This window comes from Lepidochelys olivacea (genome assembly GCF_965140295.1).
Source record: "Lepidochelys olivacea isolate rLepOli2 genome assembly, chromosome: 1".
Lineage (NCBI taxonomy): Eukaryota > Metazoa > Chordata > Testudines > Cheloniidae > Lepidochelys > Lepidochelys olivacea.
The window spans coordinates 126,821,671-126,965,849 of record NC_140411.1 but is presented as its reverse complement, the minus strand read 5'-3'; the positions used below and the strand labels follow the sequence as shown (position 1 = coordinate 126,965,849).

Genomic DNA, 144,179 nt, shown 5'->3' with positions numbered 1-144,179 from the left:
TGTAGACCTTTAAGACAAAGGCCCGATTTTCAGTTTCTCCATTCTTGGATAATGCAATGGGGTGGGGGAAAGGGGTGGTCCCTACATTTTTGGGGCCATGCGAGGGTCTGCTGGTCCTATAAGTTAGAGCAGCCTCCATACTCTGTTTCCCTTGGACAGTGAGAAGCAAAGAATAGTGATAATAAAGTGCACTCTGGTCACACATCTATTCCACCTGCTATACAGGGAGCCAGCAGGAACTGGGCGGGTGCAGACCCCACTGTAGTAGCTCTACGCTATCCAGGGAAGCCCTATGCACAAGGGGTAGAATGAGGGGAGCCTTTTCTGTTCATTTTAAGGCCATTTCCATTGCCAGAGCAGTGTAAAAGGGTATTAGTGTAATACACTATCCAGCCCAAGTTTCCTAGGAAGGTGTGACATTTGGTAATTGCAAATTAATTCTTAAAAAGCACTAACTGGCTGCTTCTTTCAATCTGAGTCCACAGCAAGACTCATTAGAGTCAGTGGGAGTTTAGCTATTGACTACCATAGAGCCAAGATTTCACCCATGCTGAAGGGCTTTAGAGAAAATCAAAGCTTTATCGTGAAAATCAATAGCCCTCCTAAATAATATTTCTACACAAGAGCAGTGCTGATGGATTCACCCAAAGATTTGCATTCTGTAGAATGAATGCCACCAACTGATTCCCTTGGCGCTATTAACAGTGTTCCGAACTCCCGCAATTTTACCACAAGTCTTGTAATATTTGGTGTTTTCTTAAAGACCCAGCTTCAGAAGACAGATAAATACATGATTATCTAGCCCTCAGGGTTGTAGAAAAAAGCTTGAAAACATGCAGTGAATGCACACTAAAGGCTCAGAAACCAGATGGAAAAGAAAAAGAACCCCAATGTATATTTTAATACAAATCTCATGATTTTTAAGCTAATCTTATAATTTTTGAACTCTTGCATCTGGCAATATTGAGTCAGTCACTTCTCTTTACCTTTCGACTCAGCATAAAAAGCCAGTCGGGCAAGTGACAGTTGATTCAGTTTTTATGTGCAAAAGTGAGAGCAGCCAAAGAGGGAGAAACACTTGAGGCCATATACAGCCATCCTGTTGTATGCAAAGCTCCCTTAAGATTTTTGCATGTGAAACAATGTAGCTTGTGGCCAGTTAAGAACAGAGGATAAAAATAACTGACTTAGGGTTTGATCCTGCAAGATGCTGAGCGCGCTGAGCTCCATCTAGCTAAGCATGAGCCTAACTTTAATCCTATGGGTATTCCTAGTGATTTTACTGAAGACAATAGGATTGGGCACGTGTACAGTTAAGCACATGCCTACGTGTTTTTGTGGATGGAGGCCAGAGTGCCTTGCTGGATTTAGCCCTTGGTGCATTTGTTTTTTTGTTTGTTTATTCTTGGAAATGTATCCCAGGGGTGAAGCTTTGGCCCACTGAAGTCAATGGCAAAACTCCTATTCACTTCAGTCGGGTCAGGATTTTACCGCTGGCCTTTAATTATGCTTTTCTATGTTAAAATCCAACCAAACAGATAACAAAGGGAATTTGTTGTCTTGTTTATAAAGTCACAGGGCCTGATCCTGGGAGATGCCAATGACCTACAGCACAGTGAGCACTGAGGGCACTTAACACCATGATGGAAATACTTGGCCTCTCCCAGGACCAGGACCAAAGCTTGCAACAGCAAGGCCTTGCTCCAAAGCTCATTGAAGTCAGGGGAGTCTTTCTCCTGATTTCAATGTTCTTTGGGGAAAGCCCCAAATGAGGGAGTTGAATCTAGAGCTGGGTGAAATTTTTCATCCAAAACTTTTTTTCACTAAAAATGCAGATTTGAGTCGACCAAAACATTTCACAAATTTGTGTTGATTTTCATGAATTGTTTTGGTAAAAAAATATATATATTTGAAAATGCCAGGTTAGGTTCACAAATGGACAAGAAGGAGGTGGTCCCCTTATATCCAATAGTGAGGACACTCATCTCAGCTGTGGGAGACCCACATTTGAATCCCTCCTCTGGAGCAGGGACTTGCACTGAGATCTTCCATATACCAGGTAAATGCTCTAACCAGCAGGCTATTGGGTAATTGTAGCATAGGACAAGCTCTTGACCTTTTCTGTTGAAGCTGTTCTACTTGGTATAAATAACTAAATATTCATTGGAGCAGGGATTGGAATCTGGGGTCCCACCTCGCAGGAGGATGCCCTGACCCCCATAGCCTATAGAGTAACTGTCTTTCTCTCTGGCCCAATAAACATTGAAGGATTTCAAACAAAGTGGAGCAGCTTCAATAGGAGAGATTAAGCAGACCCATCACCACCGCACAATAGCCTGTGAGGGAGAAGGATTAGGATTTGGGAGACCTGGTTTCAATTTGTTGCTCCAGAGTAAGGATTTGAACCTGGATCTTCTACAGCCTAGCTGAGTGGGCTAACCACTGGGCTATTGGGTAAACAAGGAAAGGTACCTCCTGCTCAATTTTGTAAAGTTAGGTTTCATTTCCAAATTTTCTCTGCTTTTACTTTAAAAACAGTTAAAAATGCCTCAAATCAAAACAAAATGTTTTGTTGGACCCAAAATTATTCTTTTTCTGATTTTTCAATTCACTGAAAATTTCTAAAAAAAATTTGGTTTGGGGTTGACTTGAAACTAATGTTATTTTTGAATTTTCAGAACTGCCTATGAACCGAAAATCAGTTATTCACACAGCACCAGCTGAGTCACCAACTAGTGGCATTGGCCGAACTCTAAGGTTATTAAAAATTGCGATCTGAAGCTTCCAGATAATAGCAATTTACTCCAAAGAAACTAGGAATGTAATGGATTCTAAGCATACACTTGCTGCAATAAAACTTAAATGTACAATTAATGCAACTTCAAATACTTATTACAATGAAATCTGTCTTCAGTAAGCACCAAAGCACAAAGCAAGTATTGATTCTATAGAGGAGGTGGACTAACTAGAAATTGAACAAAACAGTACTGGAAATGTATAGTGACCACTTGAAAATATCCCTATGACAGCAGTTTGCTTCTAGACCAAGGCCCAGATTTTTAAAGGTATTTGGGCATGCCTGTGCTCAGCATTGCAACATAACTGATTTAGGAGCCTAAATCTCATTTTCAAAAGGAATTTAGGCACTTAGGATGGGATTTTGGCTCCTAAGTACCCTAGTCTCTTTTGAAAATGAGATTTAGGAGCCTAAGTCACTTAGGTGCCTCTGAAAATTTTACTCTACTATTTTCCCTCTACGGTTTGTGCACTTGCTACGCTAGGGCAGAAAACATCTTAGAAGCTCCATTTCCTTTTACTACGTGGAAATGTTGTCAGGCTCACCATTTCTCTTGCAAGCTTCACATTCTCACTGTGAAACTAGTCAGCGGGAGAGCACAGCCATCAGACACCAAACAGATTTACTGGGAGACGAAGAAAGATTTTCTGAACTTAAAAAAAACGTGAGGGGTGTATCAAAACAGTCAACTTGCAAAGTGAGGAAACAACTAACCGTTGCAGAAATATGTGGTCATTTCCTGAGCCCTGTGCTCTGAGGAGTAACCAACATAAGATGTTTTCTAACAGACAATCTGTCATTTATGGGCTTTTCATGCTACGCCATACGCACTGGAGCAGGTAAGGACAACTTTTCACTTCCTTTTCATGCTCTTTTTTTAGAGTAGTTTTTCAGTAGGTGAAATATAGATTGGCTTATTTCCCTCCTCCCGCCATATTCTTTACTCATGGAAAGAGTCCAAAATGATCACTGAAAAATAATGAGCGATATATGTCTGCAGCACTGATGACTGGACAATTTAGAAATAAAATGATTATTTTATGGGTTAAAGTGACAGCATATTAGAAAAGGGTAACTTTGCAATCAGTCCAAATTATTGCCGCAGGTACTGTAGTAGGACAAACAGCTAAGATGTTCAAATAATCTATTAGAATAAAGGGGCATCAAGTGTAAATTTTGCTTTTAGTAAGAAGAACTGTGAAAGATGTAAAGAACTCCAAGTGACATCATAAAAGCAGAGAATCAGCTTCTAGTCTTTGATAGAAACCCAAATGAATAAACTTTGTACCCAATTTCTTTGTAAATCTGGACTAGATATGTATCTTTAACCTTTGCAGAGTTGCGATTTATAGTCATTCTGAGACTGCGCGGGCAAAACATTTGCAGTGAAGTTTACAGCATGAGCACATGCACACAATAAGAATCATAAATATGCAGTCAGACCATAAAAAGATATAATTTCACACGGGCTTTTGGTGACTGCCTCACAGCATAAAAGCAGAACTCTGACAGACTAGCACCAGATGGAAGTCTTCTTGTAGCACAGTGCACTTTTGCATGTTGTATTTGTTGTCTTTCGCAATATACTATTTCTATATGAAAGGTTTTCCACATTTCAAAAAAAGTTATTTGTAGGGCACTTATAATAATTGCATGATGCCACCAGCCTATCACTATTCCATGATTCCTGGAAATGTTCAACTATTGTAGGCCAATGTTTTAAAAGGACCTGCCCTGCCCACAATCAGTTGTAGCATTAGACATTGACCTGACTGTGCCTGCCTTTTCGAATGAGCACCTTCTGGATTTTATAAATGGAAAAAATACCTACATAGATTCTAGATAAGAGGTTCAGAAGCCCCCATGTGAATTAGGAACATAAGTCCCATCAACTTTCAATGGGGTTCCTAAGACGCTTCTGTCTTAAGTACTTATTCAACCCCCTTGTTGTAGAATCTGAGCACCGCACAGTGTTTAATGTATTGACCTCACAGCATTCCAGTGAGGAAGGGAAGTGCTATTATCCTCATCAGACAGACAGGAAACAGAGCTCAGAGGGTATGTCTACACCAGTGGTCCCCAAACTTTTTACCTCACACCCCTCTTTACCCCTGAAGCCAGGGCCGGGAGCAGGGCTGCGGCTCCAGAAGGCAGACATGGGTAAGGGGGGCAAGGCTGGGGCCACAGCTGAAGGCAGGACCAGGAGTGGAGCCTTGGCCAGGGGCCAAGGCCAGCAGCCCGGGCCACAGGCATGGGGGTGGCAGTCGGGGCCGGGGGCAGAGCCTTGGGCGCAGGACTAGCAGTAGGGCTCTGGGCGCAGAGCCCTGGACACGGGGCCGGCAGCTGGGGTCCTAGGTGCGGGGCCAGCAGCTGGGGCCAGCAGCTAAGGCTGGGGCCAGGAACGAGGCTGGGTGGTGCTCCCTCTCCACCACAGCACCAGCTGTGCCCCCCTACAGTTTCTCTGCGCCCCCCTAGGTGGGCACGGCCCACAGTTTGGGGACCTCTGGTCTACACTGCAGCTAGGAGCAAACCTCCCAGCCTGGGTACACAGACTTGTGTTAGCCGGGCTCATGCTAGTGCTCTAAAAATAGCTGTGTGGACATTGCAGTATCAGCGGAGGCTCAGGTTAGCCAACCAGCTCAAGCTCAACCTGGCCCTTGGGTCTGAGCTCAGGTGGCTAGCCTAAGCCTCTGTCATTGCCACAACATCCACACTGCTATTTCTGGCATGCGAGCATGAGCCCTCACCCACCGCAAATCTGTCTACCTGGTCTAGGAGGCTCAGTCTCAGCTGCAGTGTCAACACGCTGAGATAGGCTAAGTGACTTGCTCAAGGTCAAACAGGAAGTTGGTGGGGAGCCTGGAGCTGAATCCACATCTCCAGCTGCACCCTACACCTTTCTGCAGCGCTTTTCAAGATACTTCCAAGTATTTGTGACAATTTTACCTGGTATCATCTACACTTGCAATTAACTGTGCAGGCAATTTTGCTCTCAGCAAAGCTTGTAAGTGCAAAAATGAGAGGCCAAGTTGAGGGTCTTTAAAAATTTTGCCCAGAATATTCTTGGTCAGAATGAGTATTCTTGTCTGGTGCAGGAATATGGGTTGGAAGCAGGGGGGTGCAAACAAATTTAAATTCCACTCCTTTGGGGGACACATTCTGTGCCCCCACTGTGGCCCCGGGCCACAGGAGCTCAGTTCTTCCCGCTGTGGCCCCAGGGCTGGAGCACCTCACTCTCAACACTGGAACCCTAGGGCCAAAGGAACTTGTTCTCCCCGCCAGGGCCCCAGGGCTGCTGTCAATTACTGGGGGGGGGGGTGCCTCTGCTTGCCGCCCCCCACCCTTGTGCATGCCCCTGATTGGAAAGAGTACCAAAAGGAGAAAGGGGTAGGTTAGCTGTAGTGACAAAAATGGAAAGATTTATAAGAGAAATTGCCAGTGTGGTCTGCCCCCACCAATAAACCATGTGTGGGTAGGAGGGTGGGGAATCATAGAACCATAGGGTTAGAAGGGACCACAAGGGTCATCTAGTCTAACCTCCTGCCAAGATGAAGGATTTGTTGTGTCTAAGCCATCCAAGACAGATGGCTACCCAGCCTCCTTTTGAAAACCCCCAGTGAAGGAGCTTCCAAGACTTCTCTAGGCAGTTTGTTCCATTGTCCTACTGTTCTTACAGATAGGACGTTTTTCCTGAGATTTAATCTAAATCTGCTAGGCCATAGTTTGAACCCGTTGCCTCTTGTCCTGGCCTCTGTGGCAAGAGAGAACAATTTTTATCCATCTTTTTTATGGCAGCCTTTCAAATATTTGTAGATGGCTATCATGTCTCCCCCTTAATCTTCTTTTTCCAAACTAAACACACCCAGCCACCAGGCCCCAGCAATATCTCTTTGAGAAGCTCAGTTGTTAGGCTCATGAAGCAGGCCTCCCATGGTCTCTCTCTGGAGAACTTCCACTGGAACATGGGGAGCAGGGCTCCTATGGCCTCTCAGTGAGGATTTGCACCCTATGGTAGGCGAGAAGGGCTGTTAAAATAGCATAGTGGAGTTCCATGGCTACTATCTCTCAGTCATTCCGTATTCTTTGCTTTGCTTACAAATAAAAGGATGGTTTTAAACTGAAACGGAGGAGGCCAGGTTCCATTTCCTAGTACTACAGTTTTGATTCAATTTCGGAGCCTTCAGATTTGTTGCCATATTTTTTGTCTCCTGTTCTTTTGCCTTTGTCCAAAACTGTTTCATTCTGTTTAAGTACAGTTTTAAAATGCGGTTCTACTCCGAGAAGTGACTCTGTAAAAATGGCATCATGGGGTTCCAGGTTTATTGTGCCGCAATTAGCTCCAGAGCAAACGTGCTGGATTTACAAGTAAAAAGAAGCTTGTTTGTTTGTTCTGACCACCAGCCCTGAAAACTGCTTGGATTCTGAAAGTCAAGCTGGCTTGCTTTCTGGGTCATTTATTACATGAAGGAAGCCTGGTAGTAGCTTCATAGTTAGGACTGTGTTCTAAAAATGGACGTAAAATGAGCAATGCGCTCCAATTTTTTTGCTAAAAGAAATTTCTCACAGGGTTAGATTTGAGGCCCTTTGAATTGTCTGTGTAGTTTTTGTCAGATTTTTCATACATTTTTAATGGGCAACCTTTGAGGCCTCTGGCTGAAAAACCTACTTTTCATTGTTGATGAATATTTCTTTTTAAAAAAGCCATCATCTACCTCCACAAAACTTGGTAATGAGGTGGGTCCTGCGCAGCTCATTAAAAAAAAGAAATGTTGGGTCAGCCATTATTTATTGTTATGACTGAAAGTTTATGCCCTATGCACATTGCTGATGGATGGGAGTAGAGCGCCCAGAAACTTAATGTATGGGGGCTAGGCACACAAACCCTTTTTCAATACAAGGCTACATTTTTCTATCATATTTTATCTTGTACCTGCTATGGATACATGTGCAGCTGCTGATGGACTCTTGATACTTCTACCACCACAGGCCCCCTTGCAGAATGCCCAATTAAGTACTGAAGTAATTAGAAAATTAACACACACAAAATCTTCACTGTGAAGCATTTAGAATTGCTACAGACACAAACCCACAAAAAAGCAGGCAAGTGAAACGGGAAGCCACCTAACAGTACATAGTCTGTAGGCCATTGTCACAGATCTGATACGGCACCTCCTCCAGGCCACCCAGCAGATTGCTGTGAAGGACTCAGCCCCTAGGTCCCCAGGGTGTATTAAGCTTCTGGAGTCTGAATGAAGCCCAGCCACTACCCCAATCTTGGGATCCCAAGGCACACCCTCAGAGTGCAACCCAGCATCTAACACTCCCTTCTGGGAGCTGGAACCCGCTGTCCAGCTGCCTAGCCCCTGGGCTCATTGCTGAACCTTCAGACTCCCCCCTACTTAAAAACATCCTCTCTCAGAACTCCACTCCAAGATGTGAGTCTTCTCATTTACAGTTCCCTCTCTCTGGAGGCACGTGGCAGTTGAGAGGAATATAACACAGAGAGACTTTGCTCAGCATTTAACACATTCTTGCTATTTTACTTAACAAAGCACAAGAGAGTATGGATCATTTAGAAAACAACAAAAACACCCTAACTGCAATGCCCCTCATTAGTTCACCATTCCCTTGGGAGTCCTTGGGGGACCATCTGGGCTCAGGAAGTCAGGCAAGCAGCGTTTTCCCTGCATCTTAAGGCTATATGAGCTCCTGTCAGCTTGAGCTGCTAAAAGTGGCCAAAGATCCCAAATACATCCACTGACCTCTCCCCAGACAAACTGGTTCTTCTGGGGAGGCACTATCCTATTCTCTAGAGTTATGACATTTCAGAGAGAAGCAAGCTAAGTCAACTAACTTCTATTGTTATTCTTTTGCCACCAGCCTTTGGAATTTCTGTCTAATATGGAGGCAAAGAGACAACAGAGAAGGCAAAAGGTTGCTCTGTAGCCTATAGAGCTAGCCTGCTTGCTTGCATATATGTCTTTTCTTATGAGTTGATCATTTGCCACATTATAGGGTTGCTATTGGTTTTATAATAGGGTTATCCGTTTGTATTAGAGTACTTTAACTGTAACTCAAGGAACCTACAGGCAACATCCTGTATGTTAAGCTAAAGCAAGTTAACATACATATGATCGAGACCTTTATCTTAGATAGAGCTAAAACATACAGTATATATGTGTGTGACCTTTCACATAGATAAGTGGGCAAGTCAAAGCAAGTTGGTGGTTAAGGCCACCCAAGTTCATGGACTTTTTCAGAGTTAACAGGTACATCACAAAGAACATAGAAATAACCAAAACAGGACAGAAACAACAGAGGTGAGGATGAGCTAATGGTCTCTAATAGTTACGAATATGTCTTAATACACATGAACATGCCAGCCCATAGAGAAAGTGTACCCTAACATTTTTGTGGGTGAGGAAGTTAACTTTGGACATGGAAGGAGGGCACTAAAGATCAGGCCCTATAATAGGGGCAACCCACCATGTTGGGGAAGTTCAGCTTGTTTATTGTTAGTTCGTCATTGTTAGTTCTTAATAGTTAGTTTTAAGTAAACTCTACATTAGTTTCTGTAGTCTTTCTATAGCTTTTAGCTCTAGCTTCTTCTATGGTCTTCATCTCTCATTCAAAACTTGAGGAACCTGGACCATTGAACTCTCTTGACATGCCAGGGGCAAGGCTGGTCCTTTGTCTCTTATCACCAGGTTTTCAAGGAAGGTGTGAGTATATTAATCGAGAAGTCTTTATAGTATATAGTACCATCTGTACTGCTAGAACAATATTATTGCTTTTGTAATTGGTTCTTTATTTGATTATTATTTGATTGCTATTCCATTACTTTTCCATTTATCTCAGTAATAGGCTTAAAGCTGCCTTTTGTTCTCAGTGTGAGTTTCCTAGTCAGACATCCCGATGGTCCCTGCAAATTCTGTGTAGCCTGATTCTGGGACAAGAACCTTATTATCTTCTGATCAGATTAATTGGTGAGGCTATAACCCATATTATCTAAGCAATATTATTAATCTCCCATCAAATGAGGCAACAGCACCTTCAAGATAGTTTGCAGTTTGGTAACGATACATAGAGAGTTCATAATCTTACACAGAATTCATGTGTTGTACAGACAGATTCCCAAAATGTCACATCCTCTACTCAGAAACACACACTTTACCCTTGCCACAAGTACTGTGCACCGCAGACCACATACCACAACCTTCCATCTGCCCACCTTGGGATGCCAGACTTCCACCCCTCTCTTCAACTCCCCTCCTGCACACACACAACCCTTGACTAAACACTTTGAACACAAACAACTACTGTAATGAAAACCCACATCTAGTAGCATTGGGGGGAAATAATCTGGAAAAGGGGTAGGTGCAAAAGAACAAGAGAGGGGAGTGCTTCTAAAAATCTGGCCTCAGTTGTGGGTGCTGAATAAGCACTTTTGGAAATCTGGCCCATAAATGGTTTTGAGCTAGCTAGCCCATTTGAAAACTATGATCGTGTTATCTGTGCTTGTGTGAACTGGGAAATATCTTGTATCGGGGGTAGCCGTGTTAGTCTGTATCCACAAAAACAACAAGGAGTCCGGTGGCTCCTTAAAGACTAACAGATTTATTTGAGCATAAGCTTTTGTGGGTAAAAATCCCACTTCTTCAGATGCAAGAAGAAGTGGGGGTTTTACCCACGAAAGCTTATGCTCAAATAAATCTGTTAGCCTTTAAGGTGCCACTGGACCCCTCGTTGTTTTTGAGAAATGTCTTGAGATTTGATCATTTTGAAATATGATATTCTTAAAGTTGTTGTTGTTGTTTGGGTCTTTTTTGCAGCTCGTATGTGTACAGAAATTAAAATCTGTTACAGTGTGGAAGCACCAGCACTGACCAGGTGAAAATTCCCTAGGGAACTGCCTGTAAGTCTGACCAACGTTTTGCACTCATACGGTTGTGTTTTAAGATGAAAAGTGTTGTGTTTTGTAGCAGTCTGTTATTACCTAGATTGGGCAGCTCCGGTGACAGATGGAGTGAGAGAATGTTCAAGAGCACCTGATAGGTATATTGGGATGAAATTAAGAAAGGGCTCATTTAGGTTGAATGTCAGAAATAATTTCTAAATAATTAGTTCAATTAGACTGAAGAATAATCTCCCAGGCAGAAAGGAGGAAGCTCCATTGTTTGAAAGTAAACATTTAACACTCAACTGGACACAATCCTGTTCTCCCTGAGTCTACAATGGTGAAAAGTGTACTCAAATGAACCAACACCAATCCTCACCAAGAGGTGTGGAAAAACCTGCCAATTCTCATAGGTATAGGCTGCAATAGTAGTGGCACCTATAGTAAGGTAACCTATCATGTCCCATTATAAGATGCAGTATTCAGTTGCTTATAACTTTGCCAAATGTCAACCACTCAGACTGAAATCTTCCATGCCAGGTGTCTGCCTCTTGGGGAATATATTTTCGAAAATGTCAGCAGAAATGTTTCAGCCGTATCTCAGAACGAGGTTAGGGGAAAATACGTAGTTTAACATATTAGAAAATGTTTACAGTTGTTTTGCTGAGAGACTCTAGCACCTCTAAGCTTTGGAGCAGGGGCTTGAAATTTGCCAAGAGGTTCACCGTCGTGTCAGGGGCGTGCCTTTTTGCCAGTCCCACGAAAATCTGTCTGGATCTAGCCAAGTTATGCTCTTCCAAAAAGCACATTTCACACAAGCCCAGTAGAAGTTTGTCAGCTAAATTCTCCAGAGTCTACACTGCGCACGCTCCATTCTAGGCTTCAGGGGACTCTGTGGCATTAGGCACGAACACATTTCGGGGAGGGCACTAGGAAATCTGAGATATAACTGGTTAGACCCAGCTCTCTGCAGTGAAGATGCTGAAGCCCCAGGTTGCGGCCCAGCTCCAGAAATTCTCAGCCTACGGTAACCAATCAGTGTAGATGCTCAAGCCCTCTGTTCTCTAACCCAGGGTCCACCAACTTGAGTTCCACTAATCCTGGGCTTCCATTACAGTGTTGACATACCCTGACAGCTGGAGATTCTCTCTCCTGTGTTCTCAGTATGTCTACATTGCAATAAAACACCCGCAGTAGGCCTGTGTCAGCTGACTCGGGTTCGTGGGTCTCAGACTGTGGGGCTATAAAATTGCAGTGTAGATATTTAGGCTCATGCTGGAGCCTAGGGAGCTAGGCAGCCATTCTGTGACAAATTCCAAGGTTTTTTTTTTCCCATTCCACTATGGAAAGATTTTTTTTTTCCAAACCTTGGATTCTTTTTATGGCATGGAAAAATCTTGTTCCTTATCAGCGCTAATTAAAAGAAATATTGAAAACTGATAGAATTCAAGTTTCAAGGAACCCACATAAAATGTCCCAATGCACAGCACAGCCCTAATTCATTACCTGACACCATCCATAAATATGCACTGAATGAGACAGCAGTCATGTAGAAAAAATAGTATGTGATCATAATTTGGCTCCCTTGTGTATGTGCATTAGAGGTTTCATGGACAGCCCTAAACCTGGCATTTCCTAACTTCTGAGCACCTGACTCTGCAAACTTAATTTTCATTAAATATAGATATTTATATGTAATAGTTATAGAAGACAAGTGGACAAGGCAGTATCTGTGCTGCCAGAGTGACCTTGAACATGACCTAGGTTGGCAAGACCACACATGGGCCTGATTCAGCTGAAGTGAATGGGACTCTTTCCACTGACTTTAATGGGAGCTGGATTCATCCCCATGATAGTAGTATGAGTCTGTGGTAACCTGATTAATTATTGAGAGGCAACACAGACCCCAACCCTCACATGCCAATCTAGGCGCCAAGTGGAAAGCCAAGAGCCCTGGCACATGTCCACAATTCCCCACCACAATGATACCTTACAGAGGCACAGGAATCTGCTTACAGAAGTGCACCAAGGGCAAAATGGTGAGCAACAGCAGACAACTGCAAAGAATACTGCGATTTTCCAGGCTGATTGTAAAGAACTCAGGGAGCCATAGCACAGCTCGCATTGCAAGACACAGATAATACTATGGACAGGATGTAAGGGAATGGTTAGTAGTGGATGAATGAAACTGTGCAAGGTTCCAAAAGTCATTGAGAACATTTCACACAGTCTGTATGGTTAGTGATGTTACAATACTTAAATCTGTCACTCTAGGTTCGTTAGTGCCCACCAGTGAAATCAGTGTGGCATTTTGCCAACACAGAAGGAAAGGAAATAAAGAATCTACATTTTTAGAAGCAACCTCCCTATAGGTCACTTCAATGTTGATGACCACAAATGAGTAGTTGGTATCAATTTTACAGTCCACAGAAATACACAGCTCCTCAGAATCCTTTTTGCAGATCAATCACCGTTCGAGTCAGCAAAAGCTGATGGGTGCTATAACAAAGCAAAATTCCTGTTGACTTCAATGGGCGTAAGACCAGGGCCATAAAGTGAACTAAACTGCTTTATATATACGTTAGACAAAAACCCCTTGATGAGCCAAAATCATTAACTGAATACATGCCTGGGCTTAAGCAATGACAACTAAATACATTTTCAAACAAAATGGCTGAAAGCCAGTTCCTCCTTTAATTCCATGTAAAGATCTGACTTCTGGGTCATGTGTTTTAACTCCAGGAGCTAATGGCATCACCTAACACCTCTAGCAGGACAAACTAGCAACTCCCTGCTCTGCAATGGGCATTAGTGATCTCATCAGCTTCTGCAGTAAAAAAGCTGGACAAATTCTCACTTGAAATGAAATCACAATTCAGGGTGCAGGGTCCTCTGAGAGATTTGGGGTCTCAAACTGTGCATTTTTTAAAAAGCATTTTCACTTCATTAAATTAAATCAAATGTATCCTGTGGACACTAAAATATTTTCGAGAGAACAAGGAGTACCCAGGGCAATTTCACATGCTGTATTGGCCCAATACCTGCTTGTTTTACTCACATGATTATTCCTATCGATGTCAGTGGGATTACTTGTTTGATTAAAGGTGGGAGCCATAAAGGTACTTCGGAGCCTGAGCCCAGTTTTTAGGCACTACTGTGATCCATAACCTCCCATTTGGCTGCCGCCTAACCCTAGAGGTGCCTAAACCCACTGAGCACTTAAGTTTTTGCAGTAAAAGTTCCCTAGGCACCTACGTTTCTGCCTCTGGGCATGTGCCCTGCTGATTCACGTTAAGTGTCTAGGCATCTATTCCCACCTAAGCCCTGGAACAAGCTATAAACCTGGGGGAAGCTAGGTGCTCCTCTGCCTAAGTTGCCTGTGGAGCCCGATCTTGTAGGTTTGCTCAGAGGGCACTTAACTCCACCTTCAAATCTTTAGCCCAATGGTTAGGATGCTCACCGGGATCTGAGAGAATCCCAGTTAAGTGCCCCCTGCAGCTGATGAAGAGAAAGGATTCAAACAGGTATCTGCTGCCTCTCAGCAAGTACCCTAACTACTGGGCTATAAAGTCATTCTAACTCTTTCACTGTCCCAATGAATATTTAACTATTTAATTAAAGAGGAACAACTTCAATAGAAAGTGGCAAAGAGTCCTGTGGCACCTTATAGACTAACAGACGTATTGGAACATAAGCTTTTGTGGGCGAATACCCACTTCTTCAGACAGATGTAGTGGAAATTTCCAGTGGCAGGTATAAATAGGCAATCAATAGGCGAGGCTGTGGGAGTCCCACATCAGAAGATTCCATAGCCCTCAAGCCTACACTCAGAAATGCTTTCAATGTGGTACCTGCCTGCCACTGCCAACCACTATATATATGGATTGGACTAGCAGCAAGGCTAGCCACCATGTAGAGCCTTCCTCCTCCTACAAACAAATCAATTTACTACCAATATTTTGTCAGCTTCAACTTTGCCTTGTAAATCTGAAAGAAGTCATAAATAAATGTGACATTTTCTCACGTAGAACAGACCAGAAACATACACGCTGGACGAGTGCGAGAAATAGAAGTCACAGGTCTACATAAAGGGTATTTTTGCAGCCAGCTCTGAGCCTGATTGTACAATGTGGTGCACCCTTACTTCCTGTTAACTTCAATGGGAGCTAGGCATGCTCACCGGTGAGTATTCACAAAATGGAGCTGCCATGTGCAAGGAATGCAGTGTGTCAAGCTGCATTTGACTCTTCATTTTCAGATGGGTTTTATAGTGGCATCTAATACTATCTCATTAATTCTGACCATATTTTACAGCCCTTTGTATCCAGGCAGCAAAGACTTCCAGCCCCATGTTTCTACGATTCTGTGACCTGATGAACTTGTTGCCTGCAACAAACTGACTTTCAGTGGAATGCCCAGAGGAAAAATAAAAGCAGTTTTGTTGATATCATTTTTATTTAAAAAATGACAGTGAAAATATCCAAATTATCCCGATGATAAACTCACAGCTTTAGCTCTTTGTGACATCAGCTAGGGCCCACTACTGTAAACCTGTAGCTCTGGGGAAGGACATCTCCATGAGTGTTACCCTGTGGAGATTCCCCTATGGTGGACCTTCCCCTTGCAAAATAGGTTATAGGGCCCACCCCTAAACCTCCAAATAATACCTCAAAATAATTCTAAATGGCCAACGTTGTTATAATGAGCAATGAGCCTCTCCCCTCTAAGTCCAGTCCAGGTGGTCAGAGAACAAATGTTATCACCTGACAGTGTCTGATGGCTTATGTGAAGGATCAGAAAACACTAGCATCTCAATTAGCACTTTTAGTTTCAGCTCTAGTAGTGAGGATATGTGTACATGACTGTCCTTTACTGCTTGGTCCTTGCCTTTTAGGTGCCCCGTGGACCCTTTAGGGCAGGGGTAGACAACCTATGGCACGCGTGCCAAAGGCGGCACGCGAGCTGATTTTCAGTGGCACTCACACTGCCTGGGTCCTGGCCACCGGTCTGGGGGGCTCTGCGCTTTAATTTAATTTTAAATGAAGCTTCTTAAACATTTTAAAAATCGTATTTGTTTTACATACAACAATAGCTTAGTTATATATTCTTGACTTATAGACAGAGACCTTCTAAAAACGTTAAAATGTATTACTGGCACGCGAAACCTTAAATTAGAGTGACTAAATGAAGACTCGGCCCACCACTTCTGAAAGGTTGCCGACCCCTGCTTTAGGGTATGTCTACATAGCAATTAGACATCCGTGGCCGGTCTGTGCTAGCTGACTCAGGGTCCCAGGACTCAGGCTGTGGGGCTGTTTCATTGCAGTGTAGACATCCAAGGAGGCCCCAGCTGGTTGGCCTCTAGGCACCATTGCAATATAAATGTTAAATAATAATCATAAAGCATAACCGTCAGATTGATAAAATATAACAACTGATTTCAGGTACAACAGAGAAAACCTGCAGGCAAATAAAAATCGTAAAACTACCCAACTAGCTTGGCTAATTAGTTGTGTAATAACAGAAATCTTGATTATAGAAAAGAAATATTAGGTAAGAAATTAGAATCTTGCTTTGAAGGGGACAACCCTGTTCCACCAAAGTCAGTGGCAAAGCTCCCGCTGAGTCCACTGGGAAAATAATTCAGCCCTTATCTCTCTCACTTTCTCTCTGTACCGTCACCATGTCATGTAGGGTCTGTATACTAGGCAATCAGAGGTGTGATTGCATCTTGGGGAGGCATAGATCTGCTAGCTTTAATGTTGCTAGCGTGGCTAAAAATAGCAGTGCAGATGCAGCAGAGCAGAGTTCAGAGCGAGCTGTGGAAGCCCACCTGGAACACTGGGTACAGACTTGCATTACCAGCCCGCATTGGAGCCCGCCCTGCAGTGTCTTCACAGCAGTTTTTAGTGCGCTAGCTACATTAAAGCTAGCGCAGAATTCCTACCCAAGCGGCAGTCAGTCCTCTGTGCGAAGCGTAAATCTACCCTTGGTGTTGTGCTGCTGTTTGACATCCTCCTCAGTGACTGTATTTCCTCTCATTATAGCTAAACCACTTACCATTAACTCTCCTTTTGAAGTGGTAGGAATGCAAAGCTAGAATATAGCACAAGAGTCATAGTGACTTCTAATTAAAAGACATGGTCCCTTGATAATGGAAGTTAAAATATTCATTGCAGTAGCCCCCAGAGGCCTTAACCAGGTCCAGGCTCCATTGTGCTAGGTGCTGCACAAACACGTAACAGTCCCTGTCTAAAAGAGTTTACAGTCTAAGTATTTTTCTTTTGCCTTGTCTCTATCAAAAACAAACAGTGTAGGATGGACTTCAACCACTGTCTGTTCCCTTTTATGCCATGATCCTGCAAAAACTTATGCATGTGCTTACAGTTATGAACCTAAATAACTCAATGAGATTGAACATGCGCATAAGTTAAGTAGGTGCCTAAGTATCTGCATGTTCGGGGCCTTCCTTCTGTTACCCATCAGCCCTGTTTTTCTCTGTTTTCCTTAGAATCTTGTCTAACCGAGGCAAATTTCCTACAGCTTTCCCATTGCTGCTAACACTGGTACCGCTGCATTGCAATTAGCAATTTTGGAAGCTCAGCATACAGACAAGGTAAAAATGAACAAAGTGTTGATTAGATTTGCTCTGAAAAAGTCTAATACTCTTAACATAGTGTTAAAACCAGGATGTCTAGATTAGGGCTCCCAATGTTAACACTGCTGCTGCCGAGCCACTCTCACCATCAGTGAGCATTTACTAGCTCTCTAGCAGAGACAAGGCCATGTATTGCATAGTTTTGCTTACGAGAAAATATGACCTCTTCATAACAGCAACATGCAAAGACACCTTTAAAAGTGCAAGGAGTCCGGTGGCACCTTAAAGACTAACAGATTTATTTGGGCATAAGCTTTCGCAGGTAAAAAACCAAGTGGTTTTTTACCTGCGAAAGTTTATGCCCAAATAAATCTGTTAGTCTTTAAGGTGCCACCGACTCCTTGTTGTTTTTGTGGATACAGACTAACACGGCTACCCCCTTATACTTTAAAAGTGCTTCACATTTGTCTCTTTGACAATGCCCATCTGTTTTAGATGGCTGGTGCCTACGTCAGTTATACAGCATCTTAACAATCCTAACTGGTTCATTATTATATCTAAAAGCAAAATGTATAAATGAAAATAAAAATAAGAATAATTTCTACCAGTACTGAAAGACCATACAAACTGAACTATCTCTTTGCTGCTAGAAATGGTCCCTTCAGTTAAGGGCTGAGGTATGGGTGGGAAGCTGGCACCTGTTCTTTGAATAAACAAGAGGCCTTCAGGTTTCAAAGTGGCCATCACAGCTTTCACTAATATGACAAAATCAACTTACTTTTTCTGGATACTTTCCCCTGTTGTTTGTGCACTTTGTTTTAAATAGGATGGACCCCCTCCTCTGCCTTGCAGATTGCTTCAACCACTACTTCCTCCTTTCTCCTCCTTTCCGTTTAACTCTTTGGTTTGCTGTTTCTCAGGCTCCATAATTAAGCCTTTTGGTCTCCCTTTTCTTCCCTGGCTTTGGTCTATGAATAGATCATTTGTACTTCTCCACCATTAATGCGTGTGTGGGTGTGTGCTACTTTTTTCAGCTGGTTTCATAGTTGACAGGAAGAAGGAGTGTGAAGACTTAATAAATACGGTTTGGCAGGGAAGGTGGTTTTCTTTAGCTTTTATCCAGAAGTCACTTTGCATTCTCTGTCAGGGGATCTTTTCCTGATCATTCATTTTTAATGCTATCATAGGAAGTATTACAGATATATCACCAAATGCCTTTAACAGTGACTTGATTCTCCACTATCTTCCTTACACCTTGTGTAGCCACATACTGGTTTGCTCCTCCTGTGAATTTGTAGTGTGGGTAATGACAGGAAGTTGCAAGAGACACCAAGAGACATCTGAGGTCTTGTGTTGGGGTTGGTGTGTTGCGCAGCTGCTGCTCTGTGTGCCTTCCATACATCTAATTCTCTTTAACAGATGATTCATGAGGCTCACAGTTGTCTCACTGATCCATCCTACAGTATGATCCTATGGGCCTGATTTTCATTTGTACTAAGTCCCCTTTATGTTCATCTGGCAGCATAAATAGGCCCTGAAGGGGTAGAAATAGACCTCCTGGAATACTCCCTATACAGATGGTCTCCTTAGCTGGTGTAAGCACTTTATACTGGCCCTGCTCCCAGCATCTGGCATAAGAAGGATGTCAGGATAGGGAGGGGGCAACCAGTGCTTAATTTGTAATGAAAGAGATGCTGGGGATCAAGCAATATTTTTTACATTCATAAGTGACGTGGCAAGCGCAGAGGTGCTGGTGCTATGAACTACCAAGCCTAGAGGTGCCGGGGCACAGCCTTGGCACAAATTAAGTACTGGGACAAGCCAGGGATGGAGCAGGAACATAACTGCAATGCACCGTACTACAGTTATTCTCTGCTCCCCATCAGGCTGCTCTAAATTACATGGGAGGCTGGGCAAGTCCCTGCAGGCCTAAAAACATGAGGAGTGCAAACCAGCTTCTCCATCTGCCTCCTTCCAAAACGTAGGGGCAGGAGAACTGAGACCTCTGATTCTAAGTAAAGAGCATCATCCAGCTGTTCTGTGACTTCTCCTGCCATTACGGGAAAAACTCTGCCCAGTCTTGCAGAAGTGCAATTGAGAGAGAGAGGAATCAGGCAGTGTTCCTCCCCAACCCATGTACCTATTGGGCTGGCTATATACCTGTGAGCGCTTGGCAGCGGATACAGCCAAAATGTTTAAGGCACCATTACCTGGAAGGATTGGTCAGCTGGCTTGGGGTGATCTTCACCTGTCAGAGAACTTTATCTTAAAAGGAGAAGAGACTGAGACAAAGCAGTTACAGAAAAAGCCCGTCAATTTAACAGATTATTGATAATAAATAAAAGTGGGCAAACAACACATGAAGGGGACAGTGTGTGAAACAGGAAACAGCTCACCAAGTACCACTCTGACTGCGCGTACTGCTAAGAAAGTACAAAGTGTTCCTTCAGCACAAAGGGTGGGAGTCTTAAAGGTGCCGTACCCTTACAAAGACAGGCTCTTTGGCCCATGTTGTGTCTCCAAGATCCATGTGCTGAGAGGGGCCTTTATGTGTAGATCTTCCTTGCCACATGTGGAAGGGTGAGGCACAGCTGCCTCCATGGCCCTGGCCTCCCATTCCTGGGACCCCTGAGGTTTTCACAGGAGTTGTGGGAGAGGCAGGCCATGGAGGAAGGCACACTATAGAGTTGCTCAGGGAAAGATAATACACCACTGCTCAACTCCACTGCTTTAAGGGGATTTGGTAGCATCTCCTTCTGGGGAAGCCTTGATAGCACAGCTCCGATGGAGCCATGCTGCCAGGAAACAAAAGGAGATTCCTGGGCTCCAGAGCCAGTGCAGAGGCACTGTGCCTCCATTGAATGGCCTTGGCCTTTTGTGGACCCCCCAGGGTCGTTGGTCCTTGGAGGGAAAACTGACAGCTGCTTCCTTGGATGTTCCCTGACAGAAATGTATGGAGCGGAACTCTATGAACTCCCTGCCCACAATCACTTTATACATCCAAGTTTCCAAAGAACTTCTTTTAGATAACCAAAACTTGCTCTTGTCAATTGAACTTGTGTGGTGTGAGGTTATGTGGCTTTTTGAAATTGCTGAAAGAGTTGTGAATAACCTATTAAATCAAAAATCCCCACCCAGTATACAGTGAGAACAGAAACTGGGCTGCACTGCGTTGTATAATAGTAGGCACTTGATGCCTACAGAAATGCAGCCAGAAAATCTCACTATACCCTGAAGTTTCTTGACAACAAACAAACCTGAGAGAAAAATATTTTGGGAAATGTTTGTAGAGATTCCCCTGTTCCTTTCTCTCAGGAAGTGGTTTATTACACTCCGGGCAGTTGAGAACCCCTCTCCAAATGCCACATCTGGTATCCCTAGCCTCTGTTTGCCAGAAGCTGGGAATAGGCGACGGGGATGGATCACTTGATGATTACCTGTTATGTTCATTCCCTCTGGAGCACGTGGCATTGGCCACTGTCTGAAGACAGGATACTGGGCTAGCTGGTCTGACCTATTATGGCTGTTCTTATGTTCACATGGAGAGCGATTTTCTAAAGTGACTAGTGATTTGGGGTACATTTGTTTTTGGGTGCCCAACTTGAACTGCCTTAAAGAGGCCTAATTTTCAAAAAATACTGAGCACCCATCCCTGAAAAGCAGTCCCCTTACAGTGTCTCAAGTAGGGCAACCAAAAAATCACTAGTCATGTTGGAAAACCTTGGCCTTAACTTCTGAATTATTTCCTTGGCCTTGTTTCATCATGGTTGCCTCATGGAGTTACTCAATATACTTCCATGGATCTGCAAAGGTTATGTTGCAGGGGAGCAGCCTTAGGCTCTGTCCTGAAAAACCATGACACATACTTAGCTTTACAATGTTAGTAGTCCCATGAAGACAACAGGACTATTCAAATGCTTAGAGTTATGCATATATATTAGGGTTTGAAGCATGAGGGTTTAGTTTCTACGAGGGGCTTCACAGGAGCACATTCGCCTGATGTATTGGCCACCACACTTTCCCAGCCCACTGCTGCTTACTTTGGGGGTTATTCCTAGCACCCCTGGCAGAAGTTGGCATACACAAGAGTGAATCCAGTCAATGATATTTACAATTGTATGAGGTAGTTTTAAAACTCAATACAACATTGTCTATCTATCAGAGAAAAAATTAAATGACTAGATGGTTGCCCAGAACTCATAAAAGAACAGAAGCAGCTTCTGAAGCAAAGGAGCTAATGCATTACAGCAAAGGCTTCATCTTCTGACAAGCAATAAGTGCTCCTAGACCAAATCAGATTAGTAATATAGGCTACTTATCTAGACATGTGCTGGCAATTTCCAAAGGCTTCCTGTTCTCTTTATAATAATAATACTTAGCACTTCTACAATGATGTCCAAAGTGACAGACAAACATGGACTAATTAATCCTCACACACCCCTGAGAAGTAAATAAACAAGTATTATCATCCCCCTGGTTTAGATGGGGAAACTGAATCAGAGAGGAGAAGTGACTTGCCCAAAATCATATAGCAAGACAGTGACAGAGCCAGCACTAAAAGTCAGGATTATCTGAGTGCCAAAGTCATTCACTCTCCTCCAGAGTCAGGGTGCCGGCTGCAGCAGGGTTACTCTCCTAGCAACACACTGGACACAGCTGATCGTGGAAGGGGCTGCCTAATTGATTGCATTTCCTGATTGATGGAGGGATAGACTTAGCAGTGCCCAGAGATTGCTGGCTACTCAATGTGTTGGGGTGACTGTTCTCCATCCTTGATTCCCCTGATCTCACTTCCTGACTGAATTTCTGGCTCACCCATAGGCTCTGGCATTTGGCTTCTGATCCCTGACTCTGACCTTTGGCTTTGCTCTTGACTGTGCCCCTGCATGGGCCATGGTCCTGATTCTTGAATCTAGCTTGGCTCTGCTCTAATCTCCAGGAATGGCCCACTCCTGTGGCTCTCACTTTCAGGCATGACCACCCTCATCCCAGTTGTCCTTGACATCCACACCATACTAGCTCTCAACTGATTCCTGGCTCTTCCAATTGACTGATACTGACTTGGGTGAGGGGTATTTCCACAGAAAGATCTGGGAAGGCCTGTAATGATTTCACCTCATTCCCAACCATGCATTTAGAACAAGCGATAATGAAGAGATCCATCAAAGGTTTTAGCCTGGGCCCAGTGCGTGCTGAGACAGCACTTGGGAAGCTTTGGTTAGTGCTTCATAGATGCCCATGCACTGTAGGCATGTTCAACAAGATGACTAGTTGCTTTAATGTTTAGTCATCATGCATGAATTATTCAGCCTCTACAGCAACTTCATGCACGTGCAAAGTTGTCTGCTAACAACGCTGCTACTCTCATGGATATACATGGGAAAAGGAGGGAAACATGGTGGTGGGGGGGTGTTTAGTTTTTGTGTATGTTTTTGTTTGTTTTGCCTTTGCCAGGGAATGGAAGCCAGGCTGGAACTCTGCTGCTAAATCACTCTCCTCGCAAACACTGTAGTGAATTAAATTTAATTGCTGAGGGTGCCAATTCAAAGAAATCTCTGGTCATAAGTCTCTAACTAGTTTTTACCCTCCGCTTCCCACAAATGATGAAATTTAGTATGGCAAATCAGGATTTATAGAGACATGAGATAAAATCCTGTTCCCAATGGTGCTAGCACTAGATTATTGTATTGCTCGTAATAAAATACTAACAGAGTAGGCAGCCAGTTTGCGCATGATGTGATCTAAAAATAGAAGACTAGAATGAACACAGTTCAGAAAGTGGTTGGTTTGTCTTGTGATTCACATGGCCATTTAAAAATATTTCCTGTTGTGAAGGTATAAACTCTTTTTAAAAAAATACATTTTGGTTGATGAGTTTCTAAGTGTCTTTTTTTTCCAGTTGTCCTTGGTAGAGGAGAATAATTTGCTACTGCAAAATAGTGCAACTGGTAAATAAAATAAAGCATATTTTTGTGTGGTGTCATCATCCATATATTAGCATGATAGAATGCGTCAAAATCTATTATAGTCTATAAGTAAGCAAAGCACGTACCATAGGTTATGGTGTCGCATAGAGGTAACATCTGTAGAGATGATATGGGAGTGGTGGAAGAGCTGATGTGAGTAAACCACATTCACATTTGTTTTTGATATTTTTCTAAAGAGTTTCGCAGAAGTGAAAGAGGAAGAAAGCGGGATTGGTCTAAGCAGAAAGTACCAACGTAAAAAACCTTTTTCCTTATCGTGCGAGGAGAAGCTTTTTATCATTGCACCTTATCTTTAGTGTCTAAGACGTCTGAATGTTCTGTCTTTGCTCACCTGCAAGGTAGTTCTAGAAAACATTTTAACAAACAACATGTCCTTCCTAGATTTGTTCACAAAATAGAATTTATAACTTACCTTTAAAAAAAAAGATTTTTTTAAGCCTGAAATTCTGCTTTTCTATTGGGGTCGGGGAGTGAGAAAAAGAGTGAAGAATATTCTAAATTTACTTTCCTGAAATTCACATTGACTGTTCATTTTCTTTGAGATTGATTTTCTTTTGGGATTTGGTTAAGATTATCAAAAGCATTGAAGGGGATTTAGCCATATATTTCCCATTAAACTTAATCCCCTTTACCATTATATCTGAATATTATTTTCTTTACTTTGGGGATGTAGGTACTATATAATTTCTAGCACTGAACAGCCCGATCAGCCCATATCTTCATTATTTCAGCAGTCCAAAGTAATGACACTGGGATATCTATGGAAATTTCCAAATGCTGCTTCATTCCTTCTTCTCCATTAGCAAAATCCATATATACATGATCTCTCACATCTATTTGTATCTGGTGGCATAGCTACCACCTCCACTTTTGGTATCCCTATTCCCTTTGAGCTATGAGGTACAAACTATTCCCTTTTTCAGTAGATTGCCACCAAAGTAGTGTTCTGCCAATTCTTTACCACATAGGATAGTAAATCTTGTATCTTCTTACTCCCTTTAGTTCAGCATTCTTCTTCGTTATCAGATTAAATAACAACAATCTCTCATGATTCACACACGTACACACTTTAGATAGCAGATAAACTGTATGCTTCATTCTAGTAGTGAGTTATTTTACTAAAAAAAGACTAGTATTAAGAGTTTAAAATTTTTAAAAAACGTTTTCAGAAAGAACACTCATTTCCTTATGCTTCACCTACTGCATGATAGAACTATGAGTTTGTTCTGCTCCCATCAAAATTGGCTACTAAGGAAGTAAGAGTGGGCCGTAAAACAGAAACAAGAATTAAACACCATGAAAGATAAGACCCCCGAAGAAAGAAGATGGAGACTCACTAAACAGTGGTGATCTTTCTGAATACATTCACAGCAGCTAGACACAAGAGTAGGATTTGCAGAAGTGCTCAGCACTGGCCTAGCTCTGTTTCCATTGAAGTAAAGGACAGATTCTGGCTTTTGGAGGCTGGTTAGATGGATGCATCAGAATTCTGGTTACAGGGCAACCATTCCCTTTGAAACAGGCCCCTGACAACAAAGAGACTTCCACAGCAAAGTCTCCTATATGATCCAGTAACTATACGGGATGATGGGCGGGGAGAAGGGGGTGGGGGGTGGAATCCAAACCATTTATGTAGAGGAGGCCTCAGGAAGAACTAGAATTCAATCTTTTGATATTCTCAGAGGTCTTCGATGTCTCATTTTACATCGACTTCCACTTACTTTGCACAAGTTTCAGGGCAGCCATGAATCATCCTATTAGAGTATTACTTAAAGGCTCCCTTTAACCTGGAACACAACAATCATTGTAACTCCTCTTTGGAGGACAGGGGAGAGGACATTTTAAAAAGAAAAAAAAATTCTCCAAATGATATCACAACCTGCACTGTCATCATAAAGACCCTTGCAGTACTTTCTCAGGACCTGACTCAATATAAGATACATCTAACGCACTTTCCACCCCACAGAAGTCATTCTAAGGTTTCTGTGGCCTTGTGTTGGTGTCTATAATTGGAAAATTGGACACATTTTTATAGACTCATTTTGTGTTTCTTTAAGGTAATTGTTACTTTAAAATAAAAGTAGCCAACAGGTACATCAGAATTCACCCTGAGAAAGGAGGGTCAGGATCACAGATTGTATCTGTGAGCAGCTGGAAACACTGCAGCAAGCTAAAAATGTGGGTTTGCTCTTCATGACTTGACTGAGGCATGAGAATTCTTTTGTTTGCTACCCCATCAGCTGCAAAATACAAAGGTCAGAAACCAAAAACTGCCTCCTATTTTTTAAATAAAGAGATAAATTAATTACACTCTTCAGATCATAACATCTAACATTTAAAATCCCTCTTTTTAACTTTCCCAGGATTGCAAACAAACAAACAAAAAAAGAAGAAAGAAAGAAGCATTACTAATCACATCCTCAAGTCCTATTTTTAGGTACAATGTGACCCACAAAACTCCCACTCAGCTGCTACCTAATCCTTTTGGCACCTAAACTCACTTGGCACCTAAGTTTTTGCCTATGAGAATGTAAAGTGCTGCCTAGCTCTGGGCATCTGGGTGTCTATCACCTGCTTCAGCCTGACAGCAATCCATGTACCAGGGGAAAGGTAGGTGTTCCTCCACCTAAGTCATGTGGTGCCTGATCCAGTAGGCATGGTCAAAGGCCACCTAACTCCCCGCAAAACAACCAGAAGGAGGAGTAGAGGTTCTATTATCACTTTTAGCCGAATGGCCAAGACACTCATCCAGGATGTGGGAGACCCCCAGTTCACGTCTTCCCTCTGCCTGATAAGGAGAAGGGATTTGAACAGTGATCTACTCTTAGGTAAGCGCCCTAACTGCTGGGGTATGGAATATTCTGATATGGGGGTTCCCTCAATCACACCTATTCAAGTTGTTCCACCTTAATTACATAATTGAATAATTAAATATTAATCGGGACAGATAAAAAGTTAGAATGACTATAGCCTACTGCAAGGTAACAAATTCCCGTTATATCTCTTCTGTTCATCAGGCAGAGGGGGGGACTTAAACTGTTCCTCTCCCATATCTGAGGGGAGTACCCTGACCACTGGGCTAAAGGTTATAAGGGAGCTCCTCTGCCCCTCCCCCAAGCTGTTTTGTGTGGAGTTAGGCAGCCCCTGAGCACACCTACAAAACTGGGCCCCAACCATGACTTAAGTGGTCAAACATCTATCCTTCCCCAGTTTGTGAATCACAAGCAGAGATAGGTGCCTCCCTGCAGCCTGAACTTGCCTCTGAAAGGGAACAGGGCTTTGCACACATACCTCTGGTCAGTGTCTCCCATTGGCTAGCTTAGGAGGCTTCCTGTCTAGCATGCAGGCTTTGTGGATCCCATTCTGAGGTTCCAGTGTCTCCCCATTCATTGTTTAGGGAGCCTAGGGTGCCTAACTCGGGCCCTGTGGATTGCAGTGTTTTCCTGTGATTTTCTAGGCACCTAAAAGTTAGGTGCTGTGACACTCATCACGACACCTAAGTCACTTTTGTGGATCCAGGCTTTATATAGCACCTGTCATCCAAGAAACTCTGGGCACATTACGGACATCAATATTAACTCCAGTAAAATTAATGACATAACATTGGGGTAATAGTGAAGCCAGTGAGAGCACGATCAGCCCCATTAATTCAACTAACCATAAAGCACTATTGTGCTCTGCCTATGACTCTTGAATGAATATTATAGTTAAGATAAACATGTAATTTTTCACTCTGAGAAGAAATGGGGAAATTTTAGAAGGGCGATAGAATCACTTGTTGATCTGTAGGGGATTTATATGCATAATTTATTTGAGCATGAAGGGGAATACTGAGGAACGGTTTTCACTTTAACATTAGGAAACTTTATGTCCTTCACTTAGCTTTCAAAAGAAGGAAACTTTGGCTTGTATAACTCTGCATACTGTCTAAAACACATTTGCAAGAGAATGGAACAACTATTACTGAGTGGGTTGTTGTGCTTTCAGCACATTAGCACTGTTATTTTTATGAATCCTTGGGGTCTACTTTTTGGTGGGCTAGCCCAAGCAGGCATAAAAGGTCAAAAAGCAAGAAGAGCTTTTGTTAAAACCCCTTCTCTCTCCTCCCTTTCCACATTCTCTGCCTCCCATGTGCTATTGCTTGCACCTCTAGGAGTATGTCTACAGAGTGCACAGGAGTGAGCCTCCCAGCCTGGGTTGGCAGAGCTCATGCTCCAAAAAATAGCTGTGCAGACAGCACTTTGAAGTTGCGCCTAGGGCTAGAGCTTGGGCTCTGAAGCCTTGGGAGGGGAGGATGCATGCTCAGAGCGCTGTGCTGGCTGTGTAGACATGCCTTAGAAGGTAATGCATTAACAAACTTGAGGGAATTCAGAGAAGAGCAACAAAAACAACAAAGGGGCTGGAAGAACCCACTCCGTTTTCTCAGTTGGTGTAGATGGGCTAGTTACTGCAATCTGTTTCTAAGGTGCTTCTCACCTTTGTACTTTATATATGAGTAGTCGTGAGCACAAAAATGCCATTGACTTCAGTGGGAATTACATAAATGTAAGAGTGGCAGCCCCTAAGATTACGGAGCCGTGGTCATCCCTGTTATTACTTTAGAGTGTTCAGTGGCAATGCACGTGCCCTGAATTGCTCAGATGTAGAAAGATGGAAGCAGCACATGACTGTCCTGGAGATCTGTGTACCAAACACCACGGGGGGGACATGGCCGGAGGGCAGTCAGCCATTGGGTCCCATGACTGCAGTTGGTATCCTGTTGACTGCCCAACTAAAAAACTGCAACATTAATGGTAAAACATAGCAACTTCCCCTAGTAACAGGACTTTTACCAGATATAGGACCCATATGTAATCGACCAACATTCAGAGAAAATACAGTGCCAGCAACATGGCCCTAACTTAGGCTTCACACTGGGAGGGGTGACAAACAAAAGGAGAAGCTATGGCATGATAAGGGCTATAACAGTGAAAGATCCCTTGGGGAAAACAGCAATTATATAGCCTGGGAGGATCACATAAGAGGAGCAGAGTGAGCACACACCACTTGTCTGTAGGAATAAGGTGGGGGAGCATTGTCCAAAATCATAGTGAGGGACATTAGCATCGCAGAGCATGCACTCTTCCAAGTGCACTCTACCAAGTGGTATCACCTTGAAATCCCTGTGTGGGTCTAACTCTCACAGCAACACTTCTCCAATATACACGTTTACCTATTTCCAGTAGGGCAGTGACTTCAACAGGGTTGTACACATGTCACTGAGAGATTATCACACATTCTGTTGAAATAACAAATGGGCACCAGAGTTACGATGACCACTGTTTGGTCTATTTTTCTTTACCTCTGCTATCTGTGTTTCTCTCTAACCTGTCCCTACTGCTTAGATCTCGTCTCCTTTCTTTTCTGTACATTTATCTTTCTTCTTTTTTTTCTTTTTAGGTATCCACTCATTCTTTTCAGTCCTTTTAATTCTGCCATTTTTCCTCTTCTTTTATGTGCTCTTTTTTCTTTTTCTTCTGCTGTTGCATTTTTCATCACTTTCTCCTCCATTTTTGTGCCACCCTGCTTTCTCCAGGATTGGTCAGAATATTGCCTCCGAAGTGCTCCCCTTGTAAGAGAGTGCAGAAGGTGAATATTCTCATACATTTCTCTTAGAGGTCTTTTTCCCTCACCCATAGGGAGTCTGACTAGGAATAGACAGATTCCTTCTGCATGTGCCAAAGCTCTTATGGAAGGAGCCTGATCAATTTTCCTTTCCAGCAGCAAAGAGTTAGATACAGAAGAAAATTAACTAGTCCAGGTCACTTTATATCTCACCAAGCTCATGGGATCCTGCACAGGGGCTGTAGTAATTTTACTTTGTAGCCTGTTCGGGGGGGGGGGAGAGTTGGCATATCCTGATGATTGACCAAACAGTAGAATAATTTTTAATTCATGTGTGAGCCAGATGTATACATTGATTGGACACATTTGGCTCATACGCCAGGAGTTTGCCTTGAGGAAAATAAAGAGGAGGCATTTTTGGATTATGTAAAGCAGTCAGTCTCACAGGTAAACTGTGAGTGAATGGTAAGAAATATGTGCTGGACAATTACTAACAGTTGGACAAAAAGCATGTCTTTTACGTACTTTGTTAAATTTTCTTTTTAGTTTTATGTACAGCATTTTCATTACAGAACCAAGAGATGTATCTTTACAAAAATGGATAAAACTGGTTAAAAATATGGAGAGAGAGAGAGAGTAAAAGTGATCAATGTTAGGCAGATAAAACCCTTTTTGGGACTCCAATTTTGTTTCGACTGGTTTTCACATGCAACTATTCTAGTGTGCCTTGGATCTGCAAGAAACAAATCATGTTTCATTTGACTGATTTATATTCAAATAGGAGGCTCAGTGCTTCCCCCATTGCAGGCAGTGGCAAAACAGTTATGGGCTTCGAGCAAAGCTGGATCGGGCCTATACTCAGAACTCAGATAGATGCTTCTCTTTGATTTTATACACTGATTGTGGTATATAACTGAAAACTATTTTTTCCGGATGCTTAATATTCTCTTGTTTTCATGTCAGAATAAATTCTGGGCTAAAGGCAACTGTTCTATTCTCATGACTCAGATACAGTTCTTGCAGCAACCTGTGAAATATTCTAGAGAATACATAGAAGAAGGGAAAGCCTGTGAAAGACCTAAACACAGGCTAATATAACGAAGGGCCCAATCCTGACAAAAGTTATGTGCATGCTTACCTTTTGCATGTAAGTAATCCACTGGGGCAGATACTCAGCTGGTGTAAACTGTCCTAGACACATAGTTTCAATGGAGCTGTCACTATTTACACAACCTGAGGATCTGTCCCATTAACTTCACTGGGATTACTCACATGCTTAAAGTTTAGCACATGTGAACATCTTTGCAGGATCAGGGCCTAATTGCTAAAATGCCTCATAAAACTTTAGGGAGACAAGCTGGGTGAGGAAATATCTTTTACTGGACCAAATTCTGGTGAGAGAGTTACGTTTTCCAGCTTACGCAGAGCTCTTCTTCAAGTGTGGGAAACTAATTCAGAGTGTTACCTGTGTAACCTCAAAAGTTTGTCTCTCACCCACCTTGTCTCTGGAATATCCTGGCACCAACATGTCTACAACAACGCTGCATACATAAAAACCTTGTTTCTCAGTCAGATTACAACAGCTGTGTTTTAAAAACAAAGAGCTAAACCATGTGATTGTAGTACAGTAAATTGTCACACACGAAACAAAAAAAACGTGAATTTTCCTGAATTTGTTTTTTTGTTGACACATGCCAGCCTTTAAGAAGGATATATACATAGTTGTCAATGAAGTATAGTTCTATACAAATTAATACAGTGTCTCATTCCAACAATTATAGCAACTGTATCACTGAATATGTAAATATAAACCTTCACTGGGATCCAGGGTTAAATACAGGTGGTAAGTATGAAACAGGTCTGCCGATGCTCATTTTTAGTTAGAAACAAGGCCTTAAAGCTTTTACTATTATTAATAAACTGAAACCTGTCTTAAAAGCTCCCTCGAGGAACTGGAAACAATTGGCTATTTAACAGAAATAACCCTCTAATAACTAGAGTAGAATTTTAGTTGTGTTTGTGGATACATTGGAGAGAACTCTTAAGAAGGTAGGTTCCCTAATAAAGGTTGTCTCTTTGTTATTATTATCCTTGTACCACTTAAAGGTCCCAACCCAACTGTGTTGAACTCTGTATAAACACGATGAAAAGATGGTCCTAGCCCTGAGGAATCTAATGTATAGATTTCACTGTAATAAAAATAATAGTAAACCAAAGTGTGTCCACTCAATGGGGATCATACACAGGCCCTTCCGCTCACAGGTCTCTACCACTAGATCTAAAAAAGCTCTCTTTTATAGGTGAGATAGTAGGAAGTTGTAAAGTCACTGGGACCAACAACTGGGGCGTGGGGAGACCTAATTATATACATAGTAGGTCACTGTATTACATATTCTCCCAAGCATCCAAAGTTCACAGGAGTTCAAGTCCTACCCATCAGGGCATTTTGTAATAAACTATCGTTGCATACACAGCCAGCAAAGTCATCAGTGGAGACTGAACCTGGAGCCGTCAGCACTAAACATGCTGACAGACTCCATCATGTCTTAAACTGAACAGCAACAGCAACATAATGCCATATCCTTAATGCACAGAAAAGAGAAAAAGAAAGCAAATGTCTTTTACATGTGAGTTTTCTATTGTGGAGATAAACTTTTAAAGTGCATGTACAGGTCTGACTGGATTCTTCAGTGGGCTGAATAGGTGAGAAAATGCTTGGCCAGAGTTTCACAGAACAGTGAGAGAGAAAATATAACCTGTGCATTTAAACTGGGAAAAGTACACATTAGAACACTAATTATAATCTACAGAGTAAATATACAATTGTGGGAAGGATTTTTCCTGAATTTTGAGGAGTTTGTAAAAATATCTCCTTATATTAGCAACAGGCAGCCTCAGTGTACAAACTGTCACTTGTTTCCTCGCCGAGGCAGGTCAGGTCATAAAGGAAATGAGCAACTGTACATCTTCCTCTTAGTTTCACCACAATCACATGATGCAATCACTAGTGCTAGGGAGCAATCACAGACCGGAAGCCATAGTCTGTTGATCTCTGGTATAGACAGTACTCAAAAGATTTAATACAAATGGAAACCAGTTAATATATTAATTAAACTTAGCACTGAGACAGTGCACTGTCAAAGCACTGTCTAATCATTAACGAATTAATTCTTATAACAACTCTTTGGGATGGTTAATTCAGTAACATTCTAAGTCTCTACTGGGGTTCCTTCTGGAGCAGCGTAGTTCTGCATTTCCACTACCCTCTGTACAGGGCACAAATGAGCCCCTGGGGACTGGTTCCCCACTGCCATGCACTCTGTGTGATCATTTGGGAGCACTAGACAGGGACTTAGGAATGCTGCCCTGTGGGCTGACCTTGGGCAAGTTGCTGTCACTCTAGGTGCCTCATTTCTGTAAAAAAGGGATAATGACAACTACTTCCTTTGTAAACCAGTTTGAGATCTACAGATGAAAAACACATATAAAAGTTAGATTTTAGTATTTAGACCAGAGTGGAAAGTAAGTGTAAAATGCTGCCATTGTTCTTGGTAGTGTTTTAAATCCACTTTGCACGATGTAAATAACTATACAAGTTTTGACTACACTAAGACAACAATGACTATACTTGTCTATATTTCAAGTTGAGCCAATTTAACTCAGGACTTGTCCATATGAGAAAGTTGGACCGGTTTAACCTAAGATGTGACCTGAAACCAATTTAGTTAAACAGGTGCAAACTGCTGTGTGAACATTCTGATTTGGGCTTGGGTGGCTGTTTTCAGTTTAGCTTAAATTTTAGGTTTAAGATAAACTGAAATAAGCCACTCCTGAAGTAAGAGCATTGTGCTTCTTTCACTGGTTTAACTAAATCCATTTAAAAGCCTATCTTAGGGTTTGTTTACATAGTGCAATGCACACTGCGGGGTGTGTGATTTCTAAAGCGCACTAATGTGTTGCACACTAACTGGTCCATGTAGACCCTGCTGATGTGCACTATAAGTTCCCTAGTGTGCCTTAATGTAGTGCTGTTTGAAACACTAGGGAACTCTGGCCCTTAGTGTAGACAAGGCTCATTTTTAAGACCAACTTGATTAGACTTGTTCTGAGCAGATTTAATTGACATGATGTATAAGATGGCGGTGGCCATAGGAACCTTTTATAGATTAGGGCTCTCAATGTTGCTAACACCAGTAGAGCTACCAGCATTTCTGACTCAGTGGTAGCAAAGGTAGAAATTTTAAAAAATGTTCCCTTAGTATTGACAAGAACTCTGTGCAAATGTGTTCTGTGAAAACAGACTCATGAAGCATGGTAAGAAATCCAGGAAAGAGACAGGAAACGAAAAGCTATCTGTTTACAGTTAATAACACTCCTTAGCTAGTCTAACAGATTAACACAGCATTGCTTGTTTTTTTCCCCTCCTTCTACATGGGTAGATTTCACACCTAAGACTTTTTGGTTGGCTTGTGCAAATGTGGTCTTCTACAGTTTCTCACACTGGAGAAAATAAGATAAATCAGCACCCTGTGATAACTAAAATGCTCTTTATTTGATGGAAATAAAGTTCTCTTGCAAATGTGGGTGGTTGTGCTTGAACTGGTGTATTCTCTGAGCTCAATCTTTTACAGGTCTCAGGCTCTGAGGTTTGGAATATGAGGGAGATGGTGACACTTATACATATGTTTTCACTGAAAAAAAACAGTTGTGTTTTCACCTAAAGATAATTTGAGGTAACTAACTCAATGTAGAATCCTAGTGGAGACAAGGCACCGGTAGTTTTATCTTGACTTAGCTAGTTGAGGTCAACCCTATAGCCTCACCCATAGCTTACCCTAATTAGCTACCTCAAGGTAGAAACTATAGTGCCTTGTCCATCTCCACTAGGATTTTACATTGAGAATGTAATGAAAAATAAGAACTATGGTTTTGTTTTCATTCTTCAAAGGCCAAAACATAGTAAGTAAGAAATGATGTAACTATTTAGCGTTAAATTTTCAGAAGTGCAAATCTGAATCCACAGGCATGTGCACAGAAGACAGAATTGGCAGGTGCCCATAATTCTGGGGTTTTTTTAAAGGAAGGGAGGTAAAAATTGGTGAAAATTAAGAGCTATACCTGTATGATAATATAACCACAAGCTTAGTGAGCAAAAATTGTGCCTTGATTGTTGCAGAGACATTTTCAAAAATACCCCAGGCATTAGGAAACAGCATAAGGCAGATGGCAGCAGAGGTCCCAATATAAAGCAGCACGATTAGTTCAGAAAAGGCTTGGGCCCAGATACACAGACTGAGGCATTGTGATGCTGAGAATAACAGTGCATAACTTTTAGGTGCCTAGAAAATCACAGGAACACATTATATACAGTGCATGGGGAGAGATAGGAGCTTTAGAACGTGATCCACAAAATCCAGCATGCTAGGCAGGGAGCCAGCTAAGCTAGCTAATGGGAGATGCCAATGACAGGGGTATGCACTAAGCCCTGTGGCTCTCCCCAAGGCACCCCTCTCTAGTTAGTGATCCATGAACAGGAACCCACTGCCCTCCTGGAGTCAGGTAGCTTAGGCACCTAAGTAGTTTCTTGCAGAAGTGAGTTTGGTGCCTGTCTCGCTCCACATAAAACACCTGGAGAAGTAGAAGGTGATGCCCACCTAATAACTTTTAGCCCAGTGGTCAGAGCACTCATCTGGGATATGGGACACCCAGGTTCAATTCCTTTTACGGCTAATGGGAAGAAGGGAGCTGAACAGGGTCTCAGGAGAGGGCTCTAACCACTGAGCGGATAGTCAGATGTGGGGCTCCCTCAGTCCCTCCTGTTGAAGCTGTTCCAGTGTGGGTAAATAATGAAAGGGTCATTGGAGGAGGGGCACTGGACCCTGGGTCTCCCATGTGGGTGCCTGAACCACCAGGGTACCACATCATTGTCACTCTCTTCCTCTCTGTTTCCAGCCTCATAACTATTTAAATATTTATCCACTTCTACAGTGGAACAGTCTCCCACAGCCCAGGCACCACCTTCTGCTGCTATCAGATTTTGCATGGGACCCGATCCAGTAGGTGGCCTCTGAGCACAACTACCGGGTCAGGCCCTGCATGCGAGTTAGGTAAGTGGACGCCTGTCTACCCCAACACATATGTATTTTTGTGGATTGGGGCCTCAGTGACTATCCTGTGAAGGCAGGGCCCGCAAATATCACTGCCAGATGTGCGGCAAAGAGGGAAAGAAAAGGCACACAGCTCGAGAAGGGCAAAGAAATAAAAGGTGGTTATAGAAAAGGAGGAATCCTCTGAAAGAATCACTTTTCAGATTCAGCTGTCCAGCCAAGCTGTCAGTTAAGCCCCAACATAAATAAGTCCCATCACGTGCCTCTGAGAGCTGCCTTAACTGGGCCTATGTTCTCTCAGCTGTCATAACATGTGGGGAAAAACAGAGGATACATAAATTGGTAATGAAAACTTTAACAGACGAAAACAGTAATACATTTGTAGAACAAGAAACAATTTACAATCCTGTTTTCTTCTTCCCTGTTTAAATTTAAACAGGAAAAACCGAATGGCAAATTAAAAGGATGAGACAACAGAAAAGGAAACAATAATTGGATGTTCAGTCCTCTCTCTCAGATCAGGTCCATCATTTGAGAGCTGCCACAGAAGATCTGACAGACAAAAACAGAAGACAAGACTTTAGAAAAAAGTACATTACAATAATGCAAACCCACTAACTAAGTAAAAAGAACAGGAGTACTTGTGGCACCTTAAAGACTAACAAATTTATCAGAGCATAAGCGTTTGTGGGCTACAGCCCACTTCATCGGATGCATAGAATGGAACATATAGTAAGAAGATATATATATACATACAGAGAAGGTGGAAGTTGCCATACAAACTGTAAGAGGCTAATTAGTTAAGATGAGCTATTACTAGCAGGAGAAAAAAATTTTGTAGTGATAATCAAGATGGCCCATGTAGACAGTTGACAAGAAGGTGTGAGGCTACTTAACTTAGGGAAATAGATTCAATATGTGTAATGACCCAGCCACTCCCAGTCTCTATTCAAACCCAAGTTAATGGTATCTAGTTTGCATATTAATTCAAGATCAACAGTTTCTCATTGGAGTCTGTTTCTGAAGCTTTTCTGTTGCAAAATTGCCACCCTTAAATCTTTTACTGAGTGACCAGAGAGGTTGAAGTGTTCTCCTACCAGTTTTTGAATGTTATGATTTCTGACGTCAGATTTGTGTTCATTTATTCTTTTGCATAGAGACTGTCCAGTTTGGCCAATGTACATGGCAGAGGGGCATTACTGGCACATGATGGCATATATCACATTGGTAGATGTGCAGGTGAACGAGCCCCTGATGACGTGGCGTGATAAGGTCCTATGATGGTGTCACTTGAATAAATATGTGGCATGGGGCTTTGTTGCAAGGATAGGTTCCTGGGTTAGTGTTTTTGCTGTGTGTTGTGTGGTTGCTGGAGAGTATTTGCTTCAGGTTGGGGGGCTGTCTGTAAGCGAGGACTGGTCTGTCTCCCAAGATCTGTGAGAGTGAGGGATCATTTTTCAGGATAGGTTGTAAATCTTTGATGATGCGCTGGAGAGGTTTTAGTTGGGGGCTGAAGGTGACAGCTAAGGCGTTCTGTTATTTTCTTTGTTGGGCTTGTCCTGTAGTAGGTGACTTCTGGGTACTCTTCTGGCTCTGTCAATCTGTTCTTTCACTTCAGCAGGTGGATACTGTAGTTTTAAGAATGCTTGATAGAGATCTTGTAGGTGTTTGTCTCTGTCTGAGGGGTTGGAGCAAATGTGGTTGTATCTTAGAGCTTGGCTGTAGACAACGGATCGTGTGGTGTGTCCTGGATGGAAGCTGGAGGCATGTAGGTAAGTATAGTGGTCAGTAGGTTTCTGGTATGGGGTGGTGTTTATGTGACCATCGCTTATTAGCACAGTAGTGTCAGGAAATGGACTGCTTGTATAGATTGGTCCAGGCTGAGGTTGATGGTGGCATGGAAATTGTTGAAATCATGGTGGAATTCCTCAAGGGCTTCTGTTCCATGGGTCCAGATGATGAAGATGTCATCAATGTAGCGCAAGTAGAGTAGGGGCATTAGGGGACGAGAGCTAAGGAAGCGTTGTTCTAAGTCAGCCATAAAAATGTTGGCATACTGCGGGGCCATGCAAGTACCCAGAGCTGTGCCGCTGATTTGAAGGTATACATTGTCCCCAAATGTGAAATAGTTATGGGTGAGGACAAAGTCACAAAGGTCAGCCACCAGGTTTGCCAGGACATTATTGGGGATACTGTTCCTGACGGCTTGTAGTCCATCTTTGTGTGGAATGTTGGTGTAGAGGGCTTCTACATCCATAGTGGCCAGGAGGGTGTTTTCTGGAAGATCACAGGTAGACTGTAGTTTCCTCAGGAAGTCAGTGGTGTCTCGAAGATAGCTGGGAGTGCTGGTACCGTAGGGCCTGAGGAGAGAGTCCACATAGCTGGACAATCCTGCTGTTAGGGTGCCAATGCCTGAGATGATGGGGCGTCCAGGATTTCCAGGTTTATGGATCTTGGGTAGCAAATAGAATACCCCTGGTCGGGGTTCTAGACATGTGTCTGCACAGATCTGTTCCTGTGCTTTTTCAGGGAGTTTCTTGAGCAGATGGTGTAGTTTCTTTTGGTAATTCTCAGTGGGATCAGAGGATAATGGCCTGTAGAATGTGGAGTTAGAGAGCTTCCTAGCAGCCTCTTGTTCATATTCCAACTTATTCATGATGACAACAGCACCTCCTTTGTCAGCCTTTTTGATTATGATGTCAGAGTTGTTCCTGAAGCTGTTGATGGCGTTGTGTTCAGCATGGCTGAGGTTATTGGCCAAGTGATGCTGCTTTTCCACAATTTCAGCCCGTGCACACCAACGGAAGCACTCTATGTAGAAGTCCAGTCTGCTGTCTCGACCTTCAGGAGGAGTCTATCTAGAATCCTTCTTTTTGTAGTGTTGGTAGGGAGGTCTCTGTGGATTAGTATGTTGTTCAGAGGTGTGTTGGAAATATTCTTTGAGTCAGAGACGTCGAAAGAAGCATTCTAGGTCACCACAGAACTGTATTATGTTTGTGGGCCTGGAGACAAAAGGGACAAAAGGAGAGGCCCCGATTCTTCTGCTGGGGTAAGAGTATAGCTGGAAAGATTAACAATATTGTTAGGTGGGTTAAGGGAACTACTGTTGTGGTTCCTTGTGGCATGTAGTAGTTTAGAAAGTTTAGTGTCCTTTTTCCTTTGTAGAGAAGCAAAGTTTGTGTTGTAAATGGCTTGTCTAGTTTTTGTTAAATCTATCTATGAGGAAGTTTGAGTGGAAGGTTGTTTTTTTATAAGACTATCCAATTTTGAGAGCTCATTCTTAATCTTTCCCTGTTTGCTGTGTAAGATGCTGATCAGGTGGTTTTGCAGTTTCTTTGAGCGTGTATGGCACAATCTCTCAGCATAGTCTGTGTGATATGTAGATTGTAATGGATTTTTTACCTTTAGGCCTTTCGGTATGATGTCCATCTGTTTGCATTTGGAATTAAGATGATGTCTGTCTGTATCTGTACGAGTTTTTTCATGAAGTTTTTTCATGAAGCCATCACCTCATTTTGTGGCTATCCCAGATTACGGGAGAAAAAGCTTAGATTCAAGGTCTCTATGGTAGTTTTCTCTGGCTAAATCATTGCTGCAAATATAGTGTGTTGTCACATTGAGATAGCTATCTTAATGTAAAATGCTAGTGTAAACAAGGGCACATGTTATTTTATTTCTATAGCTAGACTAGGGCAATGCTAGGCCCCTCACTTAGGTGGTATAGCTCCGTATAGTGATGAAAATAATCAAAGTAAAAGATACAATGCCTTGTCTCCACTAGGATTTTACATCAAGCTAGCTATCTCCATGTGAAAACACACCGTTGTTTTTTTCAGTGGAGACAGAGCTTTAGTAACTTTGCAATAACCAAACCCTGGGGTAATAAACATCTCTGCCTCTGAGTTTATTTACAATGAATAACTAAGTCTGCATCCCCAAAGTTTATATTTAATAGAATGAGGTTATTACAACCAGGGAGCACTCACCAGTTATTAATTTGGGCCCCGTTGCAGTAAAGCACACACTTAATTTTAAGCATATGCTTATGTCCATCCTTATTCAACAAAGCACATAAGCCCATTCTTTAGTTTAATGGGACGTAAGCATGTATTTAGTGCTTTACTGAATCAGGACCTAAAAGCAGGCCATACTATATTTCAGGAAGAGAAACTGAGATGTGACAATGAGGTTCTTTTCTTCTCTTTTTCTCCTTTGAAAACCCCTTGCTCTACCTAGCTATCTATCGGGTATTTCTAACTCCTCTTGCAGTATGGTATCTATCCCTGCAACTACTCCATCTTCCTCACACACAATCAGAAAAGGAAATTCGTTCACTTGGAATACTGTGCCTCATTCATCAAATGCCCTGTCACCAACCTAGTGATCCAGAGGTTTCATGTAGAATTAAATCCTCAGCTGAATATTTACCAACTGTGTGGTTTTCATTATGTTTTGTCCTTGTTTGCTTATTTTTAGGCAACCAGCCCATCTTCCAGGGATGGAACAATGTCCTCAATACATATGCAACCAATAAAAAGTCTTCTGTGTTGCTTAACGTTTAAGCTTTTCATTTAGTTCGATGTATTTATTTTATCAGGCTGTTATAAATGTCTTATAGAATAAGAGTAAATTGAAAGGCATTCTACTACCTGATCTCAAGATTTCACTTGCCTTTGATGATCAGTCAGAGATATTACAGGAAAAGTAAAGAATATCTTGTGCTCTCTTGTTATAAGAAAAACAGGGTTTCTCGAATACTCCAGTGCTCTCGGATTATCTCCAACTCAGAGGCATATGATGTGAGACAGACCTGTAAGGATACCTAGCAGCAAGTTGCCAGGTTTCACTACAGAGGAAATGTGGATTCCTTGGGAGTGAGGGAGAGATGGTGCCAGAATTTGTCAGTGTGAAATCTTATTAGTTTTGGATAGGCTTAGACTGAAGCATCCAATCCAAACCTGAACTCAAAAACTTTGTAGATTCACCCAAGACTGAGTATTTATTGTGCAGTTGATAGATTTCCACTCCATACGGCTAAATGCAGTGCCTTGCATAATGACAGGTTGCCGTGTTAGTCTGTATGCGCAAAAAGAAAAGGAGTACTTGTGGCACCTTAGAGACTAACCAATTTATTTGAGCATCCGATGAAGTGAGCTGTAGCTCACGAAAGCTTATGCTCAAATAAATTGGTTAGTCTCTAAGGTGCCACAATTACTCCTTTTCTTTTTGCGCATACAGACTAACACGGCTGTAACTCTGAAACCAGTATTTATTGTGTCAGTCATAATTTTCACATGTGCACTTGGTGATGTATTATTAACTGGAAGAGAACAAATGTGTGAGAGGAAAACCATCTCTTCTATTTAGCACTTTCATATGAGAAAGTAGACATTTCTTTTGGTGTTACCCTACTGTGAGAAAAAGCCCACAGTCCCATCTTCTTTCTATATTTCCCATTTGGGTAAGGGTATTGCTGTTATTGTGTGATTTACATTTGGCTGCCAATTGGAGCGGGGGTGGGGAATTACAGATCCTGTCACCAGATCTAACATGCAGGTGGTCGTCTTTACTGGCACGCCAGAAGAAAAATCTGATTTTACTTAAGCTACAAAGAGCTATGGTATTGGGATGTGGCTGACCAGAGACAAGTATGATCAGAAGAAATCCCTTCTATGCTACAACTTCAGGGTGCTTATGAAGACTCAGGCAGCATCTTAACATCAGAAGTTAACTGAAATAAATCAACCCATATAACCCTCCATAAAAGTCCATATTAAGACAAGAGGAAGCTTAACTGCTTAAAACACCTGTCTTTTGATATCTGACAACCCAGAAATTGAGAGGAATGGCAATGAGACTTTTTTCAGAGTAACAGCCGTGTTAGTCTGTATTCGCAAAAAGAAAAGGAGTACTTGTGGCACCTTAGAGACTAACCAATTTATTTGAGCATGAGCTTTCGTGAGCTACAGCTGTGAGACTTTTGTTCCCTTTTCTCTTCCACATTTGAAAACCCCTTAGTCAGATGATCTGTCTAATTAGTGATCCTTTCTAATGCACCTGTCACCAAGGTACAAGCACAACCATAACATTTTCACATGAACATTTTTGTGGCTCAACTATGTGTAAAGTTTAAAATTTCAAATAGTTCTGGGACAAATTCTCCCCATTCAACCCATGCAATTCCACTAATTTCAATTGGGTTGGAAGGATATAACTGAAAGAAAAGTCTTCAGCGGTAAGAAAAATATGCAGCGAATAAACCCAACTCTAACCCTAATCCTAATCTGGTTTTAAACACAAAAATTACTACAATTATTTTTTAACTTCACATATTAAATTTAAGTTAAACAACAGGTGACAGAAAAGACTGTGGTAGGTAGGAGGTCATGAAAATTGTACAGAAAAGCATGAAAATATACATACCAAACAAAACCAGGCACAATATAGGGACAATTAAACTAGATCAACCCACTTCAGGCAACTGCCATTGAATGTATCTATGTTAAGAAAAGTAATCAAAGAGGAAGGATAGTCTGCTGGTTAGGGAAATTGCCAAAGACTCGAGAAACCTGGGTTTAGCTGCCAGATTTATCAAAGATTTCTGGTGTGGCTTTGGGCAAGTCATTTAGTTTCTCTGTGCCTCAATTCCCTTTCTGAAAGATGGGGATAGAAAAGCTGCATGTGTTATGCAGAGGACAGAGTAGATGATCATGATGCTCCCTTCTAGATTTAAAGCCGATGAGAAAGCTGATCAGACTTGTGCGCATTTTCCTCTGGTTTCAGTCATTCTTGTCATCTGTTCTTCCAGTGCCTACTTATGTCATATGCCACTGTGGCCTTGATCCAGTAGGCGCTTAAGCACAGTGCCATTAGCTTATACTCACATGCTTTAAGTTACACATCCGTATAAAGATTTGCTGGATCAGAGCCTACAATAAATGTTTTCCTGTAAAAGCCATGGACAGCCGGAGTGGGGAGAGAGACTTCTGCACGTGCTGCACTTCTTCAACAGTTTTGTGTCAGGAAGTGACTTGGCAATTCCCTCTTAAAAACAGAGGGCCAGTTTCACTCCTGGTGTAACTCCACTGGCAAGAATGAAATTCAGCTGTGATGAATTTGCCCCCAAGGGTTTTGTGCAATTGTGATCATGGGATGCAGTTATTTCTTGGCATGTGTTAATTTCTTTTCATGTGAACTGAATATTAGACCTCATCTCTGGATTCTTGTAGAGTCTAAACTGCCTTGTTCTGTGTCTCAGATTGCTTAGCGTGACTCAAAACTACTGTGGCTAGAAACCCCGAAAGGACAAATAGCAATAACTGATGTTATCTGTTTGCTACAGACCCTTATTAGTATCAAATCTTTTTTAGTACATTTGAATTATCTTAGGTTAAAAGTATTCCAAGGCTGCTAACTCTAAAAAAAAATTGGGAATTTAAGGCTATACAGGGCTCATACTCTCAGCCCCCTTCCTCCTGTCTTTGTAGCCCCTCATCACGCCTTGTCTGATTTTAGCTCATAAAGTCTTTGGGGCAACAGTCATATATTTTAGTCTATTTTGGCAGACGTCTAGAAAGTTTTGGGGCACTATGAGAAATAACTAATAATTAATAAAACAGTCATCAATAGTTGCCACCAGCTGGATGTAGCGGGTCCTACAGGCCTCTCTACACTACTATCAGTCCCCGCCACTGCCAGCTGCATTAGCCTTGGCCTCATTCTGGGCCACAGTTATGTCCACCATAGAGCTCTTCCACTGTTGTGTGCAGTGTTGTTGTAGCCGTGTGAGTCCCAGGATATAAGAGAGACAAGGTGAGTGAGGTAATATCTTTTATTAGACCAACTTCTGTTGGTGAGAGAGACAAGCTTACACAGAGCTTTTCTTCAGGTCTGGGAAATATATTGAGTGTTTTCCAGACCTGAAGAAGAGCTCTGTGTGGCTCGAAAACTTGTCTCTCTCACCAGCAGAAGTTGGTCCAATAAAAGATATCACTTCACCTACCTTGTCTCATCACAGAGATAACTTTTGGTCTGTCATTTCCCTTTCTCTTCTTTGGCTGCAATGCATTCACACCTTTGACACCACACTGTTGTTGGACAAACATAGGAATATAAAGTGGGAATGGTAAAGGACAACCAGAATTTGGGAGTGAAATCCTGGCCTCACTGAAGTTAATGGCAGTTTTGCCATGACTTCAATAGGGCTAGGATTTCACACTAAATATTTCCCAGAGCGATGTAATGACAGTTCAGTTCAAAACTAACTTGAAATGTGAACATAAATAATGCTATTGTTTTACTTTTAATTAACAGGGAAAATGTATTGTTAACTATTGTTTTGACATATCTCTTCTCTTTATATTTGCCCTTTAGATTTTAACTGAACTCTCATGATATGATCCAGAAGGCTTTTAAGAATCAACAATGTCGTTTTCCATAATGCCTACAAATACATCCCAACTGGATGATGAAACAATGGCCATGCTTCAGAACAGAGCTATTGCAATCACCCTCCCAGCTGTGTACTCCTTGGTGGCCCTCATCAGCATCCCTGGGAATCTGTTCTCCCTTTGGGTGCTCTGCTGCCATATCAAACCCAAGACACCCTCAGTTATCTTCATGATTAACCTTAGCATCACAGACCTCACACTGGCTTGCTGCTTTCCCTTCCAGATTGTCTATCACGTCAAGAACAACAACTGGATCTTTGGTAAGAGCCTTTGCAGCTTAGTCACAGTGATGTTCTACTCAAACATGTATTCTTCCATACTCACCATGACCTGCATTAGCATAGAGCGGTTCTTGGGAGTGGTGTATCCAATGAAGTTAGTCAAGTGGAGAAGAAAGAGATATGCACTTGCTGCCTGCTTGGGCATGTGGGCCGTTTTGCTATTGGCCCTATACCCACTGGCAAGCACAGATCTGACCTATGAAGTAAAACCACTAGGGATCATAACTTGTTTCGATGTGCTCAAATGGGACATGCTGCCCAATGTTATAGCATGGGCAACCTTTCTTCTGACGCTGTTTGTTCTTTTCTTCCTGATCCCATTCATAGTGACAGTAGCCTGCTACATTGGCACTATTCGGAAGCTCATTCAGACCTCTAGCAGATCCGGTAGCAGGCAGAAGACTAGGTCTATTTACCTGGCTGCAATTGTCCTCTTGGTATTCATCACTTGCTTCGCCCCTAATAACTTTATTCTACTTGTGCACATGATCAGCCGTCTCTTTTTCCACAAGAGTTTATACCCTGCTTACAAGCTCACCCTATGCCTCAGTTGCCTGAACATCTGTATAGATCCATTCATTTACTATTTTGCATCCAAAGAATTTTATCAGAAATTCATGCATGTAATAGGTCATAAGGTACTGCTCACTGACAGTCTGGAGACCAGAAGGGAAAGCTTATTCTCTGGCAGGACAATGTCGGCCAGGTCAATGTCAAGTGGGCCTATGGAAGGGTTAGATGGAGTTAAGGTATGTTTGCAAAGGCAAGAAAGTGTTTTTTAACTACAGACTTCAAATCAGATGTGGGAAGGTGATAGCAAGTTCTCAGTGGAGAAAGAAAGGGATTTTTTGTAAACCATTTTCTGAAAAAACCATCAATGCCCATAGCAACAATAGTCCAACCAATTGAACAGCAAGTATCTCACACATGTCTAAAATCAATAACCACTTACTGGGAAGGAAAAGAGAAGGAGTAAGATGAACCAAAATTATCAAAGGAAGAAAGTGATCCAGTCCAAGTCCAGTGACAAAACTGACAAACAAGGATGAAGACAGAATTAATTCTACTGAACACTTCTGAATATGATTGGAAAGCAAGGACAAACCAAAAATACTTTCAGATTCCGAGATCTCAGTGCTTAGCCAAATACTCATGGATCTCACTTATTATACTAAAGGAAAATAATGTTCAAGTGGGTTTGGGAGCAGGGAGTTGCCTTTGTAAATAATATGTTAATTGTTTATAGAGGCATGAATTTCTCTTTTGTGTTGTTGCAGAAAAAGAATGAATATATCTTGCCATTTTATCATGAATACATTATGTGTAGCCACTATGAACTCATCACAACACTTATATATCACTTGCTTGATTTATACACAGCCTAACCTAACCACATTAACCTTCAAAGAGGTTAGCTTGGTTAATAGTTATTTATTTCAATTTCGTCTATCGAAATATCTCGTAAAATGAAGTAAAAAAGAAAGACCAACGTCAGTACCCTAAACCACATCAATGCCCCAGCTGCTGAGTGGGTTACATCATTGTTAGAGCTATACATTTCTAAGGAGGGAGGTGAAATTCAGGTGGCTTACATGGCAATTTTCTCACAATGACCCACTACACTAATACTGCTGAGCTGGCATTCACTTAACTTAGTTTATTTGTTTGTTTTACAATGGGCCAAACTCTATGGTCCTGCATTGAATACAGTTCCCATTGCAGTCAATGGGACTATTGCTTTATGTAGTTTATGGACAGTATTTTTGCTTTCCTCTAGGAGCTAGTTCAGATAATGGTTCAGAGTCTCATCTGGTGTAAAGGGGAGTAATCCCATTTATCTCAATTGCATTACGCCAATATAACAAGCTGAAGATTTGTCTCCTAAATCTTGGCATTACCTCATTTGCTTTTGATACTTTACATATCTGGACTACAGGTTTTACAGACAGACAGACAGAAAGGCAGGCACTGGGCAGTTGAAATTTACCAACCTTCCTGCAGCTAGCTCATGTATTATTAGTGCAGTGGCATGTTCAGACCCTCAGTATCCTGTCCCAATGTATTGCATCATACCATGCTTCTCCTCATATCCCAGCAATTGAATGGTTGCTTAGAAATACAATAAAACAGCATCTACATTTTTCTTTTTAATCTCAAAACACTTTTTTTCCTATTTTTTTATTTGAAATTCTGCATAATTTCAACACTCATTAAAATGAGGAGCTAATGACACTTGTTAGAGCCAAGCAAGAGTTTGGCCCTCACCACTGGGCCAAAAACCTCAACAATACTTCTAATATCCTAGAGCTTGATCTAACTCTCAGTGAACTCAGCAGGAAACTTACCACTGACATTGATATGACATCGGATCAGGCCTCAAGAAATTGGCCAGCCTGGAGGAGTGACGGCCAGCTATGTGAACTGTGTGGTAGCTCCGTAACATGGACAAAAATATTTAAAAGGTACTAGATTAGACCACAAAAATTTATCTGCCTTTTCATCTAAAGTATGATTCAAACTCAGCAATCCAAATGTTATTAGTTCCATACATTAGCCTTGTGCACCATCTACCTTCTAGCCTGTGCTTTGTTACAGTCACTGGATAACCAAAAAATATGTTTGAGAATTTATAAGGATTTTTCCTACCTATTATCCTCCCTGTCAAATAGTCAAGTACTGATGGAGATTACAACCAAGATGAAAAGCAATGCATATTAGTGATTTATGGTGGAACCTCAGAGTTAGGAAAACCTTGGGAATGGAAGTTGTTTGTAACTCTGAAATGTTTGTAACTGTAAACAAAACATTATGGTTGTTCTTTCAAAAGTTTACAACTGAACACTGACTTAATACAGTTTTGAAACTTTACTATGCAGAAGAAATAAGCTGCTTTTAACCATCTTAATTTAAATGAAACAAGCATAGAAACAGTTTTCTTACCTTGTCAAATCTTTTTTTTAAACTTTCCCTTTATCTTTTTAGTAGTTTATGTTTAACACAGTACTGTACTCTATTTGTTTGGGGGGGGGGTGTTTGTTTTTTGTTTGGTTGGTTGGTTTTGGTTTTTTGTGTGTGTCTTTGCTGGTGCCTGATTGCCTACTTCTGGTTCCAAGGAGGTCTTTGCTTGACTGATCAGTTCATAACCCTGGTGTTCGTAACTCTGAGGTTCTACTATAGTTCTAAAGTTAACTGAAGTGTTTTATGTCACTTCTCAGTAATATTTTTAAGCAGTCCATGAAAACTCTGCTTATCTTTAAAAAATACACTGCACATTAACTTTCTTTAAGCACATGGGAACTTATCTGATATGGAACCCACTGAAAGAAAGAAAGAAAGAAAGAAAGAAAGAAAGAAAGAAAGAAAGAAAGAAAGAAAGAAAGAAGATAAAAGTACTAATTTTTACTAATAAAGTACACAATGAAAGCACAATATTTTTTAAAAATTAATACTCAAAAAAGGGAGGACACACATTATGTGAATTTGAGGCATTTGGATACGTACTCTATTTACTTACAGTGTCTGAGAAGATTTTCAGAGCAGATTCTCTTTAACCCATCCCACATTCATCATCTAGAAATTCAGTGAGTTTATTTATGTCTTGCAAATGTGCTTAAGGTTTATTAGCACATGGTTTCACTTTGCTATTTGAGTTATTCAGCCATCAGCTTTTAAGAATTCCAGCATTCTTGTTACCAAATCGGTGTTCTATACTTAAGATGCCAGCAATTTTGCTCTGGATTACATATTTAAATATTCAGGGGGTTTTAAATGCAAATATTGTCCAATTAAAAATTGGTAATTTCCCCTAGCTCTAGGGCAGATTTTTTGATGTGCTTTAGTTAGGGCCCAATCCTGTCAGAGACTGAATGCTCTCAACTGTCACTCACTTCAAAAGGAGTTTGACGGTGCAGAAACTTTGCAGGATCAGACCCTCACAGATTTATGGTTTCAGAAATGCTGAAATGGTCTTTCTGAAATAAAAAAGGTCAGTCCCAAGTGACTGAAAATGCTCTGTCCCTCATCCCCACACAGCCCTGCAGACCATTCCATCTTTCTTCTGGTGCTACCTGACAATAAATCAGAAGGATGTCTCAGTCAGGTGCCAGGACAGTTGATTGTTCACCACATTATCTATTAAATAACCACTATGGGCTAGATCTTGGACTCCCTGTTCAGACAAAACTCCCATCAAAGTCAGTGCGGCTGTTGCCTGACTGAAGAACATTGCATCTGGCTCTATGTACATAGTCTTTAGGGCTTGGTAGTGCATGTTGTGAAGGTAATTTGCTATGAAATGTATTTCTGTTTTCATAAAGAGCAGTCTGGGGAGTTGTTCTTTGAACCATTGAAAATATTCTCTTGCCACAAAGTTTTACCTTGTCACCCTTCATGTTCAACATGAATACAGGGCCATTTAGGAGGTTTGTGAGGAGCCATGGGATACATCTACGTTTTGAGCTAGAGGTGTAATTTCCAGCTCAGGTAAACATATACATGCTATCTTTGATTGAGCTAGCACACCAAAAACAGAAGCACAGTGGTGGTGGCGGCAAGGGCAGCAGGATAACTTAGTTATGTTAAGTACCATACCACTTGAGACCCTAGGTATGTGCTTGGGGTGACTAGCCCATCCCACCTTAGCTACACTGATATTTTCAGCTTGCTAACTCAATCACAGCTAGTGTGCATACATCTACACAAGCTCAACATGACATCTGTAGTCTGAAGTGCGGAGGTAGCCCTTGTGTACAGTGCTTTCACTGTGGGGGAATGTAGACTTCTAAGTTGGACCTTTTGTTTATTAATTGTTTGGATAGTTGATTACATTTTGGGATGACTGTATAGGGTTCTAATTTTTCTGTATTTGCTTTATGATATTGCTGTGAAGATGCTTAGGGTAGTTAATAAAATAAAGGCAAACATTTTAAGAATTATTCCTGTGTGTGTGTTTACAATGTAGGAGTTGCTCCCAAACTTGTAACAGGGCAGCTAAATATGAACTAACAGGAGTTTGTTTTCCATTTCTATTATGTTTTTAGGTTATTTTTTCCTTTAAAGCCTTCTCTGTTTTCCCAAGCGCCTTAAAAGCTGAATATTTTGCATTTCTGGTCACTTCTTTTTTCCTTACAGAAACCAGGGCCAGTATTAACATTCACACTTTCCTCAATCAAACTTGTAAAGCAGATTTTAAAAATACCACAAAACTTGACCCTTGCAAAGGCCTGGGCAGTCTCTGCACACCCTCAGTGTGGCACTGCAGGTGCGCCCTACCTTAATTTCCCCTAACTGGCAACACTGCATTCACTATAACAGACTGGGGCAAGGAGAAGCCAATGCATATGAACAAATAGCACCTCCCCTTTTTAATAAGGCTTCAGAACAGGAGCTATTAAAACAATTCATAAGGTCCTCACCTCAGGACTTTGGTTCAGAGTACCCAAGCTTAAGATCCATAAAACAAAGTCTCTGAGCCTGCTCTGCTAGAGCATGAGAGACACACTTCCCACCCCCTCTCCCCCATGCATAACTTCTACTCTCTTCTCCCTAACTTGGCTTCCTCTGCCTATTTATATAGCCCAGGCCTTCTTGATTACACCCCAGGCTGTCCCAGCTATAGGCTCCTGTCTGTTCCTTAAAGGGGTAGTATTCTCTTGTGCAAACCTACATTCAGATTTTCCTCACTTGTATGGAAGCAACGCTCCGGTATCTTTTTTCTTCATTTCATTGCAGTTTGCAAATAAATATTAATGTTCAGTATCTGTGAGTTTTTGATGTTCCTTAGTGGTCAAGAGTCATCAAAAATACATTCAGCTATATGTGTTAATTTATATTGTATACATTGTTCAATGTATCAAATGCAAAAAGGCTTTATAGATGACACTGTTGCAACCTGGTCTAGTCCCATTCTCCAAACCAATACCAACCTTGTGAGTGAAACCACTCAATCCCTAAGCCCCCCGGGTCTGGGCAGTGACTGGTCACTCTTCCTAGGTGAGGGTCACGCAGGTGCACACTACAGGTGCAGATTACATGTCTGACATCCTTCTTGGCAGCAGGACCCTGCTGATCAGCCACCTAAACCCTGGAACCAGTGCCACAGCCCCCCGTCCCCAGTTACTTAGACATGTGCCCCACGAAGTCCACCTAGCTGGGTGATCCCTAGTTTCTCAAGTTACTCTGTTCAAGGACCACATGGCAGGTAAAGTAAGGGACACAGCCTTAGTTTCGTAAACCCACATTTTACTCTTAGACTGCACAAAGCAAAAGATCTAAGCAAAACAACAAACACCTGAATGCAGTCCCCCACCAGACTGATTTAATCTCTGCTCTTGGTCCAAGGTCTGTCCATGTTCTGGCTAGGAGAGACTCCCTTTTCTCCCCTGCAGCAGTGGTCACTCCCTTTGCTTTACTTTTAAAAGCAATTTCTGACACCTTTTCCTGCTTCACTTCTTATGCTAGGCTTTTCCATTCTCCAACCCGCTTCTCTGGGCTGCTGTGCATAAACATTGCTAACAGTTAATGGTTCCGCTAGTAGCCCCCTATTGCTCCTCCAGGGTAGGGCTATTCAAGATAGATGGCACTGTTTCAGCTTCTCAGACATCAGCCTGGTCTACACATACATTTTGCTGGCATAGCTATCTTGGTCAGGTATGTGATTTCTCCCCCACCTCTGACTGATGTAGTACACCAGAAAAAGCCCAACTGTAGATGCAGTCATGCCAGTAAAAAAGTCAATTTGCTAGTATTGCTTACTTTTTCGGGGAACTGGTATTAAAGAATTCTTTATCCAGTATAAGTTAAATCTCCACTAGGGAGATTTGTTGGTATAGCTTTACTGGCAAATTCTTTCAAGTGTAGCCAATTCTATAATCTGTGTTCTGTCCCAAAATGGAAGTTCTAATTCACAGTGACTGTCACAGCTCCAACTAGTGTTCATAAAACCAAATGGCATTCATAACTGGACACAGACATATTCCCCAAACAGTCAAAGACACCCTTTGATAATTGATGTCAAAAGAGAGACTAAGCATTGTAAGGTTCTCAGACTTGCTGAACAACTTTGTCCAACCTCCCCCTCCCTCCCCCACAAAAAAAACCCCAAACAAAAGTGATGGTAGCCCATGAAGTAATTTTGTGACCATACATTAAATATGATGTCATTTTTATAATGGTCAGGAAAGCAAAGCTTCTGCAACTCTCAGATAATTCAGATTTAATGTCACCCTGCCATAATGAATATGACCACTGAGCTCCCATTTGTTCGACTTGCCACCTCAGAAAGCAGAGATTTGGGTTAATATTTTAAAAAGTCCAAGATGGAGTGGGAAAGGTTCTGAAAGATAATTGGAACATTTTGTGCACATCCACACTGATAAACAATAGGATGTTCTCATACCACAATTATGCTGCAGATACCGGGCCTTCCAGGGGTAACTCTGGATTTATGCCAATGTAAGCAAGAGCAGAACATGACCCACACTATACACTTCCATGTATTCACAAAGTGACAAAGTGGATTTTGAACTTCACCTTGCCAAATGCTGCCAAACTCTGCTGCCAAACCTAATTAACAAGTCTTTAAACTATATATCAGTAAATATTTGATGAGTAAATATAGTTCCACTTTGTATTGTGGCTGACATCAGGTGAACAAACACTAAAGCAGACATAATTATTATCAGAGTCCCCTATCTGGTATCCCTCAATGTTGCCAAATTTTGTGATTTTATTTTTTGTGATGTTCAGTGTTTTTCTTAAAGCCCCCAGAATTATGCTGAATTATGCTACTACCCAAAAATCTTCAACTGTCATTTAAAATTCTTTTAGCTCTTCTGGTAGAAGAGAAAACCTTGAAAATGTGAAGGATGAAAAACCAGAAGGCAAAGAAAAAAAACCCAACATTTATTATTTCAAACAATCTCATGATTTTTGAACATTTTTGATTGTCTGCTGTTATCTGTAAGGCCTGTACATTACCATAGCTGGTATTCAAAATGGGACCTTCATGGTCCACAAGCAGTTCTGATAGGTGAGCCAAAGAAATCCGCACTTTGGTTAATCTAATTAAAACTGTCCAAAGTTTGTCTGGCCAGCCATTAGCATTAAGACTCGCTTTCTAAATTTGGGGGAAGAAAATTATACTCTGGTTCAGAAGGAGCTGCTGGCAATTGTGTTCAGTTCTCACATCATAGTTAGAAACAAGCCAATTGTGGTGAAGCAGAGGAACCACCCACCAGCATGGAAGGGGTTAAGAAGAGCCTTTGGGCCCAGCTAGCCCTGCTCCGTTATATCTGCAGCCAGTGTCAGGCCTGGATGGGAGCTTGGGACTGACTGGTGAAAAGGCAGGAGCCATCTGCCACCCTGCCTGAGGAAAGTATCACAAGCTTGCGGACTGAGGCAGCCACCAGGGATGAAGCACTGTCATCTTGGCTGAAAGAGACAGAGAAAGAGGCCTAGGAGCACCCGGCCTGAGAGGAACTAGGGTGACCGAAACACAGAGACCTTGTGGGGGGGTTCGCACCCCACCAAACTTATGGCTGCCCTGCCTGGAGAAATCTGGGGACCACAGCAGGATACCACCCAGGGTCCATGAGGCGACATTACTAAGAGACAAACCATAAGGACCATGCCCCAAACAAAAGGGAAACAGTAGGAAGTAGCCCTGGGCAGTGAATGTAGACTCCCTGCTGTAGACTCAATAGTCAGAGTGAAATAAACAGGGCCTTGAGCTGGGACCATAGGCATAGTTTGACTTCTGTATTTGGAGCGGCAGCTTCAGTCAGGCCAACTGCGTGGGTGGGGGAGGGCACAAATTCTGTACCTGCCGGACATTTGCAGTTTGGGGGGAGCAATGCCTCCCCTGCCCCGCAAACTATGTCCATGGCTGGGACCTGGTAGAGTGAGAGGGCCTTAAAGATTGAGGCACCTTGATCACAAAAGCAGGGGAAGGAAGCCAGGTACTCCAACCACTAGACCGGTTGGCCCTCCAAGCCCCACATTATGCCACTGAAATGACTTGGTCTCTTAGACCCACTGAAAATCTAAAGTATGATGAGTAAAGCTGGTCCAACAATTCTGAACTTCAAAGTTTTTCAACTAAACGAGGGAATATGGTTTTCACAAAAAGAATTTGTGACAAGTTTTCTCATTTTTGGAGCTGGTTGAAAATGTCAGACTTTGAAGTTTTTCAGTGAAAAAAGGGACACTTCTGGAAGTGCTGTCTCTTATTTCAACCATCCCAGTTCCTTTTATACCTACGCCGGCCCCATCTCCCTTGCACTCCAGCCACTCTATCAGCCTCCATTCCTGATTCCCAGCCAACCTCCAGCCAGCACATCATCCCAATTTCTGCTTAAGTGCCTCATTCTGCTGCCGCCTCCCACTAACTGGCCCAGGACTGCAGGACAAGGTCACCAGCCTGCCAGCTTTGCCAGTTTGAGAAGATGCCTGTCCAGTGATGCTAGGAGTTCCACTGTCAACATAAATTTTGCCTCAGTTTTTTTCCTGGCCCCTAATTGCTGTTGCTGGGCCAGAGATGAGTGAGGAGGTAGGATTCTGTGGTTAGTGGATGTCCTAAGACCAATTGGGAGGCCTGATCAGCCTGGCATTCTCTTCAGCAGGACTGTGGAAGGAGAAGAGCAATGCACGTGAGGGAGGTATGAAGGGATCCAAGGTGAAGGGCTGGAACCATGGAGCAGGGCAGACTGTGCAGTGGTCAAGGCAGGGAGCTGTGATCAGCTGAGGGGCTGGACATGGACATTGGAGACTGCCTGGGGCAAAGGAGCTAGCTGGCATTACTTTATCTATTGGCTTCCTTTGCATAAACAGAAAGTTAAACAGTACTGATGAATAATGCAATTTGTCTATATTTTCACCTTGAATACCAGTGTGCATGGGATTTTGTGGGGAGATAAATGTATCTAAAGTTTTCAAGGTCAAAACCAAGCCATTTGTATATTAGAGGGATACAGAAATAAAATGTTAGACAGCAGGTGACATATTTTTTTAAAAAGAATTTTTTAACTCCTTCATATGGATAAGATACTGAACAGATTTACTACTAACTTAGAAGACTGTCTGTGCACTAAGAGTACGTAGTGTACGTTTTGTTTTTAATCTTCATATCTAATAAAGGGATTTAGCCCTTGATATGGGACTACTCAGATACTTAAAAGTTATGCACATGCTTAAGTGCTTTGCTTGATTATGTCCTTAATCCTTGTTACAGCTACAAATCTCAACACAGCCTAAATATGAAGCTATTAACTATGCCCCTTTATGTCCTTCATCCTGCAAACACTTACATACATGCTTAACTTCTCATATGTTTAAAGTCAAGCATGTGTATAAATGTTTGCAAGAATGGGGCCTTAAACTTTAAAGAGAAATGAACAAGAAATTATAGTTATGCCACGATTGTTACTTGAAAGCTAAGCCGCTTGGGGGATATAGAGAAAAGTGAAGTAATTGACTGCCATCTTGTGGCTAACTGAATGAGTAGATATTTAGAAAAAACAAAAGAACATATTGGTGGTATGCATAAGTGTAGGAAACTATTGAGTTAGGGCTAATAATTAATTTTACATTAGTGTTAATATTTTGCCTGAACTGACAAACGTTTCGTCACCAATATCCTTTGCAGAAGACCTTTACTGGAGTTACACTATTTTTCTTCCTATGACCATCACAGCGTGCAAGGTAAAAGTCTTTGAGGAACTTGAGGAATTCTTTTAAAATTTAAATAACTTCTTTGTTTCACAAAATACCGAATCTAGACTGTTTTATGGACTAATTGCTGTGCAAATTTTAAGTTTAAACAATGTTTGTTTCATTGGTTATACAGACAATAATTTGATTTTGCCAAATTATTAATTTAATTTGTTTCTGAGTAGGAGCTGTATTTTTTCCTCATAGTTCATGGTTTTCATTCTGGAAAACACAAAGTTACATTTATAACAATTAATCTGATAAGAAGAAAAGAAAAAATCTGAGTCATTTTGTTTTAAGGTTTACACTATTTTAGTGACTAATGCTGGAATCCTTTGTCCTTGAAGACTAGAAAGATGAGTCACTAAAACAAGAAATATATTTAAAAACATTGGGCTAGTTTCAGCTCTTAGTTTTACCTGTGTAAAGCTATTAACTTCAGTGTGGTTGCAGAGGTCTAACTGAGAAAACAGAATTTGGCCTATTTTCCTGATGTCTGCAGAATTAAAGGCTTGTTGATGGTTTGGTTTGGTTTTTGGTTTGGGGTTTTTTTCTTTACAGAAATCAGTGTAACTCTGCAAGTACAGTTAAAGTATTGCAACATTTGTGGTTACAAATGTCACAAACAAACTGCTTTGTAGTTTCATGAAAAAAATACCTCCAGCACTTAAAAAAAGATATTTGTAACATACTTTCTCCATTGTTCATAGTCGACATTCCCAGGTACACTGCAAAATGACCATCTGAAGCCCTCCTGAGTACATTTTATAACATTAACAGGACAAACAAGAAAAAAAGTATAGATCTGTTAGCTTAGCTGCCACTCACCAATGCTATTTTCTCCTTACGTTACTATATTTCTATGGCTAACCAGAATATTAACTGGACCTTCAGATAAAATGTATTTGGTCTGTCTTGCAAAAGACCCATAACATGATTGAAACCCTGTCAGAATTAGCATGAGCGTGAGGGTTTATCTTCATTGCAGAGTTAACTGAAATTACTGTTAACTTAAATGTTGTAGTCTAGCTTGAGTGAGAGCAGTCACACTGCAAAGTATGTAAAGTATTGGATTAGCAGCACAGAGCAGCGTTAGCATCTCCACTGCAATACTAGCCCAATATCAGCATCCTGCAAGCTTTAACCCATACAAATGCTAGAGATTTTGTGTGTGCGCAGCCGTCAGGTTGGGGCAACACTTGAGTTATTATATAATTCAAGCTAACAATGGAGTGAAGACAAGTCCTGAACGTGACTATCAAACAGATGTTGGAAGACTTGGGAGAAAAAATACAGGGGTGTGGGGAATACAGATATATTTACACAAAGAACAATTTGGAGGAATTTCCAAATAGGGGAACTAAAACATTCCCACCAATAGGGATGAAAGTAGTGGAAACTAACTCTTTAAGGCGAAATGTCTGTCACAGAGAAGTGGGAGAGAGTTGAGATAATATTTCTCCTTCCTGCCAACCCATCAGCAGCCTTGTGCACACAATATGCAGTTGAGCTTCCCTGTCAGTTTGGGAGGAGTGGATTGGTGGGGCGGGAGGGCAGAGAAAGAGGTGGTAGAGCTGAGGTAGAGTCCCTCACCGTAACCTCTCAGCCCCTGGAAATCTGGGGGAATTTTCCCTAAGTAAGTTAATGTTGACAGTATTGCCCCAGAAAGAAAACACAACACACTGTCAACTTGTGGAACTTGTTGCCAGGGGATATTGTGAAGGCCAAAACTATAACTGGGTTAAAAAAATTAAATAAGTTCATGGAGGATAGGTCCATCAATGGCTATTAGCCAAGATGGTCAGGGATGCAACCCACCCCATTCTCTGGATGTCCATAACCCACAGAGTACCAGAAGCTGGGACTGGATGACAGGGGATGGATCATTTGATAATTGCCCTATTCTGTTCATTCCCTCAGAAGACAGGATACTGGGCTAAATGGACCTTTGGTCTGACCCAGGATGGCCATTCTTATGTTATGTTCTAATATCATTGAGATAATGTGCTAGCCAAGGCAAGTCAGGCTTCCTAGCTACTTCCCACTCCAAGAAAGTGCTCACAAGCCTTGAAAGCTATAAAGGACTGTGACGGGGCAGCTACCCCACACTGGCTGGCAAAGGGTTAATAGCAGCCCTTGGAATGGCTGTGCAGAACCCAGCCAACCAGAGGAAGGCTTAGAAGCAGCCAATCAGGGCCAGGCTGGGTCCTATAAGAAGGGCTGCTAGGCAGAGAGGAGTTTAGTCTTTCCCTGGAGCTTGAGGGAGATGTACTGGCTGCTTGTAGAGAGAAATACCTGGGACAGAGCAGTTTTGGGCAGGTCAGGGGAGATAGCGGAGCCCCAGCCTGGCTGGCTCCCAGACTGTGGCCTTGATAAAGGGGCTGAGTAGGGGTCCTGGGGCTACGGGGAAGTGACCCAGGAAAAGTAGGTAGCAGCAGAGGGGAAGGAGAGGCAGTGAGTGACTGTCAGCTATAGGGTCACTGGGTTGGGGCCAGAGTAGCAGGTGGGCCTTGACCCCCACCTTTGCCCCACTGGCTGCCAAGGGAAGTGGCCAGCCAAAGAATTGCAGTTTTCCCCTGAGCAAGGGCTGGACTAGGGGCTGCAGTTTGCCACTGTGGTGAGATGCTGGGAGAAGGACTGCCGATCCCCCTGGAAGGGGGGAAACAATTGAGTTGGGGCACAGCCAGTGGGCTGTGTCCTGAAGAGGATGCTGTGGTCCAGGAGCGACATGGGTCCCCACAGACAGTGGAGATGCTGGAGAAGCAGTGATGGAGAGTGAGACACCACAAGAGGAGGGCGCCCTGCTGATGGAGAGAGCTAATTCCCAGAGCAGCCAGTAGGAGGTGCCATGGTGGTGAGCACAACCTATTACAAGGACACTGAATGACTCTCTCACACATAGAGCATTCCCCTTGGACATTCACCAGGTGGTTGTGTTTGGGACCCGTATCACCAGGCTCCTGTGTGATCTTGAAGCTTCTTGAGCCTGAACAGAGTCCAGGCACTGCCCTGGCTAGGGTCTCTAGGCATCTCTCAGGGTGTAGATCCTCTGTCTAGCACCTTCTGAGAACTGAGACCCAGTAGTTCAACTGCCCAGGCCCTGTGATTAGTGCTGACTCCTCCAGACTCCTCAGAAGTTTAAGCACACCACTGGCAAATCTTCACCCTTGTTGGTACCCTGGGTTTACACCTTACTACTTCAGGGGAATGTGACAGTGCAAGCCAGAAGATGCAAAGTCAGACTTTGCACAGGATTCTAAAACAATTACTCTTTACATTAACTAGCACAAGAAATACAGGGATCTAGACCTGCAGTTCTCAACCGGGGGTCTGCAGCCCGCTGGGGGGCTGTGATCAGGTTTCAGGGGGTCCACCAAAATAAACCAGAGAGAAGGGCTGGTGTTAGACTCGCTGAAGCCCGAGCCCCGCCCCCTGGGGCTGAAGCTGACCCATGATGAACACTGACCATGACATACACGTATGCTTGTTGAAGATACCCTCCATGTCTTCACAGAATTGTTGACCAGCACCAGCAAAAGTTTCTCACTAAGTAAAACAAAAATAATATTCAGTTTTCTATTTTTGTACCTATATATCCCTTTCTTTTTTATATTATATATATGTGTGTGTGCTTAACTGAATAACTATCCATTTAATACAGCTTTTAATCTATTGGATATAAAGAAAAACAGTTGTTGTGTCACAGGTTGGTCATGAAGTTGTTATATGTTGGTGGAGGCCTCAGAAAGAAAAAATTGAGAACCCCTGATCTAGACCAAATAAACACACCTGTACATATTTTTCTGCCTCAGTTTCCTCATAGCTCTTAAGCATTCTTTGGGCTTAGGGTAGAGACCTTTGAGGAGTCTGGGCACCCGCTCTGTCTGTGGCTCTCGTCCGAACCATAAAAAGAAAAGGAGTACTTGTGGCACCTTAGAGACTAACCAATTTATTTGAGCATAAGCTTTTGTGAGCTACAGCTCACTTCATCAGATGCATAAAGTGGAAAATGCAGTGAGGATGTTTTATACATACAGACCATGAAAAAATGGGTGTTTATCACTTCAAAAGCTTTTCTCTTGCCCCCCACCCCACTCTCCTGCTGGTAATAGCTTATCTACAGTGATCACTCTCCTTACAATGTGTATGATAATCAAGGTGGGCCATTTCCAGCACAAATCCAGGGTTTAACAAGAACATCTGAGGAACAGTGGGCGGGGAGGGGTAGGAAAAAAACAAGAGGAAATAGGTTACCTTTGCTTAATGACTTAACCATTCCCAGTCTCTATTCAAGCCTAAGTTAATTGTATCCAATTTGCAAATGAATTCCAATTCAGCAGTCTCTCGCTGGAGTCTGGTTTTGAAGTTTTTCTGTTGTAATATCGCAACTTTCATGTCTGTAATCGCATGATCAGGGAGATTGAAGTGTTCTCCGACTGGTTTATGAATGTTATAATTCTTGACATCTGATTTGTGTCCATTTATTCTTTTATGTAGAGACTGTCCAGTTTGACCAATGTACATGGCAGAGGGGCATTGCTTGCACATGATAGATGTGCAGGTGAACGAGCCTCTGATAGTGTGGCTGATGTTATTAGGCCCTGTGATGGTGTCCCTTGAATAGATATGTGGGCAAAGTTGACAACGGGCTTTGTTGCAAGGATAGGTTCCTGGGTTAGTGGTTCTGTTGTGTGGTATGTAGTTGCTGGTGAGTATTTGCTTCAGGTTGGAGGGCTGTCAGGAGACAGGCCAGTCCTTGCCTACAAAGATTTGTGAGTGATGGGTCGTCCTTCAGGATAGGTTGTAGATCCTTGATAATGCGCTGGAGAGGTTTTAGTTGGGGGCTGAAGGTGACGGCTAGTGGCATTCTGTTATTTTCTTTGTTAGGCCTGTCCTGTAGTAGGTGACTTCTGGATACTCTTCTGGCTCTGTCAATCTGTTTCTTCACTTCAACAGGTGGGTATTGTAGTTGTAAGAATGCTTGATAGAGATCTTGTAGGTGTTTGTCTCTGTCTGAGGGGTTGGAGCAAATGCGGTTGTATCGTAGAGCTTGGCTGTAGGCAATGGACCGTGTGGTGTGGTCTGGGTGAAAGCTGGAGGCATGCAGGTAGGAATAGCGGTCAGTAGGTTTCTGGTATAGGGTGGTGGTTATGTGACCATTGCTTATTAGTACCGTAGTGTCCAGGAAGTGGATCTCTTGCGTGGACTGGTCCAGGCTGAGGTTGATGGTGGAATGGAAATTGTTGAAATCATGGTGGAATTCCTCAAGGGCTTCTTTTCCAAGAGTCCAGATGATGATGTCATCAATATAGCGCAAGTAGAGTAAGGGCATTAGGGGACGAGAGCTGAGGAAGCGTTGTTCTAAGTCAGACACAAAAATGTTGGCATACTGTGGGGCCATGCGGGTACCCATAGCAGTGCTGCTGATTTGAAGGTATACATTGTCTCCAAATGTGAAATAGTTATGGGTGAGGACTCCCTTTTCTTTTTGCGAATACAGACTAACACGGCTGCTACACCATCACAGGGCCTAATAACATCAGCCACACTATCAGAGGCTCGTTCACCAGCACATCTACCAATGTGATATATGCCATCATGTGCCAGCAATGCCCCTCCGCCATGTACATTGGTCAAACTGGACAGTCTCTATGTAAAAGAATAAATGGACACAAATCAGATGTCAAGAATTATAACGTTCATAAACCAGTCGGAGAACACTTCAACCTCCCTGGTCACGCGATTACAGACATGAAAGTTGCGATATTACAACAGAAAAACTTCAAAACCAGACTCCAGCGAGAGACTGCTGAATTGGAATTCATTTGCAAATTGGATACAATTAACTTAACCATTCCCAGTCTCTATTCAAGCCTATTTCCCCTTGTTTTTTCCTACCCCTCCCCCGCCCACTGTTCCTCAGATGTTCTTGTTAAACCCTGGATTTGTGCTGGAAATGGCCCACCTTGATTATCATACACATTGTAAGGAGAGTGATCACTTTAGATAAGCTATTACCAGCAGGAGAATGGGGTGGGGGGAGAGAACCTTTTGAAGTGATAAACACCCATTTTTTCATGGTCTGTATGTATAAAACATCCTCACTGCATTTTCCACTTTATGCATCCGATGAAGTGAGCTGTAGCTCACGAAAGCTTATGCTCAAATAAATTGGTTAGTCTCTAAGGTGCCACAAGTACTCCTTTTCTCTTTGAGAATAGACTAACACGGCTGCTACTCTGAAACCTCCGAATCATACACTCTCTCACTCTGACCTCTGCAATCAGTGCCCTTCCACTCTCCTGCCCAAGCTTTCTCTAACTCAGGGGCTGGCAACCTATGGCACGCGTGCCAAAGACTGCATGCAAGCCCATTTTTAATGGCATGCTGCTGCCTCCCGGGGCAGCAGCAGCATGCCATTAAAAATCCTGCCCTGCCCAGCCCGGCCCGCTCTTCTCCGCCCTTCTCCCCCCTCCCATGGGGGCAAGGGGCAGGTGGCAGAAGCTTGGTTCTGCTGGCTTCCCTGACTCGTCCCGCAGTGTGCTGGGTTCCGGCTTCTCCTCCTCTCCGTCCGTCCCTCCCTAGCGCCGATCAGCTGATGGCCCTTGCCAGGGGGCGGGGGAGGAGCAGGGTCAGCGTGCTTGCTGCTCCCGGTGGAGGCAGAAGTGGGGGCAGGGCCTTGGAGAAGGGGGGGGGGGGGTAGAAGCAGGGCATACCCCCTGCTGTGAGCACCCCATGGACCCCCCCACACACACACACCCAGCCCTCTGCTTGACTCTTTCACACACACACCCTGCCCTGAGCCCTGTACCCCCCTCACACACACACCCAGCCCTCTGCTTGACTCTTTCACACACACCCCCAAACCCCAGTCCTGACTTTGGCACCCCCACATATACCCAGGTCCCCCACACCCCCAAACCCCAGTCCTGACTTTGGCACCCCCACATATACCCAGGTCCCCCATGCCCTGACTCTTGCACCCCCCACAGCCCATGCACCCCCCACATCCTGACTCTTGCATCCCCCCCCCCCTCACCAAATGGGAGCTCCTGCACCACCCACCCCACATTCCTACCTGCACCCCTCCCACCAAATGGGAGCTGCCCAGGTAAGCTCTCCATACCCAAACCTCCTGCCCCAACCCTGAGCCTCCTCCCTCATTCTAGCTCCTGGCCAGACCCTACACCCCAACCCCGGGCCTGCTTCTTCACCCCTCAGTTCAGTGCAGAGAGAGAGGAAGATAATGGGCCAGAACCAGGGAGAAGGTAGGTACCCACTGTATGTGGGCAGGGCTCGGACCCCAGACTGGCAGTGGGCTGAGCGGGTCCAGCAGCTGGGATCCCAGCTAGCAGGAGCTGGCAGATGGAACCCCTGAGAAGCAGCGGGCTGAGCCACTCAGCCCACTGCCAGTCTGGGGTCCCAGCCACCGGCCCCACTCAGCCCACTGCCAGTCTGGGGTCCCAGCCACCGGCCCCACTCAGCCCACTGCCAGTCTGGGGTCCCGGCCACCGGCCCCGCACAGCCTGCTGCTGGCCTAGGTGAACGGAACCCCAGACCAGCAGTGGGCTGAGCAGGCCGGCGGCATAAGATCAACATTTTAATTTAATTTTTAAATGAAGGTTCTTAAACATTTTGAAAACCTTGTTGTAGTATCAAGAATCAGGGCTCTTCGTGCCTAGTGCCTAAGGTGCCCTCTCCAGTCTAGTCTCTATTTTAGCAAATAGAAGCTTGCAGGTTTCTAAGCCAGGCTCAACTAGGTAGGAGACAGTGCAGAGGGGCCTCCTGAGAGAGACACATACCAAGTTAGCCTGGCTTAGAAACCTGCAAGCTTCTATTTGCTAGAATAGAGACTAGACTGGAGAGGGCACCTTAGGCACGAAGAGCCCTGATTCTTGACAATACAACAATGGTTATATAATATATAGACTTTTATAGGGAAAGATCTTCTAAAAAACATTAAAATGTATTACCGTCATGTGAAACTTTTAAATTAAACTGAATAAATGAAGACTCGGCACACCACTTCTGAAAGGTTGCCAACCCCTGCTCTAACTCTTTGCAGGCTGAGTGCTACATGGGGGAGGAGAAGAACCAACCCCATTGCTCACAGCAGGGTAGGTGAGAGGTGGGAACAGAGCCACCCTGAGATGCTGCACTCTTTAGCTCCTTCCTCTCCTTTCCCCTCCTGTGAGAACGGCTTCAGGCTGCTGAGGGAAGGGAGACAGCTTTCTGTAACTCTAATTGGTTGCTCTGCCCCTGGAGGTGGGCAAGTGGGGCAGGTAATGAAGAGGGGATTTCCCCCCAAGTAGCACTCAAATTCACTAGTGGACCGGATGTTATTGTGTCACAGTGAGGCTGGCTCCAGCCACAGCCAAAATCCTGTCACTTGCAAAAAAATCAGGAGAGTTGGTAACATTGGCCCCATCAAGATTTCATGACCCCGTTAGCCCTGTGCCACCATTCCTTGGAGGTAAAAGAACAACAGAGAAGGCAGCAAGCCCCTCATTCAAAATTGAGTCTGCAGTCTGACACAGATACACATAAAGAGTCCCCCAATGTCAAACAGAATTCAGAAGTTGTACACAGACAGATCCGCCCCCCAAATTATTGCTGTCAAGGAGATTGAACAGCCAATGCCCATGGCCGTGTCAAGATAAAATTTGCCTTCAAAAGCAAACCCAATGCTTAAAAAGATCCTTAAAAGAGAGTGACTATATTACCTTTTGTGAACAGATCTATTCTGGTGCACCACCTCAGCAGTTCAGCTGCATGGTTAAATGACTGTAACCCTTCTGCCCGTCAGAGTTGGCAGCAACAAGGGCCGGGTTCAATATCTAGGGGTTCCATTCCAATAACACAATGCAAACTGGCTCGAGCCCCCACCCAGTGACCTGGGACCAATATATACCACCCCCGCTGGGCGCCTCCAAGAGGCAATACTTCCCCTCTCGCAAGCACATAGTCTGAGTGTAGCAAAAGTCTTTTAATAACAGAGAGAAACAATGTGGCATTATGTTGGGGAAACACCACCAACAGGATTCATAACACAACCCATGAGCAAAAACAACCCCACCCCAGGCAAATTGGGGCATGCCCTTTTTCCTTTGGTTCTTGAGTCCAGCAACCCCAAATCACCCAAAGTCCCAAAAGTCCAATGCCCCAAAAGTCTCTGTCCCTGGTCAGGGCAGCCCCAGAGTTCGAAAGTTTATCGGCGGAGCTTTACCTCCCAATCTGGGTGGAAATGGGACAGGGGTAAGAGGCACCTTACGTGATCTGAAGCTGACCGCCCCATAGCGGCGCTCCGCTCCGCCAGCCGCCCCACGAACTCCTTCGCTCAGCTGCGCTCCGCTCCGCCAGCCGCCCCACGAACTCCTTCACTCAGCTGCACTCCGCTCCGCCAGCCGCCCCACGAACTCCTTCACTCAGCTCCACGGCCCACAAGCAGCTCCTGCCATCCACACACTGCTCCGCGTCGAACTGCTTCACCAGCCGTCCCGCAAATTGCTCCACAATATATCTTCAGGCTCCCCCACTACTTAACACAACACTCAGTGATTTCAGCTCTTAGGTGAATTCAGCTTATAGTAGGGGAGCCCCAGTGCTGGTGCACTGTCAGCCCAAAGTGAGCTCAGCAGCCTATAACTAGACTTCTAATGAAATCAAAATTAGCTCTGATATTCCACAGTGGAGAGAGGAGGAAGTGCAATCAGCATGTAAGGCCCTCACCAAGGGGCCCATGCCACCAAGTATTAATACTTGTCCCCAGCCTCTCTCCATTCACACAGTTTTGGAACCCATGACCCTTGCCTAGCGAGTGCTACTTAGTTGATGGTGAATCCCTCCATCATAACAAAAGGCCACGTACAGTTCCAAGCACAGTTCCCATAATCAGGGTAATAGCAATTTATTCTTCCTGCCCCAATAACAGAGACACTGGGGATCCCACAGCAGCCAAAGTGACCATTTGGGCAGCTATGGTCTCATTCTAGGCGTGGTGGGTGTGCCTATGCAAATGAGATCGGCCCCTGAAGTTCTTTTCCACAACTTGCCACACCTCACCACCAGATGTCAGGGTGGAGCTCATCCTGACACTGCTTACATGACTTTAGAGCAGACAGTATCAGACCATTCACAGAGAGTCACCTTTGGGATAAGAAAGGTAATAGATTAAGCACTATTCACCCAGAGCCTTTGGGGAGTACTGTTCTGAGCAGGGAAATCCAAGAAGAAAGGGCCTACAACTCTTCAGGCTGCAAGATCATACGCAATGATTTCCTTGGCTTTTTGGGAAACAGATTGTAGGCTATGAAAGGAATGATTGGCCCATCCATTGCAGTATGGGATTCTGAACCCTGTTTTTGAAACTTACCATAGGTCAAAAAATTCCTATGGGTGCCTAAAATTAGGCTCTCACATCCAGACCCTCAAGCTATTTAAGCACCTAACTCTCATTGGTCTCAATGGGAGTTAAGCCCCTAAATGCCTTTGAGGAGCTAGACCCTAAATCCATATTTAGGTACCTATTTATGGCCCCCATTCCCAAAGTATCTAAGCATTTCACAGTCTCTACTGTAGGGAAGTAGTATTGTGCTCATTGTACAGATGGGGAATTCACACACAGAGACTGAGACTTGTCCAAGATCACACAGGAAGTCTGTTGCAGAGTCAAAGGTTAACACCCTAATTATTTGACCATCCTTCCTCTTGGGGGCTTCTCCCCTAAGCGTGGAATGACTTTCAAATGTACTAACTTTAGGCACCCATCTAGGACCACTTTTCTATATATACATGTGATCAACTGCAGCAACTAGGTAGGAGACAGTGCAGAGGGGCCTCCTGAGAGAGACACATACCAAGTGAGCCTGGCTTAGAAACCTGCAAGCTTCTATTTGCTAGAATAGAGACTAGACTGGAGAGGGCACCTTAGGCACTAGGCACGAAGAGCCCTGATTCTTGACTGGAATCCCACATGGACTCAAACAACCACCACTATTTTTCACCTTGAACTGTCACTGTTTAAATCTTTGTACCACTGTATTTGCAATCTTTCCCTTTCCTGCCAGCCCTAGTAAACTACCCTTTCCCTTAGCCCTGTATCTGAGTGGTTATGGGACCCACCAGGGCTGGATCCTACAACAAGGCCTAACTGCCAAAGCATCTACAGTGCGTGCCTGCAGGTGATGATACACCTGGCACACTACTGGTATCTTAGGGGTTTGGTGTTCTCTAGCACAAAGCAGTATAATAATCCCAAGAGAAATGGGAGCTGCCGCTTTGAGAATGCAGTAGGGTGAGCTCTTAAAAGAAGCTCTTACCAGGCAAACATTTGGATTCCCAGAATAAACAAAGTTCTCATTGCAAAGCTGAGTCTTGTGGTTAACAGTGTAACACATACAGTAGAACCTCAGAGTTATAAACACCTCAGGAATGGAAGCTGTTCGTAACTCTGAACAAAATGTTATGGCTGTTCTTTCAAAAGTTTACAGCTGAACATTGACTTAATACAGCTTTGAAACTTTACTGTGCAGAAGAAAAATGCTGTTTTTAACCATTTTAATTTAAATGAAACAAGCACAGAAACTGTTTCCTTACCTTGTCAAATCTTTTTGGTAAATGTTCCATTTATTTTTTTTAGTAGTTTACATTTAACACAGTACTGTAGTGTAGTTGCCTTTTGTTGTTCTCTGCTGTTGCCTGATTACATACTTCTGGATCCAAATGAAGCGTGTGGTTGATCATCAGTTTGTAACTCAGGTGTTCGTAACTCTGAGGTTCTACTGTATCTCCCCTTGTAGCACCTCCCTTGGCATCCTGCCATCTCTGTGTAGTGGAACTGCATAGTTCTCCTGATAAGGAAGTTTCAGTGTTTGCAGAGACACTGTACCCAAGTAAAGTAAATCCAGTAAATCTAAGTCAATGAGGTTACTCTGAATTTACACAGGTGGAAATGAGTGTAGAATTTGGCCCTTAAAACATTCTCTGATATTTCACAGTTACCACAATGATAAGCATTGTGTAAGAACACAGGCAAAAAGGAAGAGAGATAAAACTGCAATACCAATCTTACAGTATAGCAAAAGCCTTTACAATTCAGAACTTTCCATTCATCTCTAATTCTTACCTTGCTTTTTCCAAAATACAGTAGGTATTTGAAAAAGTTGACAGTTTCACAACTAACCTTGGATGAGCTAATCTTTGACCAGCATATCTAGAGTAGGCAGCCATGTTTCCAATAACTACTGCTGTCAATGTTCTTCATCTCAGTCAATTCACTAGAATCTCACACACTTATACCTTTTGATTTCTGAAAATCTGCAACTGAGTTTTTTTTAATGGTTACCTGTCAATAATAAATTTTCAGAAATCAAAAATGTAAGTGTGAGACTCATCTACTTCTCATCTCTGTGTTAGCTTATGTGACATCGCTTAGCTTGTTCTCATAGGGATATTTGAACTTTGCCACATATACACAATCATAAGTAACTATGGAGTCAGGTTGATTAGCAGTAGGGAGGAAAAGTCTTTCAAACTTTTGATTAATACAAGCACTATTTAAACAACTCCGCACTCTACAGCAGCACAGCACCGAAATACAATATCATATCCTGAAATCATATGGGGTATTGTGTGAAATAATGACTTTGGATCTGTAATTATTATGGTCCAAATCCCAAGAAGAACTGATTATTTGAATTCCATTAATTTCAATGGGGAGTTGCAGCAGCTCAGCAGATGCTATGCACTTATTAGGATTTGGTCTGATATTAATACTTATGGGCATGGGGATAGGGATAGAGTATTCTTTCAAAAGTATCTTGGTAGCAGCCTTGACAGGGCTCTTATCAGGTATAATTCTTTCATGTGATACCATTACAACTGCAAATTAAAAAACATTGTGCCTTCTATTTCTGCAACACCTCTTTCAAGTATTATTATTATTATTTTATTTGGAAGTGTGGGAAGAGGTGTCACACTCTACAATCCTGAAGTAGCAGCCATGGTTTTGGACCCAAAACTCATGGCTCTTACAAGATCTGTGTGGATTTCAGGAGATCTGTGGCAGGCACAGCACCTACGGCCTTCTTCCCCACATTTCTCAGACCTTCTCCAGTCCTTTGGCTTTATAGTTCCCATGGAACTGCCAGGGTCTCTTCCCAAAGCTAATACTCCCTAAATGCTTTTCTGTGGGGTAAGTTTGACAGAGCGAAAGGAGAATCCATTGCTTCCATTGCTTTTAGTAATGTAGGTCTAGGATAACAATTGAAGTGAGTCTGGGCATTTTCTTTCCTTTTTTAATTCAGTACAAGTTCCTTAGAGTTTTTTCTTTTAATTGCTGTTTTTATTTTAAGGTTTGAGCTAAAGCAGCTTTAAAGTCAAACACTAATCTTTCTAACTACAGTCATTTATCCTTTCTCAAACACAAGTCACTCATTGCTGTCATGAAAAGAAATCTCCCATTCCCATATTATTTTGTTCTGATGTTTAGAATTGCATTACCCACTGATAATTCTTAGCCCAGGAATACTGAGACACTGCTCTTGGTTATGAAACCCTTTCATAGTTACAGTACAAACTGATATTCTAATTTACTGCCTGGAGGGTGTATGAATTTTTTAAATAAAAGTGGAATATTTAACCCTATGACTCTTAATAAGCCCATTAAGAAAAAGGACACAGCATCGCTGCTTGAAAGTTATTGAGGATGAATCTGAACTTCAGTGCAAAACTTTCACCTACCTATGGGTATGTCTACACTACGAAATTAGGTCGAATTTATAGAAGTCGGTTTTTTAGAAATCGGTTTTATATATTCGAGTGTGTGTGTCCCCACAGAAAATGCTCTAAGTGCATTAAGTGCATTAACTCGGCGGAGCGCTTCCACAGTACCGAGGCAAGCGTCGACTTCCGGAGCGTTGCACTGTGGGTAGCTATCCCACAGTTCCCGCAGTCTCCGCTGCCCATTGGAATTCTGGGTTGAGATCCCAATACCTGATGGGGCTAAAACATTGTCGCGGGTGGTTCTGGGTACATATCGTCAGGCCCCCGTTCCCTCCCTCCCTCCCCCCGTGAAAGCAACGGCAGACAATCATTTCGCGCCTTTTTTCCTGAGTTACCTGTGCAGACGCCATACCACGGCAAGCATGGAGCCCGCTCAGGTAACTGTCACCCTAAATCTCCTGGGTGCTGGCAGATGCGGTACGGCATTGCTACACAGTAGCAGCAACCCCTTGCCTTGTGGCAGCAGACGGTACAGTACGACTGGTAGCCGTCATCGTCATGTCTGAGGTGCTCCTGGTCGCCTCTGTGAGGTCGATCAGGAGCGCCTGGGCAGACATGGGCGCAGGGACTAAATTTGGAGTGACTTGACCAGGTCATTCTCTTTAGTCCTGCAGTCAGTCCTATTGAACCGTCTTATGGTGAGCGGGCAGGCGATACGGACTGCTAGCAGTCGTACTGTACCATCTTCTGCCGAGCAGCCATGAGATGTGGATGGCATGCAGTCCTTCTGCACCGTCTGCTGCCAGCCAAAGATGTAAAAGATAGATGGAGTGGATCAAAACAAGAAATAGACCAGATTTGTTTTGTACTCATTTGCTTCCCCACCTCCCCTGTCTAGGGGACTCATTCTTCTAGATCACACTGCAGTCACTTACAGAGAAGGTGCAGCGAGGTAAATCTAGCCATGTATCAATCAGAGGCCAGGCTAACCTCCTTGTTCCAATAAGGACAATAACTTAGGTGCACCATTTCTTATTGGAACCCTCCGTGAAGTCCTGCCTGAAATACTCCTTGATGTAAAGCCACCCCCTTTGTTGATTTTAGCTCCCTGAAGCCAACCCTGTAAGCGCCCCTCCCACCGTCAGAGCAATGGCAAACAATCAGGCATCTGAGAGTGCTGTCCAGAGCACTCACAATGGAGCACTCTGATGGGGCTAAAACATTGTCGCGGGTGGTTCTGGGTATGTGTCGTCAGGCCCCCATTCCCTCCCTCCCTCCCTCCGTGAAAGCAAGGGCAGACAATCGTTTCGCGCCTTTTTTCATGAGTTACCTGTGCAGACACCATACCACGGCAAGCATGGAGCCAGCTCAGGTAACCGTCACCCTATGTCTCCTGGGTGCTGGCAGACGCAGTACGGCTTTGCTGCACAGTAGCAGCAACCCATTGCCTTCTGGCAGCAGACGGTGCAATACGATTGGTAGTCGTCCTCGTCGTGTCCGAGGTGCTCCTGGCCACGTCGGCTGGGAGCGCCTGGGCAGACATGGGCGCAGGGACTAAATTTGGAGTGACTTGACCAGGTCATTCTCTTTAGTCCTGCAGTCCTATTGAACCGTCTTATGGTGAGCGGGCAGGCGATACGGACTGCTAGCAGTCGTACTGTACCATCTTCTGCCAGGCAGGCAAGAGATGAGGATTGCTAACAGTCGTATTATACCATCTTATGCCAGGCAGGCAAGAGATGAAGATGGCTAGCAGTCGTACTGTACCATCTTCTGCCAAGCAGCCATGAGATGTGGATGGCATGCAGTCCTTCTGCACCGTCTGCTGCCAGCCAAAGATGTAAAAGATAGATGGAGTGGGTCAGAACAAGAAATAGACCAGATTTGTTTTGTACTCATTTGCCTCCTCCCCTGTCTAGATCACACTGCAGTCACTCACAGAGAAGGTGCAGCGAGGTAAATCTAGCCATGTATCAATCAGAGGCCAGGCTAACCTCCTTGTTCCAATAACAACGATAACTTAGGTGCACCATTTCTTATTGGAACCCTCTGTGCAGTCCTGCCTGAAATACTCCTTGATGTACAGGCACACCCTTTGTTGATTTTAGCTCCCTGAAGACAACCCTGTAAGCCGTGTCGTCAGTCGCCCCTCCCTCCGTCAGAGCAACGGCAGACAATCGTTCCGCGCCTTTTTTCTGTGCGGACGCCATACCAAGGCAAGCATGGAGGCCGCTGAGCTCATTTTGGCAATTAGGAGCACATTAACCACCACACGCATTATCCAGCAGTATATGCAGCACCAGAACATGGCAACGCGATACCGGGCGAGGAGGCGACGTCAGCGCGGTCCCGTGAGTGATCAGGACATGGACACAGATTTCTCTGAAAGCATGGGCCCTGACAATGCATGCATCATGGTGCTAATGGGGCAGGTTCATGCTGTGGAACGCCGATTCTGGGCTCGGGAAACAAGCACAGACTGGTGGGACCGCATAGTGTTGCAGGTCTGGGACGATTCCCAGTGGCTGCGAAACTTTCGCATGCGTAAGGGCACTTTCATGGAACTTTGTGACTTGCTTTCCCCTGCCCTGAAGCGCATGAATACCAGGATGAGAGCAGCCCTCACAGTTGAGAAGCGAGTGGCGATAGCCCTGCGGAAACTTGCAACGCCAGACAGCTACCGGTCAGTTGGGAATCAATTTGGAGTGGGCAAATCTACTGTGGGGGCTGCTGTTATGCAAGTAGCTCACGCAATCAAAGATCTGCTGATATCAAGGGTAGTGACCCTGGGAAATGTGCAGGTCATAGTGGATGGCTTTGCTGCAATGGGATTCCCTAACTGTGGTGGGGCTATAGACGGAACCCATATCCCTATCTTGGCACCGGAGCACCAAGCCGCCGAGTACATAAACCGCAAGGGGTACTTTTCGATAGTGCTGCAAGCTCTGGTGGATCACAAGGGACGTTTCACCAACATCAACGTGGGATGGCTGGGAAAGGTGCATGATGCTCGCATCTTCAGGAACTCTGGTCTGTTTCAAAAGCTGCAGGAAGGGACTTTATTCTCAGATCAGAAAATAACTGTTGGGGACGTTGAAATGCCTATATGTATCCTTGGGGACCCAGCCTACCCCTTAATGCCATGGCTCATGAAGCCGTACACAGGCAGCCTGGACAGTAGTCAGGAGCTGTTCAACTACAGGCTGAGCAAGTGCAGAATGGTGGTAGAATGTGCATTTGGACGTTTAAAGGCGCGCTGGCGCAGTTTACTGACTCGCTTAGACCTCAGCGAAACCAATATTCCCACTGTTATTACTGCTTGCTGTGTGCTCCACAATATCTGTGAGAGTAAGGGGGAGACGTTTATGGCGGGGTGGGAGGCTGAGGCAAATCGCCTAGCTGCTGGTTACGCGCAGCCAGACACCAGGGCGGTTAGAAGAGCACAGGAGGGCGCGGTACGCATCAGAGAAGCTTTGAAAACCAGTTTCATGACTGGCCAGGCTACGGTGTGAAAGTTCTGTTTGTTTCTCCTTGATGAAACCCCCCGCCCCTTGGTTCACTCTACTTCCCTGTAAGCTAACCACCCTCCCCTCCTCCCTTTAATCACCGCTTGCAGAGGCAATAAAGTTATTGCTGCTTCACAGTCATGCATTCGTTATTCATTCATCACACAAATAGGGAGATGACTACCAAGGTATCCCAGGAGGGGTGGTGGAGGAGGGAAGGAAAATGCCACACAGCACTTTAAGCACAGCACTTTAAAAGTTTACAACTTTAAAATTTATTGAATGACAGCCTTCTTTTTTTTGGGCAATCCTCTGTGGTGGAGTGGCTTGTTGGCCGGAGGCCCCCCCACCGCGTTCTTGGGCGTCTGGGTGTGGAGGCTATGGAACTTGGGGAGGAGGGCGGTTGGTTACAGAGGGGCAGCAGTGGCAGTCTGTGCTCCAGCTGCCTTTGCTGCAGCTCAACCATACACTGGAGCATACTGGTTTGGTCCTGCAGCAGCCTCAGCATTGAATCCTGCCTCCTCTCATCACGCTGCCGCCACATTTGAGCTTCAGCCCTCTCTTCAGCCCGCCACTTACTCTCTTCAGCCCGCCACTTACTCTCTTCAGCCCTCCACCTCTCCTCCCGGTCATTTTGTGCTTTCCTGCACTCTGACATTATTTGCCTCCACGCATTCGTCTGTGCTCTGTCAGTGTGAGAGGACAGCATGAGCTCGGAGAACATTTCATTGCGAGTGCGTTTTTTTTTTCTTTCTAAGCTTCACTAGCCTCTGGGAAGGAGAAGATCCTGTGATCATTGAAACACATGCAGCTGGTGGAGAAAAAAAAAGGGACAGCGGTATTTAAAAAGACACATTTTATAAAACAGTCGCTACACTCTTTCAGGGTAAACCTTGCTGTTAACATTACATACATAGCACATGTGCTTTCGTTACAAGGTCGCATTTTGCCTCCTCCCACCGCGTGACTACCCCCTCAACCTTCCCCCCTCCCTGTGGCTAACAGCGGGGAACATTTCTGTTTAGCCACAGGCAAACAGCCCAGCAGGAATGGGCTCCTCTGAGTGTCCCCTGAAGAAAAGCACTCTATTTCAACCAGGTGACCATGAATTATATCTCACTCTCCTGAGGATAACACAGAGAGATAAAGAACGGATTTTGGTTGAATGCCAGCAAACATACACTGCAATGCTTTGTTCTACAGTGATTCCCGAGTACGTGTTACTGGCCTGGAGTGGTAAAGTGTCCTACCATGAAGGACGAAATAAGGCTGCCCTCCCCAGAAACCTTTTGCAAAGGCTTTAGGACTACATCTAGGAGAACCGCAAATGCCAGGGCAAAGTAATCCTTTCACATGCTTGCTTTTAAACCATGTATAGCATTTTAAAAGGTACACTCACCAGAGGTCCCTTCTCCGCTTGCTGGGTCCAGGAGGCAGCCTTGGGTGGGTTCGGGGGGTACTGGCTCCAGGTCTAGGGTGAGAAACAGTTCCTGGCTGTCGGGAAAACCGGTTTCTCCGCTTGCTTGCTGTGAGCTAGCTACAACCTCATCATCATCATCTTCTTCTTCGTCCCCAAAACCTACTTCCGTATTGCCTCCATCTCCATTGAAGGAGTCAAACAACACGGCTGGGGTAGTGGTGGCTGAACCCCCTAAAATGGCATGCAGCTCATCATAGAAGCGGCATGTTTGGGGCTCTGACCCAGAGCGGCTGTTCGCCTCTCTGGTTTTCTGGTAGGCTTGCCTCAGCTCCTTCAGTTTCACGCGGCACTGCTTCGGGTCCCTGTTATGGCCTCTGTCCTTCATGCCCTGGGAGATTTTCACAAAGGTTTTGGCATTTCGAAAACTGGAACGGAGTTCTGATAGCACGGATTCCTCTCCCCAAACAGCGATCAGATCCCGTACCTCCCGTTCAGTCCATGCTGGAGCTCTTTTGCGATTCTGGGACTCCATCATGGTCACCTGTGCTGATGAGCTCTGCATGGTCACCTGCAGCTTGCCACGCTGGCCAAACAGGAAATGAGATTCAAAAGTTTGCGGTTCTTTTCCTGTCTACCTGGCCAGTGCATCTGAGTTGAGAGTGCTGTCCAGAGCGGTCAGAATGGAGCACTCTGGGATAGCTCCCGGAGGCCAATACCATCGAATTGTGTCCACAGTACCCCAAATTCGAGCTGGGAATGTCGATTTAAGCGCTAATCCACTTGTCAGGGGTGGAGTAAGGAAATCGATTTTAAGAGCCCTTTAAGTCGAAATAAAGGGCTTCACTGTGTGGACGGGTGCAGGTTTAAATCGATTTAACGCTGCTAAATTCGACCTAAAGTCCTAGTGTAGACCAGGGCTATAAGGCCTGATTGTGACTCCTCTGTTCCCACTGGTGAGAAACTGGTCAGACTAAATGATGAAAATAAACCTTTCTGACTTCAAAAATCTGTGAAAGTACTCACATGGACAGTTCCATTCACTTTGGTGAGACTAATTGTATGAGGAATTGCTCATCAACAGGAGTGAAGAGCTCAAAATTTGGCCCTTAAGAAGACAGATGAGGGGCTGCGATATCTGGACTCCATCATTTACAGCTGTTTCAGTCTCACTTCTGGAAAACAAGTGATGCATATTTTATGGTTGAAGAAATTTTATCTTTTGTCTGAATTTCCTATAATTGTTGCCAAATGAAAATTCTACCACTTTTGTACTGATGCTTATTTTGAAAGCTATTTCCCTGCTTATTTATGCATACCTACAAGTGGTCTTCATTTGCAATTTTGATTAGTTTCCACCTGCATAAACCCTTTAATAATTTTCTATGATTATTTGTAACTGAGTTGGCATAAGGACAGATCATGAAAATATTAATCAGTTCCATGTCTAGAAATTTCTTGCAAATGTATGTTTAGGGGTTTTATTTTGAAAAAAAAAAAAATATATATATAGGGTGTGCAAACCCTCACATTCAGCATCATGTGACATAAGAGTCAAGGATGAAGATAAAAAGAAAAGGAGTACTTGTGGCACCTTAGAGACTAACACATTTATCTGAGCACAAGCTTTCATGAGCTACAGCTCACTTCATGAAGATATTATCTAAAGATGTTAAATTCTACACCTTCTAAAGTACCCGAACACTGGAAATAAGTTGGGAAATGAAGAGTTAAAGATCAAACTAGTCCCTTACTGCCATGTATCTTGATCACCCCATGGGCCTCAGAGCAGGCTGATACTTAAGTGCTACAGCAGCTTTTTTAGTAAAGACACTCCTACGTGAAAAGGACAGGAGAGCTTCTCCCATCAGTGTAATTAAGCCACCTTCCTTTTCAGGGTTGAGCAACATAGTTTTACTGAAGTGTGTAGTGTAGACCAGCTCAAAGGAAAACGTCCTGCAGACATTGCAGTATTGCTAACTCACAGTTTCATCAAAAGTCTCATGTGATTTGGCATTTTTCTGCAAGCCTCAGCAGCTGGAATCAAGAGTTTGCAGGTGAAGGTCAGCATTCATTAATAAATAAATAAATAAATACATAATAAATAAAATCTAGCCCTTGTGGTGTCAGAGAAAAGGCTGAAAATGCAAGGTGAGTGTACCCTAAGGGCTCCGAAACCAGAAAGCAACCCTGTATGTATTTTCCTTTTAATCGCACACGTTTTAAACCAGGCTCTTGATTTTGGGGCCTGAATAACGATTTTTAAGCACTTGAGGTTCCCAATACTGCAGGTGGAAGTTGAAAACTGCAGGACTGACGCCCCTGGACTAAATCCGCCCCCGTATCCAACTTTCCAGCCGTCTGTCTCTCCATTCCCGCCAGCTACCTGGCAGGAATATTTTGTGTAGCTAAGTGTCTGTCCGTCCGTCCGTCTCATTTCGAACGTGCCCAGCTCGCCAGGCCAGCTTCCCCCTGGGCCCCGCCAGGAGCAGCGCGCCGGGCCCGCCTTCCCGGGCCGGGGCGGGTCCCACCGCCCCGCTCCTCCCTGCTCGCCGCGCCGTATAAACGCGCCGCTCCTCGCTCTCCCGCCCCTGCCCCGGCGCTGCGGGTTTCCTGGCGCTGCTGAGCCTCGGGGCCGTGCGGGGGAGATCCCGGGCCTCGCCGCAGCCATGGCGCTGAAGCCGGTGATCGGGAAGCTGGTCAGCAAGAGGGTGGTGCTGGCCAGCGCCTCCCCCCGGCGGCAGGAGATCCTCGCCAACGTGGTGAGTCCGGGGCAGCGCCGCCCGGGCCCCCTGCCGCTAGCGGGCGATGGAGGGGCGAGGTCACTGGGGGTACGTCTACGCGGCAAAGTCCGCACGGCGCTCAGACACCGGCGCTGGCGCCGGGCAGGGGCTGTTTCGTTGCCTGGGGCTGCACCCGGGGAGGTGGGAGGGTGCTAGAGCTGAAGTCTACACAGCAGCTGACCAGCCCCAGTCAGCTGGCCCCGTCGGCCAGCCCCGGTTGTCTAATTGCGGTGGAGACGTACACTTCCCAATGCTCGAGCCCCCCCCCCCCCACTCCATCGCTCCCTGGAAATGCCCCTGCAGCAGCTGGACTCTCTGGGCACAGACAGGAGAGTGGTTTAACAGTCTGCCAAGGGGCCGTTATTCCCCCCTTCCCTGTTGTTGACGTCTTGACATTTTTAACGTTGAAAGACGTGTGTTTGTGGGCTTATGTGACCAGAAGAACAATATTTTTAAAGGTTTCAGAGTAGCAGCCGTGTTAGTCTGTATTCGCAAAAAGAAAAGGAGGACTTGTGGCACCTTGGAGACTAACCAATTTATTTGAGCATAAGCTCTCGTGAGTGCCAATTTATTTGAGCGTAGCTTACGAAAGCTTATGCTCAAATAAATTGGCTAGTCTCTAAGGTGCCACTAGTACTCCTTTTCTTTTTGCGAATATTTTTAAATAAATTGCACTTGAGCAGAGTCTTGGGGCGGGAGGTAGGTTATGCAGCTGGGAAGTAGCCTGCTGGTGTGGCTGGGGCAAGGAAGCTGAACAAAATGAAGTTCTTAGGAACATGCCATTGGGTGATGCCAATTCCCAGATAAAGGATGTGAAACTTGTTAGGTCAAGGTATGAGGTGGTCTCAATACATGCAACAAAGGACAGGGGGGAGGGATGTTTGCGGTAGGGAATGCAGCTAAAATAGTAACATGCAGAGGTAAAAGTAAGCTGGTCCAGTCCGGTTCAGTGTACCGGCAAAAGCCAGTATGCCGTGCTGGACCAGATCGGCTTCCCCAGGCTGGTGCTCTAACGGGCCGCTGCGGGGAGCCCCAGGCCCTTTAAAGCGCCATCCGAGCCCCGCCGCAAGAGCTCCCGAGGTAGCAGCAGTAGGGCTCCAGTGATGATTTAAAGAGCCTGGAGCTCCGCTGCGGTAGCGGCGGCCGGAGTCCAGGGCCTTTAAATTGCCCCCGAGCCCCGAAGCTCCCAGCCGCCTCTGCAGCTTGTAGCTCTGGGGGTGATTTAAAGGCCCCGGGGCTCCCAGCCGCAGCCCTGGGGCCTTTAAATCTTGATTTAAAGGGCCCGGCCCCGCCTCTTCCAGTCGAGGCCATTTCCCCACCCCAACCCCCCACCCCCTCCCAGGACTCTGGAGTACCAGTAAGTCCTTTAAGTTACTTTCACCTCTGGTAACATGTTTTATCTTGTTACTGTTGTCAGCTGTCAGTGAAAAGGGTGCATAAGGTGGGGAGAAAACATGGATTTGTGCTGGAAATGGCCCACCTTGATTATCATACACATTGTAAGGAGAGTGATCACTTTAGCTAAGCTATTACCAGCAGGAGAGTGGGGTGGGGGGAGAGAAAACCTTTTGAAGTGATAAACACCCATTTTTTCATCGTCTGTATGTATAAAAACATCTTCTGTATTTTCCACAGTATGCATCCGATGAAGTGAGCTGTAGCTCACGAAAGCTCATGCTCAAATAAATTGGTTAGTCTCTAAGGTGCCACAAGTACTCCTTTTCTTTTTGCGAATACAGACTAAAATGGCTGTTACTCTGAAACCTAAGAATAGACCAGTGCTTCTCAAGCTATCTGATGTGGGGGATCAACAATTTTTTTTCCAATGTGCGTGCAGACCGGCAGCCGATGGCTCACGGACCGGCACCAGTCTGCAGACCACCACTTTGAGTAGCACTGGAATATAATACGCGGTGCCAGAGTCTCAGCTGTGTTAACTGGTGAATTTACAGTTGTGGCCCTGTGTATTGGTTTTGCATTGCTGCCCTTCAGGACTTTTGGAAAAACCCCATTAAGTGTTAATGTTAGTCATACAGTGTCATTGTATCCATGGGACTTATATTTTTTTATTTTTACACTTCATATAAAGAATTGTGTTACACACATTTTGATCAATACTTCACATTAATGGTGATTGGTAGAAGTAAAAACACAAACAATGCTAGTGTTTTATTTGCGGGGGAGGAGGGTATGTTTGCACTAGATCACATCACATAATCCAAAACAACTTTTTCACTTATGCTTTTTCTCAGCCACACTTTCTTCCCCTCTATCCAAACATACCATAGATTGTGTCCGAGGATGAAATCCTGCTTTCATTTAAGTCACTGGTGAAACAAGATTGAACCTGTAGTTTGGAGGCTGGAATTAGGGGAAAAAAATCCAGAAAGCTAACCAGGTTGCTGTGACAAATCTAATATGTATATTTCTGGCTACATGAGAATATTTACATCTAAGCATACATTTGATAGTTGTGTTTCATTTAAATGTAGTGTCGCAAAACTCATACCGATTTATCCACAGAGCAGCACAAGTAAATGCCAAGTCTATAGTCACTGAAGACTTCACCACACTGATCTAATTTACGTGAGAAGCCCACAGATACTACAATGATGGGTGTAATAGAAAACCCTAAAGGAGAGAGATGTCATGCATTTGTGGTTAGGTGGTTACATGCAAGAGTAAAATGGTGATAAGTACTCCAAGTGTAAAACTTGTTTTTCGTGGATAGATTTTCTTGCCTTTATTTTGAGATGTTTGCATATTAAGAGTAAATTCAAAACAATTCAGTGCAACAGGGTTTTTTCTTCTCAGATGAAATGCACACAATGGGAATTTAGGTTTGTTATTTGTTTCGGTTTTAATTTTGATTGCATATTGCTGATAGAATGAGTGAAGTCTGCAATATTTGGACTAGATTGTAATGTTTGCAATAGTTTTGTAATTCTACAGTTTGTTTATATGTTGTTGTTAATATCTATCTTTTTCTTCCTCTCTTGAAGACACATGGCATTTTACAGTAGGTTAATTTTTAAAAATAAATAACTAGATAGTTTTCACTGATATTTCTCAGATTAGCTTCCATTCTATTCTGATTTACTTTTTGCATAATTAAATGTAATTTGTACTGTAGAGGAAATAGACCTAAAAAAAGAGCAAAATCCACTTTAATTTTCCAAAACATTTGATGATGCTCACTACATTGCCTTTCCTTTGTATATTTTAGGGTCTCCGATTTGAGGTAGTTCCATCCTGGTTTAAAGAGACACTTGAGAAGTCATCTTTTGCAGTCCCTTATGAGTATGCCATAGAAACAGCAAAGCAGAAGGCACTTGAAGTGGCAAATAGAATGCATCTAGTGAGTCTGTCAGCTATTTCAATAGTCAAATCTTGTGTTTGTGTGGTGTTCTCACTATTTATTACTGTTGCGTGCACTTGTAAGGTAGTAAATATACAGATGTATTTGCATCCTTTAAGCAAACAGACACATTTTCCCCTATGTCACTGTTGTGGCAACTATCTGTTGAAATGGGCTAGACTTGCTAAAAGGTGCTCCAGTGCCTTCAGTTTGTGAAAGGCCAAAACAGCGATTACAGACAGCTCTGACAGCAGGCAGAAGCTCTAAATTGAGGTATAATCGCCAAGTCCTGCCAACAGCTAACTTTCCAAATTGAGTCTGAGATAGTTAGACTTTGTCCAGGATTTCCAGGCACTTGGTGAGCAGAGATGCAATTCTATTTAGGTCCTATGAGGAGATACAGATCTGACTGTCATCAGCATGCCAATGATACTGTAACCCATAATGCCTTGCAATCTGTGAGTGGCTTCAGATATTGTGTGAACAAGAAGTGTGACTGGAGTGAGCAGTGTGAGCCTTCATAAATGAAGCAAAAAACCAGCTGCCCAGCAGACAGCCCTCTGACCTCTTTCTGAAAACAATGAACTAAGGCAGGGATCGGCAACCTTTGGCACGCGGCCAATCAGGAAAATCTGCTGGGGGCCGGGATAGTTTGTTTACCTGCAGCGTCCGCAGGTTCAGCTGATCGCAGCTCCCAGTGGCCGCGGTTCGCTGTTCCAGGCCAATGGGGTCTGCAGGAAGCGATGCGGGCCGAGGGATGTGCTGACCGCCGCTTCCCCCAGCCCGCATTGGCCTTGAGCAGTGAACCGTGGCCAGCGGGAGCTGCAATCGGCTGAACCTGTGGATGTGGCAGGTAAACAAACCGTCCTGACCCGACAGTGGATTTCCCTGACGGGCCGCGTGCCACAGGTTGCCAATCCCTGAACTAAGGCAACTTGGTCTGCCTCTCCACTAGTCTTATAGTCAAGCCAATAGAGCCTTGTGATCAATGTTGTCGAAATCCAGTATTAGATTTATCAGCATAGATATTAGACTTCTGCCTACTGCCCTAATGTGCTCCACCACAGTGATTAAGGCTGGTTCTGTGCCACAACCAAGCCTGAAGCCCAAATGATTAGGTTTTAAAAAAAATTCTTATAGGATGTCATTTGCTATTGGTGTGGATCTGCAAATATTTTCTTAATGACCTTCCTCTGGAAGGGAGGAATAGAGACTAATCCTTTTCTGAGATCGATTCACCTATACTGAATGCGCCATACCAACACCGTTGCCAAATGACACTGTCTGTCAGAGCAAATATTGAATTATATCCTATGTAAATGATTACACAGATTCATATCTGTTTCTATCACTTTCTTCTTCAGACTATGGTGTAATATTAGGGCAGTGGATTTCAAACCTTAACAAGAATATAGTGGACTTTAATTGTGGAATACTATTAAAACTTTTCCTGCTACTTCATAGTTTTCTTAAGTCTATCCAGAAGGATTTTGAGTGCTTCCTATATACAGGATTTCGTTAGGTAGCATATGGATGTAGCTCAGTGGTTCTCAAACTTTTGTACTGGTGACCCCTTTCACATAGCAAGCCTCTGAGTGTGACCCCCACCCCTAAATTAAAAACACTTTTTTTGTATATTTAACACCATTATAAATGCTAGAGACAAAGCGCGATTTGGGATGGAGGCTGACAGCTCGTTACCCCCAAGGTAATAACCTTGCAACCCGCTGTAGGGTCCTGACCCCCAGTTTGAGAACCCCTGATGTAGCTGTACCATTTAAAACTAATCAGTATGTTAGCTCTGTCACTTTTTATTATGATATCAAATCTTACACTGTTTCCCAGTAGAGTTCCTCCTCTCATTTGCTGTATTAACTCTTACCTAATATATTAAGACTAGAGCCTTCTCTATTCATGAAAACAAGCTGCCGTAAGAAGTAAGTTTATATCAACAGTCATGTCTATCACGAACAATGAATAAATGTAAGTCTCAGCCATGTTACATCATTCAATGATAAACTGTAGAGTTAGGGTCAGAAAGCATCCAAATGAAATGTAGGCAAGCAAAAAATCCTGGACAATCAGAACACTTTGCAGTTTGAGAGCAGGGAGAGGGAAAAAGGAAAGGGCTGAGAGAATTCTATAAAACGAAACCTTAGAACTCCTATTAATGTCTGGATATGTTTAAATTCAGGTGGTTGAGGGGTATGCAAGTACACTTAAGGACATCTGAATAGTAACTCCATAAAAATGGCATTTTGGGACTCATTGTTAATGTGTTTCAATGATTTCCGTATCCAATACACTTGGCTTATTACAAAAAAGGGGTTTTTTTGTAACTGGCAGCCTTGAAACTCAACCTGTGCTTGAGAGTTGAGTTGGGTTCTTTCCTGGGTGCACTTCATCATCAGTACAAGTTCTGCAGGCAAAATCATACCCTCAGTTATTTCTGCCCACAGTCCTTGCTTTCCTTGGTTTTTCACAGATGTAACTGATTACAATTCTGTTAAGGATGCATAGACTTCAACTCCTTTCTAGATATATTTGGATCAATACCTTCCAAGCGGTAAAGCTACAGTGTCTTGAGTTGGATATTTTGGGGGTTTTTGTTTGATGGTTTGTTTTTTACTTTTTTTCTTTTTTTTGTCTCCTTATCTTTCCAGAAACACCTTAGAACTCCAGATATTGTTATAGGAGCAGACACTATTGTGGTAAGAATTTTCGTGTAGTTTAGCAGTAGTTTGAATCATGTTTGACCAGTGCTAAAACTCCCTTATTGGGGTCTAACTTCCTAGAAATTTAAAGATGGAAAAGGCCCGACTAGTCATCTAGTCCATCCTCCTGTCAGTGCAGAATTGTCCCTACGGTATATTTTCTAGTACTTAGTCTGGTTTGAAATATCTCAAGTGACAAGGTTTCCACCACTACCTTTATTTTATTTTTTGTATACATACTCCATATTCCATAATCCGTATCGGGCTCTCTAATATGGTGGAAGAGACACTCAGTTATTTGACAGCTGTGAGAATCAGGAAACATGCATCGCCTAAGCAATGCCATTTAAGACATTTTTAACAGCCAACACAAATGGCACTCTTACTGGTAGCCTCACAAAGAGGGCAAAGAATGAATTATGATAGACCCTGAATTAGCCACTCACCTCTGCAGTTTCTTCTAACAGCCACCAGGTGGAGGGGAAGCTTGCACTGATAGTATGTGCTCTCTTAATAAATAGACGGCTCATGTCTCCAAGGTTCTTATTTAGTGCTTTTTATCCATAGGTCTCAAAAAGCTTTACAGAGGAGGTCAGTATCATTATATGATACTTAACATGATACTTTTCAGTAGACTAATGTTGCTGGCAGGGCTGGCTGAAATCATGGTTTGAAAAGTCTGTTCCTGATCTCAATTTCAGCATATTAGAGATACACAGCAGAGTATTTTTCTCTTTCCATTTCAGACTGTGGGAAAACAGATTCTGGAGAAACCAGTTGATAAACAAGATGCATATAAGATGCTGTCAAGGTTCGTAGTTTTAAATAAGGTTAAATGAATTAATCAGGCAATTCTACAACCAGGCAATGTTTTCTGCAGCAATTGGAACTGCAAAATTCTATAACACTCACGCACAGAGTTGCATAAAAGATAACAACATATGCTCCATGGGGCAAGGACCGTCTTTTTGTACAGTGTGTAGCACAGTGGGGACTTGGTCCATAACTGGGACTCCTAGGCAGTACAATAATACAAGATTATAAATAAAATATTTTTACAAATTACTAATCTGTAGAAGGGATGTGAAATATGGTGTGTTTAGGATCCATTGCTTGGAATTTCCTGACTTGTGTCCTTCCAGAGTCTCAATCACAATGTTGCATTAGTATCATTAGGATAACTTCTTTTGCATTTGCATTGCAATTGTTTTATTATTAAGGAAGTCAATAATAAAAGTTCTTTAACTGTACAGGCATTTGGTATTGGTCCTTTGCCTCTCCTCAGGTGCGGTTTGCATGATGTGTGTATTAGGAGAAAACTAATCAGGAATTCCTTTTTTGGAGCCATATTGTGCTCTCCTTTACAGTATAATTTTTTTTTTTTTATAGAAGTACACTGAATTTACATTGGTGTAACCAAGAACAAAAGTTTTGCCTTTTTTTACTATCATATCTTATTCTCCTGTCATACATTGGGGTCCTTAAGTCATCTCAGGCTTCTATTTTTCTTCTTTGAAGGTGGCTCAACCAAGGGGGAGGGATAGCTCAGTGGTTTGAGCATTGGCCTGCTAAACCCAGGATTGTGAGTTCAATCCTTGAGGGGGCCATTTAGGGATCTGGGGCAAAAATTGGGGATTGGTCCTGCTTTGAGCAGGGGGTTGGACTAGATGGTCTACTGAGGTCTCTTCCAACCCTGATATTCTATGATTTGAGCTTAATGATGTCCTCTTCCCCATGTTTCAGACTCATTCTGTTGCTTACCATATGTGAGCTATTTAATTAATGCAATTATTTCTTTCTGCAGCTCATCATTTTTAATAAGCGCCAATTACACAATACTGTAGCCTGTTACCAGGCTAGAACACTTGAACTGATTGTCACTCAATCTCCTAACTTTCTAATGCTGTTAGGCTGTTATCCTGTCCTGAGGCCTGAAGGAGAAATCAGATTGTATCTCAATCTGAAGAAACCACGTTTGCCTTCTAGGGGCAACTCACTTACCTACCTTTTTTTCCCCTTAAAGGTTTGCAGTTCTGAGATCATGGCAATAAACATTTAAGTAACACAGTAGAAAAATGTCATCAAAGCAAATGTGTTTATGTGCCAGTTTTGTGGGATGTAAGCTTTTAGTGTAAGACAAATCTCAAGATAAGAAGTACATAGTAATAATTCATAAACTAAGAAATACTTGCCTACAGTAGTCATGTGTAGGAGGAATGCAGCTCTGGGTTATTCAGGTGGGACCATTAAGTAGGAGGTTACACTGTCACATTTTCTCAAGGCTGCCATTGTACCACTTTTAAAATAAAATGGTGTCTTTGTTAAAGAATGATATGTGAAAAGTCTGCTGATCATTATTCTATTGTGTGGCAAACTGCCAGTGACATACAACTTATTGAATATGAGCTGATGAAAGAGACAAACTAATTTAGGAAAAATTCACTGGACAGAACACATTGCATATGGCTTTCTGGTTTTTTTGCTTTGTGGCTCTAATTTAGATTTTGTGCTGATGAATTAGGTTTCTCCATTTTGATGGAGCCATAAAAAGTAATGGTTGTTCAGAGCGAATGAGTAAGAGCAGAATGTGATATTTTCAGGAGACCAAACATATCCTGCCAAACTCACGAAGGAGTCTGACTGCAAAGGGTCTTCTCATTTAATACATAACTTTGCTTGAAATTGTACCATGGTTCGGTGACTTCCAGAAAATAGTCACTTTTGTACTAAATGTACAAAGATGTTTGTGGATCAGAATTAATATAAACTGTCTTGTGAGTTACATTACTCAAAAAAAAAAAAAAAGGTCATCCCAAAACTTTTAAAACAAGATTTTGTTACACAATATTTTTCAGTCCTTAAACGATTAAAGCAACTAGAGTAATTATAAGCGACTTACAATTCTTAGGATATATTACTTGAGAATTTGGGAAGGAGGGGAGGGAATTTGAAATATTTCCCCCCCCCCACCATTTTGCATCCAGTGCTAGCAATGTAAACTCTTGTCTCTTATCTCTGTGTTAATTATCGAATCAGCTACACAGACTTCCAAGGGGTCAGAATGGATGATTTATATTGAGTAGTTTAATGCTTCACAAGTAGTTTACTTCAATGGGACTACCTAGGGTGGGAGGTATTATCTGATATGAGTAAGGGTATTACAATTCAGGTTTAGGATCCTATTTCATAATCAGACTGTCTGATAAGTTAAGCTGTCTTGCCTCAACTTACACTGGTTCTGCTTACACACCTATGAACTGTACAGTTTTCTCTCTGTGCTCAATGTTCCATGCAAAGAGGGTAGTTAACTACTCAGGAGAGTAAAATCCGTTTCATGACAAAATAAGTAATAGCAATTCAAGCTTCCCCCACTTCCCCGCTGATATTTCTGAGCCATTCTTTGAAAGCACCAGTTGAAATGAATGGGAATACTGGTGTTGTGAAGTACCAATATTCCCATTCAGCATGAGGAAAGGAAAGGTACAACCTAGCCCTCCATGGATTATCCTTTTGCTGAAGCTTCCTATCACGGTACCATTTATTATGGTGATGTTCCTGTTTTGCTCATGAGACTGACACTTCTCCTCTAGTACAGTAAAATAAGAACACAAAACCAAAAAACCTAATTTTACTTCAATATAAATGAACATATTGTAGGCCACTGAGCAGCCAGCAGGTGTTACTATTTTGGGGACACTAAGCATTGAAAGATTCCGATGACTGTGCCAATCCTTCTGCACCATTTTGTGTTTTAGCTCTTCACCTTTGTGAAAGAAAAATCAAAACCCAATGTCTTGTGTGTAAGAATATGAACCAGAGCTGGTATTTTTCTGTGGTGTCCATTGGCTTATTTGTGGAACTCTGTAAACCTGTGAAATAGTAATGCAATGATGCATTAATTAAGAAGAAAGAGACTTTATAAAACTCTTCATTTTTTCCCTCCTAGTTTGAGTGGGAAGGAGCACAGTGTCTTTACGGGAGTGGCCATTGTTCACTGCAGCAGTAAAGGTAATTGCAGAGAACTGTACAGATACCTATGTGGTAAAGTCTTATGTTCTTATAGACGTATGTTATCTAATTTTACTCTAATTGTGAAGATGGAACCCTTTCATACAACATCTGATTCTGCCACCCTTTCCCATACTGAGGAGTGGATTATCTGTGTGGAAGCAGAAAGAGGAAAAAGGAGGATCTGGGGGTAAATGTCTTAGTCAGATTTAAGGGTAGAGTGAAAGGAACCCTTACCCTAATAATGCGAGAGTTGTAAGAGATGCTGTTTTCGCCTTGTTTTTAGTTTTTAAAGATGGAATGCCGACTTAAGCAGAAACCTTGAGATATGGTAGTGTCTGGAGGGAATTTGCATAAACAAAGGATAACTGTTAGTCGTTGATGTATATAACAGGAAAGTATAAATACTTGTCTTACAGTGCTTCTAGGGGGAAGATCTGCCTAAGGTCAGGAGACCCCCCCATCCGACCGCAGTCTTCCTTTGCAATTGGTCGTAATAAACTCTCTCTGACTTGTTGCTCAGAAATGCAGTGTCTTCCACACCTGTAATTAAATAAAATAAGCAAACATTCCTACAAACTAAACATTGTGCTGCACATAAAGGATGATGAGAGAATGAACCATGTGTGACAGATGTTAGTTGCATCACTTAATGCATTGCTGAAGGGTACTCAGAAATTAGTGTTAAGAGTGGTATAAGAGCCTATTAAGAATAGAATAGGCACTTCATTGAAATCAGTAGGGCTACTGAAAGAGAGCCTGATCCAGTCCCCACTGAAATCAATGGGAGTATCTCCCCGCTCACTTCAGCGGACATTGGATCAGGCCCAGAGTAAACATGAGAAAGGTGGCAGAATCCAATCCATACTCATTTTTTTTGCTGGGCTTTATTCAGGTGAGAATGAAGTGGCTATGCTGTTCAAGTATGGTGAAGATTATCACATGTATGGGTCCTACTTAGTTTCTTAATATCTAGGTTGTAAAGAGAATGGCTTTCTAGAAAATTACTTTTCCATTATTAATAGCGGTTCTAATAAATCTGTTGGGTGGTAAGTGAAAAAATGGTTTGTTCATTAACTTTTAACTGTGCAGTCCTGGGTTTGAGATTGATCTGGACCATATTTTGTTTAATAAATAATTCATTAAAATGTATGGGTTTCTGACCAGTAAGGGATTTCTCCGTCAAATTATGCTGACCAATATGGTCTCATTGTTTCCTTGTACTCCCCCATTGGTCTGTCTATATCCATCTGTTGTCTCACATCTTATACTTTAGATTGTAAGGTCTTTAGGGCAGGAACTGTCTTTGTTCTGTGTCTGTACAGCAACAAGCACAATAGCATCCTGGTTCATGACTAGGGCTCCTAGGTAGTATAACAGCAATAATAAATATTATGGTTTCCTACCATCATTCCACACATGGGGTAAAATCCCAGCACTCTTGAACTTGATGGCAAAGCTCCCACTGAGTTCAGTAAAGTCAGGATTTCACTCAGGGAACTCCCAGAAGTATCAGTTGTCTGAAATTTGTCCAAATCTCTTGCCCCTCTTTCTCTGTTTGCAGATGCCATACAACTCTCTGAAAAGCTTTTTTCAGAATAAATGCTTTTACCTTTAAAAACCAAACCAGTTGTCTCTGCAGCCTAGTACCCATATAAAAAATGTGCATATGCAGTGGTGGGAGAAACTACTGTAAAAAAGTTGTCCAGTGGTTTTCAAAGGGTAAACAGTAATTTAAAATGTATAGACTCTTCTTTTGACTTTTGCAAGCAAGTAAAGAGGAGCAATCCGGTACTATTGAGAGTGTGACAGCAGATTCCATTTTGAGTATATGCACTTAAGCCAAAGCAGCATTTGATGAATGAAAAGTATTCCCCAGAATATTGCAATTAACAGAAAAGTTCCTGGAGTGCACCATTTTTCAGTTAGCAGATCATTAAAAAGCCTGTTACCAAGCATCGTGTTACAGAATGACCACATTGTCATCTTGAAAGGACATTGTCAATTTATGTTTTAATCACTTATGCATAATTGTTTTTACTCACTGTTTGTAACCTTCTTGATGAAATCTGAAAGTTGCTTTATGAGAAATGTTAATGTTTTCCATCACTCACACTGTAGTATTTGGATAAAACTCTTTATCTCTGATCCATACTGCAGTTCTCTGAGTATTCTGCCAAGAAACTTCCACTGCTGTCAGAATATTAAGATGGAGGGAAACATAATGCTCTATCATTCATTTGGGCCTACTTATAGAGCATTACGTTTCCTTCCTTCTTCCCTACCAAACCAAGAGCAATATTCTCCTCTTATCTGCACGCAGATCACTAGTTAAAATATATATATATTTGACAGTATGCTTCAGATCCCTTGGAGCAACCCACATGGGCTCTAATTCCAGCACTCAAAGGCTTTTTTTCCATGCAGCGAAATCTGCACAACTCTGCATTGCAGGTTGCTCAAAACCAGCTTCGAGCTACAGAAACCAAAAGTGCTTGTGTCGGCTTAAATGGGATGTTACAGCTCAGCACTGCTCTCTACTGCTGCAGAGGAAATGTTAGGATAATAGGGATTGCTGGATGACACAGACTGCTGCTTGCAGCTATTGTATGTGCTTATATGCACTGCTGCAGTTTTATGCTGTGACACATTGCTAAATATAATGGCATTTACAATGTTAGGGGGTTGGCTACTGCATTTCTTTTACTCTGTTTTTGATTGCATGTCCACTGAATCTGATTTTGAGCTAGGCAGATTTCCTGCCAGTGCAGGCAATCAACCAGTAGTCATGCAATGACAGAATTAATTCTGGGAGCATTCCATAAAGGGGGAATAAGCTCTTCCTATTCAAATTTCATCCTACTATGATTCTCTCTCTCCCTCTCCACCTGGGTAGAGAGGTACATGCTGTGACTCTGCAGAATTAGACAATGTGGGGTTTTACTCACTTTGGCTTTCTTGAATAGATATTCCACTTGCACTTGGGAGTAAGCCCTTGTCTTGCTTACTTCTGGGGGAATTTTGCATCACAAAATTAAAAATTCTGAGCATGATATTTTAAAATTCTGCATAATTTTTGTCAAAATAACACAATACAATCAAGCTGGTTTCTGTTATTTTGGTAATTTATTTAAACTAGAATACAAAGAATGGAGAATGGTAGCGAGGAGCACTAGAGGAAATCGCCAAAACCCCTTTGTCTAATAGTATATTGCTAGTATTAACCCTTTACTTCTAGTTATTAGTCAACAAATATATGCAGCCGTATGCTGAGTGCTACATCATAGGCAACTGAAGAGGAAGTGAGGGCTGGGGACTCAAACTCACAATTTTTACTAGCTACTGACCATCTCCAAAAAGGTCAGTAGCAAAAAGTTAATGGAGCACATTTTGACAGGAAACTTTTTCAGTCCAAACATTTGGACCAGTTCTAATCACTAAAGCACTATATGGTCCTTTACAATACAGCTCCTTTAGACCACTCTGGCAATGTAAAGGAGCCTTAAAATTTTTACACCTATTTTATACTCCTGGGGGAATTCACTAAGCAGGCAGGCTTCTGCATTCTGCTCTGCCTGAGGGAACAGAGCCTGCTCCGCGCCTACCTCTTCAGAAACACCCCAGAGCCCTGCCCCTCCACACTGAGCATGCTGCAGTTGCAAGCAAGAGGGACAGAGTGTCTCTCTTGCACGCCACTGCCCAGCCCCCTACCCCCCGGTGGTGATTTATGTCTCTACCAGCTGCTCTAGGTGCCCAAACCAACCTGCCTGCATTACTGGGGATGGGTCGCATGACCTCTCTTGCAGCTTCCCTTTGCTTCCCATTTTTCTGCGGGGAAGCAAAGAAATCTGCAGGGGCCATGAATTCTGCGCAAGCGCAGGGATGCAGAATTCCCCCAGGAGTAGCGTGTGTGTGTGTGTGTGTGTATGTATATGTATATACACACACACAAACACACATCTATATATATATATATACACATACAGGAATCTGGACCTTTCAGTGACAAAGGCCATTAATAAGGGAGGCAAAGAAGTAGGTCAAATTTTTGAGCCCACTAACCTTAAAAGCATCTCTTAAATACATCTCTTCCTAAAATAGAATCAAAAGTCTGCCTGTATAACTGTTTTCTCGGGTGAACAATGTCAGTTGCAGAGTATTCAAAATGTAAACCATTTATCAAGATTTATTTTATCCTTTAGTGTCATTACTGGTTTGCCAAAGTCTCCCTGTAGAACGTGAAATTAAAGTGCCTGAAACCACTATGACTTATTGCTAAAAGCAGCCAAGTCAGTAGGCTGTAAATTGGCCATTCAGCAGTCTGTTTGACCAAGGCAGGAGGGGAGGGAGTTTTGGATGCCACAGAAAGGGCAGCTTGACCCCATGTCCTTCCTGATAAGAATTGTGTTGAAGTTGCTGATACATGCATTTTTAGAAGAGCAGGATGTGCCCCAGGAATGTCTATTGGGGCCTCAAGGCTGCAAACTGGAAAAACCCACACATGGTTAATCAATAATCAGAAGGAGCTTCTTGCTTGCTCATTGGAACTGCTTGCTTAACAAGTTTTCTTTAAGGGACATGTAATTCTATTACTAATGTGTAAATAAGGGGGAAAAGTTTGAGGTAGGGGGACTCTTCGGGACTGGACTCTCCCTCTGGATTCATCTTGTGTTCCCCCACTGGCAAATGGGCTGCCGCTGTGCCACTCGAGAGCCACACTCAGCTTCGGTAATTATCGAGGGTTGGGGGTGTTTTACTAACCTGTTGCGGAGGTGTGTAAGTGCTTGAGACTAAGTAAAGTGTAGCTTTAAAAGAAAGCACTGTTGTGTTGTCCTGTTTGTGCCAGCCATCTATCATTCGGATGGCCATGTCTCCCCTGATTTATTTCCTGACACCACCTCCCACAGAGTAAAAGTTACCGAGAGCCTTGGGTTGAAAAAACCCCAGGTAACAATGTTACAATTCTTTGTTTACAGTGGGATTTTTTGTTGTAGATAATCGTCTGGAGACTGAAGTCACTGATTTCTATGAAGAGACAAAAGTTAAATTTGCTGAACTATCTGAGGAGCTTTTGTGGGAGTATATTCACAGTGGTGAACCAATGTAAGTAGGCTGCTGAACGCAGCACATCTAACTTGAGTTTAGGCCTTAAGACATTGTTGGCCTCAAATACAAAGGAAGCAGTATGCCACATTTTGGGGGGAAATTGGCCATGTGTATATGCAGTTGTTGATGTGCTGTGTGAAACAAAAAGGAAGTTAATGTTGCATTCACAACATTGACTAGATTTGAATTCCCAGGGTGGAAACTCTGAACCCAATCTTTTTAAGCGTGCTAGCAGTCTTTTTCTCAATAGCCCCTTAATTTGAAAGTTCAGGCAATGGATGGCACAATGGAATTGTGCAGTATTCTGTTTTAGGCCCAATTTTAGTTTAATTATTGCCTGATCCCAATGAAGGTAATTGGAACCCATCTAGTGACTTCAGCAATGAAACAGATTGTTAGTGAGAAAAGAATTAGGCCCTCAATGGATATAGTATGGAAAGTTGGAAGAGCCTTAGCTTATCCTTACACTTACAATGAACTCTATTCTGTATTCTGTGAGGCACTTTCAACTCCTACTGACGTCAGTTGGTGTTTAGGACATGCAGCAGCTCACAGTAGTGAGGATATAGAGCCAGTTATCATTGCATGTTCCAGTTATGAGTGCACTACCTACAGCAGAACTCTTACAAAGTGGAGAAAACACTTGCATTTGTTTTGTATTAATCAGCACTAATAAATGTCCATGTTGATACTAACAGCTTAATCAAGATATACAGAGAGCTGGAAGGAGTCTTTGCTTAGATTTATCTATGAGTTGAGTCATTAACAGCTACAGGCTTCTACCTGTAAACCAATAATGGGGCAGCGGCTGCTGAAGGGACTGTAATGTTAAAGCTTCTCATCTCTATGGAAAACTGTGCAAATACATACAGAATCAATACAGAAGTGGCTGCACTGCCTTCAGTGGAAGACAGGCCTGGAATTAGCAGGGTTACTGTCCATAAGGGTTACAGTGTGCAAATTACATGGGGAAATTGACAGACTATGTTCCCACATTAGTTTGACTCTAGCCACTGCTACTGGGGAGGGATAGGTAATAAAAAAAAAAAACCCACTAGACTGTAAATCTAATTTAAAAAAAATACAGGAGAAGGTTTTATATTGCTACAGAGAAAGATGCAAGTTTTTCTGTTGTATGGATTTGTACTCCTCATGATTCATAGATTCCAAGCCCAGAGTGGACCATTGTGGTCATCCAGTCTGACCTCCTGTGTAACACAGGCCATAGAACTTCCCCAAAATAGAGCAGATCTTCTAGAAAAACATCCAATTTTGTTTTTGAAATTGCCAGTGATGGAAAATCTACCATGACCCTTATGTCTACACTACGAAATTAGGTCGAATTTATAGAAGTCGGTTTTTTAGAAATCGGTTTTATATATTCGAGTGTGTGTGTCCCCACAGAAAATGCTCTAAGTGCATTAAGTGCATTAACTCGGCGGAGCGCTTCCACAGTACCGAGGCAAGCGTCGACTTCCGGAGCGTTGCACTGTGGGTAGCTATCCCACAGTTCCCGCAGTCTCCGCTGCTCATTGGAATTCTGGGTTGAGATCCCAATGCCTGATGGGGCTAAAACATTGTCGCGGGTGGTTCTGGGTACATATCGTCAGGCCCCCGTTACCTCCCTCCCAGCCTACCCCTTAATGCCATGGCTCATGAAGCCGTACACAGGCAGCCTGGACAGTAGTCAGGAGCTGTTCAACTACAGGCTGAGCAAGTGCAGAATGGTGGTAGAATGTGCATTTGGACGTTTAAAGGCGCGCTGGCGCAGTTTACTGACTCGCTTAGACCTCAGCGAAACCAGTATTCCCACTGTTATTACTGCTTGCTGTGTGCTCCACAATATCTGTGAGAGTAAGGGGGAGACGTTTATGGCGGGGTGGAAGGCTGAGGCAAATCGCCTAGCTGCTGGTTACGCGCAACCAGACACCAGGGCGGTTAGAAGAGCACAGGAGGGCGCGGTACGCATCAGAGAAGCTTTGAAAACCAGTTTCATGACTGGCCAGGCTACGGTGTGAAAGTTCTGTTTGTTTCTCCTTGATGAAACCCCCCGGGGCCCCTTGGTTCACTCTACTTCCCTGTAAGCTAACCACCCTCCCCTCTGCAAGCAATGATTAAAGGGAGGAGGCAATAAAGTCATTGCTGCTTCACAGTCATGCATTCGTTATTCATTCATCACACAAATAGGGAGATGACTACCAAGGTATCCCAGGAGGGGTGGTGGAGGAGGGAAGGAAAATGCCACACAGCACTTTAAGCACAGCACTTTAAAAGTTTACAACTTTAAAATTTATTGAATGCCAGCCTTCTTTTTTTTGGGCAATCCCCTGTGGTGGAGTGGCTGGTTGGCCGGAGGCCCCCCCACCGCATTCTTGGGCGTCTGGGTGTGGAGGCTATGGAACTTGGGGGGGGAGGGCGGTTGGTTACAGAGGGGCAGCAGTGGCAGTCTGTGCTCCAGCTGCCTTTGCTGCAGCTCAACCATACACTGGAGCATACTGGTTTGGTCCTGCAGCAGCCTCAGCATTGAATCCTGCCTCCTCTCATCACGCTGCCGCCACATTTGAGCTTCAGCCCTCTCTTCAGCCCGACACTTATTCTCTTCAGCCCGCCACTTATTCTCTTCAGCCCTCCACCTTTCCTCCCGGTCATTTTGTGCTTTCCTGCACTCTGACATTATTTGCCTCCACGCATTCGTCTGTGCTCTGTCAGTGTGGGAGGACAGCATGAGCTCGGAGAACATTTCATCGCGAGTGCATTTTTTTTTCTTTCTAAGCTTCACTAGCCTCTGGGAAGGAGAAGATCCTGTGATCATTGAAACACATGCAGCTGGTGGAGGAAAAAAAATGGACAGCGGTATTTAAAGAGACACATTTTATAAAACAGTGGCTACACTCTTTCAGGGTAAACCTTGCTGTTAACATTACATACATAGCACATGTGCTTTCGTTACAAGGTCGCATTTTGCCTCCTCCCACCGCATGACTACTCCCTCAACCTTCCCCCCTCCCTGTGGCTAACAGCGGGGAACATTTCTGTTTAGCCACAGGCAAACAGCCCAGCAGGAATGGGCTCCTCTGAGTGTCCCCTGAAGAAAAGCACTCTATTTCAACCAGGTGACCATGAATTATATCTCACTCTCCTGAGGATAACACAGAGAGATAAAGAACGGATTTTGGTTGAATGCCAGCAAACATACACTGCAATGCTTTGTTCTACAGTGATTCCCGAGTACGTGTTACTGGCCTGGAGTGGTAAAGTGTCCTACCATGAAGGACGAAATAAGGCTGCCCTCCCCAGAAACCTTTTGCAAAGGCTTTAGGACTACATCTAGGAGAACCGCAAATGCCAGGGCAAAGTAATCCTTTCACATGCTTGCTTTTAAACCATGTATAGCATTTTAAAAGGTACACTCACCAGAGGTCCCTTCTCCGCTTGCTGGGTCCAGGAGGCAGCCTTGGGTGGGTTCGGGGGGTACTGGCTCCAGGTCTAGGGTGAGAAACAGTTCCTGGCTGTCGGGAAAACCGGTTTCTCCGCTTGCTTGCTGTGAGCTAGCTACAACCTCCTCATCATCATCTTCTTCTTCGTCCCCAAAACCTACTTCCGTATTGCCTCCATCTCCATTGAAGGAGGCAAACAACACGGCTGGGGTAGTGGTGGCTGAACCCCCTAAAATGGCATGCAGCTCATCATAGAAGCGGCATGTTTGGGGCTCTGACCCAGAGCGGCTGTTCGCCTCTCTGGTTTTCTGGTAGGCTTGCCTCAGCTCCTTCAGTTTCACGCGGCACTGCTTCGGGTCCCTGTTATGGCCTCTGTCCTTCATGCCCTGGGAGATTTTCACAAAGGTTTTGGCATTTCGAAAACTGGAACGGAGTTCTGATAGCACGGATTCCTCTCCCCAAACAGCGATCAGATCCCGTACCTCCCGTTCGGTCCATGCTGGAGCTCTTTTGCGATTCTGGGACTCCATCATGGTCACCTGTGCTGATGAGCTCTGCATGGTCACCTGCAGCTTGCCACGCTGGCCAAACAGGAAATGAGATTCAAAAGTTTGCGGTTCTTTTCCTGTCTACCTGGCCAGTGCATCTGAGTTGAGAGTGCTGTCCAGAGCGGTCAGAATGGAGCACTCTGGGATAGCTCCCGGAGGCCAATACCATCGAATTGTGTCCACAGTACCCCAAATTCGAGCCGGCAACGTCGATTTAAGCACTGATCCACTTGTCAGGGGTGGAGTAAGGAAATTGATTTTAAGAGCCCTTTAAGTCGAAATAAAGGGCTTCACTGTGTGGACGGGTGCAGGTTTAAATCGATTTAACGCTGCTAAATTCGACCTAAAGTCCTAGTGTAGACCAGGGCTTAGTAAATTGTTCCAATGGTTGACTACCCTCACTGTTAAAAACATGCATCTTATTTCCAGTCTGAATTTGTTTAGTTTCAACTTCCAGCCCATGTTTCATGTTTTTCTGTTAGACTGAAGAGTCTATTATCAAATATTTATTCCCCATCTAGGTTCTTAAAGACTGTAATCAAGTCACCTCTTAACCTTCTCTTTGTTAAGCTGAAGAAATTGAGCTCCTTGAGTCTATCACTATAAGGCATGTTTTCCACTCCTTTTAATAATTCTCATGACTCTTCTCTAAACCCTCTCTAATTTATCAACATCCTTCTTGAATTGGGGACACCAACTCTGAAAACAGTATTCCAATAATTGTTACACCGATGCCAAATAATATAACCTCCCTGCTCCTACTTGAGATTCCCGTTCATCTATCTCAGGATTGCATTAGTCCTTTTGGCAGCTGATTATTCACCACAACCTCCAAATCTTTTCCAGAATCATAGCTTCTCAGGATAGCGTCCCCGACCCTGTAAGCATTGCCTACATTTTGTTCCTAGATGTATACATTTACATTTAACCATATTAAAATGCATATTTGTTTGTGCTCCACTTACAGAGTGATCTGGATCATTTGGTATCTGTGAACTGTCCTCCTTTGTTATTTACCAGTTCCCCCAATTTTTGTCATCTTCAAACTTTGAGTGATGATTTTATGTTTTCTTCTAGGACATTGATATAAATGTTAAAGAGCATAGGGTCAAGAACTGATCTCTGTGGAACCCTACTACAAATACACCTTGATAACAATTCCCCATTTGCAGTTACATTTTGACGCCTGTCAGTTAGCCAGCTTTTAATCTGTTTTAGTGTGCTCCATGTTCATTTTATATTGTTCTAAATATTTAATCAAAATGTCATGCAGTACTAAGTCAAACACCTTGCATCAACACTATTGTGTTTATCAACCAAACTTGTAATTCATTAACTTTGACATGGGTTGAGTAAAATCCTAAACAATTGCACTTAACTAGAGGTAGTTTTTTGTCTCAAAAAGGTGATCTGTTTGTTTTTTATTCTTCTGGGGAAAGTCAGACCATTCAAGTAGTGCTTTCTTGGTGTTCTCAGTAAAATAAATGGTAATAATCATGCAGTGGATCAGAGTTTGAGACTAATGGAGTCTTTCATCTCCAAGTCAGCATTGGCTGAATCCTTTGGTGGTGTGGGGTTGAAAAGTCTTTCTGGTGCTGAGACCCTTCTGAGTCATGTAATAGGCTTATTGACAGCTCTGAAAAGAGCAGCATTGCTGTGCTGTGGAGGAAGTTTTTTCCAGCCATCTTGGGATACATGGAATATCGCACAATGTGGGATCTTATAGGATGTAAAAAACGGAAGGGAAATAAGAGATGAACCTTCTTGATTTGGAGAATAACCCTTCATATTTCTAAATCAATTAGGTCATTTTGTCTTATTCAGCTGATGTTTTTAAATTCATTTTAATCTGTGAATGCCATTAACATTCCCTCGAGAGAGAAGATGTTAAATAAAATTGAACCTAGCACAAATCCTTAGTCTTTACAGTCCATCAAGCACTATCAGGCCTTGTGTGTCCTCCCTTTTATCCAAGCCTACTTGAATGATGTTTTCAAGAAGATTTCAGGAGACGCTTACAACTGAATTTTAATAAAGCATTTATTAGATTTGCCATGTTCCCTCTTATTCTCCCTCCACCCACCCCGGCCTCCACTAATTAGCCAGCATTCTCAGAATGTCATGAGCGTTCATGGAGACAGGTGGGTTTGTATAAAACTTAAGTAGCACTAATCAGTCCAAGGCTGGGGAAGTGAGAAATCTAAGGAAGCTATGGAACTTGCACATTATGTATCTTTAAAAGAATTGCCAGATCTGTCACATCGCCCAGTACTGCGTGATTTTGTAATCCATTATATTGCATATACTCTACACCCAGCTGTAGACCAGATCATTGGCCCCTGCTCCACCCTTCTTCAGCTACCTCTGCAGTACGATGCCCAGGAAACTGTGTAGCGCCAGATCTATACAACTAGCTCTACACAATCTATTCCAGCCGTCTTGTAGCATAGGAGCTGTGTTGAAGGTGAAAGGGTAAGTCTCCAGAGTGCCTTACTAAGTAAGTTAGTGCAGCCTTAGACCTTGTGTTAGGAACTGAGCTGGCCTCCAGCTGACTCTGAGATCAGGAGAGTGCAAAGGTGATTTTGAACTATTTTTGTCCCAGTCCCCTAGGGTGCTGCAATAAACATAGCTCTGCTGGATCTGAAGATTTGGCTCCATAACTCTTAATTTCCTGTCATGTTTAAAACCTCAACCTTCATGTTCCATTGGCCTTGCTTTTGGCTAATAATAATATAATCACATTTAGTAGGATAAGAGGAACCAATGTAAATTCGACCCAAACAAGAATAATTAAATCTGGGGCAGGAGCAGTTTGTTACAAAGAATAAGGTGATCACTTGGGCTGTGTGGGGGAAAAAAATACTTTTTTTTTTTTTTTTTTTAAGAGTACACATTAGCAGAGAAATTCCCAGTATGCTTTTGGGAACACTGATTTAGTGAACTAATCTCCCTCAAGTATGCAACTGATGAAAAAGATGAGATTTGAGGGGCAAACTATTGGGATTTTTAGATAGAATTTAAAGTTTAGCATGGGAAATCCAGGTGTTGTGATTATGGCCTCTGGAAGAGTGAGAGAGCATTGCTGAAGCACAGCTGCAGCAGAATCACAGTTGGGAGGAACTGGACAGCACATCTTAGCTGTTCTTTCTGCTACCAGACTGTTAATTAACAGCGAGAGACCTCTGGGGGTCAAAAGTTCACATAATCTATTCTGCCCCTGTCTGCGACAGATCAGACTGAAAACTGTATACCTGAGAGGAGGGGAAGCATCTGCCCTGGGTTGATGTGGGAGTAATTGAGAATACCAACCTACAAATTACATGCAAACCAATGTGTGCCCTGGGAAGAGGAATTATCCTTGCTTCACTGACTGCCCACCTTAATTATGCACATTGTAGGGAGAATGGTCACTTTGGATGAGCTATTACCAGCAGGATAGTGAGTTTGTGTGTGTGGTTTTTGGGAGGGGGGTGTGGGGGTGAGAGAACCTGGATTTGTGCAGGAAATGGCCCAACTTTATTATCATGCACATTATGTAAAGAGTTGTCACTTTGGATGGGCTATCACCAGCAGGAGAGTGAATTTGTGTGAGGGGGTGGAGGGTGAGAAAACCTGGATTTGTGCTGGAAATGGCCCACCTGATGATCACTTTAGATAAGCTATTACCAGCAGAACAGTGGGGTGGGAGGAGGTATTTTTTCATATTCTCTGTGTATAAATAAAGTCTGCTGCAGTTTCCACGGCATGCATCCGATGAAGTGAGCTGTAGCTCACGAAAGCTCATGCTCAAATAAATTGGTTAGTCTCTAAGGTGCCACAAGTACTCCTTTTCTTTTTGTGTATGTGGTTGTTCTCTCTTGGGACTGAGAGAGGCCAGACAGAAACCCATCTTCTCCTCCAACCCATCCTAATGCAAGTCTCCAATATTGCAACCAGTATAGGTAAGCCAGGCAAGGTGGATTAGTTTATCTTTTGTTTTATGTGAATTTTCCCTGTGTTAAGAGGGAGGTTTATTCCTGTTTTCTGTAACTTTAAGGTTTTGCCCAGAGGGGGATCCTCTGTGTTTTGAATCTGAATACCCTGTAAAGTATTTTCCATCCTGATTTTACAGAGATGATTTTTACCTTTCTTTTTTTTTTTTTTTTTAAATAAAATCCTTCTTTTAAGAACTTGACTGATTTTTTTTCCATTGTTCCAAGATCTAGGGGTTTGGGTCTTTGATGATTTTGTAAAAAATTGGTTAGGATATTATTCTGAGGCCTTCCCAGGAAAAGGGGTGTGTAGGGCTTGGGGGGATATTTTGAGGGGAAGACGTCTCTAAGTGGTCTCTTTCCCTGTTCTTTGTTTAAAATGCTTGGTGGTGGTAGCATACTGTTCAAGGACAAGGCAAAGTTTGTACCTTGGGAAGTTTTTAACCTAAGCTGGTAAGAATAAGCTTAGGGGGGTCTTTCATGCAGGTCCCCACATCTGTACCCTAGAGTTCAGAGTGGGGAAGGAACCCTGACAGGGGTTCTCTCCTGAATTCCAGTGCTGACTTTTTATCAGATCTTCCCTAGCAAAATAATGTGCTTGCTGTGGGTGGCCACAACATAGCTCATGCATGTCCCCTCAGTGAAAGTCAGAATGGCATTATGCTAGTGGAGTGTTAGTCTGCTTACTGAAAAAAATCTGTTTGTATTAATATATTCATACATAAATAATACTTAGTATTCATATAGCACCTCATGACTTCAAAGTGCTTTACAAACATTCACATTTTCAAAAAGGAATATTTTTGTTGAATATTGTCTCTTTAATAAAAAACAGTTATATACTGTTAAAGTCCAGATAAAATGCAAGATTTAGGAACCAGCATAATGCTATAATTCGTAATAACTGAAAATGGCATATCTGATTTCTCCCCTATTGTACTGGTGCAATGAAAAACTAGTGATTGTAGGAGTGGGGGCAATTCAGAAATCAAATGTTATGGGCTGTGAGAAGGAGTCTATTCTGATTAGACTTAAGGGCCAGATTCAACCAAGCTTACTCTTGTTGAGTAGTAACTTACTCTGCTGGAGGCCCCCAGGACATGTCTACACAGCTTTTTGGAGTGAGCCTCCCAGCATGGATTAACAGACTTGGCTAACGGGGCTCACACTAGCTCTCTCAAAGTAGCTATGTAGACAGCGCTCTGAAGTTGTGGCTGGGACTGGAGCTCAGGCTTTGGAGCCCATCCACCTCCATAGGCTCCAGAGCCCAAGCTCCAGCCTGAGCTGCAACTTCAAAGCACTTGCTACACTGGTATTTTTAGAGCACTAGCACACGCCTGAGTTTGTTGACGTGGGCTGGGAGGGTGTAGTCTTACCCATTGACCCCAAAGGGTAGGGTAGTACTCCATGTAAGATTAGCAGAATCTGGCCCCATGGTTTTAAACCTTCAGTCTTCAATGGGCTTTGGGATCTGAAAGTTGTGAGGCTGTGATGTAGAAAATGTAGTTCCAAGCAATAGGTTAAACTTTTCCCTTAGACATGTACACAATTCTCATTGAAATCTTTGGCTGTAATTCACCCTGGTCCATGTGGGTAAAATTCCATTTGGCCCAGTGGAATTTGAACGTGTGTGTTTGAAGATATAATGATCCAAAGAAATTTGCAACAATACCCAGTGACTATTGAATCTGGATCTCCAAAATCAGTTTATTTAGGATATATGAAATAATTGCACCAAATTCTTAATTATTATTTATTTTTATATGACTGTAGCACCTAAGAGCACTAGTCTTGGACCAGGATCTCATTTATTTCTGTAGAGTTACACCAGCGTTGAATATGGACTAGTGGGTAAGGATGGCTTTCTCCTTTGAACTCAATTATCTAGAGTTATGTAGTGAAAGAGCAAGCGTTACTGTTGTGATTCAAAAGTTGCAGTGTTGAACCAGGACCGTCACAAGTCGGTTTAATCCATCTTTAGCTTTAGCACACTAGTTCAATCAAGGCAAAGTTCTGCCATTTCCATTCTTATAAAACATGTTCATACTCCTGGATTTACAATCCGTACTAAGTGGTTACCACTTTCCTCCATCCCGATATTCACTCTTAACCATTGTCTTAACTAAATGTCTGTATTTTTCCCCCCGCAGGGACAAAGCGGGTGGTTATGGAATCCAGGCCCTTGGTGGAATGTTAGTGGAATATGTTCATGGAGACTTCCTGAACGTGGTCGGCTTTCCTCTGAATCACTTCTGCAAAAAGTTAGCAGAGTTGTATTATCCGCCCCTCAAGCATACTATACAGCATGTCAAGCATGACTCTATCCCCTCCGTCGAGACTTTTGAGAACCTCAGTGATGGAGAGAGTGACTCCTCAAATCCCATGCAGCATAAAAGTGCTAACAAATTAGAGAGGAATGGAGTGCCCCTCTCAGGAGCCATTCATACTCCAGTAAACAGTGGTAGCATCCAGCCTGTTTGTACAGTGGCTGTGGAAAATCAGAGTGGAGTGATGGAATATCCAGCTAAATTCCCATCAAAAATTGTAGAACTTATGGATGGCTTCAGAGCTTCAAAGGTAAAAAAAAAAAAAAAAAAATACTGCTCCTTGATCTAATCTTCTCTGCACTGGTGAGCTAATACAATTCAAATTTGTATTTTTAAACATTTCTGTGTAGTCTGGAGGTTCTAACAATAAAGGCAGTACAACAGCACTACGCATGTCTATGGGGAACAGCCCCATTCAAACAAATGATCAAATGCATTTATTTTACTCTAATGTTCATTCTGATTCTGTGTGTGTTATGCAAGAGAATGGCATCTCTCAGCCGCTGCACCAGTGACCCTGGGTGTAGTACCAGCGCACCTTCCAGTAAGAGGCTCCAAAACAACAGTAGCCTCGGGGATTTACTGCACTGGGCTAACAAGGGCACCAGAATGCCTAGGGCATTTTGAAAAGTACCTTTTAGTGATGCCAATACTGTCTGTGCATGTTTCCTCATGACCTTCCAAAGCAGCAGCCAGTCATGTGCGGAATAAATTTTGTTATGTGCACCAATGCGGAGGTGAGGTGTGACTCCCCACAGCTCTGTCTCCCCGCAGCAGCACCTGGGCTGGGGGAAATAAGCACCTCTTCCATTGGCAGCTCCGGGCCAGGGCTCGGTTGGGGCTGCGGGAGGGCCACCTCTCCCCCAGGCCATCTCTGCCCCCAGCCACACCAGGTCTGGGGCTGGGCTGGAGAGGGGCGCCTCTCCTGGTCATGGCAGGTCCAGGGCTGGCCCTGAGCGCCTGTGCGGCACTTAATAGGTTACTGCGCAGCTGTGCAGCTTAGTGGGAACCTAGGCAGCAGCATGGAGGGACATCTTCAGAAGTGCCCTTAATAACGAGCACCCTTAGATTTAAGGCAAGTGGCAATGCCCCACTGAAACATAGACCTAGAATGGCACTGAATAAATTCACTAGAGCATTTTACTTCAGATCTGATCCTAACAGGTGCTGAGCACCTGTATCTCCTGTTGATTTCAGAAAGTGGGGGAACAAAGGTGGGAGAGAGGAGGGGCAAGGATCAGGATGGGACAGGGACTGGTATATAAGAGGAAAGAGGTGATTACATAACTGTTAAAATATTATATGTATTTGTACCATTTATTGAGAGAGGATGTAAGACCATTCACAAAGTAACATTTATTTCATAGTAATCAGAAATATTATCTAAAACAACATGTAAATGGTGAGAGAAATATATATTATGGAAATGTCCATAGTGACTCATCTGTGTTGAGATTTGCACTTGAAGTAATATTAAAATTCTTTTTCATTGTAATTATTTGAATTTAACCTCCATGTTTGGCACAATAACACTTCAGAGGGAAACTGAACTTTCTACGTAACTTTTTTTAGTGAATGCTCCCTGTTAACTTCTGCAGAGGAAATACTTCAAAATGCCCCCATTTAAAACAAATATTTTATATATATATGTATATGTAATGTCTATTGTGCTCTGCCTCAATCCTTTTTCCTTCCATGTATTTGTATTGTAGGTTCCTGTAAGAACCTCCTTCTCTTGATTGCTCAGATGTTGTGTTTTATCTCTACTTTTCACAGAAATACTCTAAGAATCTCTTGTGCGTGAACCAGGCCTGTAGCTTATGATCACAATGCAGTAGCTTGTATCAGAAGGGTAGCCGTATTAGTCTGGATCTGTAAAAGCGGCAAAGAGTCCTGTGGCACCTCCTAGACTAAGAGACGTATTGGAGCATAAGCTTTCGTGGGTGAATACCCACTTCGTCAGATGCGTGTAGCTTGTGTTGGGCCTTCATGAAGACATGTACATAGAAGCTAATATTTATGTGCACTCTAGCAGTCAGCTGTGCCTGGAAACAGATAAATGGATAATTTTGAATCACTGCCAGGTTTCCTTCTCAGAGCCAGACTAGTGCAGCTAAAGAAAAGGTGACAGCAGTAAAAAAAGAGAAGATGAAATAAATGCCAAGTATTCTAACTACAAACAGAGAGAGATGTGGTCTCTTCACAAAACTCTGAACCAGAAACTCCTGGGGTGAAATCCTGGCCCCACTGAAGACAATGGGAGGTTGCTGTTGACTTCACTGGGCACAGGATTGGATTGTTAAAGTCAAATCCCAATTTTGACTCTGACTCTGTGACCTTGGGCAAATCTCATCCTATGTCTGCCTGCACTGCCCCTTCTGTAAAATGGAGACAATAATGTTGTGAAGCTAGTTAGTTTGTAAAATGCTTCGAAGACTGAAAGTGTAAGATAAACTGTAATTAAATTCAATTTAATTTGACCTTTACGTAGGTTCAGAGCCCTCACAATGCAGGCTGAAATCAACTACAAGTGAGAAAAACCTAATAATCATCTTTATTAAAATGATGTCTAGGAACTTTTTGCTTGGTCCTGTACTCAGTGAGGTCAATGAAAGTTCAGGGTTAAATTTGGTTTCGTTTAGTTCCTCTGTGGCTGTACAGAACCCAGCACATCTTGAATGGGACCGTTGGGTGCTCTCATAATATAAATACTGGCTCTATTTGCTAATGTTATGCCAATGACCTAATTTTCAGTCCTGACTTACAACTCAGAGGCCTTGAGCTGGCCGTTAATCATCTTCCACTACTACAAAGAAACTGTTTAAACACCTGCTGTGAACCTTCCCTCTCTCTGGTTAAACCTAATAACTTTTTTACAAAACAGTGTACATTTTTGAATGCCGCAATGATTTGGAACATGCATTAAAAACAAGAATCATATTGTTAAATTTAGGCAGGCATGTTAATTTTTGTGGCATTTTGGAGACAGTCTCAATTGTATATACCACCTTCACCCCCAAAATAATAAACATTTTAAATATAAAAATCACGAATAGGAAGCCCCTAAATTTCAGCTGCAATTTTTCCATCTGATTTTTAACAGAATTTCAACTCTTTTCTTCCCTCTCCACTCTATGTTGATTTTTTTTTTACTTTTATAATTCCTCAGAAACACTATTAATTGAAGGCACAGTATTGCAACCTAATCTCAGCTATGAAGGTGCATGTTGCATAATATGAAAATTCTTCTCCAATACAAGCATGTACTGTATAAGTTTAGTTAAGGTGTTCAAGGTACACAGATATATATGCTTGTGATTTTCTGTTTTTGTTTTGTTTTTAGAAAATTAGTATGGCATGAATTATAGCTATTAAAATAAAAAAGTACATTTTGAAGAAATTTCAAATTATTGTCTTAGGTAAATCAACTTAGATTTGATGTGTTTTCTCTATGGCCTCAATTCCGAAGCATACTTAAGCACACGCTGACTTCATGAAACATGCTTAAAGCTAGTCATGTGCTTAAGTATCCTGATGAATAAGAGTCTAAGACACAAAACCTGAAGTAAGCATTTAAGGTTCTTTCAACCAGTAATTTTTTTGTTTTTCACGTAACATTGTTGGCAAAGATGCTGATATCTCTCTTTTGATGCCAGGAACAAACTGTCCCAGAAGTAGCAGGGCTGAACTGAAATTTTCTGCAGGAGAAAATTCAACAGACTCAAGCAATTCTTAAGTTCTTTGGCATGGGTTTGTCTTCACACAACTACTATATTCTGAACTTAATTCATACCTCTAGAAAGTTTTCCAGAATATTTGTACTTTTGTTTTAAAACAGACGTGTGTTATTTTTTTAGTTGTAGTAATTTTTAATTTAACTCACTAATGCATATTTCATATACACAGGCTTTGTTTGTGGCCTCTAAACTGAAAGTGTTTGATCTTCTGAAAGATAAATGTATACTGAAGCCTGTGGATGTTGCCAATAAGATAGAAGCCTCTGTGTGTGGAACAGAAAGACTGCTCGATGCTTGTGCTTCTCTTGGATTGCTGGAGAAAACCCATCAAGGTGACTTTTTACTGTAAAACAATTCATGTGTAGGGGGACTGGGAGAGATGGAAGAAGGAACTTCTAATGTATTATTGTCCATTGTGAAACTAAGCTGTTTGTACCTGTTCACTGGGGCTGTACAGGAAACTTCCATTACTAGTCCTTGGCAAATTAAACTGTTGTTAATTATTATTAATAATAATAATTTTGTTTATTATGATAGTACTTACGAGCTAGTGAAGATCGGGACCCCATTGCACTGTGCAAACACAAAGAAGTAACCTCAAAGCGCTTGAAATCTAAACAAACAAGACAGACCATGTAGGAGAAGGGGTCTAACACAAAAGCAGTGTGAAGGCAGCAAATGGCATGTTCCATGACTTTTTTGGAGGGGTGTGTAGGTTTAGTTAGGAGGGGATCAAAGTCAAATCAAAATTTCCCCAAGCCAATGACTCGTTTTGCTGAGGGGATCAGCTCAGTGGAAAAGGGAAGGGGAGCTTAGGGGATGGAGCAGAGGAGAAGAGAGGCAAGTGTGGAGTGAAGTTGAGGTGAATAGACTGTTACGGAGTGGGAGGAGGAGAGGCCATGTTAGAGTAAACACCCAATCAGCACAGGGCAGAGACAGTCAAGTCAAAATGTAGAACTATCCTCTGCATGTCCAGAGATTCCTGCTGTAGCTGCTTCTGCCCCTGCCAGGTGGGGTGTCTGGCTGGCTTCTCTCTGCAGCTTTCCTCCAAAGCCATTTGCTCCCATAATGGGGGAAGAGAGGTTTCCACTGCACAGTTATGGGTCCAGGAGGATGTTGGGAGGAGGGGTGGCCCTGGTTGTGTTGCATTTTGCCACCCTCACTCCCTTTGCCCCAGTTCCTGTTTTGGCTGCCTCTGCTCCTGCCTGCTGCTGTCTCAGTGTGGGTCAAACAACAAGGGACAAATTTTGCTCTGAGTTTACACTCTTGCAGAACCACTGATTTCTGTAGTGTAGCCATGGATATGACGGAGAGAAGACTTTCAGAATGTGGCACTGAAACTGGACAACAGTCAACTATTGCAGCTTATAATTGCCAATATTTTAAGATACAAACAGGTGATGGAACAATTAAGAAGTTCAGCCTTCCCTTTTCAATCTGCACTACATAATTTCAAGCTCCCAGATATACATCACTTAATAATAAACCTTTTAAAGATGATGAAAAGGTGCCTAGCAAAGGAAACCCTTGAGCAACTCAACAACTGATTTTTGTTAAGAACAAAGCCCTTAAGGAAGAATGCAGATGGAGAGAGGCTTAACTGCATATGAATGAAGAACAGTGTGGAAAGGGGAGGAATAAGATTCAAAGGCAAGTGCATCATGGGGAGGGGGGAATCCCCCGGGGGGCTTCTCCCGCTTCTGGGAGCCTGTGAGGCAGCTGCTCTCCAGGCAGGGAACTGCTAGTGGAGCTGACAGACAGGACCCTCAACCCACCCCATCAACTCCCCACACACATACTACCTGTCTTAGGTCGATGGAAGTGCTCCTGGCGAGGATACACACCACTGACCCAAGGAGGATAGTGTGGACATGCACCACCGCAGAAATCACTGCAGAGGCTGTAAATCGATCTAATATAGGTCATCTTAGGTTTGTAGTGTAGATATACCCTGTGCTTGTACAGCCCCCAGTACAGTGACATTTCAATCCTGATTGGGGCCTTTGAGAGTTGCCATAAAATAAATATTCACTACTACACGTTACTTATTGGCTTTTAAAATCCAATTTAAAAAAGGGAGCACTTTTCATTTCACAATCAGAGACACATTACGAGCAGGGAGGTGGGCTTTTCTCAGTAATAACTTCTGGTTTGTGTCACATCTGTAACGTGAAAAGCAAGAACATCTAAATGTATTCTTTGGTATTTTAACTGCAAACTGCTGTTTTGTGTTGAACTTGCTGTGATGTAGATAACATATGACTATGCAAATCAACCGGACAGTGTGTACAGACTGAACAAAGCAAATGTAATTTGATTTTTTTTTAAAGTAAACATGTTGCAGATCAAGAGGCAGGTCTTCAGCTGGTGTAAATCTGCTAGAGTCAGTGGAGCTGTCCATCCTACACCAGTGGAGAATCTTACCGCAAACATTTAACTGAAAATCATACTCATTTGTATAGCAAAACTAGTCACTAGTTACATGGCTGCTGCTACAACACTGCAAAAAACTAGTTAACAGGTTTTGGGGTTTTTTTTGCCACTTAAGGTTACAGTAATACAGATTCAGCGAACACATATCTGGTGTCAGACAGAGAATATTCACTTCATGGCTACATTATCCACTCTAATGATCGCCTTTGGCATCTCTTTACACACCTGGAGGTTGCTGTCAAAGAGGGGACCATGCAGACCCATCAGGCTTTTGGAAAGGAAACAGAGGACTTGTTTCAGGTAATGCGGACTCTGGTCCTTATTTTGTCTTTATGCTACTTGTGCACTGAAGAACAGGAAATAATTATCAAGTTGGAAAAACCATAGGGCCCAGAAAAATTGACTAATGAGAATTGTAGATTGAGCATGTCATCACACAGATTATCATAATCTAGGAATGTAAATAAACTATCAGAACTGTCTCAAATACCAATGACAGGTTTCAGAGTAACAGCCGTGTTAGTCTGTATTTGCAAAAAGAAAAGGAGTACTTGTGGCACCTTAGAGATTAACCAATTTATTTGAGCATGAGTTTTTGTGAGCTACAGCTCACTTCATCGGATACATACTGTGGAAACTACAGAAGACATTATATACACAGAGACCATGAAACAATACCTCCTCCCACCCCACTCTCCTGCTGGTAATAGCTTATCTAAAGTGATCATCAAGTTGGGCCATTTCCAGCACAAATCCAGGTTTTCTCACCCTCCGCCCCCCCCCCCCCCCCACACACACACAAACTCACTCTCCTGCTGGTGATAGCCCATCCAAAGTGACCACTCTCTTTAATATATTCGACTCTTTAAGGTCCTGCTCCCATTGAAGTCAATGGCAAAACTCATGAAGTGAGCTGTAGCTCACAAAAGCTTATGCTCAACTAAATTGGTTAGCCTCTTAGGTGCCACAAGTACTCGTTTTCTTTTTGCGAATACAGACTGACACGGCTGCTACTCTGAAATGTGCAGGATCGGGCCCTGGGGTGCTGAGGCAATTGGAATGTCACAGTACAGTTACCAAAACCCAGAATTAATATCTACAATGTATGTACTTCATCTCTCCTGAAAGCTTGTCATCCAAAACTGATTTCAGCAGAAAACCAAAAATATTTCAGCATTTTTATAGTTGAATTGAGATAAGATCTGAGCTTAATTTTGCTCCTGACCAGAATCTGCTTAGACACCAAACTTATTCTTCCTTTATCTGAGCATGTCTATAAATCTGCCTTGCTTTGATTCAAAGATTTTCACAATTCTCCATCCCTTGACTCTCCCTCTTAAGTATTTGTCTCATTTATTTCCATCTCATGTACAATTTGGGTCATATGTATCATGCCGTTTGTAGCTTTGCAAGGACTGCACAATTTACCCCTTTGCCAATATTCTCTTTGCACTACAAACATCCTAGAAAGGCCACTCCCCAGGCATATTTTCTCTCGCACTTTGTGCGCCTGTCACAGAAGGGGGCTGTAGTTGATGGGGGATGGGAAAGCAGAGTGCATGCAGCAGAATGGGTGGCAGAGGTCCAGGACCTAATGGATTGTCTGTGTAGAAGAAGCTTGGAGGAGTGTAGGGACTAGGAGATTCTTTCTGCAAGGAGCTGAGCTCCTCTTGGGAGGCGTTGGACACCCTCAACTCCCACAGACCTCAGGGTCCTGAGGTTGCGAGGGCCTAAAATGTATAGGGCCTTGCGATCAATGAACACCTGGATTTGAACCTAGAAATGAATAGGGGGCCAGAGTCTCTGGGAACAGGTGTAACACGTTAACACTGCTAAGCAAATGGGCTCATACATTCTTTGCTGGCTGTATAGTCCAAGCAGTTTTCGGCATAGCCCTATACAGAAGGTATTAAAGGAATCTGTTCTAGAGGTCACAGTGTCATGCATAACTGTAGCAAGGGCCATATGAATGTGGGAGACAAACAGCTGCTTGCTCTAAGTGGCTCAAAAGCTACAAAAGTGGGAAGCAGGCACACTGTGCAGTCTCCTCAGCCAGTCCTATGTTGTGGTCTTCCTCTTCAAAGCCTTCAGCCAACCTCCTAAGGACTGCCCTGGATGGGAGAATATTGACCTGAAGACACTGAGCAGCCCAATCAGGTGCTTGCATGAACTTGGGAGATCAGAATGCACTTCTTCCCTGTGCACTGTGACAGCAGTAGAGATCAGTTGATGCACTGTCATTTCCAGGCTCTAGATTTGAATATTGGGAAGCCAGGGGCAGCTATTTCCATTGAAAAACCCTCACCTCTGGAATGTGCTTCCTACATTCACCTGGTACACTGTGCCAAGGTCAGACTCTGATAAAGCCCAGCTGTTTGCTCAGGTTTCACCCATATGTTTGAAGGGTAAGACTGAGTCTGTTTGCTTTCACATCAGTCAGTTACTCTTGTTCTGTGTGTAACATTTATGTAGGTGTGCTTAGAGGGATGGTGAGAGGCTTAGTTCATGATTTTTAAAAATGTGCCAATCTCCTCTCACCCAAGAAACTTAGCGTTTTATAGGCATTAGCTAATTAATGCTGCCAGCGTCATTTAGGTAAGTATTCTCATTTTACAGTTGCACAAACTGTGGCATGGGTAGGGTAAGTGACTCAGTTCTGGTTTCACAATGAGTCAGTAGCAATGCCAAGACTAGCACTTCGATCTCGTCTGGTCTCTATCTACTAGACATTTATTTATTTTTATTTCATTTCCCTATAATAGTCTTCCCAAATTCCTCTTTTCTAAACTTCAAGGAATCAGGAATGCTATAGCCAAACTTCTCTCTGCCTCAGGAAGGAGATCATATTCCTTCTTAGATGGCCTAGAATTCAATTGCAAACTGCCTTCCTGGTTTTCCAAACTCTTTGGGCTTTCTCCACACACTTTAGCTGCCTTTCTCTAGCCTGATCAGTAGTCTGCTTCTATCTACACTACCATCTTTTCTCTGTCTCTTCTCAGTTGAGAGGGTGGGACACACTCGCTTCTTCAACTGTCTGTCTGGGATTCCCCCCCCCCCCCTTTCGCTCAGAGCCAGTTAGCCTCTCTGAAATGATAGATTAATACCAAAATGTACTCTGCTCTGCTGGAGCCCAGGAAAGCAATCTGTTAAGAAGCCATTTCTTTTCTTTGTATGACTTCCAGTTACATAATGCCTGCTAAGAAGTTCCTGCTGACAAAGGATTATAGATCTAAATAAATGTCAGCATTCAGTGAAAACAACTGGGAAACATAGCAGGAAAAATACAACCCAAAAACAATTTAGAAGCAAAGATTCACTCCTTTCTCTCAAAATAAGTTTACAGTATAAACAGACAACTAACTCTCTGGAATGGAGCTTAATTATTGTATAAATTCATATGCCACAGGTATAACTGGTTAAAGAAAGCATTTTGTTATCCCCTGATGGATTGCCTCTTTCTCTGCTATAGTGCCCTAGCTCCAGCCAGCAGGGGTGCTCAAGCTGGATTCCCATAGTTATAAAAGAGGGGGACGTTGGTGGATCATTTTTTGGAAGGTCTCCAGGACTCTGAAGCTTGGTCCAAAATAATCAGCATTTGGTGAACTTCCTAGCATGCTAGAAAAGACCTTTGTTTGATCAGGTTTTTGGAGTGGGCGAGGGTATGCTTCCCGCAATGATGAAGGGGTGGAAAGCACTTGTAGATGGCTGGCTGGCTAGTTCCTATTGAACTGATCATTTAAAATCTGCTTAGACTGAGTTATTAGAGAGACTGGCTGGGTGAGGTAATATCTTTTATTGGACAACTTCAGCTAGTGAAAGAGAGAAGCTTTTGAACAGCACAGAGCTCTTCTTCAGGTCTGGGAAAGGTACTCAGCGTGTCACAGCTAAATACAACATGTAACAGATGTTAACTACTTAAGCTAAACAATCTATTATGATTATTAAAGAGACCATTCAAAGTGAAGTGAACAGGTAATACCTCTGCAGTCATATGACAAAAAAGGGGGGTTACAAATTGTTGTAATAAGCCATATATCCAGTGTCTTATTAAGACAATGATTTTTAAGGTCTAGCAAAGTTACAAACTTAAGCTCCCAGGCTCATGGTTTTCAAGGTGTTGTGCAGGTCCCTTTTGAGGATGAGGGCTGAGAAGTCAGATATGGAGTGATTTCTTCTGTGAAAAGTCTTCGCCCACTGGTGTTTGGCTTTTTCCTGTGTAGGTTCATTTGAGAGCGTGGTGATTATCTGGTTTCACCCACAGGAGTTGTTGGAGCATTTGGTGCACTGGATGAGGTACACCACATGTTGTGATAGGCATGTATAGGACCCATGGATGTTGAAAGGCGTGTTGTGGGGGTACTGATCATCGTAGCAATGGAGGTATGGCTGCAGGTTTTGCACCTGTTCTGGAAGGATCTGGTGCCACTTTAAGTTTGTGGGTACTGGTCTATGGGGAGCTTGTTTCTGATGTTTAGCGTGGGTTGTAATTGATACCCCATACAAGTTCCAGTGTTTGGTGGTAGGTGACAACTAAGGGTGTGCGGTTAGAGGGTTTTTTCACTTCTGTATTGAAGCAGGTTCTCTTAGGGTATTTGGGTGGCCTCTTCGATGATGCAACTTACTTTCCTGGTGGAATGTCATTATTTGGTGAAGGTGGCTTTAAGTGTGCTAAGGTGTGTATCCCGGACTTTCTCCTCGGAGAACATTCTGTGGTATCTGAGTTCCTGGCTGTAGATAACCCATTTCTTGGTATGTTTGAGGTGGTTACTAAATATGTGAAGGTAGGTGCGGTGATTCATGGGTTTCTTGCGTGTAGCTGTCTGTAGGGTTCCATTGCTGAAGCTGATCGTGGTGTCCAGGAAGTTGATGCTGGTGTAGGAGTGTTCTAGAGAGAGTTTGATGGATGGGTGGTGGCTGCTGAAGTTGTGATGGAAATCTGTTGTCAGCAATGTGTTAACTAGTTTTGCGAAACAATCTGTTCCACCTTGTATTTAGCTGTGACACTCTGCATACGTTTCCCTGACCTGAAGAAGAGCTCTGTGTAACTCGAAAGCTTGTCTCTTTCACCAACGAAACTTGGTCCAATAAAAGATATCACTTCACCCATCTTGTCTCTCTCCTATTCTGGGACCAATGCAGCTACAACAACACTGGCAAACAACATAGATTGAGTTATGGTGTTAATGGTGTGGTAGAGCACCGAGACCCTTGGATAGGCATATTTTCCATTGTTTAAATCGCAATAAATTAAGTGCATAAGTAAAATCTTTGTATTCTGTTTTTAAGGATTCCAGTTATCACAGTGTGGAGGCAAAGCAGCGTTTCATGACTGCCATGCACAGCATTGCCAAATTGACAGCAAGAGATGTGGCAACAGCTTTTGATCTTTCACAGTTTAGATCTGTCTGTGATTTGGGAGGTATTGCTACTACACTGACTTTTATGCAAGTTAATGACATTTATGTACATCATAGTTTTAAGAAAATCTAATCAAAAATTACAATTGTTGCTCTCTAACTGGTAAATTTTCTGCTGTTATTAGCTCTGATAAAAAGCTCAAATGAAGTTAAATGGAAGTACACTAGCTTAAAATATTGTTCATTTACTTTGAGTATGGCTGTTAAGACGGGGGAGGGGGGTCCCCCAGGAGAAGCAGTGTGGTTCAGTAGCTGGGACTGGGAATTCTGTTTCCAGCTCTTCCATTTCCAGCTCTGCCATGTGATCTTCACATATTAATTATGTCAAGATTTCAGAAATGATTATTGACATTTGGATGCTGCTATTTTTGGTGTAAAACTTGAGTCATTTTAAAGAGGCCTGCTTTACAGAGGATTTACAGAGCATTTTCTAAAATCCGGGGCCCTTTCAGGTGTCTTATATTGGACACCCAAAATCACAAATCACTCTTGAAAATTTTGACCTTGGTCACTTGTAAAATGCTTACCCACCCGTGTAAAGAACTTGGAAAAGCACTATGGAAGTGCTAAGTATTAAACTGATCAGAGTGAAAATTGTAATTGAATTCAGAAAATTTAAAAACTTTCAGTGACAAAATCTCTAGTGGGATAAAAATCCAAGATGGCCCCCACAAGTATTTGGTATTGTTTTGTAGCTTAGCACTGCAGTGTCCCAGTTACAGTCCTCAAGGGGATCCAAGTGGAGAACCGCGATTCTCCAGGGCTCGCTGTGTGTAGGAATCAGCGTGGGGTTAATGCTGTTCCTAGCTGTGCCTCCACCTCCACAGAGAGGGTGTGTAATGCAGGCGAAAGCTTGCCGAGAAGAGAGCTGCTGAGAGAACGGTGCTGCCCAGGGGGTGGGAGGGTGGACAGCGCATAGGGACCAGCACACTGCACGGTTGGAAATGCTTTTACCAGTGAACTTCCACAGAGTTTGGAGCTCCTACTCCTTTGCTTGCGTCCTTTGCCCCCCAACAGGAGCACTATTCAAACTATACAAGAATTACCTTGCAGTGGTAATAATGCCTAGCTCTTCTTATAGGACTCTTCATCCATAGATTACAAAGGAGGTTTGTAATATGCCATTAACCTTGGGGAAACTGAGGCACAGAGACAGGAAGTGACTTGCCCACATTCATCCAGCAGGCTAGTGGCAAAGACAAGAATAGAACCTAGGTCTCCTTAGTCCCACTCCAGACCTGTGTCCACTAGGCCACACTAGCTCCCAAGTCCCTTTATAGAGTCTCTTGGCTACCCCCATCCTTAACTGAGGGCTGTTGTGTTCAGGTAAGGTACAATATGAACTTGTAAAATGTCTGCAGATACAAAGGAAAAGGTTCACTTAGTTATTTTTTACTTACTACAGGTTGCACTGGAGTTCTGGCCCATGAGCTAGTACAAAAAAACCCAAACCTAAACGTCACTGTATTTGACCTTCCAGACGTCATTGCAAATGTCTCTTGCTTTCAGCCTTCAGGACAGCACATAACTCCAGTGGCGTTCACAGCAGGTAACTAACCATTAGGCTGCCAATCCTGGTTCACTGTGCAGCATGGAGGGAGCACACTGGTCTGCTCCAGCGAAAGTGTGAGCAGAAGCTATGTCTGGGGGCAAGCAAGGTTAAGCACAAGGCAGAATCCTCCATGTTGAGTGAAAGTCTTGGGTCTTTGCATGTTCCTTCATTTCCTCATAAGATGGCAGGGTAAAAAGAGACAGGGTGAGAGTGGAGAATAGTGGTGACTGAGGAGACATGGCTTAAGCAACACCAGTGAAGGGCCTGGCTGGACACTCCTCCCATCTATGCCGGATTAATTTGCTTGAGGATACTTCCATTACCATCACAATTCCATTTCACTTCTTGACTCGGGCTTCTACACGGTTCACAAACTACAGCATTCTTGATATGAATTGTCCTTCTTTCACTATGTCTTCTGTAACTGCAGATCAAAATATTACATGTGTAGCACAGTGCATAACCTGTGCTGAAGTCTTTATTCATGACTTCATGTCTTCTTAACTATTGAAATTCCCTTTACTTTGGCTCATCAGTTCTGAGTTCTGAATTCCAGCAAATGTAGGAAGCTGCATACAGAAAAACCTGTCCCCATCACCTCTACTGGCTCCCTATTTATTTTAGGATGCAAGTTTTGGTTCCCCTCCTTGTTTCTAAAACGTTTCATGGACTTGCTAACTGGAGCAGAAGAAAGTTCAAAATCAAATGTACATTAAAACTAAACTGACACTGAAATGATCTTACGTGAAATTATCTTGTATGTTCTGCACCCTAAACTACATCCATGCTATAAATAAACATAAATTTCCCCCTAAATATCTTTCACTTTACTTCATAGAATTGTATCATACCAAATATACATTTTCTAACAGGTGATTTCTTCAAAGATAATCTTCCAGAAGCAGATCTTTACATCCTTTCACTAATTCTACATGACTTGAATGATGAAAAGATTCACATATTGTTAAGCAAAATATCAGCTATTTGCAAACCAGGTAAGGGTTTTTCATCTTGTGGGTTTTTTTTTTTTTCCTTAGAGCATGTCTACACTGGCAAGTTTCTGATCGACAAGTTATACCACTTTTATTAAAGAGCTAGAATTAAACCATTGTTGTGTGTCCACGCTGTGCTCCTTGTGATGGTGGAGCGCATCCACATTAGCAGCTCTTGCAATGGCAAAGAGAGCAGTGCTTGTGGTAGCTATCCCACTGTGCAACTGGTATCAGGGTACTTTGGGAATGGTTTGCAATGCCTCATAGGGGCAGGCACAGCATGTGCATCCTACTACGTTGCCAGTTGCTTTTCAACTGAAGTGGGGAGGGGGGCAGAGTGTGTGACAGGGAGTGTGTGTGTGTATGGAGGGGGGGAGGGAGAGAGAGAGTGTGTTTTGGGAGACAGAGAGTGTCTCAGCATGCTGTCTTGTAAGTTCAGTCCTGAGGCAGGGGGAGGGGGAAACCCCCGCCTCCCTCCCCAGCTCTCTGCACAGCAACTGCCTCTGTTCAACAGCAGGAGCATTCCACATTAATGGTTTGCTTTGTGTCCCAGAGCAGATCAGAAAGGGAGCTTTGAAATGGGAGAGGCACATGTCTCCATTTCAAAACAGTGAGTAAAGCAGCCACTTGTGGGATTATGGGACACTTCCGGAGGCCAGTTGAGTGCTTTCTGCACAGTAATGTGTTTACACTGCCAATAACAGCGCTGGAGCCTTCTGCACTTTAAGGCTTATGACTCTCATGGAGGTGTTTTTTTTTTTTTGCAACGCTGCAACTGAGGAGTTTCTGCGCACTAAGGGGCTTGGCAGTGTGTACACCTCAGGAGTTACACCGCAGAAAGCTGCTTTACTGCGCAGAAACTTGCCAGTGTAGACAAGGCCTTAGTGTTTACAGTATAGTGCTTAATAGCAGAAGGATTTTATGGGTAGTGGGTTACAATGTCTCCAATTAAAGATGAACATGTCTGTCATCAATTTTTTCTTCCCCATCTTAAAATAGAAGCCTTTACAAATTGTGTTATGGCACAACTTACTAAGAAGTGTAAAGTTATCAAGGCTGTCATTGTACAAAGGAACCATCAATTCACTTATTTATATTTAACTTCTAAATCGATCATCTATATAAAAAATTATACCTATTTTGATGGTGTCTCTCTCCCACCCCCCCCATGTTAGTGTTGCTTTCCATCATCGACCTGAGCCTGTAAACACTTACGCATATGCTTATATTAACTCATGAGCGTAGTGCCATTGAACTCAATGGGATTACTCATGTGCATAAAGTTAAATGTGCATAAATGTTTTCAGGATCAGGGCCTTTGATGGTAAACTCTTCAGGAGACAGGCTGTTTTTGGGGGAGGTGGGGGAGAGCTTGGGCAGTTGTGCTCTCGGAGTTTGGGGTGGCAAAAAACCTAGAGCCAGCCCTGTCCAGAAATAGGAATCTCACATATGCCCAGAGCTGTCCCTAGGGTACAGCAAATCGGGGCGACTGCCCCAGGGCCTGGGCTTTGGGGGCCGGGTGCTTCATGAGGAGGCAGGAGGGGTGATGATGCGGGGGGGCGAAGAAGAGCCCCCCTACCAACCTCTCCCTCCCCCAGTGTCTCCTGCTCACTGGCAGGCTCCGCCGATCAGCACCTCCCCCTCCCTCCCAGCACCTACCACCGATCAGCTGTTTTGCCATGACTGGAGGCGCTGAGGGGGAGGGCAGAGGAGCGAGGGCGCCACACACTCGGGGGAGGGGGCGGAACTGTGTGGGGAAGAGGCGGTGAGGGGGCAGGAAGAGGCGGGGCAGGGGTCGGAAGAGGTGTGGTGGGGTGGAGCCTTGGGGGAAGGGGTGGAGTGCGGGCAGGGCCATAGAAACTCAGCGCCTATGTCCTGGGCCCTGCACTCACCTAGGGACGGCCCTGCACTCCTGTAGGGATGGCCCTGCATATGCTGTACCATATCATACGCAAAATATAAAAATACCAAAGGAAGGAGGGAACTAGTAGTAGGACTGAGGTGGGGAAAGGTGATAACCAAATAACCTCATTTGTCAGTAACTCTTCATGTAGGATGGAGAACAGGAGACATGACAAAAAATCCTTGCAAGCAGTGGACGTAGAGAGCAGTAAGAGAAGTGCAGGGCTGCTTGCTTCAAAGGGCAGTTCAGAATACCTTGTGGCTAAATGTTGCCGCAAAGGAGTCTCTGTGATTGGCTGATGACATTTATAGTGGGAGGTCTTAATGATATCATTAGCTGATAACTTTTACTTCAAGTAGTAAGGATGCTGTTTGCTGAAACACCCCTGAAAACCAAGGGAAGGAATGCCTGCCTTCTCGTATACTTTACTAACTTCCTAATCTAGCAGGAAATGGTCACTATATTGGCCTTGAACCCTTTTCTATGAAATAGAATTACATCTGGGCTGTATAAAATACTTTAAGACAATTCTCCAACACCTTCCTGTTTTATACCTTTAGAATAGTCTCTTGTTAGCTTGAGAGAAGTGCTTTGACCAGCGGATAAAACAATAGGTTATTTCACATAGAAATCAGAAAATGTAAGAAAACTCTCAAGGCTCTCATGTCCTCCTAGCATGAAATAACTACCTCTCTGCTTCAGGAGTGAGAAATGAAAGGGAAATGTTCTCCAAAGGCTCACGCAGTAAACTCAGTAACACATCAATCTTAGGTACACATCTTCCCCATTTATAATAGCATTTGAACCAACAGCACTGCAGTTTGGAAGCTAAGAATATTTTATTGAACTATTTTTGGTTGTTGTTTTGGAAACACAGGAAGTGCCTTGCTACTGGCAGAAATTGTGCTTGATGAAGAGAAAACACACCCTCCTAGAGCAGTATTACAGTCCCTCAGCATGACTGAAGGCAAGCAGAGAAGTGGCTCAGAGTATAAGCAACTACTGGAGAAATATGGATTCACCAATGTGCAAATTAAGATTACAGGAAACGTTTTAGATGCGATTTTGGGCTTTAAGAAAACTTCTGCACATTAGTTTGCACTGCAAGTAAGTGTGGCACTGAGCTTTTGTAACTTAACTTTCATACAACCATCAACCAGCGATAGTATGGATTGCTTCGGTACAGTATGAACTGTATATAAAGTTCTCTGCAAAATGGTCTAAAGCTGCAGGAATTTTCTTGCTACTTAAGCAATTATTTAGTAGTTATTAATCATTGCATTTGTCTTTACAAAAATGCACTTTGTACAACTTTGGCAATTTTGGGGTGCTCTCTCCTTTTGCTCATTGGTCCTTAGTGCTTTGCTCAGAAGCAGAAGAAGGAAACAACCTTGAAATGCATGTTTTTGCAAACAGGAATAAAAAAGAAAAAGGTGGGATTTTTAGAAGGGTCTTAGGATCATAGGCAACTACCCCTTCGTCACTTAGGTGTTCGTGAAACTCCCACCCATAGCTGTCGTGTCACAAGGATCTTTACTACTGTAGACTCAGGTCCTACAGTGACCATAATTTCACTGCAGCCCCTCTAGAGGCTGTCTTACAAATGAATTGGCCACCCACATGCTCTCAGACTGGATCATACCGCTCAAATACAGCTGTTCTCGAGAGAAGAGTCCATGTGGTAAAGGGTTAGATGGTGACATCCTCTTTCTGTCTGTTACAGTAACTCCTTACTTAAAGTCGTCCTGGTTAACGTTGTTACGTTGCTGATCAATTAGGGAACATGCTCGTTTAAAGTTGTGCAATGCTCCCTTATAACATTGTTTGTCAGCTGCCTGCTTTGTCCACTGCTTGCAGGAAGAGCAGCCCGTTGCAGCTAGCTGGTGGGGCTTGGAACCAAGGTGGACTGGCAGCCCCCCTATCAGCTTCCCGTTCCCCTATGTTCCCTGTGCAGCAGCCACTTAGCAGACTATCAATTGCCAGGCAATTCCCTTCCACCCACTGCCCTGTACTGCTCCTGCCCTCTGCCTTGGAGCTGCTCCTAGGAGCCTCCTGCTTGCTGTGCAGAGGGAGGGGGGAAGAGGGATGCTAATGTTAGGGTGTTCCCCTCCCCCCGCTCCTGTACCCCATCTCCATAGAGCGGGACGGGGGGAGCTTGCTGGCAGCAGCTGCTGTCTCAACTTGCTGATCTACTTAAAAAGGCAGTGTACTTAGAGTGGGGTCAGCATACTTAAAGGGGCAATGTGTGTCTGTCTCTCTCTCACACACACTCACCACCACCACCAGTATGTCTCTGTCTCTCTCTGCCGTGCTGTCTCCCCTCCCTTCATGCATGCTGCCTTGTAGAGTGTGAGGCTACATTAACAACAGTGTGTTAACGCTTGAGGGTTCATCCAAGTGCTAGTTCATTATTTAACAGAAAGGCATTCCCTGGGAAATATCCCACCCTCTTCCACCCTCTGACTTCACCACCTCACCCAAACTTCACAAGGTAGGGATAGCTCAGTGGTTTGAGCATTGGCCTGCTAAACTCAGGGTTGTGAGTTCAATCCTTGAGGGGGCCATTGAGGGATCTGGGGCAAAAATTGGGGTTTGGTCCTGCTTTGAGCAGGGGGTTGGACTAGATGACCTCGGTCCCTTCTAACCCTGATATTCTACGATTCTATCATTGCTGTGTAGAGTATTAAATTGTTTGTTTAAAACTTATACTGTGTCTGTGTGTGTGTGTATATATATGTATGTATATATATATAGTCTTTTGTCTGATGAAAAAATTTCCCTGGAACCCTCCCCCCCCTTTTAAATTAATTCTTATAGGGAAATTGGATTCACTTCACTTAACATCGTTTCGCTTAAATCAGCATTTTTCAGGAACATAACTACAACGTTAAGCGAGGAGTTACTGTATTTCCTTACATAAATACTAGTGCTCTTCCCTTCTTTCCAACTATGCTGATAGAAGAGGAATATAGAAATGTCAGTTTTTCATGCTGTGATTTTTAATTTGAGGGATAAGTATATATTGTATGTCCAGATTATCAACTAATTTGTCAATCTGGTTTTCCCACTATTTCATGCGTTATTTTTTTCTGATAACTCTTCAGTCGTGACTTTTTTCATATAAAACATATTTTGCTAAAGCTGTAGTGGAACCCCTCCTGCCTGTAAATAAAGCTACTGTTTTTCATCTCTCGGAAGTTGAGTTTACTGGCTGCAGCAGATTTCCATAGCAATATCCCTCCACTCAGACAGGACAAAAGAGGAGAGGCTGTACTTACTTTCAGCTGCTGACATCAGCAACTTTCAAAGATACTATAGTTTTGTCGGGCAGAGTTTGTCTTCTCAAGTGCACCATAAATGTCTGTCATTAGCATAGGTTTCAGAGTAGCAGCCGTGTTAGTCTGTATCCGCAAAAAGAAAAGGAGGACTTGTGGCACCTTAGACACTAACCAATTTATTTGAGCATAAGCTTTCGGGAGCTACAGCTCACTTCAAATAAATTTGTTAGTCTCTAAGGTGCCACAAGTCCTCCTTTTCTTTTTGTCATTAGCATAATTACTTTTCTCTTTGAGCACTGAGAAGGGTAAAGGGGCCCTGATGAGTTAAATTATCAATGAGGGACATTTTTATTACAGTATGTTTCAACCATTCAAATTCATCATGAAAATTTGTCACCCTCTACTTACCCATGTTTTTTGCTATAATAATAATAATTAATAATGATAATTTTTATTTACCTTTAGCAGTTTCTTGCCCTGGATGAGTAGAATTTGGTAAGATTGTATATCCAACTACTGAAAACTTAATAAACCAAAAATAAGTTTCTCTCTGTTTTGGTACAAAAAAAGGCCTCTTTCTACTTTTAACTGGTCTGCCTTATAAAGGAGAACATTATTATTTCAACAGATGGAAGTTTTGCTGTTTGATTCTGTCCCACCAAGCATGTGACAGATTTACATAAGCTGTAGAACTGTCATATTCTACCATACTGTCAAATTAATGTTATGCCCTCTGATTATTTTGTAGTCACTTATTGTTTGTAAATCTTATAGAACACAATTGGCTAAAACATAAACTCTGTGTCTTAAACTAGAAAAGCACAACATTATATATTTACTCCACCTTAGTCCCTGGAGCCTGGGTGTCTGCATTAACTTTAGCTTTGCAAACTTAGGTGTGTGTGGAGGGGGAAGCTTACCTTTTGAAAACTCCATATAAGACATGCATCTGAAGTAGCTGTTGAAACAAATAACATTCTTTGTGAACGGGGACAGCTAAAATCATTTTTGCAAACTGGTTTTGAATGTCTCGCAAAGGGTGGCTAATGAGCTGCAGGAGAATGTGCTTTGCTCAACAGCGGGTGTCTGTGTGCTGTTCGCTTGTCTCCATACTATTTCAGAGAGATTTGCTGACATGCAGAAAAGATCAATGCTGTATGTCTTTCAGAGAGCAGAGGGGAAAGACATTTGCAATATTTTCACTTGCTGTTCACAGGTGTATTCCTTCCACTGCCAAGACTCCCACTGAGTTCAGTGAAAGTATAGCGTGTGCAAGGAATTCAGGGCTGGGTAGGGCAGGGAGAGGAGTTTATGATCATTTTAAATACTACAGAATACTGGAAGAGTGATAGACATTCCAAATACTAGATAGACCAATAATCTGATTTTTATAAAGGTACAAACATTAATATGCCACTTCCCTGGACAAAATTTGTTTCTATTCACTATTGTTATAATGACTGGGTCTTAAAGTTTCCTTATTGGAAAAAACTGTCTGTACAATGTTTTAAGTCAAGGATAATTTTGAGCCATTAAAATTAATTATCTAAATCTGCGTAATCTTTAATGAGGGATTATTTTGTATCCTCCAGATGTCTGAACTGTCACCAATACTAAAGCCCGCTTGTTCACTACTTGCTGTTTGGTGGTAGGCTGCTTCACATTAGTAGGAATGCCCGTGTTGATATGAGTAACTCCACCCACTGAAATAAATGTAACTATGTTTGCGTCTGCATATCTGATTTCATATGGATGAGAGGATGTTCATATGAATTCAGTTCACTTATCAGAATTTCATCCAACACATTTATTTGAATGTGGGATCATTTGCAGATGTCTGTATAAATGGCATAGAGGAAGTCCAATGTGGACAAATCAGGTAATGGAACTGTTGTGTCTGAGTAGATCACCAAATGAATGGAGAAAAGGTGTAAAATATTGGGGATTAAAAGATCCGTAGACACAGGGTGGGAAATAAGAGAAAAGAGAGCTCAGATGCTCACTTACTGAATGATGAGTTGAATAAGAATCCTTGAGGGCTGGGGGGATGTCTGGTAAAACAAAGCAGAGGTTTGTTTGGATTTTTTCCCCTAGCCCAATAGTAAAATGACAACCCTAGTGCACTCACTACAGATATTAACCACTTTCTGTGCTTGGGAGAGCAAAGGGGCTGTGGTGGTGTGGCTCAATATGAGCCCCAAGTGCAGGAGTTTAGGCAGTGTTGTCTAAAAGGCTGTGCCCCTCATCCCCTTCTTGGCTGCCAGTTCAGTTTTGGATCGGTTTGTCGTTGTGCTGGGTTGGAGCAGGGGGGCTTCCAGGCTCCCTCGTTGCATCCCCTGCTGTCTTTCCACCATGATGGGTTGTTAGGAGAGGCACCACCTCCTCCCTGACATTTCCCATGTCTCCAGCTGCCTGATTGGGGATGGAGTTAAGGACTCCCATTTCTGAGGCTAGGTGTTGGGGTTGGTCCACTACAGAGCAGGTTTGTGGCTGCAGCCCAGGCAAGCCTACCCATACACTTTCAAGCCCTGCCTGCTGAGACGCAGTCTAGCAATAGCAGCATCCCTGGCCTGCAAAACTTTTATCAATGGGCCTAAACCTAGTACCATGGAAGTCAATGGGAGTTTTGCCATGTTATACTTGAAGTGAGGATTAAATTAGTTGATGGAGGGAGTGGGGGGACACCAGGTAGCAGCAATAACTTCCCTCACTTTTGGAGTACTCCAACCACCAGGAGCCAAAGACAACGTTCATGGTTCCAATTTATCCCATTTGATGAAGAGAGAGAGAGAGAGAGAGAGAAAGTACAACATTGCACTTGCACAAAACCAGCCTATTAAAATATATGAGGATTAGGGGTAATCTGTAACAAGATTATATTCTCATTTCTAAGAATGGCAACTAATCTGCAGTGGCCCTGACACACAGATCATCGTCTTGTTGGATCATATTAAAGAAGTTCTGTATTAAAATCACAAATGAGTTTGATTCCCCAGAGTTTCAATTCCAGGGTATTACTAATTAAGAGGTCTCTTGGTTTTTGGTACTGTTTCTCTCCCTCTCTGTGTGAAACTTGCAAGCTGCTAATTGTGTTAGTGCATTCTAAGACAGAGTCTGTTCTCAAAGCAATTCACAGAGAGGGAGACTCAAAGCAATACTCTATAACAACAGAAACAGCACCCAGAGACTCCCTGCCCTTTTGTTGTATTCATCTCGCTTTGTTAACAATTGTGATTAAAATAGAGATAGAGGATGTATGTGGATGATGCTTGGTGTGGATAATAACTGAATGATCAGGGAGGTGCCAGCCTAAGAATCCAGTGTCCATCGGCTGAAGAAGGCATCAAGTGGAAATAATCAGAGGACCCCCCTTCCCCCCCACCCCCGGAGGGCAGACTGGAATCCACCCAACAGCCTCAAGGATGGGAGAACTAAAGAACAAGATAACATCTGACAGCACGGAGCCGTCAGGAATGTGCCATCTGCAGATTGATTCAGCAACAGCATGATGAAGCAATTCCCATAGACTGGCATAGGAAGAAATTCCTATAAAAATGGACTCTAGAAAGTGAGAAGTTTGGGGTCTGATTCTGCAAACCAACTTCCAGGAGCATCAGATGAGCATCTGACAAGGCCCTGCTCCCTCCTTATGTCCAGGCCACCTGGCCAGTGGCTTGGCATGAGCAACTCTAAGGCTGGTAACTATGATAACAACCTTGCAGAACCTGTGTGTGTGTATGAATGAATGTGTGAATAAATATGAGATTGAATGGAATGTTATAGCTATAACTAACTGCTTACTATGATTTTTTCTGTATTCACAATAAATGTGGTATTTTACCTTTTTCCCTTTAATAAGATCCTGCTGGTTTTTATTTTATTGGTACAACAGTCTACTTTTACTTGAAGCATGTAAACTGTGCAACACCAGACTTACCTTTTTCTTTTTTCCCCCCGCCCCTGCCCTTGCGGTCACGGTGTAATATATGGGCCCATTGCTATTTTCCCATGTTCTTAAACTATTCTAAATGGAAGCCGTAATGTATTATTGCTTCCTTGCTGCAAGAACCTTTACAATTTATTTTTTATAGGGCTGTCCTATACACTCTGATTTCTCTCTGCAGCTTTCAAAACATACAATGCATGATCCACTGCTACGTCGCTCCTGTTTTATAGCAATGTAACTTAATTAATTTCATTTGAGTTACACCAGTGTAGAATTGGGCTAATGCAAGGACCATTACAATAGTTTCCTCCTGAACCTTCTGCAAAGAGATCAAATAATCTCCCCTAATATTTGCCGCTCCTATAAGGATAAGGCTGAAAAGCCTTGAACCCAAGTTAAATTCTGTCTAAGCCTTTCTCAAGAAGGATCTTTGTTCCTACTATAAAATACTAATTACCTGTTGTTGTTTTTTTTCTTTTCTATGCTAATCATAACTTGCTCTCTGTAAAGTACATGGGCATCCTTCCCAGACTGGCAGTGTTTGATTCCCGTGCATATGTTTTGTCCATGTTGTGTTCATGTCATTCAGATGTCCCCAATGTTTGAGTGATTTTCTGTAGCGTATTAGTTGCCTTGCTGTTCATGTTTTCCCTTCAAAGTGTCCAGGAGGACCCTTCAACCATTGTGATACAAGGTTGGCTCGGTGGCCTAGAAGTGCTCACCTTGCTTTGCTCCACATAGCAACACTTGCAGTGTGATCAGGAGCAGCAGTTCTGCCTGTGCAGGTGGAGGAAAGTTGTTGGGATGTGAGGAGGAAAACCTTCTAATACAGAATCTGTCTGTATTCAGGCTGTATGACCAAATGAGCACACACGTATTTCAGAAGGTGTACATTTGCCTCTGTGTTCTACAGCTAAATTCTCTGCTGGTGAGAATGTGGCAGGCTGTATGTACACACTGTAAGGCAGGGTTTGGGACAGAGGACTTTATCCATTCCCAGCCAGAAGGAATTGCATGTCTCCAGATGATTTATGGTATTCTGTATTGAACTCCAGCAGCATGCTCAACCCCTGACAGAAAGGGGATTAGGTCCCTTAAACCCATACACCAGAGCCCTGGGCCATCCACAAAGAAGCTATATGCCTCTCAAAGCTTCTCATCTGCCAGTAGGAGCCATACTGTCATGAGTGCCTCTGAGGTAATCATCTCAAGGGACAGAACATAGCTATGAGATTCGATTCACTGTTGTTCTGCACCTTGTGCAGGCATTTATATCTGTACAAAATGAGTAAAATGTTACCCGTTGGTCTGATTCGTTAGCATTTTACACCCACTTTGCACTGATGTAAATGACTGTACACAGCAATGGAGAAGAGCAAGTAAAATAATGTTCATTTGATCAGCATTATCTTACTCTGATATTCCGTACTGGGTGGAAGAGGTAGGAAGATGCAGTGGAAAATTGCACCATCGTCTCTTCCCTCTATTCTCACACCTGGGCCTTCCTCACCACAAAGAAACCTATCCCCACAGAAGAATTGTGGAGGGGCTTCTGTAGGATTGTCATTTTCTATGTTTGGACAGTGTGGAGCACAATGCTCCCCCATCCTTAGTTCTCTGAAGATTACAGCAATATAAACGTAAATAATAGGTTTAAGAGAAGATAGGGACAATGAGTGACACTGAGATGGGATTACCTCTATTTCTTCCACGCACACACACGCCACCTCTCACAGAAAAAAAGGTGATCTAGCCCATGGGCATTGTATTTTCTACAAGGAGCTAATGTGTACAGTATGTATATAGTCATTTTGGTCTAGTAACTTGAGAGTACATCTGAAATGCAAAATTAGACCCTAGTATTATATTTTATGCATTTTTATATGGCAGCCGTAATTTTTATTAATCTGATTGCAGATTAGTATAATTTTTCTTTGTTTTAAATTAGGCTGTGGCATTTTCCTGGCTGAAATGGTGTTGGATAATGAGAAGAAAAGGAGTACAGCTTTGCTGCAGTCCTTGAACATGCTTGTCAGACACAGGGAAAGGAGAGGAGTGGCTCCGAATATAGATGTTTACTGGAACATCTTGGCTTCACAAATGTAGACATTAAACTGACAGGAAATGTGTTCGATGATGTCTTCTGCACTAAGAAATAAAGAAATTGTATTTGGCAATAAAAACGAGAACACATCAGCAATCACATCTGATGATTTTTATTATAGGATTGGTTTCCCATCAGCTGCTTATGCAAGAGATATGTGACTTTGGAAGCTTTCTGAAACTACTTCAATAACTGAGAGAGATTATATCCGTTCTGAAATATGAGTAAAATGCCAGAAGCTACGCTCTTCGCTTGGCAGCAGTAATGCTCGGGCTGCATTGACTTGCTAGTACTTTTTAAAGTTACCTCATACTCAGAAAAAAGAAAAGGAGTACTTGTGGCACCTTAGAGACTAACCAAGACACATCAACAGTCATACAATAATGTTGGCATTGCTAATGAACTGCTTTGTTTCTTTGTGTTGGGTGCACCTAGGCTGGCCTTATTTCTAGACCAAAATACGCTGCCCTTTTCCCCCCCCACCCCCGACTCTATCCCTGGGATGTTAGTACGGCTCTCCGTGTTCAAGTGCTTGCTCAGATCGAGTCCATTCCAGGGGTGTGCGCGCCCATGTGCACAGTCATTGGGGATTTTTGCCTTAGCAGTATCCATAGGGCCGCCAGTGGGGCCCTCTGGAGGGCCGCGCACACGCGCCCGTATACCAGTTGCCACTGGCCCTGCGCCCTGTCCGTTCCTTCTCACCACCCGTGACGGTTGGTCGAAGCGCCTTCTCTTGCATCGCAAGAGCGCTAACGTTTCTTAACAGCCCAATATCTATCCTCATTGGGTATAGTTCTTAGGAATTTACTTAGCCGTTAAGTGTTAGTTATTTCCCCACCCGAAAGCAAAAGGGGGCCCGCGACCTGTGTTCCATCTAAGGCGCGTGCCTGGGCGGCTGCGCAAGAGGGCATGGCTCCACTAATTAGGTGCCTGAACCCTGGAGAGGATGCACATGTAAGGTGAGGTGGTGGCCTTGGGGTGGGGGGCAGTGGGGTGAGGTAGGTGGGATGAGGTGGGGGGAGTTTAGGGCATACAGGGCTGCCGCTGCGGGGTAGACACACCCCACCGCTTCCCAGCCCCAGCCGCGGTGGAGGAAAGATATATCCCAGGACAAGCCAAATACAGCACCTAGGAGGTTCTGGCTTTAAAATAACTCTAAGGCCTGGTCTACACTGAGGGCAGGGGATCAATCTAAGTTACACAACTTCAGCTAGGTGAATAACGTAGCTGAAGTCGACATACTGAGACCTACACACCGCGGTGTCTTCACTGTGGTGAGTCAACTACTGCCGCTCCCCCGTCGACTCTGCCTGCACCTCTCATGGCGCTGGAGTACAGGAGTCGACAGGAGAGCGCTCAGGGGTCCATTTATCGTGTCTGGACTAGATAAATCGACCCCCACTGGATCAATCACTGCCCACCGATCCGGCGGGTAGTATAGACATACCCTAAGGAATGTAAATCAGATAACAATTTGGTAGACTTTTTAGCTACAATGTATGACTGGGGTTAATAGTTAATGCACAAAAAAGACACTGCTTAAATTTCAACCATAGAAACTTGGAAGACTTTGTCAAACTTCCAAAGTTCCTCTATATGCAGAAACAAATTCCATAAAACACGTGTATGGTGTATTATACATGCAATCGTTGTAAGTTTTATTTATACAGGGGGAGGTTGGAGTAATTATCAATTGAGGATGAAAAACAAAATAGCAAACCAAAAGGAAGGAAAGGGTCTGAGATGGCAGAACCCTCTCCCATCCTTCCCAGCCCCAGCTTGGTGGCTGCCGTAGTGGGGGAAAGACACCCCCTCCCCCCTTTTTCTCAGCTTTAGCTCTGGGATTGTGGTGGCCGGGGAGGGACGCCCCTTCTTCTCAGCCCTTCTGCTCCTAACATCCAGCCATATATTTGCCTTCCTGTTCCTGCCTTCTTCCTCCCTGTGTCCATGTCTTTGTTTTCCTCACAAAACAGAGTTCAGTGGATTTCCTGTACTTCTTCTCAGGCTGTTGTGACAACAATCAGGACCTCCCTCAAAATAAGGAAAGCAGTAGGGAATGAGACGAGCAATTACAGGCAGCCGGGGTCTTCTCTTGAAAATGGGCTTTAGGGCTCTGATGGGGAAGGCATGCAGCAGCTTCTGAGCTGTTTACCAACCCCTTGCACTTCAGTCTTTTCCTCCCATCCTCTGTGATTTGTCCAGAGATGCCTCTCCCCCAGCTCCAAGGCTGGGACAGTGCGGGAGAGGTGCCTCTCCCCCCAAAAATTCTAAAACAATGGAAATCACTTGTCCAGACAAATGATTCCCATTAAGTTTTAGAATTTGTTTGGGGAGAGGTATTGGAAACCATTAAGGCCAGATCCTTGCTATCTGGTATAGTTCTGGCTCTTCAGGTACTCCCATTGACTCATAAGTAGCAAGTAGCACTAGGTTTTTTGTAGGATAAAGACCCTATTTGCAAGCTCTTTGAAGCAGGGAAGTATCTGCAAACTCTGAAGCCATGTGTTAATGTGTAAAAACTTAATGAGTCTACTCTGAGTTTTTGAGTTGGTGACACACACAATCTGAAACCAGGAGAACTTTGCCCGTTTCTACAGGGCTCTGTTGCACTTGCACAGCGTGGGTCCTAAACACTCATTTAAAATACCCATAACCAATCACTTGATGTTTTACTTCCCTTCATATTTTCAGTGTTCTCACTTGTTTGTTTGTTTTGTTTGCTGTTTGTGTCACTGTATTACTTATTTTTACTGTTCTCTGTGTGTGAAGTATTAATTAAATTAAGAGCTGACATCCCAGAGAAATTGTGTAACCTGAGTGAATACCTTTTACTCTCCTTTTCAGTATCAGAAAATATTGTATTAATATTTGCGATGAGAGCATGACTATTTCTAGTTGACTCATAGATTTGTTTAGCATCTTAAAGCTGAGCTACAGGTGCAGATAATATGCATGCAAGAGGGACAGTTTTGTGACCTACAAAAGTCCGTAGCATGTTAGTGTTTTGGCAGATGCTTCATTTTTCAAGAGTAGCTTTCCCTGAAGATTTAGTGGTCTATGATAAAAGTAGGTTATTAAATGGGGACTCGGGTGCATATTTTGTATGCTTTCAATTAATGGCCATGATTTTGTTTTATTTATATAGCTGTTTTCACTATGCCACATTTTGGTGTGCTATATCTAGGTTTTTCATTTGTACTGGTTGTGCACATCCGCACATTCCCTTGATATTGGTGCTGCACATAACAAAATTCATTCTGCACATGGATGGAAAAAATTAGAGGGAACATTGCCTGAGACGCATCCTGGACCTGTGACACCTCAACAAGTATATCAAAAAGTTGATGTTCCGCATGATTTCCCTGGCCTCCATCATTCCCTCCCTGGATCCGGGAAACTGGTATACCACCCTCGACTTGAATGGTGCATATTTCCATATCTCCATCTTCCAAGGACATGCATGGTTCCTCCATTCCGTGTTGGGCCAGTGCCATTTCCAATTCATGGGATTACCCTTTGGCCTCTGTCATGGACTCACAGGTCGTGCCTACTCTTGGCCCCGTGCGGTCCCTGGGGGGAAGCCCCTTCAATGAGACAACCTTTCTCGGGGGTCCACTCTCTCTTGGGGGTTAAGCCCCTCCACCTCCTAGAACCGCACCTCTCTGAGCCTTAGCGCACCTGTTTCTCGCCATGGGCCCCCTCAGGGAGTCCACTCGCTCTGGACCTCCAGGGCCTCCACTCTCAGAGGGAATAATGCAACCCTGATCTTTAGACCAAAGTGACTCTCAGCCAGCATAAAACAGGAGGGTTTAGTGAGTGTCTGAACCTAGCACAGGAAACTCTCAGACCCCCAGGCCTGGACTGCATCAGCACAGCATATCCAAGTCTCCCCTGCATTCAGGTGGGCTCTGCCTGCTCTCTCTCCCCTGCGCTTTCCAGCTGGGCATCTGATATCACCTCCCCCAAGCCTCACCTCTGTCTATTGTCTTCTCTCCAGGTAAACAGGGTTGCCTGGGCCTCCTTTCCTCTCTTCTGTCCTCTGGCCCCCTCTGGCTGGAACTGGCTGGTCAGGTCACCAGGTGTCCTCTCTCCACGGCCTATTGTCCTCCCACTGGCCAGAACCGGCTGTGACTCCTGAGCTGGGCCTCCAGTTTGCCAAGTCACCAGTTGCTGGGGTATCCATTGGCTGGGGTCCCAAGTTCCATCGCTGGACCTCTGTAACAACAAACTCTCTCTCCCATCACCTCATTAAACCAGTAACACCCAGGGAAACTGAGTCCCTCCCCCTCTGCATCCAAACCATTGGAAAAACAAGGAGAAACCAAGAACCCCCACACACACACTTTGTCACAGCCTCTCATCAGCACCGAGAGTGTTTACAAAGTGCATGGCACCAGTGGTTGCTTACCTGAGCCGGAGGGGTGTTCAGATTTACTAGTACCTCAACGACTGGCTAATCAAGGGCCGGTCCTTGGATCAGGTGTGGTGGCACCTCGATCTGGTTCTCTCCACGTGTCGCGATCTGGGTCTCTTAATAAAAGAGAAGAAATCAACTCTAGTGCCGATGCAACCCATACAGGTAATTGGAGTGGTCCTCAACTCCACTTGGGCCAGAGCCTTCCTCCCCAAAGCCTGATTCCAAGCCATGATAGATCTGATCTTGTGCATGCAAGCCCACTCTCTCACCACCACTCACATGGGCCTGAGGTTGTCGGGCCACATGGCAGCCTGCACTTACATGGTCTGGTACATGTGGCTCCATCTCAGTCCCCTACAGGCGTTCCTGGCATCAGTCTACGTCCCCAACAGATACAACATAGACCATGTGATCAAGGTACCGGGCCACATACTGTCATCAATCGCATGGTGACTGAATCCCTTATTGGTGTTGGAGGGAGTCCCCTTTGCGATCCCGTCCCCGTCAGTTACCCTAGTCTCCGATGCCTCGGATCTGGAGTGGGGAGCCCACCTGGACGATCTCAGCCTGCAAGGTAATTGGTTGAGTCACGATCGCTCCCTACACATAAAGTCAGAGAGGTACTCTTGGCCTGCCACGCTTTCCCACGTCATAGAAAGGGCAGGATGGTTCAGGTCCTGGTAGACAATACCGCCGCAGTATTCTATATCAACAAGCAAGGCAGAGCCTGATCAGCAGCCCTTTGCCAAGAAGCTCTCAGGGTGTGGAACTTCTGTGTTCAGCAAGCCACTCATCTCGTAGCCGCACACCTCCCCGGGGCCAGAAATGCTTTGGCAGATCGCCTTAGCAGGGCATTCTCATCTCGCCAGGAATGGTTGCTCCATCCAGAGGTGGTCAGTGTCCTCTTCCAGAGGTGGGGGACAACCCTACGGATACCACTAAGGCAAAAATCTCCGATGACTGTGCCCATGAGTGTGCACACACCTAGAAAGGGAATGGTCATTAGCAACAAATCTTGAAGAACAGTAGTTATGAAAGGTAGCAAAAAGAAAAGGAGGACTTGTGGTACCTTAGAGACTAACCAATTTATTTGAGCATAAGCTTTCGTGAGCTACAGCTCACTTCATTGGATGCATACTGTGCAGTCAGAATAAGCTCTGTTCTACCTCATTCTATGATCAATAAAGTTGATAGCAAAAACACACACAACCAAACAAAACCCTAAACACAGTTGGCTCAGGATCCATTAGAAACATGGCAGGGGAGTCAGGATGGGCGAGATTCAGTGTAATGACTGGGAAAAGACAAAATCAAGAGAAAATAAATTATATTCTCAAACAAGCGTAAAAATATTAAGTAACCAAATTCAGCAGTTGGGGATTCTTGTTAACAAGCTATAGGGTTTGCAGAGAAACAATTCAAGACGAATGACCTGCCCACTGAGATAAGAAGGGTCTCTTCTAGGTTCTCTTCTCTCTCATTTCTGGTAACTGTCCTGAGGTAGTCTGGCACTTATTGAAAAAGGGTAGGTACTAAGCCTTGGTGTCCTGTCTAACATTGCCTCTCTTAATAAAAATAGGTTCTAATGTCCAGTGTTGTGTGTGAGCAATTGCTGACAATAATGGTCACTGCATCTGCCTCCATAAGCACTTTGTTGTGACTTTTGTGTATATATACAACTGTGGACAAATTCATCACTGGTGTAACACCACTGATGTCAGATAGAATGATAATTAATATCCCTCATGTCCTAAAGTACTCTAGGAAATGTACAGTATGAAAGTCACTTATACAAAACTACTTTGTATTACATTCTGTAACAAATTGACTGTGTTTCTTTTTCACTGCAGAAACAATTTTCTTGGAATATCTGAATCTCAACAGTTAATTTTCATCACTGGATGGCTCAGCCTTCTACCAGTTTAAACCTGCCCTTTTTTAAAAGATGAAATATCTTCTAATCTTCAGTTGTGATTAAAAAAGCAGACTACAGTTGATGGGATTTGCTAAATTCAGAGATCAATGCCCTGATTCTGAAGTTTTAAAAAAAATTCTACACAATAGTTTAGTCATAAATCATAATTGCTGGCCTAGTCTTATCAACAGTACTGAGAAATAGATGTTGAAAGGGGTTATCTACTGTCATGTGATATTTAATTTGATTAATTAAATCATGAGAACAGTATGGCCCTAGAGAAGCAAGCAATTGCTCTCTCTTCTCATTCTTTATATAGAATCACAGAATCACAGAATATCAGGGTTGGAAGGGACCTCAGGAGATCATCTAGTCCAACCCCCTGCTCAAAGCAGGACCAATCCCCAATTTTTGCGCCAGATCCCTAAATGGCTCCCTCAAGGATTGAACTCACAACCCTGGGTTTAGCAGGCCAATGCTCAAACCACTGAGTATAGTCACAAGCCCCTCCACTGATAACACAAGAAGTTCTCACTACTTTCTGTTTCCCCTGGGCCCTTTTCTTAGTTCTTGGTGAACTACAGGTTATGTATAACTGAATGTATATAACCACCTAGGGAGGTGGTAGAATCTCCTTCCTTAGAGGTTTTTAAGGTCAGGCTTGACAAAGCCCTGGCTGGGATGATTTAACTGGGAATTGGTCCTGCTTCGAGCAGGGGGTTGGACTAGATGACCTTCTGGGGTCCCTTCCAACCCTGATATTCTATGATTCTATGAATGTGTTCTGGTTTAAGAAAGTTGGAGTTCTTTCTTTATCTACACAGACTGTTTTTACAGACAGCTGGGAGCTTTGCAATCACTCTGGCAATTATTCTTCACCTTTTTAAAATTACAGTTGTCATATTAAACACAAAGGGAAATGTTCATCCCTGGTATAACTTCACTGAAGTTAATGATGTTATTATTTATTACTTGTATTACCGTAGCACCTAGAAGCCCTACTTATGGACCAGGACCACACAGTGGTAAGTGCCATTACCATAAGGATGAATTTGGTACAAAATCATTGGGCTAAATTATGCCTCAGTAAAGCAGAACTGCTTAAGTGACAGTGCCAGAAGACTCTATGCTTGTGTAAGGACTGCAGTAGACCAGGATTGGCCCTCAGAGAGGGACAAGGAGCCATCTCTCTTCTCTGGAGAATCCTACAGCACAGGTGTAATTTGACCCTTTTCCTCTTTTATTCATTCCTGAGTGTTTCAACATAAGTAGCATTTCCATTAAATGGTGCAGAGATGCATTGTTGAAGAAAAGTGATTAAAGATACCCTCTGATACACCAAGTTTCAGAGTAACAACCGTGTTAGTCTGTATTTGCAAAAAGAAAAGGAGGACTTGTGGCACCTTAGAGACTAACCAATTTATTTGAGCATGAGCTTTCGTGAGCTACAGCTCACTTACACCAGTGTTCTCAAATCATCTGGTCACAGTTCTGTAAGATTCATCAATCATGTATCTGCTACTCTCCACAGGCTACTTTCCAGAAAGGAAATTCCCCAATATATACTGTACATGGTTGCTAAAATATTGTAAGTGTGAAGTTATTTAAGAAAATAATGAAGTCAAAGAGCAATCTGCTGTGGCAGAATAATCCTATCGAAGCTGGAAACAGAAGAACTAGGACAGCAGTTCTCTAAAGCAGACTCCAGAGAAACTCTTCTGCATGCTATAAGATTACCTGGAACCAGTGGTAGAACAAAAATTATGTAGCTACAGTGATCGGATGACAGAAGGGGTCATAGGCAGTTCATTTTGTTTAAAGACAGTCAGCTGCTCACCTCCTGAAGTGCTACTTAGTATGCGCGCTGTTGTGAAGGTGGAAGGCAGAGCTGTATTGTGAAAAGTTAAATATGTGAAAGCCTTTTTGCTTTTAAATAACATCTTGCTCTCTCTCCTCCCCCACTTCTTCTCTGGATTTGTTTTTGTTTATATATTTATTAGGGCTGTCAATTAATCCATTAACTCAAAAAAATTAACCACGTGGGACCGCTGTGCCCGCTTAACTCTCTCCAGCCTGGGCTGTCTCTCACCATGCCTTGCTAGTGACCGGAGGCAATCCCTCCAGGTGCTGTTATCACTCAGCACAACCACCTGTGGAAACCCCCCACCCAGCTAGCTTGCATGAATGCTCCCAGAGACACTCATGAATCACATGGAGAAAGGCACCAGAGCCAAATCCCCCTAGCTCCCAGCACTGTACCCCAGGAATATACCATCTTGCACTGCTCAAGACAAGCAGTGCAAATTTATAAATTGGTTCACCACTTCAACAATAGAAAGTGGATATACACTAACCTTTGTACCCTGAGCAAATTCGCCCCACACTTCATACAAACTCACTGGTAAAGATAAACAGTAAAATAAATTTATTGACTATAAAAGATGGATTTTAAGTGAGATTAATCGATAAGCAAAAAGTCAGAGTTGGTTACTGAAAGAAATAAAATATAAGTACACAGTCTAAACTCTCAACCCTATTAGACTGGGCAACATCTAGATAAAGCAGTTTTTCTCACCCCACTGGATATTGCAGCCCATAGTATACAGATTTCACCTTTGAAATCTGGACCAGTCCCCTCAGTTGGAGTCTCAAGTCTTCAGCGTCCTTGTTGCTTGCAGTGTAGGTGGGTGAAGGAGAAAGGCCCTGCATGGGCCCGTGTTTGGTTTTTATACCCTTAGTCCATGTGCTTGGAGAATAGAAGTTCAGGCATGTTTGGTGAGTCCCTAAGCAAGGTTGAGCAATTCCCTTGGTGTGGCCTCATGCAAGTGAGTCACTGAATTGTAGCCCCCTTGCTGGACAATGGCTGGTGATTTCTGTTCAACAGCACCCACCTGGGTGTTGGTTACCTCCCTTGTCATTGTCTCTGTAGAGTCAGTATCTGGGTGCCTCCCAAACCCACAGCATGTTTTAGTGACAACCATACAACACAATTATCATAACTTCATATGCGTTGATGATACACATATTTAGATAGAATAATGACTTTCAGCAAATCATAACCTTTCCCCAGATACCTCACATGGCATGCGTTATATGCAATATCACAATTATATACAGATGAGGAATATAGAGGTTACAGGGGGCTCCCCCAAGGTATAGAGTGTCACAGTATGTATATATGTGCGTATGTGTATATGTATGTGCGTGTGTGTGTGTATATAAACAGATACACAAATACAGAGCAGAAAGGGGGGAGAAATCAGGACCCATTCAATGATGTCACATTTTAGGCATGAGAGACTCCACTACCATGATGCTTACTGACCATGCTCTGAGGTCTGAGATCTTTGTGCTGAGAGCAATGGAGGCTATGATGGCTCCTCCTTTATCACAGTGTTAGCTTGGGAACATCTCAGATCCACCACCACTATCCCCCTCCTCCCATTTAACAAGAACCCACTTATCCATTATATCCCTAATTCTCTCCAAAAACATACATGCCAGTTCTGTACATATTCCCTGTTGCTCCCAAAGCCTTTTCTGAACCTAAACTTCTTTATCCCACCTCCGAACATGCCAGCGTAACAGGTAAAGGAAGGTCACATAGTGAATCTTAGATCTTCCAAGTGTGTGTGTGTGTGGGGCAAAATCAGGCTGTCAAAGGCCCCCCCAGTGACTTGAACCAGCACTGGGAGAAGACTAAGGAAGGTGCAGAAATAGAAGGGAACGAGATCCCAGGGTCAGAAGTGAAAAGGGGAAAATGAGAATGATAAAAAGTGTGACAAAATGGGGAAAGAAAAAAGAAAAAATAAAGATAAAAAAGAGGGAGTAAAGAAAGTGATAGCTCTAGAGACAAATATACTGAAACAGTGCAAAAGGGTGAAAAGTATACAGAAACATGCTGATACAAAACATTACATGGTGTGACCTTTGTAAGGTTTGCAAGAGGCTGGAGCCCCAAGCTGATGTATCTGATCTCCTAAGGTGCATAGAACAGGATACTCAGTTGTGTCTAGCTAAACAGTTCCAAATCATAGAATTGGCATATGCTATTCTCCAATTTCACAAGTCAACATAACTTTTAAGTCCTAGAAATTGAAGTTGTTTAAATATGTATTTCCCCGCCCATATTTATTCTAAAAATCTAATAAATTCCATATAAAACATTATATTAGAAGAAGTTAAAGTTGCATGCTTAAGCAACAGAGCAAGTTTTTGTTTTCCTTTGGCGGGGGAAGGAGGAGTTGAATGGAAAATGCCAATTTGATGAAACCAAAACTTTTCATGGGTATGTATCAGTTTCAATTAAATTTTCATTGGAAAGGGGTCCATGGTCCAAGATGAACTTTCTAGTCAAAGTATGTGTGGGTTCCCCTTCCCCTACCATAGCTAATATCTCGATTGTTAGGGGTTTAGCCGTGAAGTAGAAGTTGCAGGTTCAGGTCCCTGCTCTGCTTGAAAAAGGTTGCACGTGCCACCCTTGTGCATGTGTATTGATCCAGCATCAACTAGATCTGTATGGGTACTAGAGTCTGCTCCTGTGAATTTAGTAACAAGAGCAGGTCCTAAAATAGCATATAATTTCCGCACATCAGAGGGGTAGCCGTGTTAGTCTATATCCACAAAAATCTGAAGAAAAATGCATCTGAAGAAGTGTTTTTTTTTACCCATGAAAGCTTATGCCCAAAATAAATCTGTTAGTCTTTAAGGTGACACCTGACTCCTCCTTGTTTTTATAATTTCTTCAACATTCTTAGATGCATATGTAGAATCTTGTTATATGACATTTGAGGATAAAAGGGAACTGTCATTTTGAAATGTAGTCAACTACATAAATGAGTTAACAGTTCTTTCATGGGCTGCAATTTTTGTGATTATTCAATCATACTTTCCTGGTTTTAAAAATATTTTTCTTTGTTTCATGTTGTAGGAAAGGTCAACAAAAAGGACAACTAAAACTTATTAGAGGGGAAAGAATTAAACTAGCTATATACAAAGTACTGTCAAATGCACAGCTGAAAAAATAAACTTTTTTTGTCTAATCTTTTTCAGATGTAATCTAATTTTACATGTTACTTTTAAAAATAGTAGGTATAATGTCAGACAGAAGTGTGGCTTTTAAATTTGCAATATCACTTTCAGCATACAATAAAGAGTAACATGGGAATTGATAGCATGTACAGGGTGCATAAGTTTGCAGTAAAGGCCCAGCCCTGGTCTACAGTACAAACTTATGTCAGTATAACTACATTGCTCAGGGCGACGCAATGACACCGACCGAACTCCCAGCATAGACAGCGCTGTGTCAACGAGAGGGCTTCTCCCGTCGACACAACTACTACCTCTCGGGGAAGTGAAATACCTATGCCGATGGGAAATAATCCCATTGGCATAGGCAGCATTTTCACTAAGCACTACAGCAGAGCAGCTGCACCAGTCCAGCTGTGCCACTGCAGGACTATAAGTGTAGACAAGCCCCAGATAGTGCAACAGGCTCTATGGAGGCAGATCTCTCCTGCCATGTAGAACCCACTGTGTTGTTTTATATTCAAGTAATCCACAAGTCTTAATAATAATTCACTGGTAGTAATTTAACAAGTCTTTCTTAGATACATTGTTAACATATAAACAGAGCATTTTAACCAGGGGTGGCAACCTGTGGTATGCAGCCCATCGGGGTAATCTGCTGGCAGGCCGCCAGTTTGTTTACATTTGTACATCCGCCAATGGGAGCTGCGGGAAGTGGCACGGGCCACAGGTTGCCCACCACTGATCTTAACTCAAGACAATCTATCAGCCTAACCTAAAATCAACTGCTTTGTCCAACTGTCAGTTCCCACACCATGAAGAATCTATTCATTCTCTTAAAACCACAGTAACGCCACACCCACACACAGTTCACTCCAGGTTAAACCTTTAAATTAGCTTTCTGGGTAACTGTCTCATCTCTGCACTGAAAAAAATATTCACAGCTCACCTAGTTTCACAGTCAACTGGATCATCCTCTGAATTGAATAACTTTCCTGATAAAGCCTATCAGATATATAGTTTACCGCCTCATCCTTGAATTGCATCTAAAGCTGTGCTGGTGGTGGAAAAGAAAAAGTGTATACTACATGGCTGCTGACAAAACTATTACATTTCATATCTTGGAAAGAAAAAAGGTTATCAATTGCAAAGTATAATTTAATACATAATTGACCTTTATGACACTTACATTAATGTAGGTATTTAATGTTATAGAAAAAATTGTATATTGTATTTTTTTAAAATAACGTGATTAAAAATTGCACCACAACATACATGCACAAGGAGAAAGAATTAAGGTTGCATGTGCAACCTTAACATCTAACTGTGCAGCTTACCAGTCCCACAATGAAGCACTTTTTTTCTTCAATTAAATAAATACATAACATGATGGCCAGATTTCTCATCTGGCTGTTTTGTTAAAAATTTATATTCTAACCTCTGGTGACACCGAAAGGCATGGGCAATGAGAAATCTAATGAGGCAGAAGAGTCATGAAGACAAAAGGAGGAGCAAGTGGAGGGTTTTTTTTTCTTTTGGCATCAAAATGCTTCTCTGCTCCACCTGTTGCCCCATAAATCAATGGGGCTGCTCAGCATGGTTAAAGCTGGCAGAAACGGGAGCTACATAAATAACGGAGGAAGGCTTCCTAGCCCCTGTTTAATATGAGATTAGAAGCAGCCAGCACGTTGTCGCGCTTTGCTAGCTCCGCAGTCACTCTGTTGAGACCGGTTTCAGAGTAACAGCCGTGTCAGTCTGTATTCGCAAAAAGAAAAGGAGGACTTGTGGCACCTTAGAGACTAACCAATTTATTTGAACATAAGCTTTTGTGAGCTACAGCTCACTTCATCGGATGCATACCGTGGAAAGTACAGAAGATCATTTTATATACACACAAAGCATGAAAAAATACCTGTGTGTGTGTAGGGGGGGGTGAGAGAACCTGGATTTGTGCTGGAAATGGCCCAACTTGATTATCATACACATTGTAAGGAGTGATCACTTTAGATAAGCTATTGCCAGCAGTAGAGTGGGGTGGGAGGAGGTATTTTTCTTGTTTTGTGTGTATATAAAAAGATCTTCTACGCTTTCCACAGTATGCATCCGATGAAGTGAGCTGTAGCTCACAAAAGCTCATGCTCAAATAAACTGCTTAGTCTCTAAGGCGCCACAAGTACTCCTTTTCTTTCTGTTGAGGCCGCAGCGTTTCACACGGAGAGATGGGGAAACTGCGCATCTGGCGGACGGGGGAAGCCGCCTTCCCCGTGTGTCACACTAGGGCAGTGGGCGCCCAGCGGCTTGTGAAATGCGGCGCCGGTACCGGCACCGAAGGAGGAGGAGCCGCAGGCGCGGAGGCGACTGCCGAGCGGGCAGGGCGCGGGGGCCAGGCCGGTGCTGCCTTAGGGCGGGCGGGTGGGGGGGGGGGGAGCGAGCGGGGCCGGCGTCTGCCAAGACCTGCCGGTCCCCAGCGCCAGCCCCAGGCCGGGGAGCGCGCGCGCCCGGCGGGACAGGGCTCGCGCCGGCAGGTTGGAACTGGCACGTCAGGGCAAGCGCGCGACGCGACCGGAGGCGGGGGCCGGGGCAGAACTCCCGGGCGGCCCCGCCTCTCTGCGGCCGGGCGGCCAATGGCGCGGCGGGGGCGGGCCCGGCCGGCCCGGGCGTTTAGCTCATGCGCGGAGACCATCCTGCCCTTTTTTTTTCTGTCGGTGCGTGGGCACTGCGGCGTTTTTTCCCCCCAGCGGCTGCCGGCTCAGCACGAACATGGCGGACCAAGCCCTCTCCTTCGCCAAGGACTTCCTGGCGGGCGGCGTGGCCGCGGCCATCAGCAAAACCGCGGTGGCGCCCATCGAGCGGGTCAAGCTGTTGCTCCAGGTCAGCGGCGCGCGGGAGCCGGAGGGGCGGGGGTCTGGCCGGGGCCGAGGCGGGAGAGAGCGGGGTGCCGGCGCGTGGCCTCGCTTCCCCACAGCGCGCGTGGCCGAAGGGGCGCGAGGCTCTGGGCCCGCCGTCGACCCAAAGCGCGCCCGCCTCGCGCCGTTGCCGCGGTAGCAGCCAGAGCGGGCTTGGAGCGCGTTCGCCCCCGGCCACTCCAGTGCTAGGAGCCGGTTACGAGGGGGGGGCGGGCGGGCGGTCACGTGGAGGGAGGGCGCGCGGAGGAGCGGCAGCCCCGGCCTTCCGCTGTGCGACGCGAGGGGGGGGGCGGGGCCTGGCGCGCGTGTCACGTGGGGAGGCGGCTCGCTGTGCCCTCCTCCCTCTCGCCGCCGGCGCCCGCCCGCCCGCTGGGGCGGCGCCCGCTCCTGCTGTAGCGCGACCCTCACGTGACGGCGGGTGGCGCGGGCCGCGGCCCTCGCGGGACGCCTCTTCTTCTCCGCGGCGGCGGATTCCTCCCCTGCCCCGGCTGTCGCCGGAGCCCTGGCGGCGCGTGGCCTGGCCGCGCCCCGGCCCCGCGCCCGCAGGGGTCACGTTAGTGCCAGGGACAGCCCTCCCCAGGGCCGCTGTGGGCGCGCGCCCGTAGCCCCCTGACCCCCCCCATCCCCCCGCGCTGCCTGGGGGGAGCGAGCCCAGTGGCCGCGTGGGGGACCGGTGGCCTTGGCGCGCCCCTGCCGGCAGACCGATGCTCGCGGCGTTTGCCGGGGAGCGGCCTCTTGGTGACAGGAGGAACCGGTCTGGCTTCGTTGGGATCCAGCGCCCCAGCCTGGGGCCGATCGCTTCGCCCCGGTTCCTCCGCCCCCATCTGTAGGACGGGTCAACAACGCTGGCCTGAGGCACCGGGAAATTAGCGATGGGGCCCTAGAGCTACCAGGGAGACTGACTAATGGAGGAAGGGGGCTCCCCTTATTTGGAGTCAGTCACTTACATTAAATGTTGTGTTTCAGAGTAGCAGCCGTGTTAGTCTGTATTCGCAAAAAGAAAAGGAGGACTTGTGGCACCTTAGAGACTAACCAATTTATTAGAGCATGAGCTTTCGTGAGCTACAGCTCACTTCCTCAGATGCATATCGTGGAAACTGCAGCAGGCTTTATATATACACAGAGAATATGAAACAATACCTATTCCCACCCCACTGTCCTGCTGGTAATAGCTTTGTATTAGCTTTAAATGTTGTAACTTTAAAAAAAAAACTAACAATCCCAGTCCTGGCCAGTCCTTGCCTACAGACAGCCCCCCAACCTGAGGCAAATACTCACCAGCAACCACACACCACACAACAGAACCACTAACCCAGGAACTTATCCTTGCAACAAAGCCCGTTGCCAACTGTGCCCACATATCTATTCAGGGGACACCATCACAGGGCCTAATAACATCAGCCACACTATCAGAGGCTCGTTCACCTGCACATCCACCCATGTGATATATGCCATCATGTGCCAGCAATGCCCCTCTGCCATGTACATTGGCCAAACTGGACAATCTCAAGAATTATAACATTCATAAACCAGTCGGAGAACACTTCAGCCTCTCTGGTCACGCGATTACAGACATGAAAGTTGCGATATTACAACAAAAAAACTTCAAATCCAGACTCCAGGGAGAAACTGTTGAATTGGAATCCATTTGCAAATTGGATACAATTAACTTAGGCTTGAATAGAGACTGGGAGTGGCTAAGTCATTATGCAAGGTAACCTATTTCCCCTTGTTTTTTCTTATCCTCCCTCTTCCCCCCCCCACCCCCCCACGTTCTTGTTAAACCCTGGATTTGTGCTGGAAATGGCCCACCTTGATTATCATACACATTGTAAGGATGGTGATCACTTTAGATAAGCTATTAGCAGCAGGAGAGTGGAGTGTCAGGAGGTATTTTTTCATGCTTTGTGTGTATATAAAAAGATCTTCTACACTTTCCGATGAAGTGAGCTGTAGCTCACGAAAGCTCATGCTCAAATAAATTGGTTAGTCTGTAAGGTGCCACAAGTACTCCTTTTCTTTTTGCAAAGACAGACTAACACGGCTGTTACTCTGAAAACTTTCCACAGTATGCATCCGATGAAGTGAGCTGTAGCTCATGAAAGCTTATGCTCAAATAAATTGGTTAGTCTGTAAGGTGCCACAAGTACTCCTTTTTTATTTTTCTTATGGCGTTCACCTTTTAAATTTTCTTTATGAATGTAAATGTCCCATCCTCTTGAATTACTGAGTTGTTTTGACGGGGAGGAACTTCCAGTATTATGTACAAGCAGAAAGTTTCTATTAAATTGTACTAATGAATAGAAAACTCTATCCATAGTCTCCAGTTATGAAGTAATTTCTGATTTATAGATATTTACAACCACTTTTGAAAATGTACAGTAAAGTGATGGGTGAAGGGTTGTATACATTTTGATAAATGATCATTTGGACCAGTCTTTCAGACTTAGTGATGTCCCTTACTTCTGTTCTAGGATGAGTATAGATAAACAGTCTGAACTACTAATATTGATTTCCACCTGCAGTGTTTATTGGATATGTGATCAAAATAATAAATGTATTAAATACATTTTTTTATAGGTACAACATGCAAGTAAACAAATTGCTGCTGACAAACAGTACAAGGGAATCATTGATTGCGTGGTGCGTATCCCAAAGGAGCAAGGAGTGCTGTCCTTTTGGCGTGGAAATTTGGCAAATGTCATCAGATACTTCCCCACTCAGGCTCTCAATTTTGCTTTCAAGGATAAGTATAAGCAGGTGTTCTTAGGAGGAGTGGACAAGCACACTCAATTTTGGAGGTATTTTGCTGGTAATCTGGCCTCTGGTGGTGCAGCTGGTGCCACTTCTCTCTGCTTCGTCTATCCCTTGGATTTTGCAAGAACCCGTTTGGCTGCTGACGTCGGAAAAGCTGGTGCTGACAGAGAATTCAGAGGTCTGGGGGACTGTCTAGTCAAAATTACCAAATCTGATGGTCTGCGTGGCTTATATCAAGGGTTCAATGTGTCTGTGCAGGGTATCATCATCTATAGAGCTGCCTACTTTGGAATCTATGATACAGCAAAAGGTAACTTATAGGGGGAATCTGGAAAGTTGCACAGGCAACCTTAATTTTGGCATTTCATAACTTTGGGGTGCTTGACTGCAACATGAAAGCTTTAATGTAGCTTTTTGTATTTCATTTCATTTAATGCTATTGCTTTGGCGATGAATATAAGACTGATCA

The 144,179-nt window shown here is 43.4% G+C and overlaps 4 protein-coding genes and 1 long non-coding RNA gene across 9 annotated transcripts in view; 3 read left to right on the top strand and 2 right to left on the bottom strand.

Moving 5' to 3' along the window:
• Nucleotides 1–3,589: 3,589 nt before the first annotated feature.
• LOC311515178 (P2Y purinoceptor 8-like) lies at nucleotides 3,590–44,914 on the top strand. 3 transcript variants are annotated; one of them, XM_084618061.1, is made up of 3 exons: nucleotides 3,604–3,636; nucleotides 10,630–10,712; nucleotides 43,364–44,914. In XM_084618061.1, the coding sequence occupies exon 3, from the start codon at nucleotides 43,415–43,417 to the stop codon at nucleotides 44,501–44,503; it is 1,089 nt and encodes a 362-aa protein (XP_084474187.1). In that variant the 5' UTR covers nucleotides 3,604–3,636; nucleotides 10,630–10,712; nucleotides 43,364–43,414; the 3' UTR covers nucleotides 44,504–44,914. The 3 variants fall into 3 exon arrangements, with proteins under 3 accessions (XP_084474189.1, XP_084474187.1, XP_084474188.1); XM_084618063.1 differs by lacking the exon at nucleotides 10,630–10,712 and having other exon boundaries at nucleotides 3,590–3,636; XM_084618062.1 differs by lacking the exons at nucleotides 3,604–3,636; nucleotides 10,630–10,712 and adding an exon at nucleotides 17,246–17,310.
• Nucleotides 44,915–71,950: 27,036 nt separating this feature from the next.
• On the bottom strand, nucleotides 71,951–75,531 carry LOC311523832 (myb/SANT-like DNA-binding domain-containing protein 7). Its single transcript, XM_084634263.1, has 4 exons — nucleotides 75,460–75,531; nucleotides 74,100–74,248; nucleotides 73,056–73,659; nucleotides 71,951–72,467 (listed from the first exon to the last, which is right to left on the bottom strand). Exons 3-4 carry the CDS (start codon nucleotides 73,636–73,638, stop codon nucleotides 72,382–72,384), a joined length of 669 nt encoding a protein of 222 aa, XP_084490389.1. The 5' UTR covers nucleotides 73,639–73,659; nucleotides 74,100–74,248; nucleotides 75,460–75,531; the 3' UTR covers nucleotides 71,951–72,381.
• A 118-nt stretch (nucleotides 75,532–75,649) lies between these two features.
• ASMTL (acetylserotonin O-methyltransferase like) lies at nucleotides 75,650–126,783 on the top strand. Its single transcript, XM_084634251.1, has 14 exons — nucleotides 75,650–75,835; nucleotides 79,083–79,214; nucleotides 81,878–81,925; nucleotides 82,675–82,739; nucleotides 85,875–85,936; nucleotides 90,931–91,039; nucleotides 101,149–101,575; nucleotides 105,232–105,394; nucleotides 107,611–107,795; nucleotides 112,782–112,914; nucleotides 114,318–114,461; nucleotides 115,337–115,459; nucleotides 118,237–118,466; nucleotides 126,532–126,783. Exons 1-13 carry the CDS (start codon nucleotides 75,743–75,745, stop codon nucleotides 118,452–118,454), a joined length of 1,902 nt encoding a protein of 633 aa, XP_084490377.1. The 5' UTR covers nucleotides 75,650–75,742; the 3' UTR covers nucleotides 118,455–118,466; nucleotides 126,532–126,783.
• A 96-nt stretch (nucleotides 126,784–126,879) lies between these two features.
• LOC311523839 lies at nucleotides 126,880–139,166 on the bottom strand. 3 transcript variants are annotated; one of them, XR_014712434.1, is made up of 4 exons: nucleotides 138,997–139,166; nucleotides 131,426–132,088; nucleotides 130,661–131,217; nucleotides 126,880–128,718 (listed from the first exon to the last, which is right to left on the bottom strand). It is a non-coding gene; the product is annotated as an uncharacterized lncRNA (long non-coding RNA). The 3 variants fall into 3 exon arrangements; XR_014712436.1 differs by lacking the exon at nucleotides 138,997–139,166 and having other exon boundaries at nucleotides 130,661–130,902; nucleotides 131,096–131,217; nucleotides 131,426–133,024; XR_014712435.1 differs by lacking the exon at nucleotides 138,997–139,166 and having other exon boundaries at nucleotides 131,426–133,024.
• A 1,569-nt stretch (nucleotides 139,167–140,735) lies between these two features.
• SLC25A6 (solute carrier family 25 member 6) overlaps nucleotides 140,736–144,179 on the top strand; it is a 5,525-nt gene continuing 2,081 nt past the window's right edge. The window contains exons 1-2 of the mRNA XM_084652516.1: nucleotides 140,736–140,918; nucleotides 143,534–144,020. Of these exons, the coding sequence (XP_084508642.1) occupies nucleotides 140,808–140,918; nucleotides 143,534–144,020 (598 nt within the window). The 5' untranslated portion in view covers nucleotides 140,736–140,807. The remainder of the gene's footprint in view (nucleotides 140,919–143,533; nucleotides 144,021–144,179) is intronic.

What these genes read in the sequence shown, in the direction of transcription:
- LOC311523832 (XM_084634263.1), bottom strand. Translation starts at nt 73,638, where the DNA reads ATGCAGAGCTCATCAGCACAGGTGACCATGATGGAGTCCCAGAATCGC. An exon ending in AAGCGGAGAAGGGACCTCTG is followed by an intron (nt 72,468 to 73,055) that starts GTGAGTGTACCT and finishes TTTCTCCACCAG; the next exon opens with CTGCATGTGTTTCAATGATC.
- ASMTL (XM_084634251.1), top strand. Translation starts at nt 75,743, where the DNA reads ATGGCGCTGAAGCCGGTGATCGGGAAGCTGGTCAGCAAGAGGGTGGTG. An exon ending in AGGAGATCCTCGCCAACGTG is followed by an intron (nt 75,836 to 79,082) that starts GTGAGTCCGGGG and finishes TGTATATTTTAG; the next exon opens with GGTCTCCGATTTGAGGTAGT. An exon ending in TCCAGTGGCGTTCACAGCAG is followed by an intron (nt 114,462 to 115,336) that starts GTAACTAACCAT and finishes ATTTTCTAACAG; the next exon opens with GTGATTTCTTCAAAGATAAT.
- LOC311515178 (XM_084618063.1), top strand. Translation starts at nt 43,415, where the DNA reads ATGTCGTTTTCCATAATGCCTACAAATACATCCCAACTGGATGATGAA.